Source organism: Thalia democratica, chromosome 1 (genome assembly GCF_965202585.1).
Source record: "Thalia democratica chromosome 1, ktThaDemo2.hap1.1, whole genome shotgun sequence".
Classification (NCBI taxonomy): Eukaryota; Metazoa; Chordata; class Thaliacea; order Salpida; family Salpidae; genus Thalia; species Thalia democratica.
The window spans coordinates 51585114-51729292 of NC_139165.1; the positions used below are offsets into that span (position 1 = coordinate 51585114).

Below are 144179 nucleotides of genomic sequence, written 5' to 3' on the forward strand. Positions count from 1 at the left end.
CATAGTACCAATATCTGCAAACACTTAACTTGTATTACATTATAATACTTTTTTATTTAGATTTTAGAATTAGATTTGAAAATTATAAGTATGAAGTTTGCCTTAGTTTACAGCTTTGTCGTCTAGTGGGTCAATTAAAAAAATATTCTAGTTGATTACATCAAAAGTAATGAAATATTCTGATAATGTTGTGAATATTTTTTTATTTAACTTGTATATATATATATATAACTGAATTAAATAGCTACAGCCATTTAACTTCATTAACATGCGTGCGTGTTTTTTGGGAACATATCTTTTAATTTGAATATTATTTTTTATTTAAGAAAATTGTTTTGAGCAATAAAGTAAACAACTTGAATGTTTTTTGTTCACTTTAAAGTGAATCAAATTTTTTTCTACCTAGCTTTAATAGTAAGAGTGTTCATAAATCGCTAGCCTGACAAAGTAATAAATTGTTGACTGGGCTACCTTCATGTTTAAAAACTCCAAGTCATTTTGAAAGGTTTTAGGATAAACTATAACATAATTTACTATATAGTGTTTCTCAAGGTCAAACTAGGTTACTGCTATTCTTTTATTTACTTTTGTTTAAGAAGAATACTAATAAACTTTTTTTTTTTATTAAAACCAATCTTTTTTTGCATAAGTTAAATTGTTAGGTCACAGCACAATAACAGTGGTTTAGTCTAAATTGAAGCAATTTTATTAGGTTGTTCTTTAGATCAAACATTAAGGCTACTACTTTGATTAAACTTCAGAATATTTACCAATTTCTTTCAAATTTTGTAGTTTGCTCATATAAAAATTTAGTTATAAATTTATTTATTCTACAATATAATATTTAAATAAATAATAGGCTAATATTACTATTTTAAAAAAACTTATTACAACCTAAACTACTTCTTTTAAGGAAACCTGTTTTTTTTTATGTATGCAATTATGTTTGTTTTTTATAGTTAGATCTTTAGGTTTAGAAAATTAACTAAATATAAAATTGTTTATAAAAAAAAAGAAGGATTTTTTTTGATTTCATAATTTTTTTTGAAGTGCATAATATGTAAATATTACAGTACTTACTTTTATATTGATATCTATTTTTTATTCATAAAATTAAGCTGAGTTAATGGCTAAAATCACATTTTTTAAATTTAAAACAATTTTTTTTTTTTAATTTTACCTTTTTTTATTAAGTTGAAACTCATCTTTTATTTATTTACGTGTTTGCTATTACAATGGTTTATTTCGTTATACAAATAATCAAAACTATATTTTACGACTATAATTTTTCTAGAACTATTTTTATCTGTTCAAAGTTTTAGGCTTAAACGCTATATTCGTTTGTATATTATTAGACAAGTTTTTGAGTACATTTTGAATAAAACTCTCTATGTAAATATATCACTTAGTTAATTTTCGTTTATTTTTACCGCTTATTGTATTTGATGGGTCTAAAGCTTTAAATTTCAAAATCAATTTTCTTTGGCTTGTAATAAATTGTAAAAGGATGTGGTGTACGACTCGGTAATCGAAACTTTTCTTTGTCAACTCTACTAGGTCCATAAACCAAAATACTGGTGCGCGTTTCTTTTATTGTTCACAGAGTAATAATTGTAATTTTGTTTATGAAAATTTTAACACATAATGCAATTTCATAAATTATATAATTGTAAATAAATTAAATTAATTTTTAAAGTTCAAAATTTGAATCTAAATCATGATTGGTTATATTAGCTTACTTCCAATACCTTGTACATTTTTTTAGTTTAATTAGTAACTTTTATAACAATTCTTAAATCTAAATGTTGTTTAAACAATTAGAAAACTAAAGAAAATATAGTTTTTGTTTTTTTTAATTTGAAACTAGTTCGTCTGATTACTACTACATTTAACTTTAATAAAAAATGCCGGATTTATTAAAATTTTATTATTTTTATCATTTAAAAACAAGAATCCAACAGCTTTTAAATTTAGAATTACCACAATTAAACGACAGTTTTCTTTTAATTAAACAACTTAAAAGTATAACTAAACAGTGAAAAAAATATAGCTATATTTCAAAATTTGTATTTTGATTAATTCGTGGAGAGTTGTTAACTCTGTTTTCTATAAATCTTAGAGGTATCTGAGGGTTAAGGGTGAGATCCCTAACCCCTGGTACTTTTTTATTTGCTTTTTTGAAAGTAAAAAAATCATAAAAGTAGTGACAAAAACCAAACATTGTATTTTTTATTTCTTTTTTTATGTTTTTGTCAATGTAAATTACAGTAAAAGTCTCAAATATTATTTTCATGTAATTTATAAAAATTGACGAAACTACTGAAATGTCAAAAGGTCTATAAAATTTATTTGTTGGTACAATAAATAAATCTTTATTTTTGTTCAGTTGCATAGAATATGATAAAAACACAGAAATACAGATAGGTATTGTACTTATTAAAAAGTACATCACAAAAAAAGTATTATTTTATAATTTGCAATTCTTTTGTTTTAATTTTTTTATGAAATTTTGTATCTTTTGGTTGTTTGCAACATTTGTTTTGTAGTGTTTAGCAACAATATACAAGTAAAAACAAATAAGAAATAATAAAATAACTAATAGCGGTAAAAATGTACCAAACAAAAAAGTTTTACAATTTACACCGTTTATTATGACAATTGTATTTCGAACCAATTCGAAACGCAAATAATATGCTTTAGTAGTCATAGGTAAACTGGGTAGAAAAATAGAACTTATATGCATTAGAATTATGGTTACTATAGTTATTTTCCTGCCTATTCTTTCATGTAAGGAATAAAACATTAGTGCACAAACTCGATCACATACACTAAACAATAGAGTACAGCAAAAAGCAAAATATTAATAAACCATTGACCAAAATTATAATAAAGTTAAACAAAACACCACCAAAAAAATTTATAAAAGTAGTATTTTCTTTAACTTTATTATAATTTTGGTCAAAGTTTAAAGGAAAGAAATCTTCATTTTCAAAAAACATGACTATTAGTTTATACGTTGCTTGAACAAGCTTACTAGTTTTGTCAATACTTAATAAAAGCAAGACTGATATTGCTAAACTGTATAACATATTTAAGAATACAGCGGAAGATTGAAATTTAAAAACAGTACATCTATATTTACAGTGCAAATTTAAAATTACGGAAAAGAGTAAACATGACAATAACAATGAAGCCGTTCCGAGAACAATAATTGAGTAGTGGAGTATTATTCCAACTTGGCTGTAAAGCAAAAAATAACAAATAAATTCAACACTTGTAAAACAAATGTAAGACCGTTGTTTTTAACGTTTTGAGTTTTGTTTAGCAAACCATAATTTAGTTAGACATTAGTGTGAAATTTCAAAAATTAGAATAACCTTGAATATTTTGGAACCTTAGCTTACTTAGAATAATATCAGATTTAGTTTTTTTTTTGAAGAAATTAATATTGTAACTCAAAAATATTGATCAACAAAAAATACTCTTAAAGTTTAATAAAATAAGTAACAAAACCTGTTTCAAACTACTGTATAAATGCCCTGTAAAACTAAAGCTTAACTAAAAGAGGAACTATAGGCATTAATTCTTAATAAACATTTCAAAGTTTTTACTGTTTTATTAAACTATATACAAAAAGAATACTAAAAATGTTATATGTTTAAATGAAAGTTTGTGTAAAAAGAATATTATCTAAATTTAACTTGGTTAATTTAATAACATACAAAAAAAAATTTTAATTAAAAAAGTTTTAAATTAGAAAAAAATAACTTAAGGTTTTATCTAAAATTTACTTTGTACAAGCATTTTTTTTTAGGTTTCTAGTTTGTTTAAATATTTATGATAAGGTTACCTTTCGACAATCGTTTCTTTTTTAGGATTCACAGAGACTGTCAATGAAGGTTGTAGGAGCTCGAATGATTTGTACTCAGCTAAGCTGAGGTTACTTACTGTCAATAGATTATTCGAGCTCGCTAAAGGAATAAGTAAACATTCTTCGTTGTCTACTATACTTTTATATTTGTTTTTTAAATTTTTAAGTAAAACTTGAGAAAGATCTTCATTTTTTATGCGTAGAATAGTTTTTCTATCTAAATTTGTCCACTTTGTTAATGACTCAAAACAATTTTTTATAAACAATTTTCTATTGCAGTGGTAATTATATAGTTTTTCATTATATTTAGTAAATAAAAAATTTTTTGTTCGTCATTCGTAAATAAGACTTTTATAGCATTTTTTTTCTTTAAGTTTTGAAAAAAAAAATCTGCAATGAAAAATAATTGGTCTCATAAAATGATCCTCCATAAGCTAGTTGTTTTATGTATAAACATTGTGTGTCAACACTTAATATTTGAGTGTAAAAATTAGATTTTAACAATGTTTCCCCATGGAAAAAAGCTAACAAAAAGTTTATTACTATAAAATTAATGTCATTCATTTTAATTTAAACTTAAAGTAGACGAAGAACCTTTAATTTAAAATCTCAAACTTAAACTTTTAAAGCTTCAGAAATATAACTTTTTTTATTTTACTTTTTACACCTTTTTTAACTTCTTGAAAACTCCGTTTAGGTTTATTTTACTATGGCGGATAGAAGAAAATTAGAAAACTTTTTCAGACTATAAGCGCAATGCAAAAACTAAAAGGCTGACAAAAAACAATATACAATTATGTTAACTGTTCCAAAATATAGGTTTAATTGTTTGCTAACAAAAGATCCTAGTGAAGTAACTTCAATGGAATTGTTTCTGTATTGAGTTATTCTCTCCATTAACAACCTAGTTGAAGTGTGTTGATTCGTTAACACAAAAAAACTATGTTGGTACAATAAAGGAAGATTACTGTACAATTTGTTTTTATTTTATACAATTATGTTATTAATTTTATAGCTCATTATTGGGAATTCAAAAGCAAAAGCTATTTAGAAACAAAAAACTAAAAGTAATTTAATTTTTTGATTTAATATAAACAGTTTACAACAATCTTTATGATAAACTTTAATGATCTTATGATAAGAAACTAGGTCTTTGTAAGTATGACATAAACTGTAACTTTAGCAATAGATAATTGTATAAATTGTAATACCTAATATAATTCAATAAACAAATTCTTAAAAGTAAATCATCAAGCATAAATTAATCTATAGTATTAGTAAAACTAATAAGTTTTTTTACCGTATGTACCTATAAAAAATTAGAAATGGTTGTATTTTAGCTGACTACTTTAAGCTTCTTTTAATAATATCAATCATGATTTTTTAGATTAATTTAATAAGCTTGAACTTGGAAGTTTTATATATCTTACTTAGTTTTGTTTTTAGATTAGGTTTTTAAATAATTTTTTAATTTAAATAGTTTAAAGCAGCCAAAAATCTTAAAAAGTGAAGTTCTAAATTTTTTTAAAGTAAAATGTTTTGTTTTTGTAAGAACCACCTTATATAAATAAATGTATGTAATTTACGCTTAAAATTTTTTACTCCGGTTAATTTAAAACAACAAACATGTCTATTTTATATTAAAAACTGAAAACTTTATAGTTTGGTTTTACTTAAAAGTAATTATATTTAAAAAAATAAGATCAATTTAAAAACTTTAACTCAAAAAATCTTAATATGGTTAATTTTTAATCGTAATTATAGTTTTTAAATTATTTGATTATTTAAAATTAAAACTAAACTAACCTAACAAAAAAAAACACACCTATAAACTTTGAATAATGTTTTATTTCTAGACTTTTGTAGTTATAATAACTTCTTTAAACAAAAGTAAATATTGTCTTAGAGCTAAGCAATATTAAATCAAACTTTTTTTTAATTCTAAATCAAGTAGCTATTCTACTTATTAAAAGTAAAAAAAACTTAAGTAATGTATGAAACATTTTAACATTTTTTATAAACACTATAAAAATTGTTATAATCACATAACTATATTCAACTATCATAAGTATTTTTTAACACTTTGTACTACCGATAATTTTAGACTAGTGATCCATTAAATTTAGGATCCGAGTCTTGCCGAATCCTAATTTTATATTTAAATCTAAATCAGAACTAACTGTTAAAAAATAGTAACAGTCTTTTTCTTATATAAACTAAACGTTTACACTTGAAACAAGTTAACTAAAATTATAGCGAAAATTTCCTTCAAAAGACAGAAGGAAGCCATTAAGCATAAACATATTCAGATTCTTAGTATTTATACATATTGTAATTGATTATTACTGTAGGTTTACAAACATTTTTGCAACTTAATAAGTTACAACTGATTTTAATAAAAAATTCAAAAAATTTATATTTGCTTACAATTTTTGTTGACATATGCTTTATTAATTTTAATCAAATCCGCATATTGATTAATTGATTTAGAGTTACTTATTTATATTTTATACTACACACAGTATTTTTTACACTGCTACAAAATTTTTATAACTTTGTTATTCCGTTATTAGTTTTTTTTTGTGAATTCATTAGACTATCTATAACAGGATAAGACAACTTCTCTGACGATAGAACATATGTGGCACCAGAATTTAGTACATAGTTGTACAAATTTGTTCAATATAAACGTTCGCAGATTGTGATAGCTAAATACCAAGTTTATTTCATGTAAAAGTTATATAATTGTCTGCATTTACATTGTATTTTATTGCCAGTAAATGATACTTCTAGTAATTGGTCTACTAGATTCAGTATACTCAAATTTATCCACATCCGGCCGGATCTTAGTTTGTAAAAAATATCCAGATTCGGTAGAAAACTAGCTAAAATTATAAGTTTAAGCAAATTTTTGAATTAATTGTAAACAAAATCTGAAGTCTGACGATTCAAATCGCAAAAATTCAAACTCCGACAACTAATTTTGCAAAAAAAAACATAAAAAAATTTAAATTTTAGTGATAAATTGTTAGTTTTTAGATTTTAGATATTAAAATTAAGATCGAACATTTTTTTTATTATCTAAATTAAAATAAATGTTGCTTGATTAGTAAAAACTATTTATTACAAGTAAAATTATGCTTTAAAAATAATTGATTATTTAGATGATACTAAAAAATTATATTAGTAATTTTGACATAAAAAATGGAGTTTTCATATCTGTTTATACTACTTATATAAAAAAATTTTTAGTATTAAAAGATTAATGATTTCTAATACCAATTTTTCTTTATTTCAGCGTTGATTTGACTTAAAAATGTACAAAATGCATATTATTTTAAGCGTGCAAGCTTTTATGATAGTTTTTGTTGGTTACTTTAAAGTAAATTATTTTTGAATTAAATTTAAAAAAAAAATAAAATCTTTTTACTAATTATAAATACTATATTTAGCACAAACTGTTTAATGAGTAACTTTGTATTTATATATGTATTGTTATTAACTATTTTAACTCATTGTAGAGTGTTGTTCTAAAAATAAATGTATTCAAATTAAAATTCAAAAAGAAAGTTAATTAATGACAACTTTTTAGTAAGTAAGTTTGATAAGTAAATATTTTATTTAAATTTTTTTTTCATTTTATTTTTGTTTTTTTTATCATGTGTTTCTTTTTTTGAGGTATAAAACTTTAAATTTAAAAATTTTTTATCATTAGCTTCAAATAGATTGTAAAAGAATGAACGTTAGTATGCGACTTGATAACCGTAAGGTTTTTTGTACATGAGGTCCTTAGTACCAACTTTTTGAGCGCTTTTCTTTTATCTTTCAATAAACAGTATATATTAGTTAAGATTTATAGTTTGTTTGTTAAACACTTTTTTCAGATTTATTCAACAACTGAGCATCTATTACAATTTACTATAGTAATGAATATTTTTATTGTTTTTAATAATATGCAAAGTAAAATACGAAACGTTACAATTAATATTATTATTAATCAAATTAATATTAAGTGCTTTACATTGATTTTACATTGTAAACTACTTATTTATGCTATAAGGTCTAAACGATGGTAAAAATTTTATATAGTATGTTTAAGTATTTTAATAAAACTTTATAAATCGTACACGCTAAAGTATTCAACTTTAAATCTACGAATGATAGAAATAACAGAATAAGTATACCTTTACTAAATAAGCATGTTGTATTAAAAAAGTTATTTAGTTCAAACACATAACAAATATCGCTAAAAAAACGACAGATATGAAGATGCCTTAAAGTAAAAGTGAAATTTTGTTGAAAGATTTATTAAACATTATTATACTCTTAACGACTTTTGTATTTGTAAAATCTATTGTTTAAGTTAATAAAAATGTAAAACTAGTGCTGTCAAAACTTTATCAGAAACAACCAAAAAGGCGGTGTTTGCTATAAAAAAATAATTTTGAATTTATTTTTCAAATTGTTGGATTTTAACCATCGAATTTTAAATTGTCAAAGTTTGAGTTTTCTAAATTTGAATTGTCCGAATTTGTATTATCAGAATTTAAGTTGTCGGTTTTAAGTTGTATAAATTTGAATTGCCCGAATTTAAGTCGTCGGAATATGGATTATCAGGATTTGGGTGGTGGGAGTTTGAATTTTTGAAGTTTGAATTGACGTAATTTTAATTGTCGAAATTTATACTGACGAAGTTTGAATATTAATGTAACCTAAAAGCTTATATTGACTAAATTGCTTATAACTCTAAACATGGCAGACATGCGTTATTAATTCTAACGGCGTTTCGACTATGGTTTTATCCATAAGTAGTACGATTTTCGAATACTGGACTCTGGTTCAACCTAAAAAAAAAAAGATGTTTATGATATGGTTGTTTAGTATAAAATTTTACATGTTTAATGCTGTCCGTCTACTCTTTTTGAATAACAAAAGTGGTTGAATTGAAAGTTAAGAAACTTAATTAATTTTCAAAATTAAAAAACAAATTGTTAACTATAGAAACATTTATTTTATTTAGTTTTCATTCTTTTGTAGCATAATACCGACAGCAATACATCATTTTACAACGAACATAAAAATAGTTTTCCGTATAATTGACTCTAAAATAGTAGAAGTTTTTGACTATAAAATTATCTTATGGAATACTAACATGTCAATTGGACCGATTTTTAACTTTGCAACGCTAAACAAACATTTAGTGTAAGACATATAACTCAAAAAAATAAAAAAGACCTCTTTTTATATTCTTTTTAGGCTATAGTACATGTAGTAGAAAACCAACACAAGATATTTTCAAAAATTTTTAATTTTAGACACAAGACTATCTTTAAGGTTTTTGTCAGCAATTTTTTTTTTTTATAAACATTTTGTTTTTATTTGTAAAAACAAGCAAATTTACAACATTATAACATAACTGAAAATCTATTAAAGTTTTAATTAAAAAAAAACTATCTTGTTTTTCGACTACAAGTTCTTTTTAAACATATAGATTCAAACTCTCGGTAGAGCTTGTGGTCTAATGATCTAAGTGATATGATCAAAACTTTATGATCACTTAAGCTTGCTTCACGAAAAGTTAAAGTCCAAGCCTTTTATCTAACGACTTTTGCCGATGCTTCCATTAATTTTTATATTAAAATTTAATAAAAATTATTTAACTACTATTTTTAGTTTTAATTTGTATATATATTTTTGTTTAAAGTTAGTTTATTTTCAACTAGTTTTAAACTAAAGATCTAATAAAAAAGTATGCAACAGTTACTGCGAAAGTGAAAATTTATTTTTTAAAATAAAATTCTTTATTAAATGCATAATATATTGAGTTCTTTAATCATTTTTAATTTATACGACTTAAAATTTTAAATCAATTAATCAATTTTCATCAAAATAGTAGTTAAAATTAAATTAATCTTTTTACTTAACTGCATCAAAAAAACTTTAGATCAAGTATCAGGATCCGGTCATATCTCAATTTTTAAAAGTTATCTGAATCCGGCAGTATCTTAGTTTGAAAAAAAATGTTCGGATCTGGCTCTAGCCGGTTTCTAATTTTTTAAAATTATTTAGATCTCATCGAATCTGAACTTGAAAAAAACATCCAGATACGGCTGGATCTGAAATTTATTGATCCGATTTAATTAGTAATTTAATAGGTAACCTAATAATCTAGGTATTTTTTATGAAACTAAACATTTGATTACAAATGGTTTATTAAAGAAATTATGCTACTTAAAAGTAAAGTTTTAAAATATGAAGTTTACTAACAAAAAATATAAGCACTATAAATCTTGGAAGGTTTCTAAATATTTTAAGATAAAACTATAAGAATAAAGTTTTAAATACAATAAACTAAAATTTTTACAGCTGGTTTTAAGATAAAATAACAAAAACACATAGCCAAGTTCTTTAATCTCAGTTGTAATCTTTGCGGTTATTAAAAAACTGTTTTTTTGTCTACAGAAGTTCTAAGAAAAAAATCTTCATCTTTTAGATTTCTGGAAGGTTGTACAGAGTGAACTTTGTTTCAAATTAAACAATATAATTAGTTTTTTAGTTTTGATCCTTGGTTTTCAATTTTAGGTTTTACTTTTAAACTAGAACTGATTTAAAAAAGTATTTTCAATAAAAAAAAAGAAAACTTTTAATAATAATGAGAATTTAAGTAAATCCACTATACAAGTTTATAAGATTTTATTTAGTTACTTAAAAATGTTTTTTTTAAAGTAAGTTTTTCTCTTAAGTTGTTGTTTTATAATGATTTTAGATCGATTTAATACTTTATATAGATAAAAAGTAAAATAAAACGTCATATTTGAAAAAACCATATTAACTTTCAAGTAAATCAAAGCCTTTTAGTATAAAATAATATTTGTTATATAAAATATGATACATATGGTTTGTAGATGTTTAATTATAACTTTGTTTAATATCAATCTAGTAGTAACCCTTTATATTTTTATCAAAAAAAAGATTACAAAATACTTAAGTAAAATCAAATTAAAAATTGTAGCAATAGTTGATATGTTGATGTCTATAAGGTAAAGTTGATATGTATTCTTAATATTGTTGATATTGCTGGAACGTTTAAGTTACTTTTCAGTAAAAATGTTCGTTAAAAACACATTTTTCTTCCACAAAACAAGTTTTAAGTTTAAAAATAATATTGGTACATGAAAAATTCATTAAAAAAAAAATTATATCTCAAAATGTAACTTGCAATTAAAAAAAACGAAAAACAGGTAAATAAGACTATTATTATAAAGAAAATTTTAAGAGGATTTTTAAAATAATTTAAAATAGCTGTAAAACTTTTTAAGATATGTATCAAAAAGTAATAGAAATTTTTAATATATGTTTTTAATGTCTTATAAACAATATTATATTAGCATAAAACTTGAATAAAATATTTCTAAAAGAGATAATCACAACAACTCATATTAAGTAAAAATTGAAACGAAGGAATTTGAACGGTAAGAATTTGAATTGTCGTGCTCCTTGTTTTCAAAATTTATCAGGGTACAGAAGTTTTTTGTAAACTGATGAAATTTTGTTTCGAACTAGAAACTAGTTAGATAAAAGTTTACAAGCCATTGATTTTGATCTTATTATTAAACTTTCTTTTTTTTTTATAATTTTTTTTCAGATAACTTAATGTAAAACTTAAAAAAAAAACTTATGATTTACAAATCTATAGTATACTAAAATTACAAATCTGTAGTTTTACACAATAAAATATAAAAGTACTTATAATAAACGTTAAGTAGTACCAATATCTGCAAACATTTAACTTGTTTCACGATAAAATACTTTTTTATTTAAACTTTAGATTTACACTTGAAATTATACGTAAAATTTTTGCCTTAGTTTACATTTTACAGCTTTCTCCTTTGGTTAGTAAATCTTGAAAAGAATAGTTATATATGATAACATCAAAAGTTATAAAAACTTAGGTTACATGTATGATAATGTCATGGATATTGTTTATTTTAAATCTTTATAGTATATGACTGAGTTAAATAGCTACTACAACTATCTAATTTTTTTGACACTTGCCTATTTTTTGTAAACATTTCTTTTAATTTGAAGTTAAAAAATATGTTTGAATAATCAAAAGAAATTTTTTTCAGCAATAAATTAAATAGTTTATATGTTTTATTTTACTTAAATAAATATCTTTTTTTTTCAAACTAGATTTAACAAAATTGGTGGTCATAAACCGTTAGCCTACCAGGGTAGTAAACTATGAATTAAGCTACCATTATTTAAAATAATTCTAGGCAATTTTCGAAGATTCTTAGATAAACTTTGAAATAAATTATCAAGTAGTGTTTATCGAGGTCAAAAATGATCACTGCTACTTTTACTTTTGTTTAAACATATACCAATACTATTCTTCTATTAATCCTCAAAAATGTTATTTCATAAATTTAAAAAAAAACAAAAAAGCATATATACGTCTTCATCCAAATTAAAAAAATAAATTACGCGAAAGTTTTATCAGTTAGCAGCGTGTTTTGATTAAGATATAAAAAAGAACATAAAACTTAGAAACTGTCTAAAAAGCTTGAATCTTTTCTAATCTGAATTTAGTATGTATATTGTATACCTTTTAATGTTTATTTATTTACTTTTGCAAAAAAAAAATTAAATTGTAGTTTACTTAAATAACTTAACTAATAACTTAAGCTATTTAAAAGTTCAGTTAAAACTTTAAAAATAAAAGAGATTTTCTTTAATTTTTTGAATACATAACTGTTTTGATTTTCTATGTTTAATGTTTAAAGTTTATTCATATTTATGTATCGATTGTAGATCCTTTTTTTTTAACAAAGTTAAAACTAACGATGTATTACAAACAGAATAGTTAACATCTGCTTTGTCTAATTTTAGGATGAATAACTTGAAAATGTCTATTTAATTTTTACATCATTAGGGTATACCCAGAAATAAATGATCAAAGAGACATTTAAGTCTGAGATGAATAGCTCAGCTATTTTGAGGTTAACGTATTTTTCTAGGTTAACTCCGCCTTCTTAACGTAGTAAAAAAACTGTATAAGAATAGCTATGCACATCTCACAAGTCTTAAACACGACCTTAGATAGTGTTTTATAGAATAAAAACAGTCTAATGATTGAAATTGTTTGAAATGCAACACTTCCCATGAGTATAGCAACTTTATATACGTTTTCAATTGAGAAAATAGCTAAACAGGTCGTACAAAACAATGGTATCATGTTAGACGTGAACATCAAACAAAAAAGTTGAAACGGTTCACTTTTAATTTTGGGGAAAAGCTTAAATGAAAACAACCATCTAGCCTAGAACTACTTTTTTTAAATCCAATTTTTGCAGAGAATTACAAGGATAGCATATTTGAAAGTAAGATTATTTTTCATATTAACTACACCACATCGTGTATTTAAAGTTAATGTTGGTAAAAATATAAATTACAGAGTTGAAAACAAATAGTTTATTTAAGTATTTTTTTAATAAGAACTATCAGATTTAACACTAAGCATGCCTTACATAAACAAAACTTATCTAGTAACTTTTTTAATGCTTTTAAAGAAAAAATATTGATAATTAAATTACAATAGAAACGATAATTAAGGCCTTCTACTAAACAATTTGCTAAACTTTCTACAATATTTTGTTTGACTGTCATGCAAAACTATTTTAGATTTTAATAAAGACAAGCACATGTACAGAATACTTTTAAAAAACTACATAGAATTTATTTACTATAAAATGAAACAGGGTTTTTTACCATTTTTGATTAATAGATATTGCTGTCTAACAAGTAAAATATCGTAATTAAAAAAGTTAAGGTTTAAAGTTGCCGTATTATTTATTAAAATTATTAAAATTAAAAAACATTTTATTGAGCATACCTTGTTTTATTTCAGACAAGTTTCAATACTTTCAATAACATTTCATTACGTACTTGAGGTAACATGTAAAAAATCGGAGTTATGTGTACAAGTTTTTTATTATTTCTACTTTCAAATTAAAGTACGTATTTAGCTTATAGTGTATAAAGTGTATTTTATTTTCAAAAATAATAATTAATAAGAAAATTAAGTACGTACAGAAAAGTCTCTAAAAAAAGGAATGTGTATAAATGCTCTCTTTAAACTTTCTTGTTAAGACATGTCTCTTTTTTGAACTTTTACCACGTACTTTTGTTTTTAATTTTTGTAAGCAAAAACGTTAGCTTTTAAGAGTCTTATTAAAGTCTATTTATAAAAACAGTTTAAACTTTTTGCCTTCCTACCTTTTAAATAACTTATCTTAAAAAAGAAACGAAAACACTAAGCAAAGCTTTTAAAAAGGTTTGTATTTATTTTTCAAGTTTAATAAGTTTTGAACTAAATTTATAACTTATTTTAGTCGCTTGTTTAGATTTTGTACTTTTGATTTGTTTCAAAAACACAAAACGCAGTAAACTACCGTTTCTGTAATCTGTACACAACTTTATTTTTATAGTTATATCTAAAAATATTTAGAAACCTTTCAAGATTTATATTGCTTATATTTTTTGTGAGTAAACTGCATTATTTTAAAACTTCACTGTTAAGTAGCATAATTTCTTCAACTAATCATTTGTAATCAACTGTTAAGGTTCATATTACTTAGTTTATTTGGTTACCTATTAAACTACTTAAGTTTGAACATTTTACAATTTTAATAGTAGTTTTTTTTTTGTTAAATACTATCTTTTAGTAAATATTGCGCTAATAAATTATAAAACACAAAAATAAAAAGTTGTCAAAGTATCTAGAACGATTAAATTGAAAAAAAAAACAAAACAAAAATTTATTTTAACTACTTTTTTATGGAGTAAAAAAAACAATATCCTATTAACATCACCATAAATTTGATTTGCGTATAATTTTTTTTCGAAGAAACTACATTCTTAGTTAATTAAAGAATAATATTACTATACGTTTTGAAATGTTTTTAAAAAAATGTAAAACATCTATTTTCATATTTTAGATTAAAAGCACAAAACCTATAAATTCAGTATTGTACAATAATTTTCTTTTAAAGTACAGTGTCTTTACTTTCCATATTAGACTTTTATACACTAAAATACTTCTCAATATTCGTAGTCATTAAATATTTTTGAATAAACTAAAAAAAAACAGAAGTGAGTTATACAAAAAAGTAGTTTAGTATGCATAGTAAGTTAAATAAAAGATGAATGTTTTTCGTTTATTTTAAATTGCTATTTTTAAGTTTGCACAATACCATCACTACTTTGAATCTAAGAATAGTATAAATAAAACAAAGTAAAGAACTATTAACTGCGGTTTTGTGACATTCACTTAATCTTATATATAAGTTACCAATTTCTGGTAAACTTTTGAAAATGTTTAATTGTTTTCTTGTCGTATTTAATGTATGTATTTTAGTGTATGAAATATCTACTCTTAAAGTTTGTAAATACTTTATACAAAAGATACTACTTAAGGATTTGTTAAATTTTAGTGGCTTGTTATTTACCCAAAGTTAAAAGTATTCTTTCTCAAAAAAAAAATTACAATCGATAAAACTTTAATAGTATAGAAATTACTCAAAATGATATTTAGTTTTTAAACTTCTATAAATACCAGCGTATTTTAAGTTTTATTGAATAAATTAGTACAAAATGTGTTCTTTGTTTAGATTTGTAAAGATTATTTAACAATGATAAGTTTTATTCCGGCTGAGGCATTTCGCTGCCGAGATATATTACAAAAATTTTGCAGAATTTGAGAAAACTTTAAAGATATAAAAAAATTTATTCATGGTATTAACCAACAAGTGTAAATAGCTCATGTACTATCTATAAGATTAGTTTAATAAAAAAAAAAGTTCCAATACAAGTAGAACTATTTAATAAAGTTTATTTTAATTTAGTTGGTTATAATAGTTATGGTGGTAACATTTTTAACACAAGATATTTTTTGAATAAAGTTGCAAACAAAATTAAGCATATGACAACTCACAGTAGCTATAGCTGTATTTTAAACAGATTAGAACAAATATAATGACAAGTTATAAGTTTTTTATCCCACTTACTGTAATAGTATCACTGGCTAACACAATTAGCGGTGACAGTTCAAAAGAAATAGAAGCTGAGGTTAAACATCGTTACGGAAGGCACAAGTTTTTTCTTTTCTGAAGGTGTTATGGATTTTGAACAGAACATCTGACTTCGCCTTTTTTTTTTGAAGATATTGATTATGATTACTGGTGTAAATTATGTTACAACTTTCGGAATAAGGAAGGCTACTACAAAAACTTCATACTAAAAGAAAAAGAAAGGATTGTGAAAGAAATAAAAGAAGAATTCGAAAACAAAAAACAAACTAAAACCGAAAGTTAAACGAGCACATTTCAATACTTTTGAGATTTGATTACTATACAACTAAGCTGAGCCATAATTTTTGCTTTTTTAATTCAATTATTTCTTTTTTTTTCATTTCTGAGATAGTTAATTTGATTTAAAGAAAAATTTTAATAACAATTTTGTTAAGCATTTAAAAATAACAGTAAAAAATTAAAAAACTAGATTGTTTTTGCAAATAAAGTATCTGATAGCTATATATCAAACACATCTAAATAGTAGATGCTTAAGTATCATAAAGCATACAATATTATTAGTTTTCATTACCGAGAAAAAAGTAAGACAAATACTTAATTATGATTAGTGATCTACCGGATCAAGGATCCGGATTTTGATTTCAAAACTTGAACCGTATCAAATAATTTAAAGATAGTATCACTACACAAACAAATCATCAAGCACAAACATTCCATAGTATTAATATTTTTCCAAATTGTAATTGAAGCATAGTGTAGGTTTACAAATTTTTATAATTCTTTTTGTAGCTCTATTATATATTTTTCAATTAAAGTTTGGATAGAAATAGCATGTTGCTAATTGATTCATAGTTAGTATTTAGCAACCTTTTTAACATAATTTACAAATATTTAGTTTATTTTATACTGTTAAAAGTCTTCTAAAATTTTTCTTTTCTCTAATTAGTTTGTCTTTGCATACGTTTTTTCTATATTCTATAATAAGGTTGGACAACTTCTCCAGTCGGTGGGCAAGATGTACATTAGAGTGCATCTTTTGTCCCAACCTTAAAGTTTCCGGATGAATTTGTTTTCAGCATGTGGAAACACAAAAAAAAATAAAAAAAAAAGCTTTCTAGCTTTTACAACCATTGCGCTTTTTAGATTTTACCGAAAACAACCCCTAAGTGTTTGTATGGGACCTTAAAAATTCAACCAAGTTTTTAACTGAAAATTTTTGTACAATTAGCAACTATCACTAAATAATCAGATTCTACGCGTTTTAAGACTATTGGAAGAAGCTTTTTTCAATTCGTCTAAAATTGTTTTTGTGATAATTGCTACGTGTAGAAAATGTTTTAGCCAAAAACTTGAAGGTTGATTTTTAAGGTTCCATACAAACACTTAGGGGTTGTTTTCGGTAAAATCTAAAAATCACAATGGTAGTAAAAGCTAGAAAACTTTTTTTTTGTATCAGCTTTTTTTTGTGACTTACAATGATGAAAAAAATTTCATCGCGCTACTCAAAAGTTTTTATTTTTTAGGGGCAACAGATGCACCCTATTATACATAACGTGACGGATTTCTTTAATTAAGACTTTTGCAGATCGCTTTCTTTTATAAAACTAAAAAGAAATATTTATAAAGTTAATTGTGTGAAAGAGAGATATCGTGGATAGGAGCCAATAACTTATAAAATAAACTTGAAATCTTAACATTATTAAAATCCACAATGTTATATACATTACACAATGTTTTTTGAGCTATGTAAAACAATTTAGAAAAGATACTTATTCTACAAAGATTACTAATTAAAACAAAACTGTAATCATGATTACTACAAAATGTAAAATCAATAATTTTTACATCATTCATAATCATTTTAAATTACATAAGTTCTCAGTATTCAAAATAACAAAAACTTACAGGAAAATCAAATACTCTTAATGTACAAATACGAAGTAATATAAAATAAACACATTTTAATATCATTAAAATTTATTTAAGACTTAAACAACAGTTGAAGTAAAAACATGATAGTTAATTAAAAAAATGACTTTAGGTAAACGATATATAATAGTAAGTATAACGTATATAAAGTTGCTATACTCATAGGGAAGTGTTGCATTTTAAACAATTTCAATTATTAGACTGTTAGTATTCTATAAAACAAATGTCGTATTTCTGACTTGTGAGATGTGCATGGCTATTCTTATACAGTTTTTTTACTACGTTAAGAAGGCGGAGTTAACCTAGAAAAATACGTTAACCTCAAAATAGCTGAACTATTTATATCAGACTTAATTTTCTCTTTGATCATTCATTTCTGGGTGTACCCTAATGATGTAAAATTAAATAGAAATTTTAAAGTTATTCATCCTACCATTCGACAACGCGGATATTAACTATTATGTTTGTAATATTCAATAATTTTGACTTTGGTTGAAAAAAATAAATAGGATTACTACAATCAATCCATACACTTAAAAAAATTTAAAACATCAAACATGGAAAATCCGGAGCAGTTGTAGAAATAAAAGTTAAAGAAAAGCTCTCTAATTTTTTTAAGTTTTAATTGAATTTTTAAATAGTTCAAACTATCATGTTAAATTATTTAATTGAACTTCAATTTTGAAAATTTTGTTTGCAAAAGTAAATGAGTAAAAATTAAAAGGTATACATACCAGGGGAGTGTCTAAACTTTTTATTTTTAGCGGGGTTGCACAATTTTTGTTTGGTCAATAATAGATTATTTTGTGTGATAGTCTTTAACAATCTTTTTTAGAAAACTACATAACTGTTTTCTTAGTATCTGTCTAGAATTTCTCTGGTATATAAATATATTTATGTCCAGTTCTTTTAATTTTAGTAAAATATTTTAATATAAAGCTAAGTCCTGTTTTTTTAGAAAACTTAAAATATATGCCTTATATTGTTAAGCTAATATAAATAACAAAATATTTTATACACAAGAAACTAAAAACAAAGTACTAATCAAAATTAGAAATTAACTTTCTTAATTATAGAAACATAACTAATGAAATGTAAATAAATTACTTATTCCAACAGTTGCAGGTAAAATAATTTAGCAAATAATGATGTTTAAATCATAAATATTTGTTTTTGAAACAAATTAGACGCGAACAATTATTTTATAATTTGATGAAAAAAGTAAAATTACAGTTTTTTTATTAATGTAAAAATTCAAACAAATATTTTTTGGTCAAAAGTTTTAAAAACAAAAAATGAAACCATTCGAGTTGTAATATAATTCAAAAGTATTTTTATTTTAAGATTTTTGATAAGCTAATTTTAATTGAAAAGTTTTATTCTTAAAATGTGAAAATTTCACATGTATACAATTTTTTATAGTCATTACAATCTTTTCTACAAAAAATTACGTCATTTTTGACGTAGTTCTCGCACAAACATGAACTCAACATTACTTGATATTAAAAAATTGACATATACATACATAAAAACAAATTGTACAGTAATCCTCCTTTATTGTACCAACATATGTTTCTGTGTGTTAACGAATCAACTTACTTCAACTGGATTATGTAAAAAAAAAAAATTACTGTGATAAAAGAATAGAAGCATAGAATAAAGTGGGTGTATACATGTTTTTTATTAAAATAAAATAGTTACTACAGATAATAGTTAATAGTAGGTAAAGTATTTAATATTAAATCCGACTGTTATAAAACTATATAATATTTGTAATTATTAAGTCTAAAACACTTAAAAAAAATAAAATACACAACAAAACAACAAATCATAATATAAACAAAGTACTCACGTTAATGGAAAAGTAAACTGATTCAAATTTACTGTTGTTAATGAATGAACGAAATACATTTATTACATCTAACAATTACGTCACAATATAAATGAGGTTATTTCAACTGTTTAGTTTGTATTGCAAAGTTTGTAAATTTAGCTTTTATGTTTGTAATCTATTTTGGACAAAAATAAAACATCAACCATTAGTTAGTGATTCAATAAAATTTAATAAAACTTAACAACGGCGAAAACAATAAAAGTCACAGAAACTCAATGTAAAATGTATATTATATATCAAATGTTTGAAAAGATTAAATCAAAGTTATATAGAATTAGGAAGCAGATTTAGTTCAAATGTAAAAATCAAAAAAGGAAAAATCAAAATTTTAGAAATCAAAACTTTTAAAAAACCAAACTTGTTATTGAGCTTACAAAGTACTGAACGATAATTAAGTTGCAGCAACATACATAAAATCACAATGACTTAAATTACATAAATGTTGTGTTTAATAATTATAAAAAAATATAAAAAATAAAAATATATAATTGATTTATAAAGTCACTTTCTATTTTCCGAAATTTCATAGATTTACTTTACCCTTCTACTATAATTCTTCAAACCTTTATGTGTTAAGTTCCAAGTTTTATTGGAAGCCTGTATTCAAATCACAGATAAACCGTGCTTTTTTACCTACTACGCCCAAGAGAGCTAATAGGTTTTTTACTGCAGCTTTATACTTAACATATGACCACCTTGTTATTTTATATTTTAACTTTCATATATAACACAGTTTACTTATTAAATATTTAAAATATCTGTATAGGATATTTAATTTATACACCCGACTGCTACTTTATCAATCAATTATATATTTTTTATTTATTTTTATTTTTTATAATTATTAAACACAACATTTATGTAACTCAAGTCATTGTGATTTTATGTATGTCGCTGCAACTTAATTATAGGTCAGTACTTTGTAAGCTCAATAACAAGTTTGGTTTTTTAATAGTTTTAATTTCTAAAATTTTGATTTTTTCATTTTTGATTTTTACATTTGAACTAAATCTGCTTCCTAATTGTATATAACTTTGATTTAATCTTTACAAGCATTTAATATATAATATACATTTTACATTGAGTTTATGTGACTTCTATTGTTTTCGCCGTTGTTAAGTTTTATTAAATTTTATTGAATCACTAACTAATGGTTGATGTTTTATTTTTGTCCAAAATAGATTACAAACATAAAAGCTAATTTAACAAACTTTGCAATACAAATTAAACAGTTGAAATAACCTCATTTATATTGTGACGTAATTGTTAGATGTGATGAATGTATTTCGTTCATTTATTAACAACAGTAAATTTGAATCAGTTTACTTTTCCATTAACGTGAGTACTTTGTTTATATTATAATTTGTTGTTTTGTTGTGTATTTTAGTTTACTTCAAGTGTTTTAATAATAATAGACTTAATAATTACAAATGTTATATAATTTTATAACAGTCGGATTTAATATTAAATACTTTACCTACTATTAACTATTATCTGTAGTAATTATTTTATTTTAATAAAAAACATGTATACATCCACTTTATTCTATGCTTCTATTCTTTCATTACAGTAATTATTTTTTTACAGAACCCAGTTGAAGTTTGTTGATTCGTTAACACACAGAAACATATGTTGGTACAATAAAGGAAGATTACTGTACAATTTGTTTTTTATTTATATTCCAGTGAAGTTATTTCACTAGGATATTTTGTTAGCAAACGATTAAACCTAAATTTTGAACAGTCGTATACATACATATGAATTTTAAGTAAGTATTTTGAAATAAAACCATAGTCAATCATTTTTAAAGTTATTCTGTTTTATTCAGGGGTCGTCGCACAGGAAACAAGTCAAAACACGTATCTGATACATACAACTTTAGATAAAAAAAGTTCAAGTTTTTACATAGTTTCTAAATCTTGTTTTTTTTTTCTTTTAATCAGAATACGCTGCTAACTGACAAAACTGTGATTTTATATTTTTGATATTCTGTAGACATTCTTATGTTTTACCACAATAAAAAAAAGTAAATTTTAATTTAAACATTTTTTTAATATTTATTTCAGTGAAAGTTGGTCATAAAACATTAGCCTGAATAAAACATTTAATTAAAATATTTGTAAGTTTTCTAAAACTATTTTGGCCGTCTTTTAAGATTTTTTTTTAAATTTAAGTATTCATTTTATATCTTAACAACAATAATATTTTCTTAATAATAAAACTTTTTTGTACACAAGAAAAATAAGCCTTCATATTTTTCCTTAGTACAATAAAACTTTCTTGTCCACTTAGTTATTAAAAATTATCAGTCATTAAAAGGTAGCCGTTGTGTGCGACTCGACTAAAAGGTTTTATCGTGCACCATATCCTAGGAAAAAGTGTTTTGAGCGTTTTATTTTTCGGTCAATATACTACAACTAAAGTTTGCTTAACTTGTTTATTATTTTTAAGACTACTTTTATTAAAAAAAATATATTTATATATACACATAAACAAATAAAAAAAGTATATATATTATATGGAAAAAAAGTACTCTAAATTTAGTTTATTTTGCTATGTTATGTTGTACTAAAAACTGGACTATTGCTTTGAGATTTTAACAAAAAATACTAATTTTGTTCGTTTCAACTTTTGTTTTTGTTTGACTAATATCGAACTGTTTATTCGTATTAGGAAAAACCCCTACAAAGTTTTCTAAAAATAAAACCATGTATGAATGTTATTCTTGAAAATCTTATTACTAAAAAGGTAAGTTTAAGTTAAATGGCAGCAGTTTTTTATAGTTTCCTAGGCAAGTGTTTTATAAAACGTTGCTTGCGGGCTGCACTGTATAGAAAAAAGTCCTCTGGTACCGCAGCTATTTTTTAAATACAATGATATTATATGTTTTGGTTTTAAGAAAACAAATAGAGAGATCTCAACTGCTGGAGGAGAAATAATATATTTATTCTTCCAAAAATTTATTGATATACAGTGATATTATAAATATCATTTTTATTAAACTAGAAATGTAAGTGTTAGGTTAAGATTCTAATTATATTAAAAGTTTTCCCACAAAAAATTTATTACATGGTTTCAAAAAACTAGTTCAATAAATCTACAGTTTAGCTTAGCAGTTAAGTTTTTGTACAGTAATTATTCTGTTTTTTTTTTGTACATGTGTTGACCACTTGGTTTTTATCTTGCAACATTCAATTCTGAGAAATTTGAAAGCCATAATAAGGACCACTACACCATCAGGCCTCACAAAAGCTTTTTGTTCTACTACTTCAAAATTTCAAAAGTGCTAATTTTTGTTACCTTCACTAGATTTAATTACCTGATTTATTTCTTAAAATAAAGTGTATACAATTTTCATAAGCAAAAAAAAGTAACTTTGGTGGAATTGTATTTCAAACAAAATTTTTGATTTCAATCTTAAAATTCTTATTTTCTGTAGTGACGTCACAATAATGAATGAAGTTTATTTTTTTTGTGTTGCTACTTAATGTGTAGGGGGACGTATACAAATTTAATGAATAATAAACAAGTGAATTTGCTGGGATCATGTTCCATTTTTTACTTTTTCCACTGCAAGAAGATTTACATGACTAGCATATTAGCTGCTTTTAACAATGAAAAGTATAATCAATTAAGTTCATTAAAATTCTATAAAACCATTGTGATTAGCAAAACGTAATCAAAAAATTATTAGAATATGTACAGTGCTTATCTACTTATCCGGACACTCACTTACCTGGACAGTTTCAATCAAGATGAAAATTCAAAAAGTTTCAATATCAAATTTAAAATTTTTGTGTGATACAAATATTAAAGCTTTCATGCTATAATAAAATTTAAAGTAATTTTATAGTTTTTCAGTTTACTTCATTATTATGACATAATAATACTTCTATAGTTTACATTCAATATTTTTCAAAACTAGTTTAGTTATCAAAAAGCTTTGTATGTAAAGTAAGTCCATTTAAAAAATTAGTTAATAATGTTATTTGAATTATAGCTTGCAGTTTTTTAATTAAACTTTTAAAGTTGTTTTGATGGTTTATCAAATTCTAAGATTTATTCAGAAAATGAATGTATAACAGTTATTTTATGTTTGGATTTTAATCAAACTATATTATAAAACTTGTTAGTTTAAAAGGTTTTGTTTAACATAAGGTTCATGACAACATTTTCACTTTTTTTTTTATAAGTTTACACACTCAATATACCAAATTTTACAAATGGACAAGACATTAAAAAAAAAACCTATTGCACTAACCTTTAAAAATAAACTAGAAGTTTGTTAAATGGTAAAAAACAATGTACTAAAGTCTTTTGTAAGAAATTTAGCATAGGTATATCTATTTGTACAACGTTTTGAAATGTATGAATGTAATCTTAGGTGAAGAAAAGTTTAAAACAGAAAAAGAGGAGCTGAGCTTTTGTTAGGCATTGCACAAGACACAGCAAATATATTATTCTATAAAAAAAAAACATTTTTGTACCTATTTGGAAAAATGCTTATCTGGATATTGGTAAAGAAAAATCTTGCCCAAAATGTCCACATAAGTGAATAAGAATTGTAGCATAATTCCTAGTCTACCATGTTAAAAGGCAACTAATATATATACCAAATTAAAGAGTGAGAATTCTCTAGTCAGTGGGTAATATGTGGCAGCACTTTATGCGTAAGAAAGTATATTTATTTGATACATAAGAAGTTTTTTTTCTGGTTGCTATACTAGGTAATACACAAAAAAAAAATTTTGTATTTTGTTTTGTACACAATTTCTATTATTATTATTGGAGTTTATTGTGCAAAGATAGACTCCGACATTAAAACCTGAGCCACTTAAACAATACACTTGAAAAAAGAAACAAACAAATTACATTTAATGAAAATTAAAAAACTAAACATAACATAGTAAAAAATTACAAACAAATAGTCCTGTATGATCAATTATAACTTAGTAAGCACAAAAAACTAAACGAAATAAATTCTCATATAAAAACTTATGCATAGACTATAAAAGATTACACATTTACAAAAATTATATATAACAACTTATAATCTGTAGGGGGAAGGTGTAGGGAAGAAAAACTATTCTTAGTGATACTAATGTTTTAAAATGAGTTTTTATTCAATAATCACTGTATTTTACTTGTGTTTATACTATTTAAATCTATTTTTTTTAGTTTTAATCGAAAATGTTCCACCCTCCCACACAAAACCACATCCTGCGGTAACCTATTCCACATATTTATTGTTCTGCAGAAAAAAGAATTTTGCCACTGACTGTTATTAAAATTGTATTTACATTTTATTTTTTTATCACTTCCTCTCAAATTATAATTGGTCTGAGAAAAAAAAACAAAAAACTCAATGAAAAATTCTTTATATATACCATTAACAATTTTAAAAAGTCTTATCAAGTCAAACTGCCATCTTTTATACTCTAGAGACTCCAATCTGAGCTTCACCAATCTATCTTTGTATGAGGTATTTGAAATGTTGCATCTATTACAAACAAAACGGGTAAAATTTCTCTCCACAGACTCAATCCTAACAATGTCTTTTTTTAAACAGGGTGACCATATTTGAGTATTGTATTTGAGTTTAGGCAAACGTAGATTTTAAATAATTTAGTAAGAATACTAGCAGAACTGGTCTTAAAACTTTTAAGTATTTGATATGATGAGTTTTGAGCATTTTATATTAAATAATTTACATGTTTGTTCCATTTTAGATTTTCAGATATATGTATTCCTAAGTCTTTGAAAAGTTTTACTGCTGGTATTTTAGTTTTATTAATAAAAAAGTTAATAGGGAAGGGTTTATTTTTATTGATGGTTAGAACTTAGCATTTTTTTGGATTTACACCAAGTTTTCTTGTTTTTAGCCATTCGTGAATATATTTAATGTTATTTGTAAAGAAGTTTCTGACTTGCTAAATACTTTTGCGTCATCTGCAAATAGACTTATTTGCTTTGAATGTGAGTATTAAAAGTAATATCGTTGATGTAAATTAAAAAAAGAAGAGGACCAAAGAAGGACCTTGTGGTACTTCACTGTGAATTTTCAGAGGATCTGATAATGTGTTGTTAATGAGTACACTTTGTGTCCTACTATTAAAAAATTTGCTTAACCAATTCACAAGTTATCATCAAAACCATATTGAGTCATAATTTTAAATAATCTAATGTGTGACATAGAGTCAAAAGCTTTTTTGATGTCAGTATAGACCACTGTGACTGATTCATTGCTCAAGTAAGTTATTAACAAAGTATGTAAACATGTCAATAGTTAAATTCCTGATGATTGGTGGGGAACAAAGCCAATCTGTTTTGGTGTTAATAAATTAAAGTCAAAGAGGTGATTAAATATTTTTGGGAAATAATGTGTTCAAAAATTCAGGAAAACGTACTGGTTAAGGATATTGGCCTATATTTTAATGGGTCGTGTTTGATACCTTTTTTGTATACTGGAATTACATAAGATGTTTTCCATTGTTAAGGTATTTCTGAAAATGCTAGGGACTTTTTTTATGTTAAATTTCTTCTAATCCAAAAATTTAAAAAAGTTTTATAAGAACTTGCTTTTATAGTTAATATAACTTTTGTTTTTATAAATCTATCAGTTTTAAATGCTATGGTTCTATTGTTATGTGTCTAGTCATAGCAAATTAAGCACTCTGCCTTTGAATAATCTTGGAGCAGACATCAAAATTGATATCTGGTAGGTAACTATGTTTGTAGGTATATAGTAAAGGTGAAGTTTAGAATAGACCTAAGCAAAATAAACTATATCAAGTAGTATTAAATATATTTTCTAAGTAAAATACATTTATACTGATTTTAAGCATAACAAAGAGTTTCATTTAAGGTGATTTGTATCTCTCTTCCACTCTTAGTGTAGTGTTTATCTCTGATTAAGTATGTTTTCTTAAGTTAAATATTTGCATACTAGTACTGAAACAATAGTTTTTTTTCTATACAGCTACCTACAATTGTTGACTTGTTGATTTATACAATAAATATAGATAAACACATAAAGTTGTAAGTTATAAAGATATTACAAGGTTTACCTTATAATACTTTTAATGTTTTTTGTAACATAAGTGCAATACAATAAGACAGTTGTTATAGTTAGATTTCAAAGTCAAATAAGCAACATAGTTGAACAGATAACTGTAGTTCATTGAATTTTTTGGTTTAGCTCTTTCTATTTCTCAAGACAAATCTTTAACATTTTAATAATCAAAAACAAAAGTAAGCTAATCATTTAAATAGTTTTATTTTTATTGATAAAATTTAAATAGTTCTACATATATTGCAGCATTTAATAGATATTTCTCATAAAATAATTCAAAAACTATGTTATCCATTATTTTGTTTTCTGTAACAACCAGATTTTAAGCATTTGCTGTTTATTTGTTTAGGTTATTGTAGAAAGATTTTTTTATTTTTAAACATAAAATTATAATAAAGCTTAGGTATAAAAACTTTTGATATATCATTTATCAAGTTTTTATTAGAATAATATCTAAAATGAACAAACAAGGTCCTAAGGTTGTAGTCATTACTGGCTGTGATTTACCTCGCTCTTATGGTTATGAGTTGTCATTGTTGCTTGACAAGCAAGGCTACCATGTGTATGCAGGATGCACTGACTGCAATGGACTTGGTGCAAGGTCACTTGCTTCTAGGGGATCAGAAAACCTTGCTATACTTCAGATGGATGTAAGGAGTGATGAAAGTGTGAAGGAAGCAGTTACACTGATACAGGATTCTGAGGGAGATGAAGGTAGAGAAATTGTTGATTTCATAACTTATTTAATTTAAGCTTAACTTCTAATAGAATAAATTAAAACAAAAAACCACACTGCATAAATTACTTACTTATACTTGTACTACAGGCATCAAACTTTTCAAAAACTATCATTTTCATAACATGATTTCAGTTAAGTAAATAATCTATGTGGGTAAGTGTAAAATATGCATGAAAATTTACTTTTGAACAAATATACTTTTGCATGGGTTGATTTTTTTTATTATCTTTTAATTTTTTTTTACTATCACTCTTACCCCTTACCCTTGGTCGGTAACTTTGTTTTCTTATTATTATATTTTTTAATTAATTTTATTTTAATTTATTATTTCTGTTACTCCTAACCCATACCCTTGGTCACTATTTTTTTTAATCAATTTATTATCTATTAATTTCCCAGTCCTTTTATTATTTTTTACTCTCTTGAAAAATGACCCTGTGTGCAAAAATGACCTTGTGCACAAATATCTTTGTGCATTATTGACTTGTCCCCAATCTATGTAGTTTGCTATATACTATAGTATGTTTTTTTATTTAGGATTGTGGGCGGTGGTGAACTGTAATGAAACATACATGATAGCAGAAGTTGACTGGTGTAGTATGCAAGACTACCAGCAAGTATTTGACAATAATGTGATGGGAACTATAAGGGTTACTAAAGCTTTGTTGCCTCTTGTCCAGAAATCCAGAGGAAGAGTTATTACTTTAAGTAGCTCTGAGGGTTAGTTAGTTTCAATTTTTTATACATTTTACAAAAAAATGTAGATCAAAATCAGCTACCAATATAGAAGTTATGAAAATTTATATAAGTTGTAGAGGTACTCAAAATGTACGTATGGTTTTAGATTTAATTTAAAAAAGAACTACAATACTGTTTTTAAAAAAATATATTTTCAAACAAGAGTTTTTAGTTAAGATTAATTAAACAATAGCTATTCACACACAGTTATTTAAATTTCCAGATAAGCTTTTGATGACGATTTTTTTTTGCCTTAAGTTAATCAGATACCACGAATTATTTAAAAACTTCAGGTAGTCAGATTACTGGTGCTTACAAAATTTTTTTTTTTGTATTTAAGAGAGTTAGTTGAATAGAAAAGAGATTCCTTGCTCTTTCTTATTTCAATAGTTTATTTACTATCTAATAAGTTTTTTCTGAAGTTAATGTAACAACTGTTTAATTTTAACAAAAAAAAATCATAGTAATTTTTTTGCTACAGTTATTAGTTTAGCTGATGGTGTGAATGTAAACAAAACTACTTATAAACTATTAATGAGAATTAAACATTGTCAAACATTTTACTTATGGTCATTTGATAAAGTATTATTTTTTTAAATTGTTATAATCCTCTGACTGATTAATTATTTAGATTATAGCTTAGAAAATAGCTAAAAAATTGACTGTGTCTTGGACTGATGTTAGAAAATTAAAAGTTATAAATGAAAATTATATCTAGTTTGTTTAGAAATAAGCAATGTTCTTAATTAAGACCATACGAGTACTACCTTGTTTTTTACAAGTATATCTTGTTTTGTAGAGTTTTATCACAGATATCAGACATTCATGCAAGCTACTTTTTAAGTTACATTAGATCAAAGTAAGTGAGATCAATATATTTCTTATAAAAGGCGCAAACTAAAAAAAAGAAAGTTTTACTTAAAATTTATCTACTCCTTCATTTTTTAACTTAACTTCTTAATACTTTTACAATTTTTTCTTATGTCTTTGTATATCAAGTGGTTTTTTTTCAAAACAAGGATATTTTTTATAATTAGAATCCAGACTTTTTTTTAATTACAATATGTCTTTTACACTACTTAAGGAGTGTTTCTAAAAACTTCTGAGTCTCTAGCTGACAAAAAAAATACAACCAAAAAGTTGTGGTCCATAAAACATTTTTATTTCAGAGTTGACATTATCCCAAATTATTTAAAAAAAGTGTTTTGTTCTATATAATGTGAGCTACAGTTCATTGTTTAAACTTTTTTAGAGTTGGTGTTGTTTTTTTTTCTTTCAACTTTTAATCCTTTATGGCCTTGTTTTTAATTATAAAAAGTCCAAGAATATTCTAAAATCAAGAAATTAAGAAAAAATATTACTAGAACAAAATACATAAAAAAATTTGGTTCAAAATATTAAAAACATATTTAAAATTATTTTTTACTTATATAAGATTATTATAAATAGAAAGTTAAGTATTTTTTCTTATAGTAAATGATTATATGGGAACAAAAACTTTAAACTCGCAGCTAGGGATTAATCAGCTCTAAGTATCTTCTTTGACTAGATTAAGGGTTCATCTGATAAGCCTAAGAAATTACTGTTCTGTTATTAGTAAACAGTTAGTTGATAGTCATAAGTGTGCAAGAAATTTAATGGAAGAAAATGTTAAAATTTTAATTCAAGCTGAAAATGCTCTCTTGTTTCATACTATAGAAGCATATTTTTTTACAAGTATTGTAACCTAAATTATAAAAACACAAAAAAAAGTTTATCTACCAGACTAGACTTGTTTTTATCTTAATGTTAAGGAGTTTGTTATTTTTAGACTATGGTAAAGTTTATCAAGTTATTTTAAAAGTTTATTTTGTTTTACTAAAGTTTTGCTTACAGTATCATTAATGTGGTTTAGTATAACTTTAAGTTTATAAATTTTTTAGTACAATTAAATTGATAATTGAAATTTTATTTAGTTTCTTAGTTTAACTCAAGTTTAAATTTCAACTATTGCGTTATTTTAATAGCTTAAAGTAATTATTTTTACTTTAGTTTCATTTAGTTTGCATAGATGTTCTACCAAAAATCCTGGTTATTTAATATCAGTTTTGTTAATTACGCATTATACTTGATGTTTTAAAAAAATATACATAATAAACTGATTGTTATTACAGAAATTGTAATCCTTTTTAAACAATGTTTGGAAGTGATACGTGTAGAGACTTTATTTTGATATTTATTTGTTCTAAACATTTAGTACTTTTTTAATACAAATTTTAAAATATCAGTAACTAAGTTAGTTTTGTTACAATATAGTGGTAACTTGTTTAATCTGTTATCAAATTAGTACAAGCTAGTCACAATATCTTAAACAGGATGGTTGTTGAAAATCTTTAACTTACTTTCACGTCGAAATTAGTGTATTTTACAAAAAACTAATTGTGCTGAGAAATAATAACAACTAAAAATTTTTTAGATAGTCTAAAATAACATAATTTTTAAGAAATTTAAGTTGGTTTCTATAAAAACTATGAAATAAACAGTTGTAACTTATCAGTTTCACTTTTAAATAACAAAGTTTCACCTCTCTTAAGCTAGTCTGAAATGTTTAAATAGAAAAAACTAAATTTTAGATGACTAAATTAAGTTATTTAAAGTTTTAGTTTATAAATCTCTGATTGGTTTTAAAACAATAAACATAAATTAAATTTTGTTGAAAAACTTTTTTTGACTTATTTAATTTTTTTCAATAAATATTGTTATTGTTATAACTTTGAATTACACTTAACTATTGAAGAAAAATTCAAAAATGTTTTATTTCCTTACAAGTATGTATATCAAAATTTTTAAATTAAAAAAAAACATGAGATATATTAAAAAATTAAAGTATGAAAAACTACTAAAAAGGAAACCAATAAATTTGAAAATTTTTACTAATAAAATTTTGTAAATAAGTTGTAATTTTAATAATGTTTATGATGAAATAGGTCCACACTAGTCTCTATTTTTGTACATTTTAAACATTTTTTTTTTCTTTTATGATTTAGAAGGGTTTGAGTGTTATACTCTAACAGGGTTGGTACATATTCAGGATAACTCAGCTTGTTTGAAGTTTTTTTTTGATAATTCATGCTGATTTAGGCTTGTTTAATTTTTTTTCCTAATTCTCAGACTAGTATTTTTAACTTTAAGCTCTTTACTATTTTGATAAATTTATTTTGTTTTTATTCAAGATTTTTAGGTATATAAGCTTGACTAATAGATTTTTTTTTAGATTTTGAATTTTTTTTTCTTTTTTTCATAAAATCAGGCTGACTCAGTCGAGTTTGATGTAACTCAGACTAGTTTTTGGACATACAGGCTGGCTTTTTTTGCAAAGTAGCAACCTAGGTATAAACAGCTAACGATATTAATTATATTTCAAAATGTCTAAGTACTTTGTTTTCTTTGTTCAAAAATTTAAATGGTACATTTTATGCAGTTAATTGCTGTTTCATAATAATTTACAGCTTTTAGCTTTAAACTGAATATAGTTGCAAATAGTTAGATATGTTGTGTTAAAATCTTAGCTGACTATATAACTTGTAGTATTAATTAATTGGTTTCACTTATAGGGCTGATATCAAGAGCAGGTCTGTCAGCTTTTTCAGCCAGCAAGTTTGCAATAGAAGCTTTCAGTGATTCGTTGCGACAAGAAATGGCCAAATGGGGTGTGAGCATTAGTATTGTACAGCCAGTCTTCAATCCTGGTTAGTTGAAACTAATTTTTAAAACTTTTAATTAATTAACTAAAAAAAGAATTTAAATAAAAAAAAACTAATCCATTTTTCATATTTTAATTTTTGATAAAACTTAAATTTTATAAACATTTTGAAAATTATTTCAAATTTAAAAGCTTAATTTTCTTTGAAACAATTCAGTAAAAAAACGGTAGATAACATTTTTTTTTCTTCTATAGGTAGTCAAGACTTATAATAAAATAAATACCTAAATGAATTTAAATAGAACAACTTTGTATTAAATTAAATAAGAAGCAAATTTATTAAATAATTAATTTAAAAACGATTATAAGTTTTAGATTATTCGATTTTTTATAAAACTTTTCTATATAAAGTACATAACTTAAAAAATACTTTTTGCATTTAAAAAAAGTTTATAAACGTTTTGACATAAGGTAATTTATTTTTTTATTGTATTTAGGTTTTCTTTTGAAGTAATTGTTTGCTTTGTATAATTTAGCTGGTGTACATAAAAACAGAATAAAGCTAAAACAATTTTCTTGACTGTTTTCAATAACCTTGGTTTTTCTGCATCTATTTAAAAGTTTTATATGAATCATATGCAGCTGTTTTTGTCGTTTGCTTTATTTTTAAATACGTTTCAAGTAACAATGCTGTTTAAATTTGTTGACTTGATAATCTTATGTGTACAATGTCTACTTGATAGACTTGCATAAACAACTTGTTTTAAGACTGTCAATTTTTAATATATTTTTATAGGCAAAAACTGCTCGTCTAACAAATATTTGAGCTCACAACTTAAAAAGTTACAATTAAAATAAAATCACTAAGTTTGTTGTATGATGAATTTTGATACTACATAAACGTTCTTTTTTTATAAAAGAATAAAGGTTATTATAATTTACTTTTAATGTAGAATTATAACCGTTGCATGTATTTGTATTACTAACTGAAGTTTTAATTGTAAGTAAATTTTTGTTTGAGTAAATGTGTAAAAAGTATTCTGTTTTTTTTATGCAAGCTAGGTTAGAAAAGCGAATCTTTCTCATGTATTTTCTGTTAAACTATTACTTATAAAATAAGTATGAAAAAATATATGTATTTTTAAAAGTTTTAATTTTTGTCAAGTTATTTTTTTTAGATTATTACCAAATGGTATAAACTAGTATGCTTTATAACAATACTTTAAAGCTTGATTATTAAGTTCAAATAATAAAGTTCCGATAATTTCTTTTTAGATGCATCTTCAAACTCAGACTAGTGTAGCTTAATTTTAATATTTTCTCACCAATCTATGCACGAAATGATTTATTCATATGATTTTACTTCCTTATTTGGGCATTTCCGTCTGTTGTTGCTACTTTTTTTGAAAACTTGTCACATAACATTATTAACTAATTTTGATGTATACTTCAGAATATTAATTTTAATATTCGTAGTATATTTGGCGAATAAACTGTTTTCACAATTTACTACAATTTTTTATTTTCTTATTAGATATTTTTGTGTGTACTAAAAGCTTTCAGATGAAATCAGTTTCGTACTACTGTGTAAAGTAATTGAGAATTTATAACAATTCTATATAAAAACATTATACGGTTGATAAATTTTGTACAACTTTTTGTGACGTCACTATAACGTTAAGTTGAAGCAGTTGTGTGTGAAATGTCGTTTTAATTTTCTTGATTTCATTCTTGTATTACGTTGTAAATTGCATAAGTTCGGATTAACAAAAATGCTTTTTAAACTTAAATATTTTTAATACGAGTTTTTGTCTGAAGCTTAGTTTTAAGTATTGTAGCTAAATGTAAAGTTTTTGATACTTTATTATTACTTAAAATATTTTTTTATTTACTTTAACTTTTTTTGTCAACTATTTTTTTTTAATATTTAATTTATTTGTAACTAAAATATAACATCAAATTTATCAATTTTTTGAGTTATTTTTTAAGCATTTATGTAGAATTAGATTTTTGGTGGTTTTTTAATAGTTTAAGTAAGTTTAATAAATGTTCAACTTAAGTTACAAAACATATGAATTTGAATATTACCAAAAAAAAATTCACATCACTATATATATTTTGTTTTAAAATAAGCACGCCAAATAAAAATTTGGATTGTAATGCATTTTTTATTTATAAACCGAACTGAATGATATTTAAAAATTTATCAAAAATATAAACAAACATATGTTAAATAATAAAGAAAAATGCATATTTTCATGAAGTAATATTTGTTTAACATTTAGTAATTTTATTTATTTGATTAATTATAAACATGTTATTTTTGGTGAAATTAGTATTTAGATGAATATAAATGTGTTTTGCAAAATAATTGTTGACATTTTATTTTTGTGGATTATTTTCTGTGGTATTTTTACAATGTTGTTGCTATCAGCATGATTTTGTGTTCGAAGTTGTAGTTTTTCTCAACTTGATCTGTGGCAACCCTGAAAGATGTTTAAAAAATATTTTAACTGTGATGTTTAAGAATACTAAATATTAAAAACGATTTTTTATAAGTTTTCAAAATATATGGCTTTTTCTTTAAAAACTTGTTACTGTTATTTTCTATGAATAATATAGTTTAATATTGTATAATATAAACCTAATAGAATTTTACATACTTTTTCTGGTTTCAAATTACTTTAAACTTTCAAAATTTAATTTTAGTTTAACATTTTTATATAGTTAGTGTTCTTGCTAATAGTAAAGCTGGATAGTACCGGATCTGACCACAAGTTGCAAAAATTTGCCGGATCCGGAACTTTAATCTGAATTCACGTCCAATCGGAACCGGATAGGACCATTTTACCAAGTCTGGATCCAGCCCGGACTGGATACAAATACTTTTATCAAAAAAAAACATTGGTTAGACATAACACTTGGAAAGTTATGGCCAGATCCGGCACTATCCGGCCTTACTATCAGCTAGAATACTAATGTAGATAATTTCTTGTGTAGTCACAAGATCAAAAGTATGTTGAGCTAAAATTGTGCCATATTTAATTTCAAAGTACCGAAATTTTATTTTCTTATTTCTGTTTACCAAGTATTATTTGTGCAGACGCGAAAGAAGTGCTGGAGTCTGACGCAACGACGCAGCAGCTGAACAAAATAGCTGAAGATTGCCGCACAAGGTACGGTGGCAGCTACTTCGGCGAGTACATGCACGCTTCGCTCTTCGACGTTGGAAGCACCGATGCTCAGCACAAACTGCCTCGTAAGCTCGACATCTCAATCGATAAAGGTTTATATAGTTGACTTTTAATTAAACTTTAAATAATTAGTAAACTGTAAAGGAAGTTGTTAGCAACTTTTTTATTCCACAAAATTATATTTTGTTATATACTTTGATAGTTATATTTAGTATGAAAAAAAAACATTTAAACTTTTAACATGACTATTTTTTTTTTGGAAGCGTCAATGTTGTTATTTTAGGATATCACACATGGAAAAAAGAAAATGGAGATAAAAGTCCTGACGACTTGAAAAATGTCAGGAATAGGTCTAAGACTTCGCCGAACGCTAAAGATTCACCGACAAGCACACCTAAAAAGCACGACACCATGACCAGAAGTGGTGGGGACCGGCTTAATAAAATTAACAGAGTCATTTCTTCTCTCATGGAAGCTATTACTTCCTCAACTCCAAAGTACAGGTTTGTCAAGTTATAATTTTATGGTGTGTTTTTTTAGGTGTAAAACTAAAAAAAAAAATTAATGTGAATGTGATCAGTAGTTTAAGTATTATATCGTATTTGTATATACTTGTTGCACAATATTTTTTTATTTAGTTTTTTAAAAACAAAAAAGTCAAATTATCAAAAAGCAGGAACTTCTTTTTGTAGGTACTTCTGTGGAACTTGGAGTGATTACATGTTATTAAAATCATCAAACATAATGCCTACTGCAGTAATTGATTCCTACATGACTTGTGGAAAAATTAGAAAGGTTATACCATTGTGTATAAAAGAAAAGGTTGATTAAATACAGGGGTGTGTCATTGAGAGTCGATTTTAAGTACTAGTTATCAACAATATGAAATCATTTTAAGTTATCATTGCTTTTTAAATTTCAATTTGCCTTTGAAAAAAGTTAACTTTTTTTACTGCTTAAAAAGCCGATATGCAAAAAAAGGTGAAAGTATTATTTCTAATTATACTTTAATTAACACATATACAGAAATTGTATACTAAAAATTGCCATACAATTTTTAAGTTTTCTTATGCCGTTTGGCTTAATCAAAGTGGAAGTTCGTTTAATAGTTCCAGTTTTTTTAAACAAAAATAAAGTTAATTTTTTTTAGCACTGACTTGTACATGCCAAAGTCCATTAAAAAAATTCTTTTAATTTTTAACTTACCTAAAATTTCCTAAGCTTTACTACAGTTTTACTACCCTTTAAAAGTTTTTGTGGTTATAAACTACTTAAAAAGTAATTTTTCTACTTAACTAAATTTCGATAAACTATTTTTTAAAAATTTTATTATGAGTATTTAATTTCTTTATGTTTTCTTACAGTAAACAGAGTGAGTTTTTTTAATTTGATGATATATTTTAATTATATAATATAAATTGAATTACAAGACTAATTACTATAAGTAACTTTCTATTTCCTACTTTATCAATGATATATTTAGTTAATGGTTAAGAAAGTTTTTTACTATATATAATACTAAAATAAATACTTTAAAGTTTTTAGAGTTCTATATTATTTAAGCTAGTTTTTTTTTGAAATAATTTAATTTCATTCGATAGTTTTGCCTTTTAAATTCTATTGCCGCTTAACTTATTTTTCGATAATTTATTTTTGTCCTATACTAGAACTATACTTTTTATAAATTTAGCACATCTTATATTAAATAAAGTACTTGTTTTTGACGGTTTTTAAACTTTGTAAAAATTTTGAACGCGCCTCGTTTTGACAGATCATTAGATAAAAAAATGTGTTGTTTTTATTGAATGATGACTTTGATAAGGTATACATCCAATTATGAGTTTTTTAAGTTAAAATATAAGTTTTTTATTTTACTTTTTGATTTCATATGTTTTATATAAATATTTACAAAGTTAAGAAAAAAAAATATTATTAAAATACAAAAAACAGTTTTATTTGTTATAATATTATAGATCTTTAAAGATATTGACTTTGTACTATATAATTTTGTTACAAAGCTTAATTTATCTTGTTTAAAATAAAATAATTGGATAATAATCTATATTTTTGCATATACGATGTGTAAACATCAAAAACAGGTTAGTAATTAAGGGAAAAGAAGCATTAAGGCTAGTCTTTTAAGTTCACTTATTGAAGAAAGTTCTTCGCGTACTGCAATGCTTCTAATAACTTATACTGATAATTTAAGTATATATACATAGGACCAAGAGTAAAATGAAATGAATACTTAGTAGACAACAGTTTAAATACAAACAAAATAAGCAGTTTTGTAAGCTTTTTTATTACAAAAATGCTCGAATTTACAATTACTTTGTTAATTGAATTTTTAACTTAAGAAACACATTTTTCCCGCGGACAGCAGCTTATAATCATATAACTGCATATTTTAGATAAAAAAACTAGAACATGGTTAGATCCTCAATTTAGATACTTTAAACTAGTTTTTGCACTTGTTGTAATAAAAATATGAACTCAAAAAATAAGTATTGCGTAGAATAAAACAAGTTTAGTTTTTTTTTAATCAGAAATAATAAATTAAGTCCTAATTAAGTACATACTAAATTACAAACTATAAATTTGTATATTTACGAACAAAAAATAATTTGATTAAAAAATTCAGTCATGTTTTTAACATAATAAGTTTTTTTATTCAAGATTTTAATATTAATTAACAATTACTATTAAGAATTCGTTAATCAGGATAAACCTATACCACTATTATATTTTTTACTAACCTGGTTCAATATACCATTTTTTCGTTTAACGTTTTTTTATATTGCTTAAATTCTAATTGTTAACTAAAAGTTATAACAATTGTAATAAAACTGAATAAAAAAAAATTATGTTGTCAGAGACGAGATGTATGCTTTTTTATTTAAACTTTAAAAGATTAATTTTGTGTCAGCTTCAAACTAGTTTTTTTTTTAATAAGCATAATAGATAAACCGTATTACAAAAAAAATCATTTATTATTTCTTACAACCATAAGTTATTTACAACTTCTTTTATTAGCTAACTACTTCTGGTTCATATTTTGTAAATGTTTTATTAGTTTTTTGTACAAGGTATTTATTTTTGTTTTTTCTAAAGTTTTAATTACATAAAACAAAGTGTACTTTGAACAAAAAAACTGTTAAAATAACTTTTCACATTTTAGCCTGAAGCTACTACGTTATCGTGCATTTAACCATTTATTGTATAACAATTTTTTATATTGAAATTTTTCAAACAACAACGGTTAAAATTATTTACTAAAAAATGAAATAATAAATGTGATTTAAAAGATGTAACGTTAAAAGGCGTTAAATCCTAGAGATCCTGATAATCTAAGCTTATCGGAATATATACTACAGATGTTTTTGTGTTAAAACTTTATTTCGACTAACGGCGTTTCATTGCTCTCAAATAAATTTAAGAACAGATCTACGGAGTCTATAAAACATTAACATACATTAGAAAAAAAGTATGTATAATATCTATGTGAGTAGTAATAATAAACGAACTTTATGGTTTAAAAACAAAGTTTGGAATAAAAATATAAAATTGTCTACAAAAGCTACAAATATAATAAAACTACATACTTTTTTTCTAGTGTTTGTTAATATTTTATAGACTCCGTAGATATGTTCTTAAGTTTATTTAAAGAGCAATGAAATGCCGTAAGTCGGAATAAAGTTTTAACACAAAAACATCTGTGGTAAAAATGATTTATATATTTAACAAATAATTGACAGATCTCATAGAAATTGATAGAATTGAGACAGATTTTCGGTAGTTTTTATCGTATATAAGAATGTTGACTACATAAATATTATTTATTTATACTATGTAATGCATAAAAAAATCAACTAAATTAAAAAATTTACATAAGATAAGCAACACTAATGTATACTATGTATAAGGAAAAGGTTAAAAGTTATTTTGTATATGAGTATAGCCATTTTTAAAGGTATTAATTGGGTTCCAATGACAGTGGTTAAGTCTAGAGTTTATAAATATATAAAATATATATTTTTTTTTTGTGTATTTGTAAAGAGATAAATTAAATGGTGAACATTTTATTTTTGTACATGAACTTTCTAAACCCAATATAATTATTAAAACATATTTAAAAGATAAGCTGAAATTACTGATAAATTGTAATATTGATAATAGGTTTACTTGATTTATTTCAATTGTTTTTCTATTTCAAAAAATATTCCTTAATTTATTTTTGTGCCTGTTTAAATTTTTAATTTTGTTTTAGTTAAACACTTAGATTCAAACATTATTTAAAATAATTTTAAGTTAAAGAACATTTTTTTTTCCTTATAATTTATTTTAAGCTTTGACTTTTTAATGTCACAGCTTTATTTCATTTTTTAACGTTACATCTTTATTTATTGTGCATAAATTAAAACAAGTTTATAGTATTTCACGTAACTTTAAAAATGCATTTATAAAAACTAAAGTTTTTTTATCTAATACAAAATTGATATGAAGTTGAATTATGTATTGAACGACAATAAGATGTGCTTGCAATATTTGTTGCACGATAAAACATTTCGGTTATCGAGTAGTTGCTAACATTAAACACAAAAATTTAAACCAAAAACACCTCAGATTAAAACCGTCCATCTTTTCATTATATATTTTATGTCTCTTTAATGTTAGATTCCATTGACTATTTTACTATAAGTTAATTCCTTGGTTTTTTTTTTTTGAACATTCAACTATCATAGAAATTTAACTTTTTGATATTTTTGCTTATAAAGTTGGTTAAAATTTATAGATTTTGGATTTTGACTGTTAATTTTTTTGTTTTTTTTAGCTTGTTATAATTTTGATTAAAGTTAGATGTGCAACTCGATAACCGAGAGGTCTTTTTGTGCACCCAGGTCTTTGGATTAAATTGCTTTTGAGCATCTTTTCGTTTGTTCAATAAACTACATACTACAAAGTAAAGTTTTGCTGACAAAAGAATATTAGTGATAAAAAAGAATTTCTAAAGACAATCATGTCCAATATCTAAAAAAATACATTGAAATTATATATTTTTAATATAATACATGTTTTTAATAGTGTTTTTTGACTAAAATAAGCAAAAAATTCTTAACTAAAGTTTTTTCGGAGTAAAGAGTAATTTTTTATTATCAAAGAAGACTCAAAATCGTTTTTCGCATTCTTCTTTTAAAACTTTTTGAAAAAACGCACTAATTCCCATAAATAGCAATTATCACTGATTCATTTTTTTACATGCATAAATAGCTTTTTATTTGAACTAGTACTCTTTCTTAATAAAACAAAACTATTTCTATAATTTAAACACTTACTACAATGGTTTAGTATTAAGCTTATATTTTAGTTTCATAAATTTTAACTAATTTAAAAACTTTATTCCGGTCTTAAAAGCAGAGAAATATGTCTACTTTTTACTGGTTTCATTGAACTTATCAGCAAAACAAAGTAGGTTAGGCTAGCAACTTTTGTAAAAAACTAGTCGATTTTAAACTAAATAATTATTGAAAGCTTACTTGTTTTTAAACTTTAAAAAAGTTTAGTTATGTATAAAGGTAATAGAATCGTTGAAAATAGTTTTTTAATTTATATCGATTGCAATCAAACTAAATTTTAAAGTTCTAGGTAGCGCATAATAATCTGATTTTTTATATCATTACATCGATATGCAATCATAGTGAAAATAAGAAAAAAGACTTAACATTGAAAAAGAAAGTTTATACAAGGTTTATTATATTTTTAAAATGATTCTTATACTTAATTTAAATTATTGTGCACAACCAAAAGCTGATAATTTAAAATAGTATTTATGCATACCAAAATTAGTAAATACAAAAACAGGAGTACTGTGTTCAAGATTAGCTAAAAATTAATTTGTTCAATAAAATAATAAAAGTTAAGATTCTTAACCAAGAACAGAAATTTTATATAGATTTGTATTTATCTTAAAAACTAAAAAATATATATAGATACACTAGTTGTATTTAATGTATAGAACAAAAACATTTAGAAATATCAGTTAAAATAAATATATAATTCAATATTTTGTTAATAGATTTTGTATAAGTTCTAAGTAAACAATAAAATCATTTTCTAGAAAGGATATTACTTCTGCTTAGAAAGTTATAATGTATTTTTAAGCAAATTAAAAAAAACTAAAAAATTAAGTATATTAAAACTGTTATTAAGATTTTTGTTTTTTTTTTCTTAATCTAATTTTTAATCATGGTGTATGTCCGATAAGCAAATGTTATGGTTTTAAATAAGTTATTTTTTAAACAAGGTTTTTAGTAAGTTTTTAAGACAAATCTATATAAAGTTTCTGTTGTTGGTTAAGAATCTTAACTTTTATTATTTTAATTGAACAGAGTAATTTTTAGCTATCCTTTAACACAGTACTCCTGCTTTTGTATTTACTAATTTTGGTATGCATAAATACTATTTTAAATTATCAGCTTTTGGTTGTGCACAACAATTTAAACTAAGTATTAAAAAAAAAGTTTATTAGTCTTAGTTGTATTTTACGTAAACTACATGGAAACAATCTGTAGGTTCAACTAAAATTAAAGTCAACAAAATTGAGTTTTTGATTATTTATCTTATTAAATACTTTTGCTGCTACTAATGATACTTTTTTAGTACTTATTATTGCACTACTCATTATAATTTGATTATTTATAGCGTACAATTAAGAACTTTTATTAATACATTGTACCATTCTAGTTATGAGGTTTAAAAGCTTGCTAAATATTAATGCCTTTGCTTTAGATTTTTACAAAAAACGCTTTTGTCTAGTTTTTCTAAAACATTTTGTATTTCAGTTGTAAGTTGACTTCGAAATAAAAATATTCTCCGACAACAAAGAAGTAATTTTTTGTCATATTATAAGTTATGCGTGATTTGTTTTTTATGTATGAAAACTTTATCACAACCAGATATTTCGACAAGACGATAGTATTTTATTTTTTTTAATTAATTTAGAATCTGACTTAATGCATCTGTTTTCTAAAGTTGTGGGAAACCCATCAACATTTAGATTTTTTAAATCTTTTAATGATATCATCTTCTTCATTAAGAAGTTTAAACGTGTATTTTTTACAAATCTTATGACATTAGATTCAGGCTTTACTAAAATTAAAAGTAGGTTTGAAGTTAATTTCGGTAAATTTTTTTTTGTTCATATTTCTAATTGTGATGTCAAAAAAAGTAAACGAGTTACACGATTCCATTTCTTTAGTAAAATTTATCTATATTAGTTGACTACTTTAACACCTTTTTTTCAGTCTTTTATGAAACATATTTAAACAATTGTACAGGTATTTTGTTTTTGTTATCTTTAAATCAGAATTTGACAGCTAAAGTCGAGTCTAATCTCAGAGAAAAATTGTAGTGCAAAAGTTAAGTGCGACTAAGAAAAGTTGTGTATATATATTTTATTAATTATTATCAAACATTAGTTATATGCTAAACACACAATTTTTCTTTGAATGCTTTTTCTAAAATTAACTTTAGTTTTTACAGATTCAGTAGAGCTTTTCAAATTTGATTTGTAGCGAAACGTCGTTACTCAAATAAAAATACTTGATTAAAATAAAAGTAACTGTTTCGATATTCCGTAAGGGTCTGCTCGTACGCTTCATAAAGATCTAATTCCTTATTACGTTATCTCTCTCGCATATATACATTTGAGAATAAAAGCTGTTTTTTAATTAACATATTAAAAAAATAGATAAACTGTGTAGAAATTTATTTTATTGTAAAAAGTTTTTATTTACACAAAGGTTATGTTTAACATTATTTTAAATAGTATTAATTCTTTCAACGGTTGGGGAAATTTTTTTAGGATCGTTTTGAAATAACAGTTTTAGTACTTTGAGTAAGGCTAATTAGTCTAAAAATATTCTTAATATGCTTACTGCTTTGCTAAACTGTTTTGCTAAAATAAACAAATTTTATACAATTCGCTGTTAAAATTACGAAGCGTGATGCTATTATTGGACTTCATCGCGCGGGGATGGCCACATCAAAGATAATAAAGCAGTTAAAATAACCAAAATTAACAGTTTATGATTCAGTGAGGACGTGCAAAGAGCTTGGCAAGACCAAACATTGTTCTAAAAATGCTCGTTTTGTACAAAAAGCAACATCAACGCTATTCGAGAGCGGGTAAAGAAAGACTCGAAACGAAACATTAAAAAAATGGTTCAGCATATCAAAATTAATCCAAAGTCAATTAGGACAAATTTTAAAACTGCTATTTGAAACTAAAAAATCTTCAGCGTCTTACTGTCCTTCAACAACGAGATCTGAGATAGCTAGTCTTCCTTAAAGTTTACTTAAACCTTATAAGCAGAAAGGTTTATTAAGACCTTTTTCTTTCACTGTTCAGGTAAAATTAAATTAACAAAACTTCTGCTGGTCCGACACTTTCAGAGGACGTTCCTGAAGACATTTTAACCGTTTATCAACACTAGAAGCCAGCATCTGTCATGGTTTGGGCTTCAGTTTCAAAAAGATCATTTAGTTTTTTTGAAACAGTATACCAAGGTAAACACAAATGTGTACATTGATGACATTTTTTCCTTTGCCCTGTTTTGTATTAAAAAAAAGAGAAGAAATCACTTTTAAACAAAACGGTGTTCTTTTTTATACCTCCAAAAAATCCCAGGCTTAGTGCAGAGACAATTTCACGCAGTTTTGGAAATGAAATTGCCTAGTCTCAACACGATGTTTAATTAAAGCTGAGGCCCGTCGCTCACGATACATAACCGTTGAGTCTTTGAAAAGGTCTTTGGTTAAGTATTGTTTAAAACACCGCAGAAGAAGTTGTATGAGAATTTCAAAGGATGAGTTTAGCGATTAACGGCTGCTGAGGGAGAGCATATGAAAAATTTGATTGTGCTATTTCCTTTAAAGACTTTTTAATCTTTAGGCATGCAACTTTCGTTTATCTTATTACTTAAAAATAGTGGTGTTTTATATTTTCCAAGAAATTTTCCTCTCTTTGTGTATAGTTAATATCGCAACCTAAATGGCCCTCAACAAAAATATTTAAAGATCTTGGAGTTTTTATTGCTAGAATTTGAAATGGAACCTCATTACTAATTGCATATACAAATTTGCATCTACTACATCTTTTCAAGTTTAAAAAAAGTCTTGACTCTACTGATAAAAAATTCATATGGTATATATTCGTCTTAAGATAGAATACAACACACCGATTTGCCTCAGTAATTGAAAAAAAATATTAACCATTTGAAATCAGTTCAACGAAAGTATGTACAATTTACCGCTTACGTCTTACCTACATAGACTATGAAAACTTAAGTCTCTAGCTAGAGTATAGAATACTTGAGTTTAACCTCATTTATTTATATTTTAACTACTCAACGGTGTAACTACAACTAATTTACAGTCCATTTTTGAACCTTTGAAAAAAACTCTTTATCAGACATAGTAATAAAAAACTTACATCCAGACATCATTTTAATAATCATGTTTGGCATAATTCGATTTTATTGTTTAGTTAAATTTTGAAATAAGCTGCATTATAAAAAACTTTTATATTAAAAAGTTTAACAATTTTGATTTAATTCTATAAAATTTAATTTTAATAAACATTTATCAATAAAATTTATGAGCAAACTGTTCAGTTTTTTTCTCTATCAAACATTTGTTTAGTTTTAGTTCATTTGTATTCAACTCTTTTCCTCTAAGAACAATAACTCTTTTCCAAGTTTTCTCATTGTATTTTCTTTTGTTTGTACATTTATAAAGTCCTTTGGCTTCAATTTTTTTTATTTGATCATTGCAAAGACTTAATTTTTTATGTACTTTACTGTTTTACTTACCGCATTTGTGAAGTTGTATTTAGTTTCTTATTATATATGCCCCTACTAGTATAAAGTTTTACTTGACCAATTTTGTTTTTTATGTTTATCTACAAGTTTAAACTTTTTTTTATAAATTTATGTTGAATTAGTTTTTGTTAATTTTTCTTTTCGTATGTCTTTCAGTTCAAGATGCCTGGGTCCATCGTTTGACAATATGCTAACAATAAAAATATTTTTGTTTTATTGCTTTTATAATGAAACACTACTTGTGTTACTATTTTAGTTTAGTCGTAAACAAACTTAACACTAAGAATAAAAATTATATACATGTTACTCAACTGATACACAATAAAAGTTCATTAAATATTAAAACTCAACAAAGGTTATTTTTAATAAAAAAAGAACGTTTTAAAATAGATTTATTACAACATTTTATAATTATTATAGTTTTGTTGTAATTACAAATTCTAAATAACCAATTTCAACAAACGCTATTTCTTTTTGAGTTTTAAAAATGCAATAGTTGAAAAGTTTTGTGTTTAATGATCTATCTATGTTACGATGTTCGAAAACACTAAAGCTTGATCTAAATACTCATAAAACTTAGTGACTTAAAACTATTAAACATAGTTGTATTTAACTCAGAATTGAATCTATTCACAAGATATGCCTAGAATTTATAGAATTATAAGGTTGAAATTTTTTATTGGTATTTTGTGATGGGAAGACTTTACAGATTAAGGTGCTCATAAATACAGCAAAACTTGAGTTTTCGGTAGAATTTTTTTTACACTTCGAAAATACCACAAACACACACTGTGCAAAATCTCAAATGATTTCAAGAAAATTTCACCTTGGAGAAATTCGATTTTTTGAAAACCACCCAAATGCAAACTATAAGTAACCCAAAAATTGCAACCTAAAGAGTTTTTTGCTGTTCTTTTTTACATACGGCAATTATCACAAAAACACATTCTTTACAATTTAAAAAAAGTTTTATGAAGGTCTTTCTCAATTTTTGTAAGTTTTTTTAAATTTCCATTTTTTCATTTCTTCAAAAATCAAGAAGTGCCGCCATAAAACTTTCTTTAAATCTTAAATTGTGCATAATGTGTTTTTCTGATAATTTCCACGTGTAAAAAAATTCCAACAAAAAACTCCAAGGTCGCATTTTTTGGGTTCCATACAGTTTGCATTGGAGTGATTTTCAGAAAATGGAATTCCGCAATAGTGAAAGTTACTTCAAATCATATAAAATTCTGCACAGGGTGTTTTTGTGGCATTTGCCAAGTGTAAAAATATTTTCAGCTGAAAACTCACAGGTTGTCTTATTTATAAGCACTCTAATGCTGAGTAAAAACTACAACTCTACCTGTTACATAAAAGGTTTTTTTAATAAAAATTAGTTATTTACCTATAATAAGCAAGTATTCTAAACATTGTAAAAATTTATATAGAATAATTAGCTAACCATTATATTAGACATAACTGAAGATTATTTTAAATTTTTAAAAAACAAGTACTTATTAAAAAATTACAATGTTTCTCAATTCAAAACAAAAGCATTTACTATATTAGCTTAACCCTTAATCCTTTTGTAAGTAATTTCTTTCAAGTTAATAGAATTTTTAAAGTTAATAATACTAAATAAATTATTATTTACTAAAATAGTTTGTATTGCACAACTTAAGCGTATTCCACTACCTAAAAAAAATACACAATACTAATAAGCATGCAAATATCATTTTAATTATTAACTTCTAGTCATAACAGTATTAACACTTTGTTTGTCTTGTAAATATGTCGCAAATTATTAATCAAAATAAACGTAAAATGAAAATACACATAAAAAGATGCAATCTTTTTTAATGCATCTACGTAAAATTACTGAAACAAAAGTTGTCGTGATTATGGTTTACACTATCAATAATTACAAGGTTGCCTTTAAAGCATATGCAAGTTTTTTATACTCGAACTTTCTTTTAATTTCTTATATACTTCTTAATAATACTACTTTAGAAAACTTATGTAATTGAATTTATGAAAAAATAATTAACCTAACTAATGATAAAACAAAAAATTAATTTGATAAATAATATAATATAAATGTAAGTTGACAAAATAAGTTCTATGATTAAAACTTTAGTGCGATAGAAAACGTTTTGAATATAAGAAAAACTATTAAAAAAACTATGTTTCACAATTATGAATTTGTTTTTACGGAAATTTTATAACTATAAAATTAATTAAAACTTAAATAAAAATACTTTTAGTTTGTAACACTCAAAGACTTTTCATGTTATTGAATAGAATATTTGAATCTAATAAACAAACTCAAAATAATCTAAAACTGCTTTGCAAATTTTGTAAACAGCAAATTTTATGTTATACTTCATTTACTTTAATAAAATTTTTAAACTACAACAATGAAAAAACTCAACTGTTTTTAACAGGTGCTAGAAATATATAACTTTGAATATAGTTTTAAACTTATGACTTATTTTTAAAATAATTAATTTGGTCTAACATATTGCTCAGAAAAGTAGTCGAACATGCTACCTAACCAAATTAAATACATTAACATTGCAGCAAACTACTATATTACGTCATTTAACATCTGATAATCACATAACAATGTGATTTGATTAACACTAATTTAAACGTTTCATTGTCACCTTTTGTAAGTAGTACAAGTAATTAAACAAATTAATTTATTAAAATAAATCAAATGTTCATTTCATGACTCAGTTTATTTTTAAATTGACATCAAAATATCAAAACATTTTTACCTGCTACATTATATATTGCGGAATTGTTTGTTATTAAATAAGAAAACACTTTAAAAAATTTACAATACCATACGTTTAAAAGGACTAAAAAGTGTATATTAGTTTTATGCTAGTAAAATGAACACTAAAAAATAACCTTGTGCTATTAATATTCAGAATTTAAATGCATTGCTATTTAGAAAGATTAATTTTTAACTAACGTAAATCTCCACTGTAAATTGCACTTCAAAAATAACGGTCTAGTAAGTCTGACGTTAAATTTAAGAAGTGATCAAATTAGGAATGGTTAGTACATTATAATTTTGTAGCACAATTTAATTGATGATTATAAGAACCTACGACGACATTACAACACCAAAAGATGAAAACATTTAAAGTTCAGTCAAAAAATTATAACCAATTGTTGAAAAGTAGTTTTATGTGTGAAATTTAAAACTTATGTCGATAACATAATTCTGTAAAACACTTGCACGTAAAACAGCTATTAAAATATACTTAACAATTTAACTTTTTACAGTTTAAAATCATCAGAATAGCTTTAGAATTTTTTAAATAAATCAAACAAAGGAGGAAAATTTAACTTATTCATCACCACTTGGATTTACAACAGCATCTGTAAACTCGAAAGGTTTTCCTGTAAATTTAGTTCATTTTTATACAAGAAGTTAAGATTGTATATATTTATCACAAGTTATACAAGTAGACAAAAACAATAAAATAAATATAATATATACACAAAAATTAAACGTCATTAATTTGGAGATATAAGTAGACACTTTAAAATTAAAATATAAATAAAAAGTAATCTAAATGTATCTTTGTAAATTTTACTTTTTAGTTGTTTAAAAAATAACAATATAATTTTAACCATTACACTTAGAAACACTTTTTAGCTATACTTAGAATAAATTCAATTACAAATAACAACTTGTAGCCAATTATTAGTAAAAGCATAGAACTTTATACCACATTTTGTACTAAAACAGTCCGTATTTTAAAATAAAACAAATATAAAACAATAAAAACTTTATCTTTATTTTATATTCTTTTATAAACTGATTAAAAACTAGAACAGTTATAAAAAAATACTAACCAGTAACACGCTGATAAATATCAAGAATGTCATCGCAAGTAGTTTCGAAATGAGTGGATGCATCGTAAGACTTGCTTATAAAAACTTTGTCCTCATCCAAGTTTGTAGGCTCGTACAAATCATCAACCGTTATTATCTTGTCGACGATCGGCTCCAACAAGTTAAGTCCCAACTGCAACTCTTGCTCAGGATTATCTGTGAATGAGTAAAGAAGAAGCTAAGTTCAGCTAAAGTAAGAATCATGTAAACACTTTTTTTTTGATAATAAGAGTTCATTTGAATTTATTGAACTACAAGCTAATTTTATTAACAAATAATAAATGAAAATCACCAGTTTCAACAGTGGTGCTGACTATGGCGAGATACTTTCCTTTCGCCGCCACATTATGAGCGAAACTGACGCAACTGATGTAGATGTCGTGCTTCCTGTTGCACTGCGATTGCGGCAGTATTATCTGGCACGACAGCGAGTTGTTGGTGTTCTGAATCGAGTGCTCCAACAAGCAGATGGCACGAACCACTTGACCGACCTATAACATTTATTAGAGCTTACTTATAAGATGTACCTGATGGTAGAAAAATTTTCAACGTAATTTCCACTCTGTTTTATTTTTTATATTTAAGACAACTTGATATTTATTAACTAACAGTAAAAGTAAAGTGCTATCTCTATTTTATTTAGATGCTAAAGTGGTATTTATTTTTATATTTGATTAATAAGTAATAATACGATTATATAATGTTAAGACCTTTGTTACTACAACTTAACCGTATAAAAAACTTAAGAAATATAAATTTTAAAATTATTTTTTAAAAGGAAAAGATTAGACATATTTTTAAATAATTTTTTTCATTAAAAAGCTTACGTAAACTTTTAATATTTCTTAAGTAAATTTAAGTTATTTTGATTTAAAATTGTTGTTCTAAATTTTAAAAATTATTAAACAAGATTTAATACATTTTTATTGCCAAATATAAAAACTATATCTTTAGTAAACTATACTTAAGTCTTCAAACTTTGAAAAAGTTATGCTTTATAGATTACTAAAGAAATAAGCCTGTTTTCTTTAGTATTTATATTATATAATATTATCAGGTTCAATTTAAGAAAATAAAAAATTTTAAGTTAGTTATTTTTTATTACTAAGTATGTCCCAAACACGTTAAAAACCATAAAAAGTTCAACAAGTATATTGAGTATTATTTCATAATTAATAGTAATTACTTCGTGTTTTTAGTGTTTTTTTTAATTATTTCTTAAATTAAATTGAATATAATTTTAAAACTCCTTCACTAAAATTATTGTTTACCTTTTTGACCCTGTTTGGGAAATATGACGGATCACCAACAACGATCTTTCCCTTAACAGTTTCTCCTTCTGAAGTTACATGCACCATACCATCTTTAACTTCAATATTTTCTATTGGTTTATTAAGCATGTAAGTTCCACCATAAATAGCACTCAACCTAACAGTGAATAAATTGATAAAAAATTTATTGAAAACATACAATAACTAAATATTCTTAAAAATGATATTTATAAACTAAACTAGCTTAGATTTATATTTAACGTTTATTTTCAACTTCAAAAATGTTTAATACCACAACTTATCAAACTACAAATTTTATTTTATTCTTCAAATTTTTCTAGTTGCTGAAAATTGTTAAGAATTAGTATAAAGACTTTTGTTGGGATCTCAACATTTAGCTTATACAATATACATAAAAATGTTTTTTAAATAGGATTTTATTATCAAATTAATTCATTTAAAACCTGGTTAATTCAAAAATTACTAAAAACTGATAAAAGACAAAAAGAAATACTCATATTTTGTAACTAAAACAAGCTATAGTAAAATTAGAATAATTTTGTTTCAATAAAAAATTAAAGTGTCTAAGCAAACTTTAAAACTTTTTAGAAACATTTTTCTTATGATCACAAAAACAAAACTGTCCTACAATAATTTAATTCTTTTGTTAGTAAATTACTGGTCATAAAGTATGTTTGTATATCAATGTAATTTTAAGCATTTGTTCCTAAATTGATAATATAACTTTTGTATAAACAAACATATTGCTTTAAATTAACTTCCGTATATAAAAAAAAGGTTCAACATATTTAGATTAAAGATAGGCCAGGGTTTCCTAAAGTTGGCGATTTTCGCTATCAAGGGACAATAAGTAGTAAGGGGTAAAAATTTAAATGGGTAATTAACTAGTAAATGGGTTATCTATGATTAATGTGTGATATTTTTTAACTTTTTGCCAGGTAATAATTAAAATGAGTTTGGGAAGTCGTCTTAATAAAGTAAGGGCATAGGGGGGGGTAAACACCCTTTTTTGGTTTTTAATCATATTTTATATAGTTTTTACTAAGCTACAAGATGCTTTTTACAGATTTAAAAAAATCAAAATAGTTTTTGAGATATAGCCGGTCAAAGTCAAAGCCGACAATAGAATCCTTATGGGAGGCGCAAACTAAAACGGCAAAAATAGACTATTTCACTAAAAATCTATCTTCTCCTACGTTTTTTGAGATAACTACCTCAAACTTTCAGGAAATGTTCCTTGATATATTTAGAAAATTCTGTCGGAAGGAATTTTTAAAAAAATAAAAATTTTATATAAAAAATAAACAAAAAAACAGTTTTTTTTTGTTTTTTTGTTATAAAATTTTTATTTTTTAATTTTTTTAAATTCTGTTCCAACAGAATTTTCTAAATACTGCAAGGAACATATCCTGAAAATTTGATGTAGTTATCTTAAAAAACGTAGGAGGAGATAGATTTTTAGTGATTTCTAGTTATTTGACGTTTTAGTTTGTGCATTCCATAAGGATCCTATTGTTGCCTCTGACTTTGAACGGCTATATCTCAAAAATTATTTTGAATTTTTTAAATCTGTAAAAAGCATCTTGTAGCTTAGTAAAAACTTAATAAAATAAGATCAAAAACCAAAAAAGGGTGTTTACCCCCCCTATGCCCGTAATACTTTTATTTAATAAGCTCAAGAGTACAACTAAACTCTATATCTGTTTAAACTTTTTTTTAGGGCTGCCACTCATTTAAGCCAAAAATAAATTAAAAAATTATGTATTAAGAGTAGAAAAATGAATAAAGTATATATTATATTGATAATAAAGATTAAGTGCTAAAAATATTTTTAATGATGTCAATAGGACTCAATTATTAAAAGCAAAAGAAAGATAATAAGAAAAGTAAACATGCTTTAAAGTCAAAAAATATCTGAAAATAAAAACATACTAGCATGAGTCTTTCAAATAACCTTAAAAAGTTCAACTAGGCTGAGTGTGTGAAAACCCTGTCAATTACTATAATATAACAATTACAGAACAGGCACAAACACAAAGACTTATATTAACGATTTTTCTTTTCAATGGAGCAATATCTTTCTATTTGCTCTAAATAAACGCTTAAACCAGTTATAAACCTTGCAAATCCTTGAGGAAGTTCACCAAGTCCATATAATGGGTAAAGGTAAGGAGAAACTCCATACTGGTTAATACTTTTCTGGTAAAGTTGAATTTTTGGAAATGTTTCCGCGCAGCTGGTTTTCAAATAATCATCAGTAGTGTACAAAGCAATAGAATGACCAGTAACCTGTTTAATTTAATTAAATAAATATTGCTCTTACTGCTTAAAATGTGTAGAACTATATCTAGAAACAATTTTCTTTTAAGCTTATATGACTTTATTTAGTATCATTTTTTTATATTATAGATTATACCGGTAGTTAAACCATTAAGACTTGCATACTATTCTACTGTAAAATGTTTTTTAATTACACGTGCTTTTAACTTTTCAGAATATGTATTAACTTAGTAGCTAGAGTTATATTACTAGCACTCTTCAAAAAAACAAACTTGTTTAATGTTTTCACCAAGATTAAATGTATTATACACATCTTCCATAGTCATATTTGGGTTTACTTTTGTGTGGGTGCTTGGGTCTTTTTTATCAAAGACTACAGCAGCTTCAAGCATGTTTTTGAACCTTCTTTTCTCAAAAAATGTCATTAAAGAAGATGAAAGGGCTTCCTTAGCATTTGCTGGGATTTTAAACAGTTTTTGGTTCATATATACATAAGAGCCTTCAACAGATTTGAACTCCAAATACCTGTAAATTATATACTACATAAATTACATACTACATAAATAAAACTTCTACAAAAAAATTACCGAGTCCTTAATAAGTTTTAAAAAAAATTAGTGATAGCAGAAGAGTGAGATAAACTACTGTTACAACATTAATACAAATAATAAAAAATTAATGGTAAAACTAATCATGGAGTAAATGAAAACCAGGCCTCTTTGAAAAAAAATCAAAAAGATGCTCTTAAAACATGAATAATTTTACCATTATCTAATAATTTGAAAAAACTAATTTATTTGAAAAAAAAATATTTGTTCTAAAATAGCTTACCTAGTTACATTAGTGTGAACAAGAAGTTTAACAAGTTTTCCCTGAGCCATCAAAAACTTTGGTACTAAATCAACATTCCAATCTCTCAGTGATCCTACCTTGTCCTTGTGATTCAATTCTTTTTCAAACTTTTTGTATAAATTATCAAGAGGTGTCATAGAAGTAGAAGCTCCTTGGAATTTAATAAATTAAATATAACATGTTTGTTTTATAAATGTACAATAAAATTTAACTACTTTTTTATAATAAATAATTTCAATACAAAACTTAAATAACTTGGGCAACAAATGTTAAGTCTACAAAATAATTTGATAGTTTTTTAACTTTTAACACTTAAAAAGAGTAAAAAATCTTAGATTATTTCCATTCAGAACAAACATTTTAAAAGTTTGTTTATATGAAAATTAGGTTAAACTTTATAGACATTTAGTTTACTCAAAACTCATTTTACAGTAGAGAATTTTCTTTTAAAATTAAATAAAAACTCATTAGTACCTCCATAATAGCTATTTCTATCCATGTGTAAAACTTTCTTTTTTTCAACAGAAAAAAGACCTGACAAAATGCACTCAGTGAGTCCAGTTCCAAGCATGATTACATCGTACTCTTCATCCATGACTGTTTTTCTTGTGTTTTTTAAACTATTAAATTTCTACATGAAATAAAATACTAGTCAGTATAACAGTAAATAAAAGTAATTGTTGATAAAAACCCAATTAACCAAGAATATGTAATTTAATTAATCACTAACATATTATTAGAATAAGTAGGAAGATCTAAAAGTTATAATTTACTTTTATGTATTTTTTTAAAATATTAGAATAATCTGCTGAAAAGATTAAAATGAAACTGTTGTTAGTTATATATGTTAATTGTTTTCTATAGAAATTTAATTTTAAAACACTAAAGTTTATGGGTTAAAAATGAGTAAGGTATGTCACAAGTTCCGTTTAGGTTGATTTATCACTAAACATAGTAATCAAAATTAAGCTTTCTATATAATCTAGTAAAATTGTTATCTAATAACCAAGTGTGATTTTACTTAAAAGTAAATTTATAACATTAAATGAAAAAACATATGAATACAATACAGGCCAAAGAGTAAATAAAAAGGTTGCCAAGTTAATAATGATTTCTACACAAGATTTTTATGTAAAAATTAGCTTTAACTTTTGCTATTTTACTTTTTTTTTAACATTTAGTAATGATCTAGCTAATAAATCTTTTTAGTTTCAGAGATTAAATATTTTTTTTTAAACTCATCACAATTTAAAACTCTTGACAGCATAAACTTAATTTAATTATTATTTATTAAAGTTTTAAAAGTTGAAAACAAACTTTTTATTTTCTAGTTACCAATTTATTTTTTCTAGTTACCAGAAGCCTGGACTTTTGTATGCTGTTAGACAAGCTCACTTAAGTCAGTAAATTTAATTCATACTAAATCATAAGTAAAAACTATAAACTATTTACTTAGAGATGGGTTTCCCAAGCTTATCTCCATAATTGCCCCCATAGGCAAAAACTTTTAAAATTGTTGCACCTTTACTATTTAATTACCTATTTACTTTTCTTTCCTTAATCAGGGTTGCCACTTATTTTTACAAAAAAAAATCCAGGTTTCTACAAGTACAATTTTTGGTCTATTTTTAGTTTAAAGCTAAGTTCAAGGTAAGAAACTGTGTTATGTAGTATAAAAACACTGAAAAGATACTGTAAAGCTACTTTAAATATGTTTTTTTAAAAAATAAATGTTTGATGATGACAAAAATTTTCTGTTTTTATGATAGATTTATTGAGTCAAATCAAAATTTTACTACTGAACATGTGAAAATTGTTAACATTCCAGGTTTTTTTCAAAATTTATTAAATTCCAGGTTTGGCAAAGTGGAAACCCTGCTTACTGGTCATAATCCCCTGATAGCCAAAATCATCCAAGATGAATAATATTGCATACATATTGGCAAAACCCTGACTATTAGACTTTTGAGCTATATGACCCTCAATATACCCAGGAATTGTCCTGAATATCATAAAATAATGGCAGTAACTAGTCAGGGTCACCAAAAACTAGTTTTGCAATAGCCTGGGTTTAATTTAAGGTATTATTTCAAATTAGGCTTAATTTACTAATTTATTGAACAACAAAAAAAAAGCTCAAAATATTTGGTCCTGAGACCAGGTGCATGAAGAACCTTTTGGTTATCGAGTTGCACTCTTCTTGGATACCTTTTAACGTCTTGCCCAGGACAACTAGCCTTAGGATAACACTTATATGTTAATCACTAAGAGCACTACTGTAAGTAAGTATCATTTTATTGTTTAAATTGGTTCTTTAATTTTTTTAATTCTTTCTTTGGGCTTTAATCTTACAACTTAAATCTCTTGGAGTAAATGTGTGTTGTATAGATAAAACTCTTAATATTATACAATTTTTTTATTGTATTTAATAGTTTAGCTATAGCCTGAAGGTATAGGAGTCTAAATGATGACTTCGGAAACTACCTGAATTATTTGGTGCAAGATCAAACCCCATAACCACACATACAAAAAAATCTAAAAGTTCACTAATATATGTACAACTTTTTTTTTAATCTGAGGTTTTTTCTAAATGTGTCAAGTTTTAGATTTTTATAAGTAAACTTGGTCAACCTGAAGTTTTAATTAACATTAAAGTCTTCAAACTGAGTTTTTAGTATTTTTATTTTAAAATCCAGTGACTTTTTATTTACATAGCTTATCAATATTTTAGATAAATGTTAACTAATGTATACAACATATATATATAATAGAGAGTTGAGACTGATGCTCTTATACCATTAAAAAATAAATTAGAACATTAAATCATTTAATTATTATATTTAAAAAAATTTAGTTCTTTATTTAAAGACATAGTAGGTGTGAAAATTAAAGATCAATAGAAAATGATGAAGGTTTTAATTATAAACTTTATTAATGTTATTCAATTATTATTTAATAAGTTTAAAATGATTCTTATTAAACGCCCCTATCTTATTTCTCTATTCACTTAAAATTGTTAATGTTTACGTGGATAAGTTAAAAAAAGCCGTTTTGTTCTTTTAATGAAAAATTTTTGTATAATTTAGTTGATAATCTTTATGATAAATCTGAATAACAATTAAAATGCTTTTGCAAACTCTTGATATTGAACTTTTCTAATAAAGAACTAAAAATTCGCATTTGTAGAGTCTACACTAACAAATGCTTACTGGATACTAAAAAACATTAAATAAAATTGTATTAAATGCTGTACTTTGATACTAAGTTTCATTCATTAAAAAAACTTACATTATAACTTGTACAAATAAGAATATTAAATATAAATTTTGTCTATTTAACTCATTTATGAACTTTAGAATTGTACTTATTAAAACTAGTATTACTAAAGTTTTTGCAACAAAAAAAAGAAGATTAATAGAAAAGTAGTCGAAATTTAAAGAGTAAAAAATAGATGCATAAAGATAAAATCTTTAGTAACTCAAGCTCCAAAGTTAAAAACGACAGAGTCTAGTAAAATATTTAGCGTCGGCTGCGGTTAGAAGGTCGCTCCTTATTGACTTATATTTTACTTTTTTTTGTTCTAAGTTTTAAACAATAAAACTTTTTTTGTTTTATTTTTTAGATATTTTGGTAAAGTGAGCTAGGGTAGGGATAAGCCTCATTTCACCTCATTTGCATAATGTTATAAAGAAAAACATTTCTTAAACTTACAATTGCCAACTCAAATATTTGCGCACTTGGACTAGTTGCTTTGATTCATAGATTTATTTTTGTTTGTCTAAGTTGTTGATAATATTTATCACTAGTAAAACTTTTATTTATCTTTATAATCAAGGCTTAAACGGGATAAGATTTCATGTAATTCATAATTTAGTTTTAGCTAGTGTTTTGCATTTTAAAGTACAAATTAAGTTCTTAAAACGAATTCGCAAATGTTTACTACAAAAGTCACTTTTCTCGTAAAACATAATTACAATATGAAAGTAAGAAATTTCAAATCTTATAAGTACATCAGGGCTGGGCAAACCAAGGTCATTTGCGAGCCAAACACAGCCAACAAAGCAAAAATTTGCGGCCTGTGATGTACTTCTCAGCTAAAATCGTACATTTTTTAAAACAATTAAAAAAAGTTTTTGTTAGAAAAATTTACAATTAGGCTCCTAAAGCTTTTTGATTGATTACTATAATTATTTTAAATAACTGTGGACCGCAAAAAAAATTATTTAGAAAATCAACTCGTTACTTATAAAAAGCTGCCTATCAGATTTACATTAACTTTAACATACTTTAAAGTTTATGAATTTTTTTTACAAAAAAGCAGGCTAAAGATATGGTTTTGTAAAAAGTGTTTTAATATCAAAACAAAAGTTTTTTAATATAAATAATTTTTTTTGATATTTTCTTTGTAAGTGCAAAAAAAAAAGTTTAAACCTATTTTCTTATGCATTATTCCAAAAAAAAGCATTTTAAACAATTTTTTCAATTCGTGTCTTTTAGGTAAATGTTAAAGTTATTTTTATAAGTTAAACAAAGTTAATAAAAGAGCAATTCACTTTATAAAAAAACTTATGGTTTTAGTCATTATTAAAATGGAATATTCTAGATAAAATTTGTAACATGGATATTTGAACATAAGTATACGATTGAAAAAAAAAAGTCAATTAGAAAAAATTTAAAATGTAAAAGTTTTATAAATATATAAAAATATATATAATTGGAACAGGGTAAAAAAAATATTCACAGGTAGTTTTTGTGAAGTTTATGATAGTTTTAGGAGTACGTGTTCCCGTTACTACTCTCGAGGTTCGAATAGAACTTGCTGTCAGGGCTTTAAAGCTCGGTGAAAAAGTAATTAAAAGGAGAAGTGAAATGGAAAAAATTGAAGAATGAAGCATTTGTATGAGAGATGTTTGTGGTACAACTAGTTCTGCTGAAAAAAACGTAAAATTTATTAGAGGGTAGAAGCACAGAACCTTATTTAGGACTAATATGCTTTTTATGTTATTTACTATTATAAGAACTGTAATTTAACTACAAAAAGTAAAGTTAATAGAAAATAGAACTGTGTATTCAACAACGATTACAAAAATTTGAATGAAGTCTGTGAAAAAAACAACAATTAAAACAAATAGTGGAATAAAAAAACCCATGTGTTTTTGTAAAGTAACTAAGGATTTCTATTTTGCTGAAATAAAAGCAGTGCTTTAAATCTAAACTTAAACTTTTAAATCTATGTTTACAAAATCAAAAACTTAAATACAATGCAAAAGTAGTTTGTAAAATAAATTAAATATAGTCATAATTTTACGATATTTAAAGAATTAAGGTAAAATAAACTTCAATGTTATACATACGTGGATAAATCAAAAACAAGTTTTAGATGCAATTTTGTTGTTATCTTAACAGATAAAAATATTAATCATTTGTATTTTCATTTTCTACCTGTGTATACTAGTTTTAGTTTTTTATTGATAAAATCATAGAAATAGTTTACAGGATAAATTTAAAGAAAAAAGAAGCAAAAATGTTGAGTTACTATACAGTTTACTGTTTCTAATGAATTTGTTTTTTGAAAATGAGCTTATATTTTTTATAACAAGTTTTAAGATTTACATTCTGGCTGCAGTATTTAAATTCCTATCTCTAACCCAAAACCTAAGCACTAACTCCTAAAAAAATGCACATAAAAATAGGACTTTCGATTAATTAAACTTAAAATAATAAGAAACTAAGTTTTAGTAAATAACTAAAAAAGTTCTACTGAAGGCCACAGTGAAAATCAACAACCTTTGTTTAACTTTTTTTTGCTGATAAACCTTTTATTTTACCGGTTTTTAGGTAAAATAATAAAATATGTCAAAACCGTTGTAACTTTATTGGGATTATACAGAAAATTTTATATTCAACTAATGATCATATAGACTCAAAAATCATCCCATGAAATTTAAATTGGGAATGTATTGTTTAATGAACGAAAAAAAGCGCTCAAATATTTGGTCCAAGAACCTGGTGTACGAAAAAACCTTTCGGTTATCGAGTCATACACCAGGATACAGTTTAAAGTCATGTCGAGGACAATTACTAATAAAACAATCAGTTAAACAAAATGAAAAATGAAAGAAAATAAAATTAATAAAATAAACAAACTTTAAAATAAATTTATGAAATTTTCTTTGTTATCACGATATAGATCCCTGAAACACATTTATCCAATATATCAGATAGTTTAGAGAGTGTTGTAATCAAAAACAATAATATTTCACAATAAATTAAACGATTATCATTGAATAATCAAAAAAGGTATGTACAACTTTTTTTCCTAAAGTTGTTCTATATAAACAAGTACAAATGTTTTCATTTTATTAAAAGTTCATTTTGATTATAAAATCTGCCTACTCAGTAAATTGGTCGAAAAAGATTACTTTTTATAATCTTTACGTAGATTAAAGTATATTCAACATTTAAATAAAATAAAAACAACGACCCGTGACAGAAAATGTCTACAAACTAACAGCTCCGAAACTTTTCAAAGCCTATACACACTAAATAATTAATAAAAACTATTTTATACCACACAAAAATCAATATGGATTGTTTGTAATTGCTAGTATAAATTATATTTTACCTGAAAAAAAAAGTTTTTGAAAACAAGATAAAATCTATAAAATAAAGTAGATTACTACTGATTGAAATATTCTTTGAAGAGTAAATTAATTATTATGCATTTTTTGAGAAACATTGGTACAGAAAACATTATTTTTTAGAACTAAAAAAAACATAAAATTTAGTAATATTTTAGCATTACAATATTCATGATAAATAGAAAAAAAGACCTTTATTTACTAAAAAATTATAGCATTCAATACTTGTAATTATGTAAAACTAAACTACGAAATTTTTTTTTGATTATTTAAAATCATGAATTTTCATTTAAAAAATACTAAAGATTTATTTTAAAAAACAGAGAGTTTAATACACTGTTTCATATTATTTTTTATGTATTAGTAATTTTTTAAGTAACTTATTGTTAAAATGCCTTCTAGTACTTTGCGTTTTCAAACATATATTCAAGAAAGTTTACTTCATTCGAATAGTTTTTTTTATAGTTACGTCATAATTAACTAAGCGCAAGCTTGTTCAGTCCTAAGCAAAATATTAAGTTTGATGATTTTTATTCTACACTTGTGTTGTTGCTTGAAAACAGTTTGTACATAGCAACTATTTTATTTTAAAACACAACTGATTAAAAAGTTCAAGTAATGCTTTCTAATAACTGTTCTATGATGAGTCATGGAAATCGAAATAGACAAAATGAGCTAGCTTTGGTTGATGAAATGGGAAACACTGTAGGTAAGTAAATAATATCTTATTTTATTCTAAATAAAACATTTTATGAAGTTTAAAAACCAAGCACAATGTATATCTTATTAAATATCCTATCGTTAATATACACAAAAGAAGTTAATGGAACTACTATTTTAGGTAATTCATGGAAAATACTCAAGCTTTGCAATACAAATAAGTTATCCTGATTGTAATTAACTAAATAAATTATTTTTATATAATTATTTAAAATATAAATTTAAGCGTTTGTTAACAAGAGATCCTAGCGAAACAAGTTCACTTGAATATATAATAATAACAAATTATATAGTATCCTTCTTTTATTACACTGACATATGTTTCTATGTATTAAACGAGTCGACACACTTCAACTGAGCTCTGTAAAAAATAAATACTGTTTGGAAAGAATAGAAGCCAAAGTAGATATATACATGTGTCCATTAAAAATAAAAAAACAATTGCTTAATTATTACAAATTTAGTTTTATAACAGTCGGATTTATTGAGTATTTTATCTATTATTAACCTATAAAAATCTATAGCAATTATTTTATATTTTTAATGGACACATGTATATACCTATTTTAGTTTCTATTCTTTTCTTACAGTATTTTTTTTTCAGAGCTTTAACACACAGAAACATATGTAAGTGTAATAAAAGAAGCATACTGTATAATTTGTAAAAACTATTTTTACTAAAGTGTTTTAATAAAGGTCTTCTCGTTGCAAATGATCAGTCGCAATATCCAGTACAAAACAGAAATGATGTACCGGTACACTTAAAATATCCTGTACCGTGTACTAAGCTCGCTAATGTAACTGTTGAATGGCTGAAGGAAAATTTTCATGAAAACAAATACAATAGTCTTCCAAGAATTATAATGTTTGAGGTATTTATAAAATTAAATGTTTTTATTTTTAATGTTTCTGTAAAATTTGATAAGTTGAGAAAAAAATATCTCGGTTGTGTTTTATATATTTTACTTACAAAAAATTGTATAAACTTTAGTAATTTTTATAACAATTTCATTAAATAAGTATAAAAAGTTTATTTTGTAATTGAAACAAGATTTAAGTATAACATATGTGTCAATGATAAACCAATGCATTATAAAAAATGAATTTAGTTTGAAATATCTTTAATGATTTAAATTATTTTCTTTCACTAAGTACTTCTGTTTGCACATGTAATAATCTTAAGCAACTAATAAATGCTGAGGAACAATTTTCTATCTTAAGAATAGTTAAACGTTTTTATAAAAGCTTGCCCTTTTTTAAACTAGTAATATTTAAACTTTTTTCAATTGTATTGTTTTATACAAAAATATCTTAACTTTTCATTAAATTTCCTATATATATACACTTAAGTTTTAAGAGTTTATACATTTTATTGTTAACGTTCTTTCAAACTTAAAAGAAAAACTTGGTAGTTTCAGTGAATACCTGTGCAAAAAAACTGGTATCTAAATTTTACAGGAGTATACCTCCTTTTGTTATGGCTTAGACATGAAACCATTCAACCAAGCTGTGTTTGGAAAAATTGTTCGTGCCTGTTTCCCAAATTTAACTACTAGAAGACTTGGAGTTAGAGGTCAGTCTAGGTACCATTACGCTGGTTTGGACGTAACTCCCACTTCCCGATACGTTCACAGGTTCAAACAAATTCAGGAAAAACGCAACAATGTACGCGCAGTAAACTCGTTAGTTGTATTTTTGATTCTGTTTTACTTAAAGGTGTGAGAAAGTTTATGCTATTTTAATTTCTATCATTAAAAACAGTTGTGAAAATATTAAAGTTTGTAAAAAAATAAAGTTTTGTATTCAACTTGTGAATAAATATAGTTTTTAATCAGTGATAAATTAATAGATAGCAAAATGTAGCAATAACATTTTCGTGAAATCATTGTATTATTCATAAACTTGTTTGAAGTTATAGAAAATAAATTGTTAAAATTACAGTTTATTTTCTATTTATTTATTTAAGCTTACATACAGTATTATATAAAACTTTTCAAATAACAAATAACAGGCGAATGCGAAAAAAGAAGGTAGCAACAGTTAAACAACAAGTCGCTGGGCATTCAAATCGTGCTGAGAAGCTAAAAATGACTAAATCATCTACAAGTAAATATTTAAGTTATAATTTGTGGTTGCTTATATTTTAACCAAATATAGTCTTTAAGTTTGCATTATTAGAACTTCTGTTTTTAATTTAAAATGTCACCATTTAAATAAACATGACTATAAAAGGCACTAGAAGTTATAATTTGTTAGTAAAATAGTTTTCTAATGTTAGGCAAATTCTGTTTCTAAACTAATTATTGTAAATTATTATTAACTTTGACTCTTGAACTTGAATCTGAAGTAAGTTGGTTGGATACTTTGAAATTATTTTATTTGTATGTTTTCCAAAAATTTAATTTGTAAAATATCAAGATAAAAATCAGGCAGCTTCTATCATTTTACCTCATCCAACTAAACTCTGCATTTATAAAGTTTAAACAATCGTGTAGTTTCTAGTATAGCATTTAAAAATCATAATCAACTAGTTTAAACTTACACTACCAAGATTTTTACTTTGACTAAATGAGTTAACAAAATAATACCTATATTTATTGAAAAGTATTAACTTTATGTCGAGAATAAGTACAATTTATTTTTTCCATAAACGTTGCAACTTTTTAGCCCTTATAACTTTAGTATAACAAGCTTAAGTTACTTTGATACTTTTAAATCGTTTGAATTTTCATTGGGCTTGTATTGTTTATAGGCTTTGTATACTAAAAACTTTAATTATACTAAAGCAGAGTATCGCAAACTTGAATGTTTTTACCACAATTTAATAAATATAAATTAATGTTTTAATCGAAATATACCAAAAAAGTCGGCTTTTGAAAAGAAAACCATCATTTCTATGACTTTTTGCTTGCTATTATTTTTATCATGTTGATATTTTAGTTTGTTTAGACGTTATTTAGAAATTATGAACTAAGCAAATAAATGATCTTTCTGTTTTTTAAAAATTTTTCAAAGTATTTGTAATTTTTGTCGTTGTTTACAATTAATATGTTGACCTGTTTATAGCCAGATATTAAAACAAAGTATTATTCACAGTAAGTCTTGATTCTCATTCACTTACAACTTCAACTTATCCATGTGCAAGTGAAGTCGACTTGAAATTCAACTGGTCTTTGGATGTAGTTAAAGAGTTTTTGAAGTTTTACGTAGATTTCAATAACAAACTATTCAATCTTATCACTACTCTTGATTTTGAAAAAACGATGGTTAGATTTTATTCGTGATTTAAAACTTAAACCATATTTATATATATTTGAATAAATAAATTTTAAAGTTAAACTGAATTTTTTTATTTAAAATAGTTAATTAAATTTATACGATTATAGTAACTTAATTCTTTCTAATATTTTAATGATCAACAAATATATCTTAGTTTTTTTTTTTTTTTTTTGAGGGTATAGGGGTACATGCACTATTTAAAATAGTCTTAAAGGATTTCCATATTTTTTAGTATTTAGGTATTTAAAAAAACAAAAACATTTAGAGACTGCTAAAAGCAAGATTTAAAAAAAAATATTTTTGTCCTTGTTTAAAAGAAAAATCAGTTTAATTTTGATACAAATTCTTAAAAGCTGTTTCAAAACAAAAATTCACAACGTGAAATTAATTTATTCCAAACTAATTTTTGATAATGTTTATACTACAAAATATATTTATTATAAATAATATACTAAACACAAAATAAGGACAAAAAGGTAATATTTATTTTAAAAGGTTATAGTAAACCAATGATTTTATAAATAATTAAAATCAACTGTGATAGTATTTGAAGTTCATACACTGTATTCTAAAAACAATATCTTTAAAAAAATATTTAAACCTTAATCAAAAGCAAAATAATTAAAACTGTTTATAATTTTCTTAAACCATTATGATTTATAAAACATCAATTTTAAATAAAGTCTGCAGTGTATTCTTATTCGTTTAAAAGAAGAGGAATTATACACTCAGGTTAATAAAAACTGAAATGAGATAATTTTTATTATTATCATTATTATATTGTTTATTGTGCAATGTTGGACTCAGGCATCAAAACCTGAGCCACCTAAACAGGACACACAAAAAGAGAAAAAGAAAATAAACTTATATTCAAAACTTTAAGATGAATTATATATATATATAAACATAATTTAAATGAAAACACAAAGTTAAACACAATATGATATACAAATGAACTAAATTAAAAATTCTATTAAAAAAATTCAAACTAATATATTACTTAGTACACACAACAAAGAAGTTTGTCTAAAATCATCGCTTATAAAACAAAATTCATAATTTCAAAATAAATAAGTAAACTAATAGTTTGTAGGGGGGAGGCGTATGGAAACGAATATTTTTTATTTTATTTATAGTGGAAAATTAGTGAATTTTACTGGTATTTATTGTATTTAAATCAAATCTTTTTAGCTTTAAACGAAATTGTTCTACCCCCTCACAAGATACTATATCCTGAGGTAGTCTGTTCCACATAGCTTTTGCTCTGTGAAAAAATGCGCCTTGCCACTGACTGTTTTGAAAATCATGTTTACATTTTATTTTCAAATTATTTCCTCTTAGTTGATATTTATTTTGAGACAAATTAAAAAACTGGTTAAAAAAACTTTTATATTTGCCATTGATAATTTTGTAAAGAGTTAAAAGAGAGTTTTATTATAGTTTAGTTTATTTTAAGTTCAATGAAGTTTGTTAAATTATTAAAGTTATCCTGTCTTAATATATATTTAAATATACCTTATTAAATGTAAATGTTTTTTTAAGTTTGCTATATATTTATGCTAAGCTTGTTTAGAAGTACTCAGACGTATTTCATTTAGTTTTATTTAGAAAACAGTTTTATTTAAACAGTAATATGTATTACCTTATTTGAAGTCCCTAGTAGTGTTGACATTTTTGTATCTTCGTTTAAAGTTTAATAAGTTACTAGAATATCAAATGTTTAAATACTATTTAAGTATATAATAAGCCTCATTTACAAAATAAGATAACCTTTTGTAACAATTGTAAAACTTAGGATCACCTGAGAAGTTTCATTACGAGTATACCTGAAAATTGTCAAGATATGGTGGAGTCGACAGAAATTTGTCGTTTAATTTTTCTATGTGATGATGTTTTGTATCAACAGGCAACTGTTACTCTTTTACCAGATTGTTTGGCAACTTTGTCCACCGAGTTCAATGGTTTTTTTAAATAAATCGTTTTTATTGTATAGTTAAAAAAATTAAATTTAACTTTTATTAAAACTAAAACATGTTTTGCTGAATTTACGTACTTATTTAAAGCTAATAAATATTCTGGTTAATAGCTAAAAATAAGAATGAATTTATTAAATATGTTACCATCTTTATAAAAACTCCGTCGAACTTGTCAAAACTTTGGTTTATAAAATTGAAATAATAAGTTTTTCACTAGAGTATAGTGAAATATTTTTTGTTGTTTAAATAAAGTTAACGTAAATTTTAGTTTTAGGTTTTACTTTTCTTGGATTTAAAATAAATAAATTTAATCGGAAAATAGTATTGTAGTCGTTACTTAAAAATAAATCCTTGTAGTATGAGAATGTCGCATACTGACAGATAAAAAACTCAGTAGGTTAATATGTGTAAAAATACTTATTTTTATTTTTTATATTAGTTTTTAACAAAAAATTAAGCAGAATTAAACTTTTTTTTTACCAGTTTCCATTCGCAAATACGCGAAAACGCTGCCAATTTGGATAAACGAAACGTGCGAAGAAGCAAGCAGGTCGCTCAGCTGCATAAACCCGTCCGTATTTCAAACGCGCATCACAGCTGCAAAAATTTGGTGCGACTACGTTAGAAGGGTGACCACCCTGTGTCACGTGACCAAAGAAGCGAGAAAGACACTTGCTGATCCGGGCGTCGTTGTACAGGTTGAAAAATAAATTTCTTACATATTAAGTAAAGATTAATTTGTACGTTTCTTAAGTAATGAGCACGTTTTGCTTTTTTTATTTTATTCAAATTTACTAACATTTATTAACAATGAACAACAACGGTATCCACGACAACCTACGACCGGTTTCGTCCTTGTTAGGACTCATGCCTGCCTTGTTAGGACTCATCAGGCAGGCATGAGTCCTAACAAGGACGAAACCGGTTGTAGGTTGTCGCGGATGTTTTGTTGGTGATCGTGAAGTGAAGTTCATTGTTTATTATAGCAAAAAACATCTCAACTTTGTTGATGATGGCCGAAATAAACACTACCTATATAGATTTATTAATAAGTGTCTCAAAAAGTTATACATAACTTAGTATAGTAAGGTTTTTGACCATTGCCGGCTAAACCGATATGTTTTCTCGACAACACAAATAGCATTTGTTGTTGGTCCTACGGTTTAGACTATTTTTATAATATGTAATAAAGTAAACGTTCTATATGAAGACAACATTTTTAACACAAAACTATCTTTAAAGCTTTTGCGCAATTTACAAACATTGTCAATGAACGATACGGTTGAACAGTGTTCATTTGCTAGTTGCTACAATTACCAGAAGGATAGTGAAACTGCTTTCAAGGAGACTGGCAATGATAGATGGAAGAGCAAAGAACTTGTTATGGCCTTTACTAAACTTTTAGAGGTGAAACAGAAATTTTGTTTTCTTATTATAAGATTTAGTTATCTCAAAGTAGCTTATCGAAAAATATTTAGATTTACTTATTTTTCTATCAACCAAAGCATTTTAAGTAACAATATTTACTGTTGTAAACATAGTTGGTTCCGGTTTGTTTCAATATGTTTGTTTTCTTTATTTCTTTAATTTTTTATTCTAGCTATAAAAATAAAACATATAAATAAAGAGACGACACAGAGCAGGGATTCCCAAAGAGGGTGATTTTAGAAGCTCAGTGTGCAATTTATTTTAAATGATGGGCAAAAAGGGTGATTTTTGTATTTATCTTACAGATATTTCAGCTTATTGTTAAATTTTTGTTTTCTGGGGTAAAGTTAAAAAAGGATTAGTACATTTAAATGAAGTAGAATATACTAAACCATACTAGTATTTCAGTTTATTATTTAAATTTAAAAACTAAATTTCTAAAAAAATGTAAGGTAAGCCTTAATACTTTTTTTTCTAATAATAGATACTTGGGTAAATTGAGTTTAATTTGGTTTGTAAAGGTGTTTTATTATAACATTTATAATTAGTTTATTATATGTTTTATTAATTTGTTCATCACAAAAAATCAAACATGTGCTGAGTTTTTTTCAATGTTCTGATAGTTAAGATTGTATATACGCGATCTTATTCTAAAAAGTATACTATTTTGCTACCAAGATTACCACTCGTTCTGGATAATCTGAGAGCGTAAAGTTTAGAGTTTTGTGCTTAAAATATTATTTTCTTGTGCACAAAAACTATTAAAAATTATCTAGTATGTAGTCTAGTTTTTAAAAACCTTAAATTTTGATTTTTTTTAAAGATTTGAAAAGCTATCAACCAGTTTAAACTGTTTTGTTTTGCACGATGTTAAAAATTTAATACTCTATCATATCATCAATATTAAATTCCACAATAAGATTGTAAAAGATTTAGTTACGTTTAAAAGATTAAGCTAAATGTACTTTAGATCAGGGGAAGTTTCTTGTTTTATTTTGAAAATTCGGCAATTTTGGGTCGATAAGTTTGGGAAGCCCTGATCCAGAGTTTGTAGATCATTAAATCTTACAAAATTTCAAAGAAATTTTTTTTAGAAAATGGTATCAGTCGAACGATTTGCCGTGTTAATCGAAAACATAGTTAATGAAAACGCTGGCATGTTACCTGAACCCAAGCCAAGCTCACCTGAAGAATGTTTTCAAGTTATCACTGAACAAACAAGACTTTTCATGATGAAGTGGTCTATGTACGGGAGCAAAATGCTTGCTGAAGTTAATATTTTGTAAATTAATTTTAATTGATATTTTAAAAAGCGTATTTTTGTTCTTATTTTTAGAATTAAAGCTTTATTAATTTGACTTGCTTTTATTAAGTATAAAAACTGAAGATTTAATTTAAATAAATATTTAATAAGTCGTTTTAAATATATTTATAATTATTTACTTCTTAAAGTGTTCATATTAGTTTTTTTTTAAAATATATGTTTATATAAGTATTCTTCACAGATAACTTTAAAAGCAAGTGAGTCAGTCGGAACGTTTCATCTTGTAATGTTGTTGTTCGGTGATTACGTCAATCATATTATATGTCTGCGCCAAGAAAGAGCTGATCGTCTCAAGCGTAAATGTGAAATAATTAAAAAAGGTTTTCATATTTTATTTATAAAATCTTGTTTCGTTTTTTACTTATTGACTATGATGAACGATATCCAAAGTCATTTAAAAACTGTATTTAAAAGCCTTATAATACTATATTGAATCATAGTTAAAAAAGACAGCTGGTCAGAAATATAAACATGCTTTAAATATAGAAAATCAGTTCTTTTTATATCATTTAAGTTTTTAAACTAGTTAACATTTTACAAGGTTTAGATGTAATTGAAAACTTTTTCACTTAAAAGTTCAGCTTTGATAAAAAACTTTGTTATGGAAAAGTTCTTTTAAGTTTTACGACATTAGTTTGACTTCAGTAAGGTTATTTGCTTTGTTTTAGTGCCGCGTCCACATGTTAGCACCTACAAACAAAACTGGCTTAAATTAAATAAATATACGAACGTAGATTCCGCATACTTGTTGTCCACCCAACGGCGTGCCTTGACGAAAAGGTCATCGGGAAAGCAGCAAGGAAGTTGTTCAGCATTCTCCCAAGTCGTCTCCTTACCCAGCCAGCCACAAATCCTTCCCAACCATCAGGTGAGGAGCAGGTTCAGTCACCCGACTCAGTTCTTCGGCGGTTTCAACCACCCCCCCTCCATGCTACCCCACAACCAGCCGTTTTTGCCGCCCCAGTCGCAAGTCTACCCCCAGGCGTTCTACCAGCCCGTCCCGGCCGCCGTCTTTCATCCGGGCCAGCCGGGCGCGAACAGGTTTGCAAACCACAGCATGCCAAACAGCATGATGGTGGACCAGCAGATTCCCAGTAACCATGACGCCAGCTCGTACTACCTGCTGACCCCGTCCGATCCGACCAATGTCCGCACTAGCACCGACTCGGCTTCTTCCGGGGAAAGCAAGTCGTACAAGAAGCTTTGAAAAATCAAGTTACAGTTTAAAGGTAGCAGGATGAATATCTTACTTACAAACAACCTGACCCGGTAGTATAGCATGTTGGTTTTAGCTGAGTTCCTCGCTTTTCTTTTAAGTTTTTTAAAATAGTTTAGATAATTGGTTCTTTCAGTACGTAAAATAGTTTAGCTTTGAATGCAGAGTTTTTATTAGAGTTGTTATTTGCACCATAGACTATTTATTATTGTAGCAGTCTCAGTTGTTTTGAGTTTAGTTAGTAATGTTTAGGCTTTTTGTGTTATTTGTTAAATGTTTATAAATAAATTAAAATAATTACCACCATTAGAAGTTTTTGTTTATTTGTTAACTACTTTTAATATTATTATCTACTCTACCAGTTTTTTCTCAAAGTAAAGTATTTATAAAGTATAATCTATAACTATATCATCATATTGACTAACTATCACAATAATCTTAGAGTATATTTTTTAACAGATTTTTTGTAGGCTTAAAACTTGAAAAGTATCTTAAACTAGGTATTTTTTATTTAACTTAGTATATATCTTAGTCTTATATAAAGACTTTTACTTTCTTAACTGCTCGATTGCATTTAGAACATATTATAGATGTTTTTACCTTACTAAATTAATCTTTTCCTTATGTTTTTAATAAAGTTAACTTCAATTTCTAACTTTGGTTAGTTGTTTTAAACGTTTAAATCATGTTAAACTAGTAAATAAAACTGTATATTTTTCTGATAAGTCTGAGCATGCAATTATATCTAATAGTTGTTTTAAAAATAATGAAAACCATGATAACTGATTAAAAAACATCTATAAACAAAATTAATTAAACAAAAAAACTACTAGCAAGATATAACTTTGTCGATATTATACTACTATTTTCTTAAAAAGGCAATATATTTATTTTTTTAGTTTATGTACAATAGATTATAGTTGACTATAAAACCTATTAGATAACTTTGTTCAAAGAAATTTACTTCTTTTAATAAAAAAAAAGAAATTGTGTCCTTTTTAAAGTTATATGTTTTTTTAGAAGATTAACACTGTTGCATATCTTTTAAACCTTAAATTAACATGATTGGTTTTATTAAGAATATAATACTTAACATATTTCTTTTTAATAATATATTTACATCTTTTTCATTTGAATTCTTTTTATATTTATAATATCTTAAATATTAACATTAGTGCGAAGTAAATATTTTATTCACTACTAGGTTTCGGTGGTAAAAATTTTTGACTTGTCAAGTTTAATAAAATAGTAAACCGCACTGAACAATGTTGCTTATCTATAATGTTATTCTGAAAATATAAACAAAACTAAAATGTTGCATGTTCAAAAATTTCAAACCTTTAAATATATAACTCGGTAAAGTTTGCCCTAAATTTAAAATTAAACTAATGTCGCGAGTAAAAATTTAAATGTAATTATAAATATCTAAAAATTTATACTTATAATCTCAAAAAAAAACAATTTTCCTAATCGAGTTTACTAGCTGTTAAACAAATAAGCAGTTTTAACATTTCTAACTTTTTGTATCGTATATATAACCAATTTAAGTAGATTTTGATGAGACTCTCAATCCCATATGAAGCTTGCTTTTTAGGACTTTTTATTTCTTGTTTCAATAACTTGTTTTATAGTATTAAAATTTGGATATCTAACTGACAGAGTTAACTAAAATATCTCATCAAATACTATTTCTTTAATGATATTAGCATGAATAATCGACAAGAAGAAGTCATAATTAATTGTATAAGCGTACTTCTATAACAAGTGTAAAAAAATTAATTACGAATGTACACTTGTATGTATACCATATTTATTTGAAATTACTTATTAATAGATCTATTTTTCTGATATATAAAAGTATTTTTACTAAAACAAAATGTTATTTACAAATCTAGTTTAGTAAATCCAGTAATGTTTTGCATTTATAAATAGTAGTGATGTACCGGACTCACCATCCGGATCCGGCCGGATATTGCCATTTTTGTCTGATATCCGGATCTTGATATAAAAAAAAGATCCAGATCCGGTTCTGGCCGGATCTTGATTTAAAAAAAAGGTTCGGGTCCGGCCGGATCCTAACAGAGATCCGGCCGGTTCGGATCTAGTTAGTAAAAAAGAGCATACAGAAAAGTATTTTTTCAAAAACAAACCCTGTGTAAATTAAAAAGAGTCATTTTCGTCAGTTAAAATTAAACACCTACCGTGGTTGGCTCATTTTGTACACGTGACTAATTTACATTTGTTTACATTTAAACTATGAAATAAACATTTCAGAAATTCAACTCTTTACCTATGTTGTAAAATTAAAAACTTTACTACCAAATTGTCAACCTTATGGCTAGCTGTTCTACTGACTATTAGATTAAAGTATTTTTTTTAGTTTCAAAAAACCTCGTTCTGACTCAGGCTAGTTTATACTCACTCTAGCTAGTTTTTTTTTGACTTAAATAGTGGCAACCCTGCTAGTTTGAAAATTTTTGAGAATTTTTGAAAATCTTAGGCTGCCTCAGGCTAGTTTTGTTTTTTATAAAAACTCAGGCTAATTTTAAGATTTTTTGAAAAACTCAAGCTAGTTTTTTTAGATTTTGAATGAGTTTGAGCTGATCCAGTTTTCAATATTTTGTTATTTTCTAGTTAATGTTGTTCAAGAACTTGATTTCAGATTGTTAATTGTAAATATTACCTAAAATTGTCAACCTTGTGGCTAGCTGTTCTACTTATTATTGGATTATTAAAGTTATTATTTCAGTTTTTAGAAACCTCATTCTGACTCAGGTTAGTTTATACTCACTTTACAGGGTTCCCATATCCCTAAATTTTTCTAGATATCCCTAGATTTTTGCAATTATCCAAAAAAAAAAACCCTAAATTTCCCTTTATGAAATTGAAAAAATCATGAATTTCCCTAGATTTTACTTTTTTTTTTAGTGCTGGACCAATTTTTATGATATATATATAATATAACAAAATTGACATATTATGACTCACTATCCGGATCCGGCCGGATATTGCCATTTTTGTCTGATATCCGGATCCGGCCGGATCTTGATATGAAAAAAATATCCTGTTCCGGTTCCGGCCGGATCCTAATTTAAAAAAAATCCGGTTCCGGCCGGATTCTAATTTGAAAAACTATCCGGGTCCGGCCGGATCCTAATTTGAAAAAAAAAATCCGGGTCCGGTACATCACTAATAAATAGTGAGGTAGTAACTTTTTAAATTTCAATCTGTATACTAAATTATTTTTATCTAAGACTAATGTTAAACATTATTATTCTGCAAACATTTTACACAACAAATTATCAAACTGGACTTTTTGTCCTTTATCATTGTCCTTGAAAATGACGTTAAATTGTATCCAAGTAGTGTACCGAAAAGTTTCTTTGTACATTAGGTTCTAACACCAAATACTTTGAGCGCTTTTTTTTGTCGTTCAATACACAATACTTTTAGAACATTATAAAGGTTTAAAAAAAATGTTCAGTTTTAATTTATACATATGGTTTTTTAATAACGAGCGAGAACTTAGCTTGAGAGCGTTTTTTAAGAACTTTATAAAAATGTCCAAACTTAAGACCCAAGTATTTTCCTATCTTAATCGCGAATTCAATTTTTTTTTTAATCTTAAGAACGGTCCTTTGATTTCAATTAAAAAAAAATCCGTTGAATTGGGGTTTGAGATTTTGAGTGGGGCCCATTTAAAAATTTTGTGTTTTTCTCTATTTTTTTATTTATAAAACCTTTTCTCCAAAAATAATAATTTTTTTAAACATACTTATTAAAATGAGTTTAATGATGTTGTAATTTTTTTTTTTCAATTCTTTTTATACCTTAAGCCTGAATAAGCTTTTCAGAAAAATTCCAATTTTGCACGATTTTCGTTTTCAGATATACAACTTTTTATGCAAAAATATGATATTTTTTTAGTAATTTTTATATTTAACAAATTTGTATAGTTATGTTTTATGATGTTGTTTTTTTTTCTTTTCAGATTATTATTGCTTTTAAAATATATGACCAATACAAGTTTTACCTAAACTCCTAGCACTTGAGAAGAAATCCCTCAAATAGCATTGCTAAGAATTTAGGTAAAACTTGTATGGGTCATATATTTTAAAAGCAATAATAAACTGGGAAAAAATGTCACAACATCATAAAACATAACTAAACAAGTGTATTAAAAACAAAAATTACTAAAAAAATATCATATTTTTGCATAAAAAGTTGTGAAAAACAAAAACCGTGCAAAATTGGAAATTTTATGAAAAGTCTATTCAGGCTTATGATATAAAAAAAAATTGAAAAAAAAAAAAAAAAAAAAAAAAAACAATATCTTAAAATCATTTTAATAAGTATGTTTAAAAAAAATCATTTTGAAAAAAGTTATTATTTTTGGAGAAGGTTGTACAAACAAAAAATAGAAAAAAACACAAAATTTTTTAAATGGGCCCCACTCAAACCCCATTTCAATGAATTTTTTTAATTAAAGACAAAGGACCGTTGTTAAGAATTAAAAAAAAAAAGTTTTTAGTAAGCTATTAAGATAAGGAAAATAATTGGGTCTTAAGTTTGGAAATTTTTATAAAATTCCTTAAAAACGCTTTCAAGCTAACGCTCGTTTTCTAATATTGTTTATGCTATCTTAGTACAAAAAAATATATTAAGTTAATCAAGATTGCCTCAATAAAAACTATTAAAATTGAAAAAGCCTTAAAAAACATGATTAAAACTTTGAAGTAAAATTGTTTTTTAAATTTCATTAGTAAGTATGCCGTTATGTTTTAAAATGCATAAATACCCAATTAACTTTCTTTGAAACCAAAGTCTTAAAAAAAACAGGTTTTTTTGAATAGAAAAACAATTCTTTTAAATAAAAAACTAAGTGTAAATTAACCGTAAAAGCTATCTTTTGTGCTACATTGAATAAAAAATTATACAATAGTATTTATCCAGCAGTAATAGTTCCAATTGTTGCGATGAGAACATTACCACAATTGAGTTTTATTTTTAAACAGTGCTGTTATAGATAAGACTATCTTAAATATAACGGTTATATATTTTTTAGTTTTGTGCGCTAATTTATTTTAAAAAAATGTATAACAATATAAGTTTAAGAAACCAAAGCAATAAAAACTGCTAGATACCCTACCAGCTTGTTTTTGATTGAAAATTTAAAGTTTTAATCTAAATAGCAAATAAAATTACATAATTGATATAACATTTGCGTGAAAAATAAAGTTCTTTTCTAGGGTCGGTAGACTCATATAACTACTATAAAAAGTCTTTTGTAGGCCGCCACATTTTAAAAATCAAAAAATTAAACGAAGTAAAATCTTGTGAAATAACGATCAAAAAAGTATTACTGTTTACTTTTAAAAGTAAAAGTAGCAAAGTTGTAAATTTAAAATTTTAAAAGCTTAATTTCAGTTGTATTTTTCAGCTAAAACATACGTCGCTCCTCGGTCGTCATAACTTGCTGATCTATATAATCTCTTTTGACTATTTGCTATTATCAAGTTTTGTTTTCCAACTTATTAGAACTTACATTCTAATTTCTGAAGGAATTTGACCTGAGGTTGTTGTTGTGTTTTTGCTACTGTCACGCGTCGCCACAACATTGAAATTATTAATTTGATTAAAAAAATAAAATACTTAACAAACCTAAACTCGTTTGAATTTAAAATATTAGAACGTGATTGTGATTTTTTTTCATCTCTAGCTTAATATTAAACAATTTGTTAGAAACAAACTCTTATGCTATATAAAACAATAATGTTTTATAAAAACAAAGAGACGAATGTAAACAAGTATCGTAAAAAAAAAGCTTTGAAACGTTTTATTGTTCGATATTTACGAAATGAAAGATTATGTTGCTTCGTTGCTGCTAAATTAAGTTTCTTATGAGCTACTTTTGATGATTTTAATTGAATCAGTGTTTAATCGAAATATTTATGACCACTAGCTAAAAATATTACTTAAAAAAGTTTTAAAAAGTAATACTTAATTCATCAACATTTAGATAAGTTTTAAATAGTTAAAAAAATCAAACAATGTTTACATCGACAATAACAATATTTTGATATTTTCAAATGTTTAATCACAGTGCTTTTTACAATCATACTTAATTAATGAAATTAACTACTTGTTACGAAAAGTAATTAAGTAGTGGTGTGAGAAACTTTAGTGCAGTATTGAAAGTGCAACGAAACTTTGGGTCTGGATTACTTAAACATTTGCACAGCTCTAAGTATTGATTTTGAATTACGGGATAACTTTGGAAAAATCTGCATAAAAAAAAAATTAAAAAATGTACAAATTTTTAATTGAAATTATCGATTTAATCATTATTTAGTTTTTAGATGTATATATCAATCAAATTTTTTTTTGATTATACTAATTTGAAATGTTGAGTGATTTTTCAATTTGTTTAAAAAATAAATTTTAAGTTTATAACAATCAAAAATATTTTAGACTAATTAAATAGTAAGAAAAATTAAATTACAACTCAAATAAATTTAACTTAGAAGTGAATTTATACGTTATATATATGTAACTGCTATTATTATCATCATATTAAACACTGTTAAATTTGCGCTTAAAGTTTAATGTTTAAAAGGCAAACTAACTTTAGAAACTACTAAAAATAGCAAATACCTTATTCTAAATTATTATTTGAAATATATTGTAATTTTTAAATAATTATTAATTTAAAGTTTTTATTTTTTAAATCTTCTCAACTAGAGTTTATCTTAAAAAAGTTAGTAGATGCTTTTTTTATTCAAGATTATGCAAACTAAAACACATTAACAGTGATATGTAAATACCAAAAAAAAATTCCAGAGACAATTTTTATTTCAAGTAATTTAAGTAACAATAAATAGTTTAGTTGCTGAAACTAAAAACCAATTTTACTATATATTTTATCTACTAACACAACTTCATAAAAAATACTTGATAAACTTGTTATTACAACTTATAAATATTGGACATAATTTAAATTTTCTAAAACTGTTAAAAATAACTTAAATGTTATTAAAACAAAAGGTAAAATATACGCGGTCAATTACCTGGTCAATTAAGCGCAATAAAAAAATCCTTAAAACTTTTTTAAAACGTGCTGTGGTACAGAAATAAAAAAGTCATATCGGAGTATAAAATGAACTATTATAAAAGAATAGAGTTCTTATACAATTAACCAATTAAAATACTAGCTGTAGTTGATTGTATTTTGTTGAACTTTTAGAATTTTGCTCTTTTAAATTGTAAAATTTATTAAAAGTTTGAATAAATTTTTCAATAAACGTTCTTATTCTGTCTCAAACAATTAAGACTAATTTAGACGATTATAAAACTAATTGCAGTTAGTTTAAAGCTTATACTGTCTAACAAAAGGCTTTAAAAAGGGTACAATTAGTTTTAACAACCACAACAAAAATCTTAACTTTCTTAATACAACTGTCTTAAAAGAATTAAAATATTGCACAAAAACATTTTTATGCTATATATGTTATTCTTAAACATAAAACATATATGTTTGTTAAAATTTAAAATAGTAAAACTTATTTTGTTAGCCTAATTCGAACTAGAACATCTTTTTCAAACTATAAAAATTCTAATTAATATATCAAGGTAAACTTAAAAAGATCTGAAAAAAAAACAAAACAGTTGGGAAAAAATAGATTTTATAAATGTAGTTTCTTTTAGAACAAACTTTAAAGCGTGAAATTTAAAGCATAAACAAAACCGAATTCTTTCCAACATAAAAATATAAGCACATATGCTTTAAGAAATGCAGCTTACGTTGTTTAGTTTACACAAAACAAAAAAAAAAGTGGATATATTATTCAATCTAAAGAAAATTTTAACGTTAGAGCAAATTTTATAATCGTATCAAAAAAAAACTAACTTAGAAAGTTTTTTAAAATACCAGTTTGTGATACCACAGGCGTGGATAGATGCATCATATCCTCTGCATTTGTAGTTTTCGCAAATGCCGTATATATCGTTGCAGTCTTTGTATATTATATTATTGAGCGAGTATTCATTCCAGTGTTTTCCAAGAGGGCCAATGCAGTCGCTGTTCGTTTTACATGTCCTTCCGGAGTAAACTCTAGCAAAAACATAGTAAGAAAATTTAAAATTATTATGATTTTTTTTTTTGCAAAAAAAAATTAAACTCAAACAAAATAATAAACACTTTATTTTACTTACTTTTATTTTAACAGAGTGATAAGTTAAATTGATAGGTTAGAAATAATTTGTTAAGAATTTTTTTTTCCGAATTTTAAAGCTTTCTAATAAAAGCTGATATTTAGTTTGTTTAAATACTATTACAGTTCATGCGAACTCTAAAAACAGCTACTACTATGCCGCTATGACAGCATTTAAAAGTTTTAAGATTTATTTCTTGTGCCATTATCTATAAATAGATTTACCCTAGTTAATAGTAGTTTTTTAAACACTATCGATAATTGAAAAAATTATAGTGCATGAAAAACCAATTACAAAGTTTTTCTAAAATTGTGCATGTAATTACACTAGTTATAAAACATTAGTTACATGGTTATAAAAGAAAAACTTTTTCTTTATTTTTTCACAATAATTTTTATGTATAATATAGAAAATAATTAGTTTTATTATTTCAAACAGCTAGAAAGTAGCTAGAAAGTAGAACATTAAAATAGCCTGTAAAAATAGTTTACTAAACTAAAAAAGATATTTTTTAAATACCTTTTGTTTCCGTAATATGTGAAAGAATCTACATCAGCTAGGTATACATTGAAGTTTTTATCTATCATAACATTTTTACCACTCAAATCTTCAAATATAAAGTGAGAATGTTCTGTAAATTAATTACTGTTCAAGTTAAAGCTGAAAAAAACTAAAAAAAGCTAAACAAGTTTAAACTCAGAATAGAAAAAACTACTAGTTCAAATAAATCTTGTTATACAAAAACTAATACTTCGGAAAAAAGCATACATTTAGGTCATTAATTTAGCTTGATTAAAAAAAGCAATACAACGATCTATATAAGCTCCAAAGTTTAAAAAATAAAAATAAAAATTTTAAATTAAAGCTTAAAACGTTTGTAAATCGTGTTTTAAATAATTAAAACTTTTTTACCAAATAGTTTAAAAACATTTGCAGTGTTATAAGCAAGTTTTAAGGCACTCAGAAACGGGTTTTCGTCACTTGAAATAAGATTTAGCAAGTGTAAAGCATTTGCGCAATAATTTGATGTTCCTGTATCGTTACAAATATTTTCTCCTTCTATCTTTTCCACTAGGTAACTAAAAAAGTTTGTTATTCGTTTTGTAAATACTATTTAACACTTATTCGTTTTTATCTCAAATAACACTAATAGAAAAATAACTTTGACTAGATAAAATTATTTAAATAATTTATTAAATTGAAAAAAAAAACGTATAAGCAAAATTCTAAATAAAATAAAAAAAAGTGAAAAGTTGTTTTATAACTTTTTTATTTTGATTATTGAGAACAACTAAATATTTGATATTTATAATATTTATATTTCTCCTTTTAGTAGAGTTCTTTCCTATGAAATAATAACTTTTTTACAAGTTATTATTCAGAACCAACTAAAGCATGTTTAAGAATTTTTTTTTAACTAGTTCAGCTTTATTACATATAAAACAAAAAAAAAAAATGTATTGTTCTTTATTTCATGAAGGTTAACAGTTTAAAAAAATTCATTAACTTAATATAACAAATTTATAAACTACTTACCTTATTTGGTTCACTTGGGTACAAACTCCATAAAATTTTGGAATTCCCGGGTTACCTTGAAATTTTTTGAGTATTTCAACTTCATCTTTTGCATTATTGTACTTGTATATGTTGAACATGTTAAACGGTTTTTCATCGTTAACCTCTCTATAACAAAGTTTAAAATTTAAAATTAACAAATACACTTTTGCTAATATTTGTTTTATTCGTTATCAGTAGTTATTAAAAGATATAATGAAAAAGCACAATGAAAGTTTAAAGATTCTTTTTAAATTTTAATCTGATTTGTATTATACTGAGATATGACTTTTGGTAAACTGTTTTATCTAAAACCTTTGCAAGTCTTACCTAAATGCTTCTTTTAAGACAGCATTCCTATTCTTTTTGTTATAAAATATGTTCACAAGAGACACACCCCTGTTACCTACCTTGTTTTCTGCAACTAACTGCTTTGCAGTTGATTTTATGTCAATAATTCGATTACAAGTTAATTCTTCAGCATATGAAGAGTTTTTAATCATAGTAGTAAATTCTAGTATACTTTTTTTTGAAACAAAATTTCTAGTATTTACCTCTTTACATTGTAAAACATCTATCTTTCCTACATTTAGAATATGTATATTTAAGTTCATGACAACAAAAACAATAAAAATTGTTAAAAAGATGTTACTCTTTATTCTTGTTAAAATCATTACAAACTGTACTTTATAAATAAGATTCAAAATCATGAATAAAAAAAAAACGTATAGAAAAAAGGCGCATGGCCTAAAGCATATTTAGTTTGTAAAAATACTATGTCTACTTATAAAAAACCGACATTTTTCATGCATTTTTTTCTATTGCTTAGTCTTTTGCACATTTTCTGATTGAACATAGAAACTATTAATGACCAGAAATTTGAAACAAAAATATTCTAATCAAAACATTTACATATAAGATTCGACATATGATAAAGTATTTTATATGTACAAATTTTTAAGTAACCGAGTAGAAATTAAACAAACGAGTTAGTTTAAATTATTATCTTGATCTTATCTTGACATAATCAAAATAAAAATTAGGATATCAGCTTTGAACAGGTTTCTTAGAAGTCCATAAATTAAATTAATTTTGTAAATTGCTTTCTAAGTAGTCTGAGTCGGTTTATATGGTGATACTTAGATCGATTTTTTACAAATTTTACGATTAAGTACTTTTGTTAAGCTATAACTGTAAAGGCAGTTAGTAAAAGTGTTAATAAACTTAACGTTTGTTTGTATAATTATAAATAAAATAAACAAAATAAAATTTTAAAAATAAAAGACTATAGTTTTTATGAAGAAAAATGTAATAAGTTATTTCTAGAATTTGATAATAGACATTGTGCTTAAACAGTTCAATTCGTTATACTTAATCCATAAAACGCTTTAAAAATACCAAAGTGTTGCGATATTATCTTGTTCTACAAAACACCGCAAATAAAATATTTTGTTCATCAAAAGTTTTGTTTGACAGAATGATTAACAGCTGTAACCAAGTGGAAAGAAATACTTTAATTACAAACACCTTTACTTACAATGATGCGGCTGAAGTATGACTTAAACAAAATAGAAACAAATTAAAAACATTTTAGAAGTAGTTTTCAATTAAAAACGCTTTTAAATGTCTTGTTATGGATAGAACTATAGAAATCTTGGTTAGTGTAAGAAGCTTACCCTGTATAAATTACCAAATACACCTATTTTTTGATTATTTCTTTCCAAGTTATTTTACATTATTTTTTTATTTACCTTAATAATAATTTTTAATTTGCTATAACAATTTTTTTTTTAACATTTAATTGTACAGTAAAACTGTTTTTTTGTAGTTTAACCGACTTTAGTTTTTTTCAAATTTTTTCTTACTTTTTTGATTTACTATGTAGAGTTGGTTTACATTAAATATAACATTATATTATTGCTAAAAAGTAAAACAAAAGGTTCAAAAAATTAAAAGTGTTTTTGTAACACATTGAAATCAAGAACACTTGTGTATAAAGAACATTAGTATTTTAATTTTGTTTTCAGATATAGCTTCCTAAAAAGTTCGTCAGTATCACATAAATGTTTTAAATTTATAATTAGTTATTACTCAATAAGATAAATTTTAAAACTAAACAATTCAATCGAGTTACTATTATAGTTAATACTTGTAAAAACACTAGTTTTAGTGTTGAAAATTATCAGCATGTAAAATCAAACTTTTTCACTAAAAACAGTTTTACGAAGTTAAATAATTTAAAAAGTCTTACTGACATGAAAAACAGATTTTATACTGAAGTTAAATTTTTATCATAAAAATTAAGTGTAAAGTTTTTGAAACCTAAACTTAGAATATTAAATTAGTATGGGTTAAAAAATATAGATAATAGGTACTGTAGTTAACTAGCTTACAAAACTTATAAATTCTTCTTATGGTTTAGTCATTACATATAAAGTCAAAAATTGAAAGAAGTTAAAAAATTAGAAAACTGTGGATTTTCATTAGTTTTTTTAAAATTAAATCGCGATAAACTTTTTAATACTAAAAAGAATGTTTGATCATGTGCGTAATATTTATAGTATATGAAAATGAGACTATTTAAATTGCACGGTTTTATTTGATAATTTACAGCTTTTACTTTAAGTTTGAAAACTAAACAGAAAACAATTAAAATTTAATTCAATAACATTGCATTTTTGTGAGTAATACATATATTTGTAAAGTATAAATGTTATAGTTTGTAGAAGCGATGGGAATTGTACGGGCGAATAGAGAATTATCTGACCTGCAATACATACTTAAAACTAATAACAAAATGTGCAAAACAATTAAAATGATCTTTTATACAAATGTTTTGAAAGGTTGTATTAATTTAAATTCTTAACGCACAGTAATGCTTATTAAATGGTTATCTCGACACAATTTTGCTCTTGAAGAGTTTTTCTAGTTAATCTGGTCTGCGGACAAAAACTTTGCAAACCTCTTGGGCAGGGCTAAGCAGACTTTTATAAGTCGCGTGTTAGTTTTAATCAAAAAAAGTTGTTTGCGGCCGAAATGTATAGAAAAAAGTCTATAATAGACTACAGTTATTCAAATTAAATCAAGTTACCAATAAAAATAATACTACTTTAAATTTAAATGTGATAAATTCAGCAATAACAAAGTAATAATTAATCGAATTATTAAGTAAAGAGTCTAATAAAGTGGTCGGTAAGTATTTAGTGGTCGCAGAGCAAATTTCGATAATAAAAATACTCGTGGTTTAGTTGTAGTTTTTGTTCTTCCAATATGAGTGTAAGTTTAGAATTTACCTTAAATTTTCCTAAGACCTATATTTGCTCTTCATTTCAAACCTCAATGTACAATGCTTCTAGTGTAAATTTCAAAATTTTTTCGCGGGCCGCATTTTACCCTTAATTGGCTGCAGGTGGCCCAAAAGCCGCAGTTTTGGCTAATGATAAACTTTAAAAGTACTAAATCATATATTATTATAAAGAAGTATTTTTTAGTTCAAAACTATATAATGGAATGCAGTTTTTCAACCCTTGCTTTTTTAGACCTTGTGAAAAATATTTATATTGATAGTTCATTTAGTTACCAAAAACTACTCGTATATGGCACTTTTAGTTAAAACAAACACAAAGAAAATAAAGTACTTTCAAACAAAATATTGAATTAATTTTTTTTATAAAGTGTGAAATTGTATGGTAAAAGAAAACTAATTTGAAAAACTATGGCAGTTGTAGTAGCATTGCTTAATCTTTTAACTAAAATTAGATTTTATTTATTTTGTACATAAGTAATTAAGTTTTATTTAGGTAGTCAAAAGTACTATTTCTAATTGATAGTAAAAACGTAAAGTCAATCGTTTGCTAAACGAGATCCTAGCGAAGCAAGAAAAGTTTGAAAATTATTAAACGTGTTTAATTTTTTTGTTTATTTAAAAATTTAGAAAAAGTTAAACTATTTTTTCTTCTAAGTTTTTGGATATGTGTTTTATACGTGTATTTCAAAGACAATTGTTTTTTGTTTACACGTTCAATGTATTGCATTGTTTTTAAGTGTTAATAGAATACGTTTTTTGTCTTATTAGAATAAACACTAGAACTTTTAATATTAACCAATTTGACATGTAATCGATAAACTTGTAAGTTTTAAAAAGCAAGTTACAAAAAAAATTATATTAGTAAATTTGTTTCTTTTTTATTACTAAGGGTTTAACTACATCAGGATTTCCAAAGTTGGCAATACCACCCCTTTTAGAGCGATTTTGGATGTTATCGATTTAAAAGTAAGTAATAGTTTTCCTTATTAATAGATAATGCTCATTTAGTTGTAATATTTTATTAGTTAGTTCAGTTTCTTCCAAATTAGTGGTTAACAAAATGAATTGGGGAACTCAAAAAAAAGTAAGAATTCCACTCTTTGACCATGTTTTAAACAAAATTTCGTCATTACAAAATTACTTAGCAGAACTTTTATGAGTTATGATTCACACTAATAAGTGCAAGTTAATATTTTATACTTTATTGTAAACTTACTAATTTTTTTTGTTCTATTAACTGCTGCTTTAGACAAAAATATACTTTTTTAGATAATTTTTAGCTTTATTAATAGACTAAAAATTAAATTTAAGGACATTTTATCTTTTTTTTTCAAATAAATAATTGTTAAATCAACATTATGACCGTTTAACGATAGTTTTAAATAATTATTTAGTTTGAGTTAAAGAACATAAATAAATAATAAAAAAATTAATTAAAAAAATGCAAAACCTAGTCGTTGTGAATGAAAACAAAGGTTTCTATGAATCGAGAAACTATTGCAACGCAAAATATCCACTAGTAGATAAAAGTGTTCAGTATTAAAACAATTTGATAGAATTATTTAATCATAAAAAATTCACAGGTGGCGATTTATGGCAAACTGAACCCATGGAACTTTGAATGGAACAAAGTTCAAGTAGGTGATGTAATGTATAAAAAAACTATTTATTTAAGACAAATTTAACATGTATTGTTTTAATAGTTCAATTAAGCAAATTTTTCTCTTACCTATTTGTAAATACTGTATAAGAAATCATTTAAGCACAAATACTTTTACAAATTATTAAAGTAATTTCAGTAAGGTTTTATCACTAATAATAAACTTACCAACAACTCAAAATAAATTATATATTCTAAGTAATATATAGTTGTATTCATTTATTATTTATATATCTATTTCACACAAGTCACTTTCTGTTCTCCGACATTTCATATATTCACTTTACCCTCCTAATATAATTCTTCACACCTTTATGTGTTAAGTTACAAGTTTAATTGGAAGCCTGTATTCAAATCACAGATACGCTCAAGAGAGCTAGTAGGTTTTTTACTGCAGGTTTATACTTAGCATATGACCACCTTGTTATTTTACGTTTTAACTTTCATATATAACACAGTTTACTTATTAAATATTTAAAATATCTATATGAGATATTTAATTCAAACACCCGACTGCTACTTTATCAACCAATTATTACTTTTTTATTTTTTATAATTATTAAACACAATATATATGTATTTTAATTCATTGTGATTTCATGTATGTCGCTGCAACTTAATTATCGTTCAGTACTTTGTAAACTCAATAATAAGTTTGTTTTTTTTGTGTTTTGATTTCTTAAATTTTATTTTTTTTTCATTTTTGACTTTCACGGTTTGAACTAAATCTACTTCCTAACTTTATATAACTTTGATTTAATGTTTACAAGCAATTAATATATAATATACAAGTTACACCGAGTTTCTGTGACTTTTATTGTCTTCGCCGTTGTTAAATTTTATTAAACTTTATTGATTCACTAACTAATGGTTGATGTTTTATTTTTGTTCAAAATAGATTGTAAACATAAAGCTAAGTTAACAAACTTTGCAATACAAATTAAACAGTTGAAATAACCTCATTTATATTGCGACGTAATTATTAGATGTAATGAATGTATTTCGTTCATTCATTAACAACAGTAAATTTGAATCAGTTATTCTTTCCATTAACGTGAGTGCTTTGTTTATATTATGATTTGTTGTTTTGTTGTGTACTTTAGTTTGCTTAACTTGTTTTAAACTTAATAATTACAAATATTATATATTTTTATAACAGTCGGATTCAATATTAAGTATTTTATCTATTATTAACTATTATCTGTAGAAATTATTTTATTTTAATAAAAAACAGGTATACACTCACTTTATTCTATGCTTCTATTCTTTCATTACAGTAATATTTTTTTACAGAATCCAGTTGAAGTGTGTTGATTCGTTAATACACAGAAACATATGATAGCTTTAGTGCGCTTAAAAATTTTAAATTTGATTTTTTTAGAATTAATGAAATTAATTTATTCAAGTAATTTTAAAAAACAAGTACTACAATTAACTTAGTTTAAGTATCTTATTTCAAGTTTTGTACTTCAATAACGTTATTGCTTTATTTGTACTTCCAATTGCAATATTGATTGAATTATTTTCTTTTTTATTTTTACTTTTGACAAATTTCTACACTTTTTAATCAGTGAAAACACAAAATTTTAATTTGCTGATTATTTACTTACCTAACAGTATTTTAATACAATATATCTTTTTTCGATTTTATTGATATATACAAGTTTAGTAAGTTTTGTATACTTTGTAGCTTATTTTAAAATTCTACCTAAACAAAGTTGTTCATACAGATTACAAAATATTGAATACACTTAACAGACACAAAGTTTTTTAAATTATATTTTAATGTTTATGTAATAAAGCTTGATAGTCTGTTTAGATGTTGTAATACTTTATAAGCATATATTTGTACTGAAATGTATTTATCTTCGGTGACAATTTGAATAGAATTAATAATATAAAGTAGACAATTTTGCTGCACTAATTTTTTTATTATAAAACTTATCTTATAGTTATTAGTTTATTGTTCGACAAAAGTAAAAGCGCTCAAAATATTTAGTCTTAGGACCTGGTGCACGAAGATCCTCTCAGTTATTGAGTCGCACACCACGGATACACTTTAACGTTTTGTCCAGGACTTATACATGAAGTATTCACCACTTGCTTTCACTAACTAACTTATTATAATATCTCTAAATATTTAAGATTATTTTCAATAGCTGTTAATTAATTTTTTAATATCTAGAATCATTTTTTTCTTAATAAAAATTTAAAACATTTTCTAATTATAAAAAAATGAACTTTAAGCGGTTACTAATGATTAAATATTGTAATAAAGAAAGCTGGAGCGAAATATTAGATTTAAATTGTAATGTTTGCAGTAATGTTTCTATCAAGACGTGTGTTTATCCACAAATTTCAATTGCTCAATTATTTAAATCTTTATATATATAAAACTATTATGGGAAGTTTATTTATTGTGAATAAACTAGTTAAAGCTTTGAAAAATACTCATATACGTCCTGAACAAGACGTTAAAATGTATTCAAGGTGTGCGACTCGATAACTGAACGGTTTTTTAGGACCAGGTCCTAGAACCAAATATTTTGAGCAATTTTTTTGTCTTTCAAATAAACTAATGAATAGCTACATAATTGACAACATTAAAAAAAGTGCTAATGTTATTCTTTTAGTCAGGGTTTTTCTTGGACGCTGTTACGATTAATACTTTTCGATGAAATTCCGTTTATGCTACATGTAAAAACAAGATGTTGTAGAATTAGAAAATTTTAAGACTAGTTTCTTATAAAAAATTTAGCATATTCTTTTTTCAATAATGTTTAACTATCAACTATTTAGGTAGTTAGGTATTAATATTCATGCATATTTATTGACAATGTTGCACTCGTAAAGTTTTCTTTAGTCTATAACAAAACCTGTTATTTAATATACTCGAATTTAATATTTTATACAAAATTAATTTTCAAATGTAGTTTTTTATAATCTATAAATACGTGTATACCTTGTTATTATGAAACAAATCATACTCATTATATTTTTTTAAAACAAGTCGAATTTTTTCGAAAAAGACTAGTTCATAACTCTTTTAAAAAAGTTTTACAGGTAACTTGAACAAGTTATTCTACAAGAAGTATTCATAAAAAAACTTTTACGTGTTTTTTGTTTTGGATCACATTACAAACTTATATAATTTGATTTTATTAATGTTCACAAAACCTACTAAAAGTATTTCAAGTTTTTAACCGGCTTAAAATTTGACTATAGTTTCAAAACAGCTACTACTCAGCATAAGGACTGATAAAAACTTGAAAGTTAAAGTTACTATAAAAAAAAATATGTATTTAAATAATTTAAACAGAAATTTACTGAAAGTACTTCGTTAAAATATTTAATTTTTTTATCCATAGAAAAGCTACCACTGTTTTTAAATATTGATTAATTGAATAATTGATTTAAAAAAAGAATAATAGAAAAAACTAAGATTAATTGGTTTAAAAATTAAGACAGTTTTTTTACAGACTTATTAAAAAGACAAAACACGATATTTAATTCAAACAACAAGTTGAAAAATAATAGAGTAATTTACTAACGAGCACATTCAAAAAACAAGATGACAAGTCAAAAGCGGAAATAAGTTTTAAAAATTAAAAAATGATCCGGAATTTTAAAAAATCTTTAGACTGAATAAAATTAATGTTGTTGTTTCTAAAAGCTTACAAATAGATATTTTGATTTTAAGTTTAAATTTTGTTTTTCTGTAGACTAAGCAGTGCCTAATTTACCAGTATGCTTTTTAACATACAAAATATGATTACTAATGAAGCATACTACAAATATATAAGCTCAATTTTACAAGGTCTGATCATACCAATTCGATCATCAGACCACAAGCTCTTAGTAGACTGAAACCGGTTTTGTCCTGATTAGTCCTATATAAGTTGCGGTACTGGTTTAAAAAAAAACCTTAGAAGTATATAATTTAAAATTGCAAACGATAATAAACACCGGGAAAGAACATTTACCAAAGGTTTCGCAACGTCGAGCAAAAATGTTGGCCTTGCAACGCGTTTTAAAGTTAAAGACAATTTATGCGAAGCATGAGTTTTTTTAGATAAAGTTTTCAAAATGTGCTATTGTTAGAATTTTAGCATGGTTATATTATCCTTATTCTTGATCTTGTTATTCTTAATAGACAATTTTAAGCTGCATTAACATTTATTTTCTCAAACAATTTCTTTTGCAAGAGGTTTTATGGTTTAGAAATTAAATTTAGTGTTTCTAAAGCAAAGTAATTAGATTCATTTTTAGCTAATAAGTAAAGCAATTAAAAGTTGTTAAAAATACTAATTTCTATTATCATATGAGTTGTTTTAGAGTTAGAAGTGAATAATGTTTGCTTATTAGTAATAAAAAGTTTTAAACGAGTTAGTTTTGTAAACATGTAATTACGTTAACTAAAAAGTTTACAAATAGCAATTTAAATTAACTTATACATATTTCGCTCTGCACTTCATTTTTTAAAATTGATAAAACAACATTCAAATCAGTGATCACTTTTTTAAGAAGTGTCATAATTTTATACTACACGGTTAAGTTTTGTTTTATAAGTATTATTTTCTCAACTTTTGCATTTTAATTTTTATGTGCATTTAATTTTTTTATACTAACAGAACAAAACTTTTAGAGATAAAAAAAAAAGTTTAGGCAAAACATAAAAATTGTAAGTTAACTGCTTAAAAAAAAGTAAGGTATTTTTTTACTGATCTGTTTGAAACAGTTTTATTTAAGTGTGCGCATTTTTCAAAAAATAAAAAAAGCTCAAACAAAATCTTTAATAAATAAAAATAATTTTTAAAATATCTTAAAGATGTAAGCTCGGAAGTATTTATTAATTTTTTTTTATGTTAAAAATTTAAATAAAACGACATTGTTGTTTAGAAAATTTTTAGTCATTTCTTTTTCAAACTTCACTTAAAACATGTTTTAATTCACGAAAACAAACGTTTAGTACAGACAAAAAACCCTTGTGAGTTTATATCTAAATAAAATATTAATAAAAATGTTTTTATTTTAAGATGAAGCTTGGTAAATTTTTGATAACTTTGATACAAACTTATTTTGTTTTAATTTAAGCTCAGTATTACTTTTATAAGCATTAGACTTTTTGTGAGGTGAGGTTACCCTCAATTTTAATGTCTATTTTATTTTGTGATTAAATAAATTTAACCACTAGCGTTTTTAAAGACGCTTTTTTTCAAATCTATCTTAAGAACTCAAATGCAGTTTTTTAATTAAATTAATTGAAAATATATTTTTTTAACCTGTTTATTTTATACACTTTGAAGAAACCTTATCGATGTCCCAATTGTACTTAATGAATTAGAAAAATATAAGAGCATGTATCTCTATTGTACTCGATGCCTAGTTTTCTAACAAACAATGATGTACAACTTTTCAACTTTTAAGAAAAACTAATAGAAATATACTTACTAGTACTTAAAAACTTAAAAACTTTTTAGTACCACAAAATGTACTTCTAGTTCAGTTTATAAAAATTATCAGTTATTGTAAGTTGAATATTTAACAAAATATATTTTTACAATACTTATTATAAAGTTTAAAAAAGTCCAAGACCCTTTAGTTCACCCTGTATACATAAAACATCACAGGTCTTTTCAAAAGACATAATATTACTCATTGATATTTTTGTGAACACCTAAAAATAATGGCATTAAAAACTGTTGTATTTTTTGAAACAAGTTTTAATAGTTTTTTATATACTTAATTTGTATATATAAAGATAACAAGTTATTAAGTTTTTAAAATTTTAAGTTTTTGATTTGTAAGCATTTTTTACTTATTAAAGATTTTAAACTTTATTACTATACATTTTCTTAGAATTATTTACCTAAGAAAATATGCCCCTTTTGACAAGTCGTTTTTTAAAAGCTACATCTTCTGCTGTTAATACTTTCAACCATGTTATTATTGGAGCAGGTTAGTCTTTACAAAAGTTTTGTTTTAGTTTCAAATCTTAAAATGCTTTCATTATTTTAGCTTTGTTAAGTTTGATGCATTTAAAAACAAAGGATTATTTTTGCAATAAGATTTTTTGGTTTATACTTATTGAACACTGTTTAGTAGCATTATATTTTTGAAAGCCATCCATAGTATACCTAGAGTTGTGATTTTTATAGGTTCAGCTGGGTGTGTGCTTGCTAACAGATTAACTGAAGATACTAACAAAGAAGTTTTGCTTCTAGAAGCTGGTCCAAAGGATACTATTCTGAATAGTACTTTAGCATCATGGAAAATTCATATGCCTGCTGCCTTGACTTACAATCTCTGTAATGATAACTACAATTGGTAAGATGTGTTGTTTATAGTACGCTTTCTGACAACTGTTTTTGTACTTCATTTTATTTGTTTGCAACTAATTTTTTGATAAAATGTCATCTTCAAAAAACCTTGTTTACTACTGAGTTCTTTTTAACCAGGTATTATGAAACTACACCTCAGCCGCATGTAAACAACCGTAAAATGTACTGGCCACGTGGGAGGGTTTGGGGTGGATCTTCCTCACTTAACGCAATGGTTTACATTCGTGGCCATGCAAAAGATTATGATAGATGGCAGGAAGAAGGTGCTGCTGGTTGGGACTATGATCATTGCCTGCCTTATTTCAAAAAGGCGCAAAACCATGAACTTGGTGAAGATACTTACAGAGGTGGTAGTGGTCCTTTGAATGTTACAGTTGGTAAGTTTTTGTAGATGAAAATAAAGCTTTGTTTGATACTAAATTTACTTTACAGATATAAAATTTAAAGTAATAAGTTAAGTCTTTTAGCAAAAAAAACAAGTTATGTAAGCAATTTTGCTAAGGCTGGTAAAAACTTTAGAGGTTCTTTTTTTTTTAATAATAACAATTTATGTTTATTTGGCCATTTAATGCTTAAAACTTTTGTTTCATATGTACTTCTTTGAAATTGCAATTGCTGTATACTAGATAAAAATTGTATATAATTTTGAAAAAATGTTAGTTTTGATGTAAGATATATTGTTATAAAATACTTTTATAGTTTATATCTCTGCATAAGTAGATTATTTATTTATTTTTTTATTTATATATTATTTACTATAATTAAAAGAACTTATTTTTTATGATTTTATATTATAAGTAATACCTATTAAAAACCTAAATTCAAAAAGTACTTAAATGTCAAAATTATTATCTAAAAACAGTAAAAGTATTTTTTTACATAGTATAACTAAAGCTCTTGTTTCAGGGTTGCCACACACTCAGGGAACTCAGGGAAATCAGGGAATCTCAGGGAATTTTCAAACTGTAGAAAATATCAGGGAAACTCAGGGAATCTCAGGGAAAATCAGGGAATTTTGGCATTTTTCTTTTAACTCAGGGAAACTCAGGGAAGTTTTGATTTTTTCTCTAAATTTCAGGTAAGTTTTTGAAAATCTCAGGGAAATTTTTTTCCAGATCTAGAATGAGGTTTAGTTAATTTAGTTTCAATATTTTGTTCAAAAGTAATAATTTTTATTATTTAAGTGGTTATTTAGAATTTTTTAGCCTTGCGGCTAGTTCTTCAATATTCTTAGTATTAACATTGTAGTTTTTTTAAGTTTTAAATTTATATTTACTTAAGTAAAATCAAACAGTTTAGAGAAATGAAAGTTGTTGTTAACTTTTTTACAATAATGTTAAGCTTTTAAGTTTTATTTACTGCATTCAGAACAGTTGCTAGGAAAGACATACAAGTCATAATGAAGTTATTATGTATGCATTTAAGTGAGTTCTTCATGTGAAATTATTATTATAGTATAGTTAAATTTTGTCAATTAAAATGTCAAACAAATTAAACTTTATTCTTTTATGTAGAAAGTTAAGGGCATAGGGGGGTAAACACCCTTTTTTGGTTTTTGATCTTATTTTATATAGTTTTTGCTAAGCTAAAAAATGCTTTTTACAGATTTAAAAATTTCAAAATAGTTTTTGAGATATAGCCGGTCAAAGTTGGAGCCAACAATAGGTTCCTTATGGGAGGCGCAAACTAAAACGGCAAAATTAGACTATTTCACTAAAAATCTATCTTCTCCTACGTTTTTTGAGATAACTACCTCAAATTTTAAGGAAATGTTCCTTAATATATTTAGAAAATTCTGTCGGAACAGAATTTAAAAAAAATGAAAAATAAAAATTTTATATAAAAAATGAACAAAAAAAACATTTTTTTTTTTGTTTTTTTGTTATAAAATTTTTATTTTTTAATTTTTTTAAATTCCATTCCGACAGAAATTTTTAAATATATTAAGGAACATTTCCTAAAAATTTGAGGTAGATATCTCAAAAAACCTAGGAGAAGATAGATTTTTAGTAATTTCTAGTTATTTGCCGTTTTAGTTTGCGCCTCCCATAAGGAAGCTATTGTTGCTTCCGACTTTGACCGGCTATATCTCAAAAATTATTTTGAAAATTTTAAATCTGTAAAAACCATCTTGTAGCTTAGTAAAAACTATATAAAATAAGATCAAAAACCAAAAAAGGGTGTTTACCCCCCCTATGCCCTTAACTAAGAAGTTTACACAAAGTTATGCAAAAATTTAATTTTTTATTTTTAATTGGTTTAAACCTTTTAAGATTGAGTTTTTGAAAACAGTTATTTTCATAAATTTAAATGCAGAAGCATACACATACAACCTTCATTTTATTATGAAAGAAGAAAAATGAGAATGAGGTATTAATAATTTGTGTTAGAAGAGAATTTTTTTTTTTTAAGATTTGAAAAATACTCAGCGAAACTCAGGGAAATTTAAGGTTACTCAGGGAAATTTTTGGTCACTCAGGGAAGATTTTTTGGCTCAAAGAGTGGCAACCCTGTTGTTTCTTTATTTCATGTTGAAATTTATTAAAAAAAATCAAAATAGAAAAATCTGAGTATTTTTAAAAAACAGTATATAATTATGATTTAATAAATTATTTTAGTATATAAGTGGCATAAATCTGAAAAATGTGCATAATATAGTATAATGTTTTAATATAGTATAAATGTTTTAAGTTCAGTTATAAGTTGAGTGAATTGTCCTGCAAACAAAAACTTTATGTACTTACTGTTTAGTTGATTACCTTTAGTAACTAATCTTGTCGTTGTGATAAAAAAGTACGTTTTATGCTTAAAAAGTTTTACTTGCTATTTAGAAAACCAAAAACAATAAAGCTTATTTGAAAAAATAAATAAAATGCATACTTATAGACTATTTAAAAGTTGTGAATAAGTTTGTTTTGTTTTAATCGGTACACAAAATACACTAATACAAGTTTAAAACTAAATAAATTGTTGTCAGTGGATACATAGCAACAATTAAAGACAAATTTCAACTTATATAGTGTTTGTAATGATCATTACAAACTAATCTCAATTACATATAAAGTTTTGTATTACATAAAAAGTATATTATGATTACAATTGTTACTATAAAGTAAAATTTTGTCTTTTGTTTATTGCTATGTATCCACTAACAACAATAGCATGAAATGTATTTGGTTTATTGTATTAGGTGTCTTTTCTATACTGTTTAAAAAACTAATTGGACTCTAATATTTGCATTGATAAAATAAGTTTATTGTTAACTCAAGTTTATTAAACTAAGTTTTGATAAACTGAACTATATTCTTTATTTTAAATGACTTAACAATTTGTTCAGTTGGAAAATACCGGTTGTAAATATATAATTTAAATAAATTTGATACCCTTTAGGGCCACAGGACAACCCACTGTTCAACGCCTTTTACGAAGCTGCACAGCAAGTAGGGTACCCATATACAAGCGATATGAATGGATATCAACAAGAAGGTGTTGGTCCAATGGACATGACTGTTTACAAAGGTAAAAGGTGGAGCACAGCTTCTGCTTACCTAAGGCCAGCATTGACTAGGAAAAATCTCCACACAGAGGTAGTTTAATTAGCTGTTTTATGTTCAATACTATCAAATATAACTTGTATAGCTGTAATCTTAAGTTAGCTGTTCTTTCTGTAATCTGTTGCACATTTCAACATAAAAAAAACTAAAGTTAAAATATAAAAAATAATTTAAAAATTGTTTACGAAAAAATAAAATTCACATATGTATTTAGAAATAATACAGTAAAACAAATTCTACCATTCAATTACTTTATTATTGTTTTCTACAGTTTTTATTTACAATATTTATTATGTATAAAGTAATTAGCTCATAAGTTATAGCTTAATGTAAGTATTATTTTAATTTTATTTAGTCTAAACAAGTCTTTGAAAACACATAGTTAGTTCATTGCAACTAAAGCAAGTTCACACAAAAGACAGGGTGTATGGTGACAAGACTTTTGTTTGACAACAACAAAGTCACTGGAGTTGAGTACATGCAGGGAGGTAAATTAAAGCAAGTTTACTCTTCAGAAGATGTTATATTAAGTGGAGGAGCTATTAATTCCCCACAACTTTTAATGCTGAGTGGCATTGGTAAGTTAAAGCGTTCTGTACTAAATTTTGTAGTTATCACATGGTTCTAGTGCATTACTAAAGCTCTTGCTGCAAATTTATAAAGTTCAATAAAAAGTTATCAGGAAACTGTATGGTTTAAATCTTAAAAAAATAGCTTTTGTTTATTTATTTAGTTTTGAAATTAAAAGTAATGTTAGTTTAAAGTACAGAAATATTTTTGTTAGCAAATATATCAAGCTTTGTTTTTAGTCTGATACTTAAATGTAGTACGTATAGAGCGTATTATTAAACATAAAGTCTTCTGGTAGGAAATGCTGATGACCTAAACAAGTTAGGGATTGAAGTAAAAGCAAATCTTCCCGGAGTTGGAGAAAACTTACAAGATCATCTCGAATTCTATGTACAGCATCAATGTACCAAGGTTTTAAATTTACATTTTTATTTACTCAGAACCTAATTAATTTCAAGTTACTTAAGTAAACAATGAGCTAAAATTTGTAGTAAAGTTAGTTTGATCTTTTTAGTACTTTCAGTCAATGAAGTAACTTCGTTTTGGAGCTCCTAATTTTATGATACAGTTCTATGGGTTTTTAAATTGATGGGCAACTAAAATATTTGTATAACATTTTTTAAATTGAGAAACATTTATGTAATAAAATTATCAAAAAAACAGCCAATCACACTGTTTAGTGCACAAAAGTTTCCCCACATGATATTTGTCGGGTTGGAATGGTTTGCAAGGCAAACAGGGCTTGCAGCCTCATCGCATTTGTGTGGTGGCGGCTTCATCAGGAGTCGAGCTGGTATCGAGTATCCTGATATTCAGTTCCACTTCCTTCCCAGTCAGGTTTTTCAACATTTTCAATCTAGAGTTATAATAAAGAAATTGTTTGAAATTTTGTTTGTCAAGTAATGTTTTAAAAATTTAAAAGTGTATAAATTATGAGAAAGTTTTGGTTGTACTATATTTAGTAGATTGTAATATCTACTTAAATTACCCATTATATACTTTTAATAGCATAAACTGTTCTTGCTTTTGTTGTCTACCACTTTAAATACTTTATTTAAACTAATTCAAATAGGTAATTGATCATGGCAGAAAATCTCCGACAGTTGAAGGTTTTCAAGTGCATGTAGGCTCACTACGTGCTACTAGCAAAGGATCTCTTAAATTAAAAAGTACAAATCCACTTGACCATCCAATCATTGATCCTAACTATCTAGCAACTGGTTATTTTTAAATTTTCTATGAGCATCGTGTTTTAAAAGATTTAATCTAAAAAATAGCTATAGTAGAAACATATTTTTAATCGTATTATAATGTTTATATGATTAGCTTATTCAAAAGTATATAAAAAAGGGAAAACAACACATTTTTCTGACACATTTGGAATAAAATTTCATTGACTTCAATGAACGTTTTGTGTTTTTTGAACTTAGTGCTGGTTTTTTGATTGCAGTAAAGTTTTTCAAGTTTTACTTAATTAATAAATTTGAAGCACAAATTGGGTTTTCTTTAACTCTTTATTTTGGTTAACAGAAGTTGATAGGTGGGAGCTACGCGAATGTGTCAAACTAACTCGTGAAATTTTTAAACAAAAAGCTTTCGACGAGTTCAGAGGTCCTGAATTAAGACCCGGAAATGATGTAAGTTTTAAGTTAACTCATATGTGTTTAGTTTACACTTAATACACGTTGCTGCTATGTCACCGAAATAAATGAAAGATTAGTATTTAAATAAAAAAAGTAATATGTGATAATATATGTGTTTAAAAAATAACAGTATTTTCGTTACATTCTTTATGTTGCTTTAGTGCCAAACGGACGACGAAATAGACGCATTCGTGCGTGAAAAATGCGATTCAGCATACCATCCTTCGTGCACTGCTAAGATGGGCGACCCCAATGCTGATAATATGGCTGTTGTTGATGCTCAAACAAAAGTTTGTTATTTTACTTAAAATCATTTTTTAAATTTTCACTATTTTCAAGTAACTGACGTCAAATTTTTATTAAAAAACAAATTAAATTAGTTCTTTTAAACATTTCTGTGTGCAAATTTAGTTTTTTTTGTAAGAATATTTACTTTAATAACTTAAATTTTTCTAAATTGGTCTTTGTAAAAATTGTAAGTTTGTTAGTTAGTATCTGAATTAAGTTGAAGTGAAACGTGTAAATTAATTACTTAAATATTTACTTACGAACATCTTGCGTTGTTTCAAACTTTTAATCTTCGCTTGATTAACCTTAAGTGCTCATGAAGTTCTTTCAAACTTGTTTGAGGTTGCAACTTGTTGAACTTTATATATCTTCCTAAAAAGTTATGTAAAACAAACTCAAACTTATAGACTTGTTTTTTTACAATATAATTAAACAAAAGTTTAAATCATGTATCGATACTAATTTTTAAATATAAATGTTTTAGGTAAACTCGTATTTTAGTTTATTTTATATAAACTTGTATGTACTATTCAAAAACAACATAAATTTTATAAAAATTTTACTTTGCGTACTTTAATTTATTATTTGTTTTATATTACTCCATGCATAAAAATTTGAAGGAGTTTTTGAACGTTTATAAGTTGTAGTTTTGGTTAGTCAAAGTATCTCAATTTTTTGTATGTTAATTTATTGTTAAAAAGTCTAAAATACGTGAAAGTTAAGTAAAACTCATGGGTTAAATCATATAATATTAAGTTTGCAACTTCAAATTAAGAGTTATTTTTACAATATTTCAAAAGTAATATGTCGTAAAAACACATTTAGGATAAAAGTGAGTTATGATTAATGGTTAATTAATTGTCTATAAATTCTTATATAAAAATGTAATTTTTATTATATTTTTTAGATTTATTTAAATAAACTTATTTAAGGATTTTTTTATTTTAAAAAGTACTTTGACTTATTTAACAATTTTTTTTTTGCATAATAAAACTTTTTTCAAATAGTTAAACCAGCTTATAAGTAAACCAATCTTTTATAAACCATGACGGGAGTAAATTTTAAAAGTCAGATTATTAAGTTTTGTTAATCTTATCGTTGAAAATATAGTTTTGAAATAGGTAAAGAGAGAACGAAAAGTATTTGAATATTATTGTTTAAAAATTTTTAGCTGAACAAATACTGAAATAAATTTTATTCTTAATTGAACTTAAATATACTATATTCCTAAAATAAAATAATATTACAATTATCACCTGTGTATAATTAAAAAAACTAATCCAATTTTTGCCAGCATAATATTATTTTGGCCTTACTGTTAGTATTAAAAACTCAAGTCTTAAGCCTAGGAGCATAATTTCTCATTTTACTGGTCTCACCACTATGTAGTCTGAGCCGGCGCAGACTTCGCTGGCAGAGTCATGTTCTGAGGAAACGTATTTAAATATTTTTCGGACTGGATGATCTGTCCGGAATATAAGTATAATAAGTATTTCTTATTTCATAAATATATAAATAAGCATATATAAAAATATCAAGTATCTATGTATATTTATCGATATAAAGCAGCAAAATTTAATTATCAATCAACAAACATTTTATTTTTATGTTAGTTGGAAATTCAGACTAATTATAGTTGTTGTTTTAATTAAAACTTGTTCAATAATTGATTTTTTTTTAAAATTAGTTTACGAGAATAACAAGTAAAATAAATTGCAAAAAATTGTAGGTGATTGGAGTAGAAAACTTGCGAGTTGTTGACGCCAGTATCATGCCTTCGGTCGTCAGTGGAAACCTCAACGCTCCAGTGATCATGATGGCTGAGAAAGCAGCAGATATTATTAAGGGAAATCCCCCTCTTCACATGCCGCAAACCCCCGTTTACCAAGTTGATTCTTCAAAACAAAGATAATTTTATTGAAACGACAAGCTTATTGATCGGTTTAAGATCAAACAAAAAAATCTTGATCAAGAAAAGTAATCTTAATAACTTTTAACTTACTTCCACTCATTTGTTTTTTATAAACATCATTTGACTATCTCATATATTTAATTATTTTTAAGCCTTAATCTTTGTTGTGCTAAATTATTCAATCAAACTTACCTATTTCATATTAGGTTCTTCATATTAATTTTTTTTTATACTGTCTTTAGTATTAGGAAAAACAACAAAACACTGTTTATTATTTATAACTTTCTCAACTAGTCAATCTTTTAGAATTATAACACTAACTACACAGTTTAAAAGCATTTTTTCTTAAAGTTTTGATTTTTAAAGTTTAGTTTTAAATAGTTTTTGTAACTAATACAATATTGATGGAAGTATTTACCACTTGTAAAAATATGCAAAGTGATATTTACTAATCACTTAATCAATGCAGTAAAATCATTCTACCATCAACATTCTTATCTTAATTCAATTATATTTTTACAAGTGTTTAAACTTACTAGAACTTTAAAAAACTTCAAGTGTGTATTTGTTTTGTTTTGGTGAAATTTATACATTTACAATGAAATAAACTTATTTATCACTTTATATACCATAATAAATTTAAGATTTACCCTCAATATACCATAATACTTTTCAATTCAAAAAGTTAATTAGTTTAGATAACGTTAGTACTTGTTCGTTCATGTATTTTTCAGACCAATTTGTATATATAACTATTCAAATTATAGATTAAATTGTTTGTTAACAAAAGATTCTAGTGAAACAAGTTCACTGGAATATAAATGAAACAAATTATACAGTAATCATCCTTTATTGTACCAATATATGTTTCTGTATGTTAACGCAATTAACATATTTCAACTGGGTTTTAATGGAAATAAATAATAATTAATAATGAAAAGAATCTAATTAGAATAAGTTAATTAGTTATTCTTTCCATTAAAAACCTAGTTGAAGTGTGTTAATTCGTTAACATACAGAAACATATGTTGGTACAATAAAGGAAGATTACTGTATAATTTGTTTTATTTATTTGTATATAAATATAATATTACGAGTTGACATCAATGTTTTTTAAGCAGTTTAAGTTCAAAAGTACATTTATACACTTACATTTAAAACTTATTATAATATTTAAAATAAGATTTATGTTGTTTTATATAACTTTAAACAAAATATCAGCAAATAAAGTTTTCAATGAATAACTATATTATTTGAATATTTTAAAGTAATTCCTTGGGTAGAATATTTTGAAAATAAATTTCTGCTACTTACAATGTTGTTATTTTATAACCTGTTTATTAAAAAACTTTTTATTTAAACAAATTTTAAGCTAAAACAATAATTTTGTTATGCATGTTTAGAATCAGAATATAATAAGTCGAAAAAATACTAATTTCTATAAAGGCATCACAATACTTAAGCTTAGTGAGGTCATCAATATGATAAATTAAATTTTCACAAAAAATTTTTCAAGGTTAAAAACAGTCCTGTTAAGTTTTGTAACTTGTAACGTTTTGTTTTAACAGTTCAAAGTTAATGAAAACTGTAATTGTAAAGCTTCATAGTTGTCAATTTACTTTGTTTAATAAAAAAACATTCTTTAACTTACACACAACCTAATTTTGATTTTAGCGTAGAAATTTGAAGTAAAACAATCAAACATTACACATTTTTAAGAAGACAAGATTACTTTTTTTTTAACGTAAATCTTTAGTTCCGTAGTTTAATGATATCATTTAAATGAATACATAAAGAATGAACAGCTATGGAGTGATAAATAATTTGCCTAATATGCATTACTGTAAGACTATGAGATTCAGAACTTTTAAATCAGTTTTATGTGGCAAACATACACCTACCTTGAATTAATTGTAATAAAATATTGTTTTGACTGTTATCTAATGCATTTTAAGTAAGCATGGTCATTATTTTTTTTCGAATTTATTTAATACTTTAGTCATATTAATTTATTTAAGTAATTCAAATATACTTTTAAATAAGGTAAAAAAAAAGCTTGTTTTAAATAAAGATAAAAGTGTTTATTAGGCTCTATTTAATTTTGTTTAAACAAAATCTCATAAAACTTCTTGACTTTAGTTCATGACACAATCTTTATTTAGTAATTTAAACTAATAATCTACAAGATCAAATAATCAAAAAGTAAACATTGCTAAGTTACACTCCAAACATAATTTTTTATTACCTGCTCACAGTTGGCCCAAATATTCTTTTTCTATTCAAATGTAACAACAACAAAACAAACAGATAAAGTTTAATGTTATTCGAAGGTGTTTCAAAACTTTATCGGTCACTATATGCTCAGATTTACTAATGCACGTTTATTTATAATAGATCTTTTATATCTTTAAAATGATCAATGAAGTGTCGAAACGCCGTTGAATAAACATAAGTACTATTTGTTTGTAATAATATTGTATTTAAAAAAGTGAAATATCTAATTATTACTCTATTATAAATTCTAGTTTGTTAAAAACTCTTTAGTTTTTTTTAAATTTTATTTCTTAGCTTAGAACTAATACTTCAGCTTATTATTAATAATTTTTTACACATTAATATTTTTGTTTAATGCTTTATAAACAGTTGAATTATAAGAACTAATTTCCACTCATGCTTTTTATTTATTCTCATTAAGTAAATAACAGTTAGCAACTTCCTCACTAATTTTACTTTAACAAAGGTTTGAAGTGCAACTGTCTTCAAAAAGTTCTTTATACTGCAATATGTATAAATTTAAATGCTATTTAGAATGAAAATAGATAAAATGTAGTAATGTATTATTTTTGTCAGGTAAAAAATGTGATATTCAAATTGTTTGTTTATATACTATTAGACATGTTTAACTTTTTTTTTCAAATGCGCATTCTACATTATAAGGTGTTGCTAGAAAAATTAGCATGAATTTTAATAAAATTTTTAATATTTTCAACTTAAACCAAAATAATCAGTCTTAAAGATTTTTTGCTATCAATAATTTTAGAAAGTAATGGTTATTTTTCGAAAAAATTCAAAAAAAAATGTAAATAATAAAATATTTCTAATAAAACTTAATCAACTAAAAAGTTTTTATCAAATCTATTTCTAATTAACGCTCATTAAAAAGAAAACCTACTTTAAGGAAAGTTCTAATTTTTTGTCGTACTTACTTGTTTAACTAAATAAAGTACAATTAGATACAATTAGGAGATATTGGTTAAAAAGTTTAAGTTTTAAAATGTACAATACGAAAGTAAAGATCTAATAAAAACTTTTGCCTCCTCAAGCAACATTTCTCATAAAACTAATGTTAAATACGCCTTAGATCATTTTCTGCTCTTCATTATCAACTCCGTAATATTTAGTGCAATTTTCAATTTACGACCTCATGCCCCTTTTTTTTTTAGCTTGTGGCCCCATACATTTCTAAAAATTTCGTTAATATTTAGTGTCAGTTTCAAAACTTCCCTTGATTACGCCTACAAATTAAGCTTTTTTCAATTTAGCTGTACTAAATCTTATACTTTTATTCATTTAGTTTGTCAATACTAGACACACAATAATTTAAATGTAGGAAGCCAAATAATTTACAATAAAACAAGAAAAACACAAACTTCAGCAACTCTGCTTGAAACTGAAACAATTCTTTAAATTTAGATAAAATAAAAACATCAACAAGTTAGATTTAAAAAATACTTTTGTGCTGCATTAATGAATATAACACTTGTTTCGGAAAAATGCAAAATAATAATTCAAACATCATTAGAAATCGGTATAAATAATACACGATATATTTACAACAAATTAGATAATTTTAACGTAAAAGTGTTAGTGACTTTTATATTCAAAATTAGCCTAGTTATTACCAATTATAATTTTTGTATTAAAACGTATATCTTAGTTTAGGTTTTTGTTCAAAAATTTTAGTCTTTTGATCAAAACTAAACCAAAGAAAAAGGTTTTATTAAAGAAGTAAGAAAACTATGTAACTACTTACTTATTTTTGACGAGAAAAATATATGTACTAATTTTATTAATAGACTTTTTATCTAAATATTTTTTACTAAGTGTTATACATTCGTGTTTATCTTATTTACCTATGTAAGTACAATCAAACAAGTTTAGTACAAAAATAAATATTAAAACTTTTAAATTGCTTTCGAAGAAAAGAAAAAAGATTAGTCTTAGGGTATATCAACTAAAAGCTACTGTAAAATTAATTAATAAAATAATGATTTTTTAAAAACTATTTGCTAAACTATAAAACTAAAATAAAAAAATTGTAAGCAACATAAGTTTATTTTAAAATATGGTTATGTAGGCAAATATAGTAATTTGGAGATACTAAAATATCCAAAACTATGTATTTACATGTAAAGTTGTTGCAAGGTATCAGGCTAGCATAAAGTTAAATAATAGAGGTTATCTTTACTAGTTAAAAAGTAAAAAAGGGATTCGCAAACTGCGGTCCATGAAGAATATGGGTCCGGATAAGGTCCAATTGGTGTTGTAACTTTATCTATATTGTTAAATTCTTTTGCATAGCCTAAAGCTTAGAAACTTGTAGAAACACCAGAAAAAATAATTTTTTGAACTTCTCAGAAATAAGAAATACAATTAAATAATTGAACAATGATAATTTTTTTGTTATTTCTAAACCTGATAAAATAAATGTATTAATGAACAAGTCTTACTATTTAAAAAAATGGATGTTGTTTTGGTGTTTTTGATTTTTTTAGTTTACAATAACTTAATGATACAATTTTAAACACAAAACTACAGGGGATACTACTGTGTTGAAGAGAATCAATTGAAATTTTAGATCGCGCCTTTCTAATTTTCTAAACCAGTGCAACTTTAAGTGTCATTTTACAGGCTAATGTAAACATAATTATTGTTAATATTACTCATAATATTCACCCCGTGAAATGTTCTATCAATTTCAATTGAAAAGTATTAAAAAAAAAAACAATAACAAATTTTATATTAAGGAATAAAAAAGTAAACATCTACATTTTTATTAAAGCAAAATCATATACACTTATGATAGGTAGAAATATAATAAATTTGTCACATACATAGAGTAACCTCTCTTGAATCTACACAAATTGTGTCCACAGCAAAATTGCGTAACTAAACGAGAGGTAGAAAATATACCTACTACATTGGCTATTTTCTTATAATGAATTTAATTAAATACATTACAGTGACTTTCCCAGTTTTTTTTTTAAATAGGTTTCATTAAAGCTGTACATAAATGTGAAAAACTTTTAAATAAAAATTGTTTATGTCTATAGAATTTTTTTTTCTACTCTGTCCCTTGCCCATCTAAGATTAAATTTGTCTTGCATGGTATTAGAGAAAGCTCTTTAATTTGAAACTATTTACTTGTAGGGCGAATTTATTAAATCAAACGAAGTGCGTAGATTCGCGAGAGGGACTGTATTTAATTTAAGTAATTTAAATTTTAGAGCTGAAACACAACCAGACTAAAAAGTACATTTTTATTAGTTTAGTTATTTAAAATACTCAGAGTATTTGTTATAATTTTCTCGTAAAAGTCCGATTTTTGCTTCTAAATATTGAGTAATTCTTTTTATGTATTCAAGATTGATACAGTTATTTTGCTAAGTTATTTGCAATTAATACTTTTCTTTCATTTTTTCTCTAATTCCGGCTGACCCAGGATAGTATAATAGAACCAACGCTATTTTTTAATCATTCAGACTAGATGTTTACTTATAACTAATATGTATATTAATTTATAAAATATAGTTTAGAAATTCAACACTTTGGTTTTCTTTTACTTACTGATCTAGTTTATTTATAACATAGCTACTTTCAGTGCTTTTCACTACAAAACTAATTTATAATCAAAAGCGTTTCTAATTTCAAATTGAAGAAAAAATTACGTTTTACTGTAAAGTTTTTTTTTTTGATATAGTATTCAAAATTTTTACAATAGTGTGGTTTTAAAAATTTATTTTCAAGTACTCCAACAAACCAAAACAAATTTTCATGATTATAAAAGAAAAACTATAGTGTTGCAAAAACAGTAAACCTACAATATTGAGAAAACGATAAAAAAATTTAACACAAAGTTAAAAAACTTAATTACAGAAGAAAATAACTTTGATTTCAGCACCCTGGTTTAAAACTGATTGATGTGGTATTACTTAGTCTACGGCTACTATGATCAAACACTTTCAGTATTCCGCTTTGATTTTTTTCTTTCTGTGAAGGTTTTTCTAATTCAAAACACAATAATTATTAACAAGTTCAATCAAAAATTTAATTATTGTACAAAAAATAACAGTTTTAACAGCATGTTTTTATACCTGATTACACCCCTTAATTAAGTTTTAACATAAATCTAAATACCCAAAACATCATATAAGTTAACTTGTTTTTCGCTAAGAAGTCTGAGTTTTTGTTCATGACTGCTTCGCATTTGTGCTTCGAAATCCAACATTTCTTTTGGAAAAAACGACTTTTCATCAAACGCCGCTTTCAAAGCTAAGTATTGTAAACACGTTTAAAAGATTGAATAATTTTTAAATGAGTAAAACAGTAAATTAAAATAAACAAAAATGATTTACATACCAAGCTAATTATTAACCAACTTCTCTAAGTACTTTTGAGAAGTGGGAATAAATGAGTAACATTAAAGGAGCACTACACACAAGTTTTAAAATAACTAATTCAAAACTACATCAGGTTTATATTTAAAATAATTGTCTGTAAATAAAATTCTTAATAGCAAAAAAAAGGATATGTATACATTTACGATTTGCTACACAGTAAAATATACTTATTCTGCAAAGCAAGTATGTGTTGCAGTAGAAACATAAAAAAGTACAAGGTAAACGTTTCACTTAAAAATTAAAATAACAAAAAAATAAATATTACTAATCAATAAACATTTAATGACTAATTTATTAGCCTGTAAAAACATTTATTTTTTATTTCTTAAACTTAGAATCTTGTATAAAATCTAAACTTTTGTACTAAAAACACTTAAATATACTAATAAATTTTTCAAACCTTGCCTTGTATCACGAATAGACGTTTCATGAAAGCTTTTAGATAAACTTTTATCCAAACTAGATGAGTAAGGTTTTTCACTGAAATATCTTTGTGGATTTTCAATAAAATCAGGCTTTTTAAAATCTGACTCAACATCTAGAACTGAGCACTTAAGATTTCCATACGGTGTGGATGTAGACTCTAAATAGCGACCAAACCCAGATATTTTTTCTGCAAGTATAGTATTAAAATAATATATTTAATTTAAAAACAAACATATAATAAAAGTTTAAATCTCATCAATAAAAGAAACACATCTTAGCTGCTCGCTTAATCTATTTGTAAAAGGTGCAAAATTAAAAAAAGAACAAATATTTTGTTAAAAACGTTTTATAACCAGGTTGTCTCCTGGCTCGTTTGTTTGTGCGCTTTTCCTTGTAAACTTCGCCGAGAGATGTGGTCTTCCATATTTCGTAACCACCATCGCCCACATCCTTCAAATTTTCATCAGATTGTTTGTCTTCAGCTGCAGGATCAGCAACTTCGCTTCTTTCCTGCTCTTCTTTGTCTTCTTCTGGCTAACAAAATTTTTAGTTGTACATAGATTTTTTTCGGATGTTAACTACGAACTTCTACTTACTGGCTCAAGATGTTCTTGCTCGTTTTGCTGCTGCTTGGTGAACTGGGCCATGACATCGACCAGCTTCCACGGTTTCTCTTGTCCGAAATCACCAACTTTGCGCCCGTGCAAGTCCCACAACGACACGCAACAGTCGGACGACGCGGATATGACCAGTTTGAAGTCGCAATGGTCGATAACTTGCAAGCTATTACAACAAAAAGTTAAAAAGAAATGAAACTTTTATGTTTTATTTTTTTTTTACTTTAAAGGGTTAATAGTATAATGGTTGTTCTAAATTATTTTCGTTGTTGTATACAAGTTTAAACATAAATAAACTTCTAATCAAAAATAAATTGTTTTCATTTCTACCGTTTATAAAAATAAGTTTGGAAAATTCTGCCCTAACCTTTGTTGGCAAACGCCTTACTGGTCTTATAACCAGATAAAACGACATAATCTACTAAATAAGTTTTTGTAGCATAGCTTAAAAATAATATAACTTTATAGTACATTTTTTATTTTTCAATTTAGTACAACCATTTTCAAATATTAAAAAAGATATGGTGCCTGAATATTATCCAGTTTTCGGAACATGAATTGCTGTGCAACTGCTACTGACATATATAACATTTTATTTGAGAGTGATAGTTCATTCAAACAATTTTATCAATATCAACACTGATAAACTCACTTTATGATACTTTCCTCTCACTTATAAACATACTCTCCTCTTTGTAAATTATCATTTTGCTTTTAAAAACTAAAAGTATATGTGATATAATTTTACACCTTGTAATCTTCCTAAGTTTTTTAAAGAAGTTCATAAACATACAAACATTCGTACTGACATTTTGCCTTCAAAATCCAAATGCTTGTTTAGAAAGAAAAACACAATTTATTAATTTATTTTAAAAAAATCAAAAAAATTGAAGCATTGGAACTGACAAAAACTTACATTTTGCCACTTTTTCAAAAAAAAAAAAGACTTAGCCTGATTTAGTCTGACGCGCACGAACCCTGCTGATACTTTTACATTAACGGTGAAAAACAAACCAAGTTTATTTATTTATATTTTTGGATTATGTGTTAAGTCTATGTTATAAAAAAAAATTGAATAGTTACAATAGTGCTCTTTATTCTGAATAAATCTATCTTCAATCAATTTATTACAAAATTATGACAAACAAGCTGTAATTTAACATGAACTACTTTTTTAAGTAGTAATATAAAAAAAAACATGTTACTAATGGTTGTACGATTAAGTTTATGTAATGTTTTTTTATAGCTGGTGAAGAAACAGTTTAACTGATTTAACTGGTGTCTTTTAACATAAAGTTATTCTTATACACAAATAGTTTTTATAAAACGCTATAAAGATTATTTTTTAAATTCATACAGTTTGTATGAATTTTACAGGGATACATATAGTAGTGGTAGTTAAGTTATCATACCTGTTAATGGAATCTAAATGAGCTTTCCATGATTGAATTAAAGGCATATTTTCTTTTGCGCTTTCGTCTGTGAGCATATAGTTTTCTAATGACCACGACTTTATCATACCATTACTATCACCTGTTTAAAAAGGATATAAGTTCAACTCAAAAAACCGTAAACTAATTTTCGAAACCATATTTTAGAAAACAATTCAATACTAATTAAAGTGCCTAAAACCTTTTTATATATATATTATTTGTTTGTTGTTCATCATCAACTCCAAAATATCTAGTGTAATTTTCTTACTTGGGCTCGTGGCTCTCCTTTTTACAGCTTATGGCCCCCTAATTTTCCTCAATTTTTTTCATAATATCTAGCATAAGATTCAAAATTACTATCAAAAACGCCTAAGACTTTTTTTTCTCTTCATCATCAACTCCAGAATATCTAGTGTAAGTTTCAAATTATGACCTCATGGCTACCTTTACTACTTATGGCCCTCTCAATTTCTGTAATCTTTGTATTATGGCCCACGTTGGGAAACCATGGTTTAGATAATTCTAATTCAAATAAGAAACACAGTTATTTCTTATACAAAAGTTTTAGTAACACTTCAAATAACTGTGTTACTTTAGTGGTTTCTGAGTAACTAAAGCAATTTTATGACTCAGTTGAACTAATAAAAAAACGTTTTACGCAAAGCACCCCAGCTAAGCAAATCATGGGATGTAATTGGTCAGTAAAAACAAAGTCAGAGTTTAACGATAGTTACACTTTTTTTTTCAGATTTTAAAAGATGTATAGAATTTTACTGTTAACTAAATATAATTATAATAAATTGTTAAAGACCATTTAAAAACTATTCAAACTAAGTTACTTTGAAAAAAGCCAAAGCTTTAAAGATAGAAAATAAACAAAAAAATAATAACCGGTAACAATAACTGTATTGAGTTGATCAACATCACATGTCACGTGACTGGCGTGAGGGTGACACGCCACCTGGTGTATAAATTTTGCTCGGTTCACGTTCCACAACCTCAACACGCCTCCTCCTCCACACGATACCAGGTTCACTCCTCCGGCAGAACTTTTCAGTCGGTGCTTGAGCAGCTTCAGGTGTGACGTAACAATGCTCAACTCTTCGTCGCTATCTTTGGTTTTGTTGTTAATATAAATTAAATAAAAATTATGTTGAAGCATATAACTGCTATAATTAACAAGTAAAAACATACAAAAACAATAACTGAATTTTAAATACCTCACTAACCAATCAGTTACTTTGAAAACAATAGCAACCCACAAAGCATAAAATACTTTAAAAATATATAAATAAATAATAAGTGTAAAAAAAAAGTTTGCTATTATGAGTTAATTATTTTGTTAAGGTAGAACCCAAATTAATTTTTAAAAGTACGAAGTTTTATGCAAGACAAAGTCAAGAAAAGTTACGCGGCAAGACTGTTAAAATAAACTATATGTTACTTTTGCGAGCACTAGTGCTTGGTCGACTGCCACTTGATACTGATTCAACTCTTTCTTTAGACGAATCTTCACAACGCATTTTCGCCACAGCTATTTCCGAATTGTAATTCCAAACAGCTATTTCGCCATCGTAGCTTCCTAGTAAAAATTGTCTGAGATAAGTATTATGTTTTTATTACAAAATTAAAAGATTTGTCAAATGATAATTAGTAATAAGTAATTGAGGACTGGAATTTTTGAGTTTGAACATATAAAACTAAATGAAAAAAGGGCTAATATTATTGTTTATATTTACTTGTCAAATATGTTCTTAACTACTAAAAAATTATTGACCATATTTAGCAACTATTTGTCAAATGTTATCAGCAAATTACAAAAACTTTAGTTACTTTAAAGTTTAGAAAACGTTAGAAAATTAAATCAATTTTCTGGTGCGAAATTAAAACTCCTTTTATTTCTAAGCCCAAAAACTCAACAATACTGAACCACCTCACTAATACAATAACTACATAGAACCAAGGTTTTTAAATTCAGGAAAATGAACAATATTTAACAGCTCAAATACCAGTTACAAGAAGAGACGGAGGGTTGAAATCTGCACACAAGATGTCGTCTTTGTGCTGAGATCCTCCCAACCAATCAGATGGATCCACGTGGTAATTTTTCAACGACGACTTTTTGAACGTCGTGATTATTTTGCTCCATCCAACGACAATCACTGAACGTTTCAGTGATAAAATCTAAAACAAAATAAAACATTGCTTGATTTTCTTAAAATAACTATGCTTCGGAAATACGGTTAGTAGTATTAGTTAGTTAGCAGAACAACAAAGTTTAAAAAATGTAAACAGTAGTTCAATATGTGTGAGCATTAAAAAAATTGTTTATGTTTAAAGCATTACTTTAGATCGTAAAATATAGCCTTAAACCTGGAAGTTTTTTTTTCGATTATATATATCATTGTTATTGTGAAAAAGCACAAAAATTTTGAACTATAATATAAAATAATTTCAAAACAGTTGTTTCATACATCTTTAAAAATAGCTTATTATATACTTCAAATTATTCTCAAGAAACAAGTAGGTACTAATTTTATTAATCATAAAGTAGATTTAAATTACTTGTGTTATGTTTGAAGTATTTCCGCAGTTTAGGCAGTTATGACAATGCCCATTTAAATCCCAAACTTTTACGACTCCTTCAGACCCACCTTAAAAAATGTTATTCAACGTTCAAAAAAAAAAAAATTTTTTTTAATGGATAAATTATGAATACTTAAAACTTCAGTTTTATTTTTTTATCTTTTTTGTAAATTAGATATAAATATAGTTGATAACTGTATCTGAGTTTTTATTAGAATGAGTTACATAAGCGCTAACATAATTGTAAAAGAGATAGAAAATTAAAAACTTCAATTACTTTGTAGTTAAAATAATCACTGAATCTAAAATAAAAGTTATTATTCTTATTTATGCTCAGTAAAATTTATTAGATTAGTTAACTTAAAAACATTTAGTGTTTTCCGTTAGCTATTTAGCTCGATATTTTTTATGTCTAACTAAAAACTTTAACTTAGGCTCTATAAATTACCAATAAAATGATATTTTGTGCTTTCATATTTCACATGTCTTTCAGTAAACAGACATTTAAAATAAATAAGTAAAGCAGTTTAAAAAAAACTTTAAACCAGTTAGAAGTCTCGACCCGTCTTCTTGCAGAAGCATCGTAGTCAACTCATTGTTACCATGACAATCAACAAACTGTTTTATTTTATGACCATTGTCAACTGACCAAACAGTAACAACACCATCTTCACAGCTACTTATCACCTTGAATTTTGATATTTTTATTTAAAAAACGTACAAATTATTAGACGGAATTTACAACAAAATACTTGAGAGTACAATTATACAACTTGACTTTTAATTGATGTAAACGATAAAAGACGAATTTCAGCACATAAATTTTTTTGGAAAATTTTGTTAAAAGTTTTCTTTACCTGGTTATATTTTTTGTTATAAATAATTGATGTGATAGGACGCTCATGGCTCAGAACTTGATCGTAAACTTCTAACTTTAAGTCCAACAATGTTATTTGGTTATTGAAAGTGATAAAAAGTCTGTAACATATATTTTTTTTGAAACGAATGCAGATTTTCTAATAAAGCTAACAATTGCTCAAAAAAAGAGAATTTTAAAATATAACTCAAGTGTTAGCGATAGCAAAACTTATTAAATAATCTGTTTTTTAATTATTCATACATAGATAAATTAATCTTTTAAATGATAATATTAACAATATTATAAATGGTCCTAAATAAATTTATTAGGCTAAGAATACCAAACTATAACAACAAACTTGTACCTGTTTATGTAATCGTCAAACATCATCTTGCTTTCAACTTCAGGACCTTTTGGGAAAATTCCAGTGATTCTTTGCACACAAGACTGCTGTTGTAAATCCCAAATTCTCATAGCCTAGTAAAATGATTAACGGTTCATAAAGTTGTTGTGTTACTCTGATAAAAAACATTAAGAAGAATTAGTTTGTGTTTTTATATACTGTAAACGAGTTGAAATAGTAATAAAATCAAGGGCATAGGCTTTTTTTAAGGAGAAAATGATTCTTTTTACATACTTATTGCACTTTAAATATATTTAAGTTTGCTAACAGTTGTTTTCTACCTTTTTAAAAATCAAATTAGTTCTTGAGATTTAAAGGTACTAAGTTTGAGAGTTCATTTGTTTGCTTGTAAAAGTTATAGAAGGGCTAAGTTTAAAAGGCAAAGAAAATATTATTTTTGTAAAAATGTATTTTTTCCAACAGTTTTTAATCAATAATTCCCAAAGTAATCTCATTTTGAAAATAAACAATCGTACATTGAGAACTGTTAAGTTTTCATTAAAAACTTGTATTTATTAAAAAAAAAAACTTTTTTTGGTATTAAATACTTATGTTTTATTTGTTTTTAGCGTTATTATAGAGCTTAGTTATAAACGAAAGAAAAATTTTCAAAAATAAATTCAATAAAGTCAGTTAGTAAAAAAAAAGAAGGTGAAGATAGACTTTTAGTTTCAGAGAAAACTGACAATGAAATATTACGGTTCATACGGTCATGTGAGATACTTAAAAAATGACTATAACCCATTAGTTAATCAATATTTTTGTATTCGATTAAACCTGATTTGTAGTTTTTGTTTTAAGCTGTTTTATGAAAGACAATGTAAATTTATATAAAAAATGCTTTTACACCCCTATGACGTTTATTTTTATAAAAATATCAGTACTAAGCTGAGCCACACAATTATCAAAAACAATCTCTCCGGCACTCTGCGACACGTTAGGGCTCGTTAGACAGACACAGTCTAAACGTGCGTGATAGAGTTTAAAAAAAAATTTTGAATCATATTTTCTATAAAAATTTTGAAAAAAAGAATTTTTAAATTGAAATATCTATCAAGGAAAATGTAGATCAACATTTAATGACTAAATAAGACTTTAAGCTGAGTAAATATACGTTTGTTAAATTCTTGTTTGCTAAAACTAGTAGATGATTACTTTTTAAAATTTTTAAAGACCTTAGAAAACTTTATTGAAATTATTGTTAAATAAAAACAAATATAAGAGCAATTAAACACTAAATTCTATTTGTTATTAGTTTTTACAAAAATCTCCAAAAAAAAAAGTTCTGTATTTTCTAAAACTTTCAACGAACTAGATTTTATTAAAACTTAAGAAGTTAGCTATGTTTTAATATTTATTGTTATTTAAATTTACTTTAATGACCCAAAACTTGAAAACAAATTATTAAAAAATAGCGAAATTAATATTTTCACGCCTGAACTAAGTAGACTGTTCAATTATGTCAAGCTTAAGCAGTTAAACGTAAATAATTACAAACCTTATCTTTAGAAAACGAAATAGCCTGGTTTTTGTCCTCCTTATTAATAGCAATTTGCACGATTGGGGCTAAATGTCCAACTAGAAGTCCCACTGGTTTTGTAACAACGTAAGGGTTCCACAGACACACTTGGTGATTAATACTTCCTGATACTGTAATCGTTCAAGCATTTTAATCGTACAAGCAAACAAAAAATTACAACTTTATATTAAAATATCTACAAATTTAACAAAGTTGAAGCTGGTTTTCAAAACCTTTCTACTAAAATCTGTATTTTGATAAAAATAAAGTTTGTTAATATCTATCTAAGTGCCTTATATAAAAAAAAATCATAACTTTATAAATTTATACTTTATACAATGATCTCACTGGGAAGAACTTTTGTATAAACATAATTTTCATCTTAAACTTTATTATTTCATACTATAATTTAAATGTATTATAAATTTATATATTCACGTATATGAATGTATTATAAATTGTACATTCATGAAATATACTATGTGTTTTGATTTTTAGAAAACCAAAAAAAGATGTTTTTAAATGAATAGTATATACTTCTGGTAAATACAAGTATACACTAAATAGTTACACAAGTACTAAAAAGAGTATTTAGTAAGCTACCAACTTATAAGGTTCATTCGTTTGTGATATGTAAAGCAATTGACACCAGAATCATAATTGAGTCTGACTGTCCGCATTTCAGCCCTTTCTTTATCCGGATATCCCATTACCAGTGGGCTGTGTTTTTCAGTCGAACAACTAACAAAGCATTCCAAGTTATCAAGATAACTGACTGTAAATTATAGCTAAGTCAGTTAAAAAAAGTTAATCAATATAACTAATTAAGATGGGAATAAATCTTTAAAAAATTGTAACACTGCAATAGTTATTTTGATTTTCCGACAGGCATTTCTTGTTTGGGTTTTTAGGTTTTAAGTTGCATTACATTAGATCTCATACTTTATTTTTAATTATAAAAAAGCAAAAAGGGTACAATTTATTGTAGAATCAAGTTTATGGATAAAACAGATTTATATAAACGTAGTTTTACTAATTAAAATACTTTTAAATTACTATTAGTATACTCAGTAAAATTTTGAGAAAAACAGAGAAGTTCCTTTTAAACTTATAAAGTTACAATACAACGGAGTAAATTTTAAGATGTATATGCTTATAAACCAGGGTTTTCCAAACTGGGCCATAACAGAAATTTAGGGGCCATGAGTAAGTAGTAAAAGAGCCACACGGGGGCCATAAAGTCATAATTTGAAACTTACACTAGATATTCTGGAGTTGATGATGAAAAACAAAAAATAACATCTTAAGCGGTTTTAGTGGTAGTTTTTTGAGAAATCTTGTTGGAGGGGGCCGTAGCTTTTTTAATTTCTTTAAAGGGGGTCTTTGAAAAAAAAAGGAAACCCTATTCTAAACAACATTTTAACTCTATAAAATTAGCACTATTAATATTGAAAATAGTAAGCAAGTAAACACACTGTTTCTGCATAATTTTATACTTATTTATAGCATAACAATCATACTAACACAACATTTAGGTCTAGGGCATAGGGGGAGGTCCAACACTATTTTTTTACAACAAAAAACATTGGCTTTTATAAAAAAACTTTAAGTACAAGCTACGAGCCAGTTTTTATAGAATTTTAAAATATTTTTTTTTTGACTTTTGAGGTGTTGTAATTTTTGTAAAAATTTTCCGATACAAACGTATGAACCACAAATTTTTCATGGTCATTTTTTCGGAAATTTTAAAAATCACTAAAAATCTTTCTTCTCCTTGATTTTCTGAGCTAGAAACCTCAAACTTTAAGGAAACAATCTTTTTATAGTTAAAAAGACTTTTATTGTTCCAATTTTAAAGGCATTATAAAAAAAATCAAAAAAAAAGTAGCTTTTTTAAACAAAATTTTTATATTTCTAAATTAAAACTATTTATAACTGTTTAAACTTTACTAATAGACTTTTGTGAAAAATTAAATAAGATTGGTTAAAAAATGAAGAAGAAGATAAATTTTTACTGAAATATTCTTTTTTTGCGCTTTTGGTTTGCGCCTTCCATTCGGAACCTATTGAGCACACAAACTTTGATCACTTATATCTCAAAAATTATTTTGATTTTTTTTAAGCGACCAAAAATGTCTGATAGCTTAGATAAAACTCTACAAAATAAGACCAACTTGTAAAAAACAAGGTGGACCCCAATACGCTCTTAAACTAGCAAACTACAGTCCGTGGGCCAGATCTAGTTTGTAAAGCAAAAAACCTTGTATGCGACTTATTTTTAAGTTAAATCAACCTATGCTTATTAAAGAACTTTTTTTAGATCAAAATCTACAAATACATAAGTTGAAAAATTATATTTAAAATTTTATTGATAAACAATATTTATTGTATAGTATTATTTATTTCATTTCAGTGATAATTTTGTTAGTTATTATTATTACTAGGGTGTTAGGATTTTCTCAAATATAACCTATAAAAAATACGACAGCCTGGCAAAAACTTTATCTATCAAATTCGGTCTATTACATATAAACGACTGCCAAACTATAATTGATATAAGGTAAACTAACAAGAGTTTTTCGAGAAGTTTCTAGTATATACATTTTTTTAAATTTGAATACAAAATGTAAACAAGTTTTATATCGTTGTAGAAAACTTAGTCATTAATAAAAAATACATAATTTGTAGCGAAATAATATTCTGATAGTTTATAAAATATTTAACCAGCTTTGAAATTAGATAAAAAATTCGAATAAGTTAACCTTGCCGAACCCAACCGTTGTGGTGCTTGTGGTATACAATTCTGTGTTTAGTTCTTTTTGTCATTTCACATGGTATATCTTTAACTTTTGTGTAAGTAGTTACTTCATCAGAATGTTTAGCTGCTTCTTTTCCGCCGGGCATTGGTCTGAAAAGTATGATAAATGTATATATATATTTACATAGAAACTTACAATATCGAGTGACTTTTTATGCTTATATTTATTTTTCTAAAACTGCAACTTAGGTTCATCTATAAACAAGAGCATAAATATGTTTAAGAGTGTGCCCGCAACTAAAAATATGGGAAAAAAATCTGTTTTGGATTTTATTTTACACACTGTAATAGTAAGTCAAAAAGTCAAAATCCTAATAAACGTAAAGCTTTATGCTAAACTTTAAAGCTCAGTCTAAAACTGAAGTTAGGCCTGTTGACTTGAAGCCGTTAAAAGTATTTTCGCTTTTGTCAAATTTAGATATCTTTAAAATTATGAAATTAGCTAATTAGGGAAAAAATAAAAATATATAGCAACGTTTGATTATTTTCATAGTTTCAAAACTTTGCTCATGAATTTTAGTCAGTAATTTAATTATAAGTTCTCATTTAAGCTTTCAAAAACAAATTGAAAATTTTAAAGCCTCTAAACTGGTAAACCTTCAATTATTTTTAAACCGCTTACGTGTACCATATAAACGTATATGTCAACAAAAAAAAGTTTTGTAGATTCTAATACTAATTACGGAAACAATCACCTTAGGCACTTTTTTTATTTAATAAAATATATTCTGCTTCATGTTCAATAATAGTCGAAAAAACACTATAAGTTTTTTTTAAATTTAATTTCTATAGTTTAAATAAAACGTATTCATTTTAAACATAAAGTGTTTTTATTTCAAATCTACTAAACATTTTCAAGCTGTTCCAACAAAAAAACATTTAAGGTATTAGTTTGACTTGCCTTTTTTTATTTTAATAAAAAACGCATAAGCAAAACTTTTCTAGAAAGCAATCTACAAATATTATTCAAATATTAATTGATACTATTGACAAACTTGTTTTAATTTGTATAGTGTATTTTTTTTTTCAAATACTGTTCATAAAACTTTCATTTTCTCTTCTACCTTATAGAATATTTAATTTCATATACCCTTTTCAGCGCAATTTGGACCTCCTATTATTTTACAATAAATTTCAAATTACACTACGAATAAATTTTAAGTCGGATAGCAGTTTTCAAATCTATTAAAAATATGAAATAATAAACACATGTCAAGAATTCAAATATTTAAATGATCATGTATAATTAGACATTACTAATAAATATTTAGGTTACCTAATGATTATATACACAGCATTATTCAAAAATAAAAACATTTGGCTAATAATATGGTGAAAAAAACAAAGAAAGTAATTTATAAATAAAGTACTAAATATAAGCATACCTCGGGAAAAGTCCAGAGAGTGCAGAATAGAACATAATACATCTAATTGTGCCTTTAATGTCACCAACTGACAAAATTGCATGATTTGGATTGTACTTGTTATACCAGTAGCTCATGCTAATTGGTGTGTTCGGTAAACCCTAAATAAATAAATGCTGCTCAATTTTTACAACTTTTTTTATTAACTTCATTTTATTTAATAGAAAAATTGACAAAATTGCTCGGCTAATTATTTTCAAAAGTATTCCATAAAAACATAAAATCTATAATTGGTACTTCAAATAATAATAAAAGTGCAAATTAAATGTTCTATTTAAACTTATTTTTAGTATTTATTAAAACTAATTCAAATAAAATGCATTTTAAAAGTAACTTTATTAGTTTACAAAATAATGTTTGAACATTTTCTTTTTAAAATTTTAAACATATGTCTGCTAATTTTAATTTTTATACATAAAACAAGTCTTTTTCAACAACACAAATATATTTCACCAATTTTCTTCAGTGTGATTACAATTGTAACAAGGTAAAACAAATTTTAAACTTATATAGCCTTTTTAATTATATGAGAAATTATCAATCAATTAGTAAAAAAAAAAACCCTAAACTATAACAAAAAATTAAAAACAACAAGGAAAACATAATTAACTGTAACATTTAAAACAAAACAAAATTAGTCTAATTTAAACAAGGATAATGAGTAATCAAACTCTCTTTGTTTGCATAATTCTGGCTTGTCTAAGTGAATATAAATAGCTTCTATTTTAATTAAATCAAAAATGTTCGTGCAACTTCTTAAAACTTTGAACTTTGTCTCACTGTAATTATTACCACATTTAGGATTTTTTACTAAGTGCTCTGAAATTGATGATCTTTTTGTTGCGTTTAAGGTTGCAATACTCATTTTCTTCGGTTGATTTTTGATATGGTCTTTCACGCACTTAGGTACGTGCTCTTTTATTCTTGTTTCTAAATGCCTAGATGTTTGTCCTATATAGCTGTTTGCGCAACAGCATTTATACGTGTATACCACGCAACTTTTGTGTTTGTAGGATATTAGATCTTTACCTCTAGGATTTAGGATAGCAGCAGATGTAAAAATTACTCTTGGTTTAGAAGCATGGTAAACTTTTTCTGTCATATTCTTGATATCTCTTTCAACTTGTTTTGATTTTTCACCCACATAGGGCAAAATTAATAGAACAGGACATTTCTCTGGTCCATAAGGTTTTGTGTACTTTAGTCTTTTCAATTCAGTTTTGAATACCTTATCAATCAACGGATTAGGGTATCCGTTCTTTATTAGTAATTCTTTTATAACCTTAAGTTCATTCTGAAATACTTCTGGCGAACATATTTTATTTGCTCTATGAAATAGGGTTTTAATCAAACCAATTTTTCTTCTTTTACTGCAATATGATTGAAAATTAAGGTATTGACCAGTAAATGGTTTTCTGAAAATAGACGTTATGAAATTATTATCCTTTCTTTTGATTAAAACATCTAAAAATGATATTTGATCATTTTCTTCATTTTCTTTTGTAAATTTAATAGCACTATGCAAAGAGTTTAACCTCTCAAACAATAAATTACTAACTTTTACACTATCACTGATAACAAAACAATCATCCACGTATCTCATGTACTTACAATTTGAATCGAATTCTGGTAGAACTTTGTATTCAAGATAGCCCATAAATATGTTTGCCAATGTAGGTCCTAATGGGGAACCCATGGCAATACCATCAATTTGTCGGTATAAATGTGGTAATAATTACAGTGAGACAAAGTTCAAAGTTTTAAGAAGTTGCACGAACATTTTTGATTTAATTAAAATAGAAGCTATCTATATTCACTTAGACAAGCCAGAATTATGCAAACAAAGAGAGTTTGATTAATCATTATCCTTGTTTAAATTAGACTAATTTTGTTTTGTTTTAAATGTTACAGTTAATTATGTTTTCCTTGTTGTTTTTAATTTTTTGTTATAGTTTAGGGTTTTTTTTTTTACTAATTGATTGATAATTTCTCATATAATTAAAAAGGCTATATAAGTTTAAAATTTACATTTTCTTTTTATTAGAAAACATAAAGTTAAATTTAAAAAAAAATAAGCTTCAAAAAAAGATAAGTTGTTAGACAATTAGGAATATTTTCTAACAACAGACAACCTATAACAGACCAAATAATTTGTGCAATAAAAGTTACAAACGTTTTGATAAATGTTATATTTGAAGTGCCTAACAATAAACACTGTTAATGACTAATTTGCTGAATAAAATTTTTAATAGAGGGTTAGCTTAATAATCTAACATTTGATCTTTGAAACTTGGTAAAATACTTATATTTAATGGAGAAAAGTCTTTAGTTTGATGAAACTACAAAAAACGGTTGTTTATAACTTAGTTTCATAAAGTTTGTAAAAAGTTACTACGCTACAAAATAGCTGTCGAAATAAAAAGCAATCAAAAACAAGCATAAAACACATATATATGCAGTAAAAAATAAAACAAAAGCATACAAATAACCTAAAGTATTATATTATATCATCAGGCAGGTTTAGTCACGATGAACCGATATAATTGCATAGTTTTTTACTCATATACGGACGCTACAGTGTTGATACACTTAACCACGTTTGGTTAAGTCTGGTTCGACGTGTTAAACGAGATTACGCCTGATTAGTATCAAAGGGGACCAAACTAGGTCGAAAAATGTCAGGAGTGTTTTTGTTTTTGGTCATGTGATGCAGTTTTCTGCTTAATATCTACTTAACTTGTTTAATAATTTGCTAACATGTATAAAACATAGTTGATTTTAAAATAGCCAAATTATTTAGATAGGAGTTATAAGATTTGTTTCAGTCTTTGTTAAGTTTTCAAAAAAAATATTTATCTTTAATCTTGAAAATTACTTTATCTTTACAAATAGTAATAAACTTCGGTTGGACATAAAACAACCTCAATGTGTGCCTCAATAAAAGTTTATTAAACACTTTTTTTTTGCTTGGCTAAAGATCAGTATGTAAATTAAAATCAAAGTTGTAGAATTAAAGTTTTCGCACGTTTTTTAGACAAAATTTAAATAAAATATTAGTAAAAGTACTACTACATACATTAATAGAATTAAATATTTGCATTAATTAAGGGTAGCTTTAAATAATTATTTGTTACTCTGTATTTTTTTAGTATATTATAAAAAAAAATTTTTTTTAATTCGAACAAAAAATATAACTTTTATAAATAATAGATCAAAATAGAAACAGCTGATCAAAAAATCTTAAAATAATAAGTTTAGTAATTTTTCAAAGTTTATATAAAGTCTAAGAATTTTTATGCTTTAAACATAGCCAAATATATCAAGTTTTATCTAATTATAGTTTATTGATTTACATCTTACTATGTAGTACATGCTTATAAAAACTTTATTTTAAAGTTTTCAAATAGTAAAAAAGATAATATGATATTAGAAACTTTTTTTTCAAAATGTTTTTAGCAAAAATGTATATAGTTTGCTAGATGATTAAAAATATTCGAAAAAAAAGTTATAAATACTTGAAATCAAACACCTGAACTCGATATTGGCAATTAAATTCTGGTTTTGAAGAAAGATCATATATTACAATTTCTTTATTTGTGAAGGTAACAGCTAGCTTATTGAGGTTAGTAAGTAAAGTGCAAGACGTAACCCATAAATCTCTGCAAATAAAAGCATAACAATTATCTTGTAAAAGTTTTAAACTTTTAATTTGGTAGAAAAATCATCATAAGGACTGTGAACTAAAAAATACTAGGTATATTTTTACAGATGGTCGAACAAACATATAAAAATAAATGGTACTGGTTGAAACTACATAAAAAAGTTTTTAAATAATTTTACTAATTTTTTATCAAAAACATATAAAACTGAATGTTTTTAAAATAATGTTTTTTTTAAAAACTTTGACAGTTGCATAAAAACACTTCACAAAATTCCAGAAACTGTAAAAATTTCAAATATTTTATTTTTAATAATCAAATAAATGTAATAAAAACTAAATATAAGTTGCTTTAGTTTGAAAAATAAACAGCGCTGCTAACTAACAAACTAAATGGTAAAACCTAGTTTTATTAAAGATAACTTTCTATAAACAGAATACAAGTTACTTTTGATTTATATAATTAAGTAGTGTTTTCAAAGTAGAGTAAATTGATATTAAAAGTATTTTATAAATTTATATATTTAAAAGTATATAAGTTAAATTATAAAGTTTGTAGAAATGTTAAGGAAAATAGTGTTCTGATAAAAACTTTATATTATAGCTTTTATTATTGAAATTTTATAAATAAATAAACCTTAAAAATATGATAGTAATAATAAACTAGTATACTAACTTTTGTTTTATAGATGCGAAACTAAGTTTAGAAGTTTTTATCATTTTCATTTGAAGATCCCAAAAAGCAATAACAGCTTCTTTACTTACTGTTATATAACGACTTGCTGATTTTTGAAGTTGAACCGTCAAAATGGCTTCCTTGTGAGGACTATAAACTTGTCTGAGAGCTTTCCATTTAGGAACCTACAATTTGAATAATTTATACATATAATTTTACTGATAAGAGCTCAAAATTTATCACATATTTTCTTACAATTTGAAGGTAAAGAAGTGAGCATAAGCTATTTTGTTTAATGCTATCACAAAAAGTTTTTACTGTTTATAAAAGAGCTATATATGAACTAATGTTTTAAAAAGAAATCAAGTAAAATAACGAAGAAAAAGCGTATATTAACATTAAAAGTTATCAAAAATTGCACGGAAATGTTGTTAAACTTTTGCTTTTTTATAGTTCGTATTTTATTCTAGTTTTGCTAAACTCTACTTTTCTAACTATTTCGAACTTTCTAATTTTCAGCAAACCTTATATAAATAGAATAAAATTAAATGAAAATACCTGAGTATCTTTTACTTTTTCATCTTCTTCATAGAACTCTAATAGCATATGGTCAACAAACTTGTTCCAATCAATTATCCCTTCTCTTGCAACATCAATTTTTTCAAAAAGCTCTTTAAAACTGTTTAAATAAAACTAAAATGATCAACATTCAACTAAGTTAAATTAAAAACCTCTAAAAACGTTTAAAACACTACTTATATTATGAATGAATATATTTAAAATTAAAAACAAACTCTCTTAAAATTACTTTCATTTATAGTTTTATAAACAGATGTTTTGCATATTTTTATAAATGTATAACTTTTGAATTTTAATTATTTAATTTTAGGTTGACTAATAAAAACTTATATAATATTTTATTGGAATTTTTGAAAATACAAATAAATTTAATCACAATAAAATTTATCTGTAAACTTCTTATGAAAAGATGGTAAACATTTCCCACTTTATTAATTAATATCTAAACAGTTTGTTGAAGAATGATACATTAATAATTACCTTGTAACTGTAGCTAAAAACATTTTATTTACATATTTAAAACAGTAGGTTTTAAGAACATTTACTTAGAAAAACTCAAAGTAAAACAATTTTTTTTAAATATAAAAACAACAATACTGAAAAGTACGTTATTTATTAAAACTAACAAAACTTATCAGTGTTATGAAAAGCACAGTTTGAAAGAGTTTTGGAATAGTGTAAAGACTTTAAGGAATACAGGATAAAAGGATGTGTAAAAATAAATTTATGTGTAAAAACATACTATATGTACAGATAACTAAAATGTAAACTAACTAACATTTACAACATATAATAATAAATAGCTTATCTATGAAAATAGTTCATTTACAAAGATAAAATATAAATAGAAAATAATATATTACTACAGTAGAATTTTGTTAGTTTCTATTGATGCTCAACTTTTGTAAATCAATGTTTTTAAATTAAAATTTCATATGAATAAGCTATATAATGTATGTATATTTTTGCAAATGTTAATTATTATTAATTATTTAACTAATAAATAAGCACTTACAGTTTTTTAGCACTTTGTTGAAGTGTGCTAATCATAGTTAAGAAAACATAGTTTATTGAAAACATTAACTAATTTTATTAAGTTTTTAAAACTTTAATAAAAGCTGTTTTTTACCAATCATAGTTATACATTAAATTCTACGTACATTACTGTTTATGGTTTGCTTAAGTAACTATTTAATTTTCATAAAAAAATCTTACTCTCTTTTTGCACCTTTTTTCAAAATTAAAGAAAGTTTTTCCACAAATTCTTCGCTTGTCAACTGATTTTGATTTGAATCTGACTGTTAAATCATTTTTTTTAATTGAAATTTTACTTCACATAAAACTCATTTTGAGTTTTTTGATCTGCACAAATATATTTTCAACTGGGTATTTTAGTTAGTCTTAAGACAAATATGGTGTTAAAATGTTTATGTATCAAAAAGTCAGTAAGAAACAGAGATATATTGTTATTTTTTAGGATACTCAAAAATATAACTTGTATTTGAACAAAAACTTAATCATAATTCAGTATCTCAGCTCATTGATTAACTACGTGGAACATTGTATTATGGAAGAATTGTTGAATTAATCCATTTTTTAAGATTAAAATAATTAAATTAAAACTTCTTTAGATGTTTAGTACTTTTGAAGAAACTAACATTGAAGACAGTCATTATTTTATTAAAATCAGCAGCATTTAGCATTTCTTCAACTTTTTGTACTGGAGTAAGGCTCAAAGTATCATTTACAGACACAACACTAGACTGGTCATCATTTTTTATCCTGCATAAAATAATTTCAGTTCAGTTATTTAACAAACTTTTATACTAACTAATTAAGCTAGTTGAAAACTATTCACTTAATAATGTAACTTTTACATAAGTTAAAAACACAATTAGTCTCTCAAGACTTTTTGGAAAATTCATAAAATACAGTTTTGTATTCATATTAACAATATTAGAATTTTATATTTTTTTTTAAAAACTCCGCATCAGTACTGATATATACTTTAGCTGTATTTTTAAATTGACTAGAAATACTAATTCATTTTATAGTTGATGCTAATTTAAAAATATTTTTTATAGTTTTTCAAATCCTATTACTGAATGATCTTATTAAAGAACTATAATTAAACTAACATTTTGAAATAACAGGGTCAAGATGATTCCTTTATTCATTTGAAATATAAAGAGATTAAATTAATTTTAAAGTAGAGCTTGATTTTCAAATCATATTCAAGTATAAAAACTTATTTAATCATTCTAAACACTAAAAATTTAAAAAAAAGATTAAGAAAATTATTAATTCATGATTGATGTAAAAAAAATTAGATGATTTAAACCAAATCTTTTTTTATAACTGTATTAAAATCAACACTAATAATATATGCTAGCATGTCTAGTGATGTTAAATCGTTATTTTTTATATTAACTACTTTTGTATGCTTTTTAATTTTATAAATTTTTCTTTTGATTTTTTATTGAAAGTTTCTTCAACACCTATAGATGATTTTATCATCAAAACTTTCACTATTATTGTTTTTAATTTTTTTACCAAAATATCTTTATAATAACTATGTGTTAACTAAAAAACAATAAGAAAGTGGACATTTGCCTTTTTGATTTTAATTTAAAGATTTGAGTATTTGGTTAAGGATCTAAAGTGCAATATGTCTAAACTTTTCTACTAAAAACACAAATATATTCAAAGTAAAAGGTTTAAAAAACAAGTCCATATGGTAAACTAAATAGAGATGTAATACTTTGTTGAAACTTGAAAACATATTTTATTGTAACACAAAAGAAAAATTTGTTTTACTTAAATATATTATTTAAGGCATAAAAGTTAAACAAGACAAGACAAGACGTTAAACTATAACAAAAATTTGTAGGACTGAATAACTGAAACGTATTTTTGTATACCAGGTCCTTGGACCAATTGTCTGAATGTTTTTTTCTTTGTTAAATAAACCTACTAGTTTAAAACAAACTTATGTGTTATGTTACTCTTAAAAAACACTATGTATGCAAAGCATGTAAACAAATTGTATTTTTTGAGCTTTTTATTGCATTTTGTAGTTTTATCTTATATTAATCAAGTTACATTGTTGTACATATAAAATTTGTTAAAAATTCAAGGTTTTTGCTGTTTTTTTTTTTGCTTGCATTTTAAAGTTCCAGGTTTTTAGGTAAAATTTCCATGCTATAGAATATTTGTATTACCTTACTTAGAGAGTTAGAAAAAACTAACATCAATAAATAATCATAATTACTCAAATCATAATTGACATGGTAAATTTAACATAAATTTAATCTTTATTTTTAGTATTTAGTTTAAAATACAGGCTCAGTAGTTTAAAAATAAACTAAATTAATAAGTGAGTAATTTCTGGTTTTCTACCTAAAAAAAATGTAATAGTTATACAAAAGGTCAGGAAAATATTAAAAGTTTAGTATATATTGTTTATTGAATGACAAAAATATTGCTCACAACAAATAAATTTGGTCAAAGGAGCTTGTGTACGAAAAAACATTTTGCTTAATTGAGTCGTACACCAGAACAGTTTAATGTCTTCTCTAATAGCTTTAGTAAGTTTTGACTTTTATTCAATTTTATAAGTTATAAGGTTTAGTTTCATACTTAAGCATAACTGCTGCTATAGCATCAAAGGATCAGTTTTAATTTAGGGTATCTTTTTGAAAGTTTTTTATAAACCTTAATAAGTTGAAAATTACATGAACAACACAAACTACATATATAAGTGTTTATTACATATTACAGCACGAGCATAAAGTTAATTTCATAGGCAAATTTATTATTTTTTCAAAAAACATAAAACTTTAATGTGAATTATTTTCCTTATCTTAAAAGCTATCTAAAAATTTTTATTTTATTTTAGAGAACGCACCTTTGTCTTTAATTTAAAAAAATATATTTGGTTTGGAGTTGGAATTATTTCATGGGGTCCCTCCAAAAATAAAGGTTTTTTTTTGTTTTTTTTCATCATATGGTATTAAAACCAAAAATAATATTTTTTTTTTTTCTTTTCTTTTTCCCTTAGTTTGCATGTTATTTAAACTCTTAAATATTTATTTTATAAATAATGTTAATATCTTTTACGATTTGGCCCCAAATCAAAATGTAGTATATTACACTATCATTTGCCTTGGCCATTTCCTAGATAAAAAATTGATAAAAGGAAAAAAAAGTTAATAAGAATGTGAATTACATCAAATTTAATTAAAATAAAATAATTTAACAAATAAATTACATTTTGATTTGGGGCCAAATCGTAAAAGATATTAACATTATTTATAAAATAAACATTTAAGAGTTTAAATAACATGCAAACTAAGGGAAAAAGAAAATAAAATATTAAAAAAATGTATTCATTTTTAGTTTTAATACCATGTGATGAAAAAAAACAAAAAAAAACCTTTATTTTTGGAGGGACCCCATAAAATAATTCCAACCCCAAACCAAATATTTTTTTTTTTTAATTAAAGACAAAGGTGCGTTCTCTAAAATGAAATAAAAAATTTTAGATAGCTTTTAAGATAAGGAAAATAATTGACATTAAAGTTTAATGTTTTTTGAAAATTAATAAATTTGCCTATAAAATTAACTTTATGCTCGTTATTACAGCAGTACAGTAACAACATTTAAAAACTTCAAAAAGAACCTAAACACTCACCTCCAAAATAAGCAAATAAAATAGATAGCTCTTTTTATAAAAAATTAAAATGTAAATAAACTTAAAAAAACAAAAATCAAAATTTAGGCAATAAAATTCTACTGCAGCCAGTAAATAAATGACACATTAGTAATGTGAGTTAAGTAACATTAATAAATAGTAATGTAAGTAACATCTCATACATTTAAAGAAATCTGAAAACTTAAACAACAAAATGTCAAATTTTATAAATACCATTTATAGTTTTAAAAAATGTTTGGTGCTTAAAGCATCAAGTCCAAGCACCCAAATCCAAAGTAACTGTTTTATATGATGTATGCAAAATTTTAAGTAATAACTTAGCTTTCTTTAAAAAAATGTAATTGTTTTTTATCTTTTATAGATTTTTTTTAATTTTATTAAATTTTTCAAAAAAGATAATATAAAAAAAAGGTTTTATTTTCAAGATTTCTTTTAACTTTAAAGAATTTAATTATTTATTTGTCTCCAAAACATTCATTATTTCGAAACTTATTTAAAAAATTTTTAAAAATACTTAGAAATATATTTTTTACACATTTAATATAAAATACACTCATAACACACAAAGTTTTATACTAATTCTTCATGTTACAACATTAACCTGAAGAATCGTAAGTGTTTTTGATATAATGTAGCATTTAAAAACTCTAAACTTTAATCTACATTAGAAAACAGTTTTACTAAAACATAACTACTATTATTTATTATAAGAACTTACCATAAAATATAGGATTTATTGATTTCAGATAAGTTGATTTAAAAGACTTCACTTTTTTTTAGTAGTTCATATTATAGACACTTGTTGCCCTTAAAAATTTACTATCTTTACAATTACACAAGTCATGATCAGGTATATATAAAAACTTTTCGTTAATCTTAAGATTATCAAAGCTTTTTAAAAGTTAGAACTTTCTCATGTTTTGGTTTTTATTTTATATATAACACTTTTCTGAGTCTAGTTACCTGTCCAAACTTATTTATTTATAGTTTTTTTAAAACATATATCAATCTATACTTTTTACATAAATTTTATTAATTTAATTTTTTATAAGTATAAAACTATGATATATTACAAAATTTCTACCAAAATACAAAATAAACAATTTTTTTTAGTTATATTCTAAGTAATAAACTGTGGCAAATATGCATGTTTTTTTTTGAATAAATTTTTGTTTGATAAAATTTGTTCGAATTTTTTTATTTTTGAGCGCAATAATTTAAAAAATTTGTTCCGATACCATTGGATCCAAACAAAGCATAACAGAGCAACTCATTTAAAAATGTTCTTATAATTCTTATATAAACGATTATTTAATTGGTTTTGAATTAAACAAAGCACAGCAAAATTAACTTTATATACAAAGAAAAAACTTTTTGCAAGAAAATTATATATCAAAAAGAAAATGATCAAGTATAAGACTCTTAAATATAACTAGTTTATTTAAAGTAAAGGACTTTATTATTGTGGTTTTGAATAAAGTTTAAGATGGGACTATTAGTTAAATATTCTAATATCAACTGTGTGAAGAGAATATTATTCAATTGTAAGTTTAAAATATTTTACAGTTGTTTTACTATAATGTAATAAAGTAGTACTTGATGTTGTATTGTACTAACCGAAAAGTTTTTTCGTGCACCAGATTCTAAGACCAAGTGTTATTTGCGCTTTTTTATCGTTCAACAGACTTTTGTATTGTATCATAGAAATTATAATCTGTTATAATTCGTTTCAAAAAGTTTTTTTTTAAATATGTTTAAATAAAGTACAATGTGACTCTTATAAATTTATTACAACAAATGAGATTGTTTTTTAACAATTTATCTTAAAATGCGTTGAATTTTTTTTAAGTTTCTCAACTCAATGTGTTAGTTGCATAATACGATTTAAAAGTTAAAAGATTACTTTATTATTAAGCTCACTTTATGGTATATATAAACACTTTTACTTCTAACATAGATAATTAAAAAACAATATGACTTAAAGTGCTCAATCTATATGAAATAACAAAGGTCTTAATTATCATAAGTTTATTTAGCAGATTGATACTAAACCAAGCAACAATGTTTCATCTATAAGGATCCTCCGAGCTTAAGAATAATAAAAAATGATATATTTAACAAAATATTTTCCACAAAAATATGATTATTAGTTGTTTTAATATTATTAATTTTTTTAACCTTTAACTTTTTTTTAACCTTTTGAGTAATTCGATTTTTAAAAAGTTTGTTATAACTGAACTCGTGTTCGTCTTAATCATAAACTATGCTAATATAATGTTTGCATTAAATGTTGTCAAAAACTTGCAAAAATTTACAATTACTAACTATTTTATCTAGTAATTAAAAAACTTAAAAACAAAATGTTAATGTAGTATTTTACCTAGACTTAGCTATTTTTTTCTAGACTTAACTATTTTTATCTAGACTTAAAATTTTTCCTAGGTTTTTTCAATGAATTAGTATAGTTTTATAGAAGCTTTGTTTTTTATTTAAAGCTGTGTTGTATTTTCTGATTTAAAAAAAAGTTCTAAACCTAATAATGTTTTGAAATTAAAATAAAGCATAAAAACATATTGTAATTTAGAAAAATAGATTTCTTGTTTAAATTTTTTAATACTTAAAATTAATAGTTAAAAAGATAAATTAAAGTTCAAAAAAGATTTTTAAGCAGTAGAAATAAAAAAAAACATTTTTTTTAAGTTTAAATTTCACTAAAAATGTTTAATCTATTCAAGCTTGGTTAAAAAATATTTTTACTTTTCTATGGTAAAAATAAAGTTTTTCCGGACTTCACTTGCTTTAAACTGCTTTGTTATCGTTGAATTAAGTTTAAAATTTGGGAACGGGTCAAAATTGCACGAGGAGACTAAATTGCACGAAGATACTTTTGCACGACGACTAATTTGCACAAGGAGACAAAATTGCACGAAGACAATTTTGCACCAACGGTCAATTTTGCACGAGTTAAAATTTTTCACGAGAGTAAAAAAAAAGAAAGAAAAATCTATGAAAAAAAAGATAAAAAAAAGTTAAAGACAGTTTAAAAAAAAACAAAAAGAAAAAGAAAAATTACTGACCAAGGGTATGATTAGGGGTAACACTGATAGAAAAAATAAATAAATAACTTTTAAAAATTGTTATTAAAAAAAACAAGATAAATGAATTAATAAAAACAGATTAATTAAAAAAAAAAGCTACCGATTGAGGGTAGGGGTTAGGGGTAACAGGGAAAGTAAAAAAAAAATATATATATAAAAAAAATAAGATAAAATAATAATAATAATAAAAAAAAAAAGTTACCAACCGAGGGTAAGGGTTAGGGGTAACAGAAATAGTAAAATAAAAAAATTAAAAAAATTAAACGAATAAAGAAAAAGAAAATATTGAGTAAAAATTAACAAAAAAATTAAAAAAAAAAAGTTCAACCCGTGCAAAATTGTCTGCTCGTGCAAAAATATTCCCTCGTGCAAAAGTATCTTCGTGCAAATTTCACACCTACCCATACAATTTAGCTATAAAGATAACGACAAATCAATTTATATTAGTTGTAAATTATGTTTTATATAGAATGCATTAGATATGCCCATTTTAGTTTAAAAAAAATTTGATTGTTATTTTTTCGTTATTTAAAATTGTTGTTTAAAAACTCTTATTTTGTTTTTAAAAACTAACTATAGGTTAAAATTTTAAATAAAAAAACTTATTTTATTAACTTTAATTTGAAATATAAATAATGAACATCTTTTGTTGGATTAAATTTTTAGCAATAAAATACACTGAATTTATACTTTATTGACACATTAATCTAAGTTTTTATTAAGTGACTACTTATGAAATCTATTTTGAAATTTTGTCGAGACTGATACTATTTATTGTTTGAGTACACAATAAGAAATACTAAAATATAGTTACAACCTCAGGTTACATAACTTAAATTATTTTATATTTAGAAAAAAAACTAATTTATTTCAAAACCAAATATATTTACATGCGTCTTTCTTTTTTACATTTGTCAAACACAAAACAAAACCTAAATAGATAAATAAGCAGTTTTTTAAGAAACCATTTTCAAGGGTATAGCTTTAAAAAAAAAGGTTACTTGGTTATACTATCCTAGTTGGTAGACTTTAGCTTATTTTAATTTACTATTTTTATATTTTGTTTTTCGAAGAACAACTTGCATAACTTTTTTAATTATAAACTGTTTTAAGCTACTATACTACAGTTCAAAAAAGTGTTGTATTTTTTATCCTTTGAAAGCCTTAAAAGTTTTAAGCAACTTTGAAATAAAAAGTTTAAAAGAAATATAGTTGATACTAAATTTGGTGTTTAGTACATGGTTTAAAACTTTATGTATAGTTATGTAGTACATAGTGAGCCTAAACTACGCATAAGTATAAATATAGACTTGTTAATTTGAATTTTATGTAAGTGCTTATGAATCTTTCAAAGAATTAAACTTTAATACAATCTAAAACTAATTCACTTTTTTCACACTAAGTAAAAGAAGTAATTTTTGAACATAATTTATCAGACTTAAAACAGTTGCTTTACAAAATGTTTTTGCTTACGCTATATCTACTAAAATAATATTTATACCAAGTTTAACAATGAGGCCACTTAAACTTATGTTTCAATAGTTCTATGTTTAAACGTTTGTAGATAAGAATAAAAAGTTTTGATAATGAAAAAGATCAATTTAACTTATATTATAAGATAAGTATTAGAAACAAGTTCTACCAGAGTTTTTCGAAGAATACTGTGTTTGAAATACAAAAATATTGTTTAATATAGGTACAGCACATTTTTAAAGTTTTTTATTATTATTCTTATAATTTATAAAATTAAACTTTTTATAAAACTCACATATTTAAGTTTACATAAGCCGTTATCTTGAATTTGACCATGTTTAGGGCCAAACAAAGTGCAAGACATACATATGTTTTTGTGAAACAACTCAAATATTTTCTAATATATAACTAAAAAATATTAATAAAGAATCTATTTGAATATGCAAATATAGGAGTGAAACATTGTTTTGTTAGAAATAAACTGTTAAAATAAATAATAGATAAAAATCTCCTTAAAGACATTTAAGTCGAGAACTTTAAATTGTTTGATTTAAAACAAGTTACAATATTATAAGTAGTTATCGGCAAAAAAAAATAGATCAATTAAATTAACTAATATAGTTTTTTAATTAAAATAATATAAAAAAGATTATATATTCTAGTTATACATCATTTACTCTTTCGAAAAACAAAATAAACTTTATATTTAGCTGTAATACGTATAATAAAACGTAAATTTAATTTTTATAGTTCCTTATAGGACATGAGATAGCTAATTTTTGAAATTTATTAGAAGTAATATTAGAGTATGTTTTATAAAACCGCTGTATCTAATGTAAAAAGTCTTAAAGATGAATTAATAATCAAAATAATTTTTAGTACAAGCATTTATAACTAAAAATTTAAAGTATGTTTTCGACTCAAAACTTTATTTATTTATTTCAAGTTGTTAGCACGTAGCAAGAATAAATAAACTTTGATAAAAACAAAGTATTTATGAAAAAATACTTTATAGACATAGTATAAGTTGCTAGAACTACAATTTTCGATTTTTATAATCAATAATTTAGAGTTTATTTTTTAGCAACTACCAGTATGTAAGTCTTAGTATTTAAATTTGTCGTTATAAAAAAAAATTAAGCTTAGATTTTGATCAAGAGTTTTAAATCTTTTTTTTTTGTTAGACATTTGTTTATTTTCTATACCATTTTAAGTTCTTTTGAATTTTTGTCACTATAGTTGCTTTATGTTTTAACACAGAAACATGATAATTTAAGCATTTATCTGTTAACTACGCTATTGATTATAATTTGTAATGTAAGTTTATATGTTGTTTAGAATACTCAAATACCCCTTTTCACTACTTTTCTTATGAAAGGGATTTTTGTAATATAAAGCATTTTGAATAATTTTCTTGAAAAATATAGTTAACTAAAGATCTTTGAATTCATTGTTAATCGTGACCGGGATATTTTTGAACTAATGCTAGATTATTTAATTCCTTGATTAACCATTTTCTTGCTTGGTTTTCGGTCGAAATGGTCACATCAAACCTAGTATTATAAAAGTCTTTGTTGGATTTTTTTAAATACTGCGTTTGTTTTTGGTATACACACTAAAGTGTCAAGCTATCTTTTCGGTACATGCAAAACTAAAAATTTAACGTTTTTTTACTTAACTATTTAAAATGCATTCCAAAACTTCAGCAACAAATGTTTATATATGTTAACTAATACATTTGTTTGGTGCATCAAAATTTTATTGTGTAGCTATTTTATTATAAATTTTCGATTTATGTAATGAAATGTTTTTGTGGAATCCATAAAACAACAACAACTGTTTAAACTTAAAGATGTTTACTTTCTAAACTTTACTGTTACTTAAAAATATTTTTATTATTGGTTCAATTCTCCAAAAACATTTAAGTTTAATAAATATTCCTAAAAACAAACAATTGTATTTTTATTAAATATCAATTTGTATGATTTGATTTTATACTAACAAAAGTGTTTAGCCAATGTTTGACAAATAGTTTATAAACAAAATATTTAAACAAAACTAACTAGTTTTAAATAGATGAGTATTAATAAATATATTCAGTAACTAGATTTTTTTTTTTCAAAAAACAAATGAGATAATTGTTTTATTAAGTTTCTTAAAGCTGCTAATAGATAAAAACGTAATTGGTAAATAACTACTAACCGGTTTAATTATCTACAAAATAGTTGAAATTAACTAAAACGCATTTGAGTAGCTTATAAGACGTGTTTTAAAAAATATTAATAAATCAGAAAAATATATTTTAAATGAGATAAAAACCTATAGAAAACCAAAGCATTTTTATTTGGTCTAAAAAATTAAACATCTTATTATTTTATAAATTTTATATAAGTTGTTTTTAGACGGAACTCTTTTTTTTTAACCTAGCTTGTATTTTTTTTATTGAAAAAGGTAACGTTGTTATAGTTTAATATTTTAAAAAACTATCCATACAGTTTTTGCTTTTATTTTTGACAACAAAAAATAGTGTTCATAGTTTTAAAATAAAGTCTAAGATAGCAACAACGCTTGTTTCAATATAAAAGCACTAATGTGTGATGGCGTGACAAGAAAATTGTGTAACTTAATACCGATGCCATGGGCCCGTTGTAAGTAGGCAATATTATGCTAATTAAGTGTAGATTGAGATGTTTTACACGTGTTTTGCAAAGGTGTTGGGGTGCTAATGTTGCTTGAAACAGGATACTTGATAGCAAAAGTGACACGCAAACATCACATTTAACTTTTGCGGGAATTAAAAGGTGAAAATTTACACTGGTGAAAAAAAGTTTGTGCCTTAAAATAAGAGTTTTAAACTAAAAAAATAGATAGATTTTCATAGATTGTGTGTTACGTTTTATTTCTAACACAACGATTGTCAACTTATAAAGTATGTGCTTATTTTCTTATCATTAAAGTTTCAACATTTTATTTTCTTTAACAAATGTAGTACAATATTTTATAAGTTTTGTTGAAAAATGCAAACTTCTAATTTTAAGAAATTGTTAATTTTCACAATAGTTTTATGAAGTACTTGTTTTTACCATTTTTTGTAAAAAAGTCAGAGTGTATATTCAGTTTGAGTACTTTTTATTTATAAAGGACAATAACTTTTAGTTATGGTTTTTTAACTAACGAACAAGATTTTTTTGATGTAAAGTACGACGAAGAAATAAAAGTTTGCGTTGTAGTTGAATGAAAACAGAATGAAATAGGTTTGCTATACATATTAGGGTTGTTAACTTTTTAAATAGGTAAAATAACTAAACATTTTTGTTATAAACTGTTTATGAACTAGTCTAAATGTCTAGTTTATAAACTGTTTATTAACTAGTCTAAATGTCTAGTCTAAGATAACTGTGGTGCTTATTTAACATAAAACTATTATTTTTAATCAAAGTACACACGTTTTTTATATTAAAGTACCTTTTTATAACTGTTATGGTTTTTTTAAACGTTTTATCTATTAACATTAATGAACTTTAGCTCCTTCATGGATATTTTAAAAGTTTTTAAAAGGAGAATTTGATTTTAGTTTTTATCACCCAACAAATAACTTTGTTTTGTATATAAGTATAAAAAAACTTTAACTTTGGGTAGTTATAACTTTTGTTATCATTGATTGTTTTTCAACTACTCAATTTTTACTGTTTTGTTTTCATATCAAAACATAACGTGTAACAATGATTTAGTTAAAGATTTAAACATATTCCTACAAAGCTTTTCACTCGCCAGTTATTTCAACTTTAATCAAAAACCAAGTTTATCATTAGTTTTCAATTAACACTCCCTTTTCTAATTTTTAGTCGATTATCTTAAACTGTTGACATCTCTTGTCAAGTGACGTAACTGTTAATCATAATCACGGTGAGACTGCATTTTAAAAATAAAATCATACAAACATCATTTGAATATTTAAAGTATTTACTAAAGCTCTATAAGCCTTCAAAGGAAAAAATAAAAATAAAACTAATAACTCTGTAATTTGCAATAGACAGACAATTTAGTATGCGATCTTTTTAGTTTTAATTGATTTGGTATTGGCATAAAATTTTGTTTAATAGTTATTTAAATACTTTTAGTCTTTGTTTTAGCAATTAACACTAAGTTAGCGTCATTAAAAAAAAATCCAAAAAAAAAAATTATACTGAATAGAGTTTAAAGAGTCATTTTATTATCAATATATTTAATTTTTATCAATAAAGTGCAAAACACTTAAAAAAAAACAACCTATTAGAGAAAATTTTTACATCTAATACTTAATTGTTTTGATCCGTAAAAGTAGGTTTTAAAAAAAATTGCGACAAAAGTTATAAAATAAATTTCTTAAAACTTAAAAAAACCACTATGTATTCGTTAAAATGGAAGTTAATAAATAGATACTAAAAAATAAAAAAATTTTAGAACAATAATATTGTTTAAAACTGTTTCAAATAAGTCACAGAGGGAAAAATTCTTGTGAAAACAATGTGGTTTTTTATGACAATAATCAAAAATTAGTTCAAATACGGGAAAATCAACTTTAGATAGTTAAGACATTCGATTAATATTCAAAAAAAAATTTTATCTAGTTATTAAGGCAGCGAAAATTTCGAAAACTTCCAAAGATATCGTTAAGGTATCACTAGTGCAGCAAATTTTTAGGTATATTTGAATAAAAAAAAAAGATATTATTGCTTTTTAATTAATATATTTTCTGTTAATTAATTTATTTTTCTCCAAGTTCCACATTGTGTGACCTTTTAACACTAGGGCGCGCCCGACATTCTTAAAAAAGATAGTATCATTTAAATTGGAATAATCAGCTACTTTTTAGATTTTAAAATATTACATATATAATAGTACAAGCTAAAGTTTACTTTGTAACTGAACTTAAGTTTATTAATTAAACTTGAATTTTTTTTCATATTGGTTTTAGGTTTGTTTTGTTTTTAAATGCATTTTTTAAGGATAGCTTGGTTTTTTAAGCAGTTTTTGTTTATTCAACTGTATAGAATGCTTGCATAATGTTTTTTAAACCTTAATTTATTTTAAATTGTTCAAACTGTATTCAAAATTGTATTTTGTGTTAAGCAGTCAGTAGTTGTGTTAAAACTTAGCGAACTACCATAAAAAAAGGTTTTATCTAATTACAGTTTCGTTATTTATTACTATAGTAAAGTTGATGTTACTTTAGCTATTAAATATAAAATTTAAACTTTTGTTTATAACTAAATATGTACATCAAATACCATAACCTTAATAAAGGTAAATATTGTTTTTATGAGCTTTCAAACTTTTTTTAATCTGTTGTGTTGATTGTTCTTATATATTTATTTTGCTATTTACATTTTAATGTTAATGGTAGAGCTAGTTATAAAAACAACCTAACTTTGTTTTCATTTACAACATATTTGGTTTTAATTTTTGAAACAGTAGTGAGTTTTTTTTTGTTTCTAAACAAAATAAATTCTATCTGAAAATCAAAATTTACTTTAAAACATATAATTTTTCTTAAGTAAAACAAAAATTTAAGGTACAGATAAAAATAAGACCTTAATTAATAACTTTTCAACAATTGTTCATAAAATAACTAATAACGTTTAAAAATTTTATAAAGCTCAACGATTTATAAAAAAATAGATTGTAACGTTTTTCCTAAGCTAATAAAAAATTTGAACAAGTTTAATTTCTTATCGTCGTTTCTCAATATTTTTGCTATAAATAACATCGATAAATTTATTTTGAAATTTCCTATTACCACAAAATACATAACATTTCATTTTTTACCAAAGGGTAAAAGTAATCATTTAAAGCATATATTTTAAGCCGATTTTATTTATATCATTTTGAATAAATTAAAACACAACATATTTTGATTAAAAAAATAAGCTAAAATTCACCTTTTACAAAGTTATGTAAACAATTTGTTTGTAAACTAAGTTAGTAATTAATTTTGTATATAGTAATTTAATTATAATCAGAGACAAGTTTCGTTAATCTAAAAGTGTATGAAAAATGTTTAGACAAAGTAAACAAAGACTATGTTTTTTTTTTTAAACAGTTCTAACTTTTTGTCAAAAAACTTGTCGAAAATAAATACTTTATATACTCTTAGTTTTACTGTAAGCTTTATTTAACATTAATTTTTTAAACAAGTCTATAAAGTTTGAATATTTATATAATCAATATTTGCAAAACATAAAAAAAAATAATTTGAATAACTTTAATGCAAATTAATTAAGCAATTTTACATATATTTTGAGTGTTCCATATTTTGTAGATTTTATTTCGCAGATATCCTTTAGATAAAGATAATCTTGGATGTAACAGTTAGCGACTAACACTTAAAATGTAAAAAAAAATATTGTAGGGTTGTTTCAATTTAACGTTAAGTTCAAAAGCATAAACAGTTTGAACTGGTGGTGCGCAACGCTTTCTTTGAAACATTTAACACTTATAAAGCTGTTTTATATCCATTTTTTACTCAACTTCGAATTTGGTATGTTTTGAAAACAACAGCTCGGTGATTTTATCACACTCACGCGTTGCTATTTACTCAAAACAAAGTGCAATCTTACGTTAATGACGTTATTCTTTCTTTTGAACCAAATGACAAGTATCTAATTTATGTTCAAACTTGAACGTTTGTCAAAGTTTAACCGTAAAGATTATACATCTAAATGTGGCTAATACAAACAAAAAACGTTTTACGTATCTTAATACAAAATTAATTACATTTATAGGAATTATAAATATTTAGATACGGATTAGTACGTTGGTAAAAGTTTTTATAGTCTTTCACACATACTTTTTCAGACTTAGTTCAGTCATAAAGGGTATATATGTATTTAAGCTCACTAAAACCAACTACTTACTCAAATTAATTCAGTTTTTGTTATATTAATAATTAACTTGATAAAAATTTAAGAAAGAATTGATTCAACAAATACTTTCAATTTTACTCAAATAAACTAGATTACTTGTAAATAAAACAAAGTAGTGTACGGTTTTACTTAACTTAAAGTTTTAGCAGCTTAAAATTTGTGTTACAAAAGTATTTGACAAGTTGTTTTAGAAGTTCAAAAATCTTCATTACTAATGTAATAAGTTAAGTTTTTACAAAAAGTATCAACAATGAACTAACTTTGCATTTAAAGTTTATCGTTTTAAAAATGGCATTAGCAATATTGTCTATACAAATTTTGATTTTAAAACATCTTAGCACTTTTTTTTACAATAAACAGTAGCGTTTAATTTTTAGTTTTTGGTTAATTAAGTATAATTTCAACTATAAATTACTGATCCGAGATATCCAGATCTAATTATAAAATCAAGTATAATAAATTTAAAAATTATGGTAAAAGTTTATAATAAAAGCACATTAAATTAAATTTTTTGTATTGAAAGCATATAAAGAAATTAAAGCTGTTCAACTTATTTTGTTCGTAATATCTGATTTTGGTAAATAATTGGTATAAGTTACTTACAAAGAAAGACTTAACTTACAGTAAAATGTTTGACTAAAATACTTTAATTAGTTCTTTTATCTTTAAATCAAAATCTAAACAAAAATCTCTAGTTTTTTCTCTGTATGAAATGGTAAGTATATAGGAAAAAAAAAAAACATTCTTTCATACGTATAAAACAATAAAAAACGCACATTTTTTTCGAAGAAATTTTAGTTTTTCTCTTTATTCCTAGATAAATTAATGTAAAGTGAACTTTAAAATTTGCTATATGTTTTTTAAAATCGTGCTCTTTCTGAAAGTAATTAAGAACGTTTCTAAAATTATAACATTTAAAGTCTAATTAAATATAATACTTTTCAAAAAATTCAAAACTTACTTGTTTATATACTTTAAATTAAAATTAGATTTAACAAAATGTTATGTTTTACAAATATTTAAAAGTTTTTATAGCTTTCTTAACTAAATAGTTATAAATTAGTTTACACTCCCTAACTCTATACAAATAAAAAAATGCTTTAGTTAAAGTAATAGAATATTATTTTTTTTACTAGAAAATTTTCTTTTGAAAAATTATAAGTTCTATTAGACAGATTAAAAATATCGCATGATTAGACTTCTTTTTTTAACTTAACAGTTTTTATCGCGTGCAGAATATTTAGTCAAACTGTTTTAAAAATAGAAAAAAAAGAAGTTAGTTTTAACGGCTATGGTAAAAAGCAATTTAACATAGCCAAGTCTTTTAAACTTTTTGATATCGTTTTTTTAGAAATCAAATGATTTTTAAACAATTAATAAGCTCTGAAAATTTACTCCCACACTTTGTCAAGCTAATTTTGTAACTCAAAAACGAAAGAAGCACCTCGTTTTTATTACGACGAACGATGATTTTTCGTGAAGTGAAAACAATTCCTTACCGGCAAATACTGATCATTAAGCCATTTTCTTTGTCTAACAAAGTTTTGATATGGTTTCAGTTTATTGCACTTATAACTTTGACATGTTCAGCAACTAACGATTTCTGGAATGAGCGTCCTGAAAACCAAAGAATGCCTGTAACATCTGCAAAAGTAAATAAAGCTGTGTGAATATACTTTAAGTAAATAAAATATCAAAGTAGTTTTTATAACATAAGTTATAAAAAAATACTGAATACTAGTTAAAAAAAGAACAAAACTTTATTGGCATTTATGTTTTGTTAAAAATGCGTTTTTACTAGTGTACTAAAGTACTAAAACTTTTATTAAGATTAAATAGTTAGATTTAAGACTAGAAAATTATTTTTTATACTTTTTTATTATTATTATTATTCTTTTGAAAGACATTTGACTGATAGATAACTTTTAAAAGGAGTACTTATCTAAATTCGGTTGGGTAAGACCTTCAGTTTGGTCCGAGCTATCTCCGTCGTTGCGTCAACTTCTGCTCTACAAAACTCCGACTGAACATTCGTCTGTGACTTATAAACCTGAATACAGAGAATATAAAATAAATTCGTACGACCTCACACAACTACTGCAGTCCTATAAGACTCAAAAAGTCACTGAAGCAAGATATGTTGAAGCTTTAAAAAACTTTCAGAATGAAAATGGTCTTCAAGTAAATGGAATATTAGATGAGGCTACCTCCTTTGTTATGCAACAACCAAGGTAGGCCCTGTATATGTAAATTTAAAAGTTTGTTAATCGATTATCTTTTGTTATAAATTTCAAAAAACTTAACTCAAACTAAGTAATAGTTATACTGTATGATTAAAAACTTTTAAATTTATAAAATAATGTTAGTTCTTCTGTTATTTTTTAAATAAAACAAACTTCTAAATATATAAAATACAGATGTGGTGTCCCTGATAAAACTACAACTACAAAAGATGAAAATATAAAAAGTAAAGTTGTTTTGGAAAACTTAATAACATTAAACATAACAAAAACGGTTAACAATGTTAATGAAAGCTTAACTAAAAAGCTTGATGATGAAACTAAAGTTAGGTCTAAAAGAACCATTCCTGAGTTTGGTGCAACAATAGTAACAGAAAACGATGTCGATGACTCAAACAGGTAAACTTAAATAGTCAAAATGAAAACTCTATTTTCATGAACAATAAATTTGGTAGCATAACTCAAATATTTTATAATTTAAAAATTTTAATTATTTTACCGATTTTATGTCTTACTACTTTAAATAAATATTTAAGTATTTCTTTTTATTTCTAACAAAACTTGTTTAAGTATATAATGTTATGAACAGACAAACAAAACTTAGAGCTTTATACGTTTTTATTAAAAAATATAACGTATTTTCCAAAATTCGATTTATTTTTGTACATTGTATAAGTTAGAAACGGTTTTTTTTTAATCATAAAAGTGTATAGGTTATGGTTAAGGTAATTTTTAAAAACAGGAGTTATAGTTTTGCGTTAAAAAAAGATTTTAAATTATTTTATTACAAAGAAACGTTTTAAATAAACTCAACAAAGAAGCGAATAAAGCCATACCTAAAATTGCATGTATATTCTAGGTAAAGCCTACAAATTTTAGATACTTTGTTAAAATACTCAACTTTTTTTAGTTAAATTTAATAAGAACCAAACATTTAAAAATATTACTTAAGTTTTCTAACCGTTTGTATAAATATGAGTATGATGTTTAGTTTTTTTTATTTTTAATAAATTATAAACGAATGCTACTTTGTTGAGCTTCAATTTATTGTACAGAGTAAAGCAGTTAAACATAGAACTAGAAGAACTAAGAAAAATATGGGCTAAAGATCGAAAAAACAAATATAATAAAAAAGATTCAATGATAAATCGCTTAACAAAAGTCAAAAATCTCAGTCAACAAGTAAAAAAACGGAAAAAAAGATCAGATCTTTTCAAGTTAGTAGAAGGACATGTGACCAGAAAGAATACTATAACATGGAGACTTGTAAGGATATATTTTTATCTATTCTAAGTAAACAGTACTACTTTTAACTTGTTTTTTAAGTACATACAAAGCTCGTTTCAATACAAGTTATCACTGCATTAATTTAGCCAAAGTTAACAAGATTTATAAACAAAAATAGAAGTAATCTATATGAATTCACACATTCTTTTTTTTTAAGTCAAAGAACTGGCCTTCCACCAATCCGTACATGACAATGAATGAAGTTTGGTTCACACTGAAACTCGCTTTTCGCATGTGGTCAGAAGTTTTACCAACATTTTTTCATGAGTCACCTTCCTCCGATGGATCAGATGAATATGTTGACATCTTGCTTGGTTTCGCATTTGGTTTGTGATTATTTTAATATAATTTTTTTTGTTAGTAAAATACAAATATTCAAAGCATCAATTAGGCGTAGTTTAAAAAACAAATTAAGCTGAACTAACTAAAACAAGTAACTACATAACAAAATATAATTTCAAATTGTTTTTAACTTTAGCTTTGTAACAATAAATGTTTAGATTACGTACATTTTTTATAAATTAAAAATGATTACCGTACGAAAAAAAGCAAAACCTCATATTTTTTTTTGATTATATGTTTAGTTTATATTACTGGCTTAACAATAATGTTCGTAAACTTTGTTTTCAAGCTTGCTAAGAAAAAAACATTTCAATCTTTATCATCAAAGAATGTTGTTTTTTGTAACAAAAATCATCTTTAAATCTAGGTCAACACAATGAATGCCCGGCGACATTCAACACTGCTCCCTTTGTTCGTGAGTATGCCCATGCGTGGCCGTTACCGTGGGCCCAAGTTCACTTCAACGACAACGAAATGTTTGTTCCTTTCAGCTGGTCGTCAAGCCACAAGAACGTTGTACTGCAAACAAACAAGCTTCCTATCAGTTTGCTTAAGGTAATTTAAGTACATATGAAAGTTAATAAGGGTTAATCAAGTAAAAAGTTTGTTTTATTTTAGAGTTTTTTGTAAATGCTCAAGTTCTAGTAATGAAAATCAGGATGTTTTATTTTCTCTAAATTTAAGGTGAAAAGTATGAAGCTTTAAGTTTTGCTATTATGTTTTCAACTTTTTGTTTTAATAGTAAACTATATGTAAAACTGAACTTACTAGGTAGCACTACACGAAATAGGTCATGCTCTTGGGTTGAAACACAGTAACAATAGGTCTTCGATAATGTATCCATTTTACAAGCCGTTTCAAAACAAAGAGATTGTTGAACTTTCCGATGCCGATCGAAATATGGTTCGTCAAATATATGGTGAGACCAATGTCTATAAAATTCTTTATTTTCTTTATAATCAACTTTAGTTGGTTTTAAAATTAAAATTTTGTTTAGAAAATTTTAAGTTTAAAAAAAAAACGTTAACTAATCACAAAAATGTTTGAATGCTATTACTTGTGTACACTTATAATACCAGTTAAGTATTAAAGTTTATAAAAATATCAACTATTCAGTAAAAAAATAAATTTACAGGTTACAGTATACTAAAAAAAATGTTTTATAGAAAACTAAAACTAATCAAAATATTAATTATATTTTTAATTAACTCAAAATGAGCGAGCTAGCTTTCTTGGACTAAATTTTAAATTTTCTTATGTTAGTTTACCAGTTAATTTTATTACAGGATATTGTAAAACTACCATCGATGCAATGTTTGATGTAGTTTTTGTACAAAAAAATGAGAGAAACGAATATTTTCTTAAATACAACACATTTATTTTTCGCAAAGGTTACTTTTGGATGTACAAA

The 144179-nt window shown here is 24.8% G+C and overlaps 7 protein-coding genes across 7 annotated transcripts in view; 4 read left to right on the top strand and 3 right to left on the bottom strand.

Annotated features, from left to right (window-relative positions):
* The first annotated feature begins 27262 nt into the window (after positions 1 to 27262).
* On the top strand, positions 27263 to 36470 carry LOC145832728 (retinol dehydrogenase 7-like). Its single transcript, XM_082940054.1, has 6 exons — positions 27263 to 27572; positions 28135 to 28317; positions 31929 to 32063; positions 35121 to 35303; positions 35495 to 35714; positions 35904 to 36470. Exons 1-6 carry the CDS (start codon positions 27317 to 27319, stop codon positions 36040 to 36042), a joined length of 1116 nt encoding a protein of 371 aa, XP_082796180.1. The 5' UTR covers positions 27263 to 27316; the 3' UTR covers positions 36043 to 36470.
* Positions 36471 to 47797: 11327 nt separating this feature from the next.
* Positions 47798 to 54034, bottom strand: LOC145845043 (rab GDP dissociation inhibitor beta-like). The gene is made up of 8 exons (XM_082952466.1): positions 53882 to 54034; positions 53387 to 53558; positions 52828 to 53080; positions 52395 to 52564; positions 50255 to 50411; positions 49276 to 49474; positions 48945 to 49139; positions 47798 to 48485 (listed from the first exon to the last, which is right to left on the bottom strand). The coding sequence occupies exons 1-8, from the start codon at positions 54000 to 54002 to the stop codon at positions 48433 to 48435; spliced, it is 1320 nt and encodes a 439-aa protein (XP_082808592.1). The 5' UTR covers positions 54003 to 54034; the 3' UTR covers positions 47798 to 48432.
* A 6656-nt stretch (positions 54035 to 60690) lies between these two features.
* LOC145837339 (transcription factor RFX4-like) lies at positions 60691 to 69982 on the top strand. The gene is made up of 11 exons (XM_082945110.1): positions 60691 to 60757; positions 61465 to 61640; positions 62227 to 62450; positions 62780 to 62874; positions 63865 to 64034; positions 65843 to 66008; positions 66507 to 66721; positions 67266 to 67430; positions 68546 to 68722; positions 68957 to 69095; positions 69510 to 69982. The coding sequence occupies exons 1-11, from the start codon at positions 60691 to 60693 to the stop codon at positions 69980 to 69982; spliced, it is 2067 nt and encodes a 688-aa protein (XP_082801236.1).
* Positions 69983 to 75944: 5962 nt separating this feature from the next.
* Positions 75945 to 80390, bottom strand: LOC145847162 (uncharacterized). The gene is made up of 6 exons (XM_082953533.1): positions 80087 to 80390; positions 79739 to 79885; positions 79115 to 79281; positions 78722 to 78833; positions 77898 to 78101; positions 75945 to 76275 (listed from the first exon to the last, which is right to left on the bottom strand). Exons 1-6 carry the CDS (start codon positions 80368 to 80370, stop codon positions 76137 to 76139), a joined length of 1053 nt encoding a protein of 350 aa, XP_082809659.1. The 5' UTR covers positions 80371 to 80390; the 3' UTR covers positions 75945 to 76136.
* Positions 80391 to 90580: 10190 nt separating this feature from the next.
* Positions 90581 to 99346, top strand: LOC145849234 (choline dehydrogenase, mitochondrial-like). The gene is made up of 11 exons (XM_082954371.1): positions 90581 to 90681; positions 90882 to 91050; positions 91182 to 91441; positions 94455 to 94651; positions 95037 to 95196; positions 95487 to 95599; positions 95852 to 96025; positions 96261 to 96408; positions 96719 to 96825; positions 96993 to 97121; positions 98849 to 99346. Exons 1-11 carry the CDS (start codon positions 90603 to 90605, stop codon positions 99029 to 99031), a joined length of 1719 nt encoding a protein of 572 aa, XP_082810497.1. The 5' UTR covers positions 90581 to 90602; the 3' UTR covers positions 99032 to 99346.
* Positions 99347 to 105205: 5859 nt separating this feature from the next.
* LOC145837355 (cilia- and flagella-associated protein 337-like) lies at positions 105206 to 124976 on the bottom strand. Its single transcript, XM_082945111.1, has 23 exons — positions 124848 to 124976; positions 124368 to 124491; positions 123925 to 124007; positions 122689 to 122809; positions 122131 to 122315; positions 121326 to 121455; positions 117758 to 117897; positions 116317 to 116462; positions 114162 to 114329; positions 113534 to 113685; positions 111997 to 112109; positions 111631 to 111751; positions 111319 to 111460; positions 110753 to 110841; positions 110197 to 110371; positions 109632 to 109769; positions 109079 to 109300; positions 108167 to 108287; positions 106734 to 106920; positions 106491 to 106671; positions 106112 to 106324; positions 105471 to 105583; positions 105206 to 105301 (listed from the first exon to the last, which is right to left on the bottom strand). Coding segments are annotated over exons 1-23 (3162 nt in total). The 5' UTR covers positions 124850 to 124976.
* A 15280-nt stretch (positions 124977 to 140256) lies between these two features.
* LOC145830587 (matrix metalloproteinase-21-like) overlaps positions 140257 to 144179 on the top strand; it is a 9187-nt gene continuing 5264 nt past the window's right edge. Inside the window, exons 1-8 of the mRNA XM_082938277.1 lie at positions 140257 to 140551; positions 140832 to 141130; positions 141317 to 141538; positions 142195 to 142405; positions 142584 to 142752; positions 143136 to 143323; positions 143540 to 143687; positions 144055 to 144179. The exon at positions 144055 to 144179 is cut by the window's right edge and continues 5 nt beyond it. Coding sequence (XP_082794403.1) covers positions 140366 to 140551; positions 140832 to 141130; positions 141317 to 141538; positions 142195 to 142405; positions 142584 to 142752; positions 143136 to 143323; positions 143540 to 143687; positions 144055 to 144179 — 1548 coding nt within the window. The 5' untranslated portion in view covers positions 140257 to 140365. The remainder of the gene's footprint in view (positions 140552 to 140831; positions 141131 to 141316; positions 141539 to 142194; positions 142406 to 142583; positions 142753 to 143135; positions 143324 to 143539; positions 143688 to 144054) is intronic.

Coding starts and splice junctions, on each gene's coding strand:
- LOC145832728 (XM_082940054.1), top strand. CDS start 27,317: ATGAACAAACAAGGTCCTAAGGTTGTAGTCATTACTGGCTGTGATTTA. Junction 27,573..28,134: donor GGATTCTGAGGGAGATGAAG/GTAGAGAAATTG, acceptor TTTTTTATTTAG/GATTGTGGGCGGTGGTGAAC. Junction 28,318..31,928: donor TACTTTAAGTAGCTCTGAGG/GTTAGTTAGTTT, acceptor TTTCACTTATAG/GGCTGATATCAAGAGCAGGT.
- LOC145845043 (XM_082952466.1), bottom strand. CDS start 54,002: ATGGATGAAGAGTACGATGTAATCATGCTTGGAACTGGACTCACTGAG. Junction 53,559..53,881: donor TAGAAATAGCTATTATGGAG/GTACTAATGAGT, acceptor TTAAATTCCAAG/GAGCTTCTACTTCTATGACA. Junction 49,140..49,275: donor CAGCACCACTGTTGAAACTG/GTGATTTTCATT, acceptor ACTCATTCACAG/ATAATCCTGAGCAAGAGTTG.
- LOC145837339 (XM_082945110.1), top strand. CDS start 60,691: ATGAGTCATGGAAATCGAAATAGACAAAATGAGCTAGCTTTGGTTGAT. Junction 60,758..61,464: donor TGAAATGGGAAACACTGTAG/GTAAGTAAATAA, acceptor GTTTTAATAAAG/GTCTTCTCGTTGCAAATGAT. Junction 61,641..62,226: donor CAAGAATTATAATGTTTGAG/GTATTTATAAAA, acceptor TAAATTTTACAG/GAGTATACCTCCTTTTGTTA.
- LOC145847162 (XM_082953533.1), bottom strand. CDS start 80,370: ATGAACTTAAATATACATATTCTAAATGTAGGAAAGATAGATGTTTTA. Junction 79,886..80,086: donor GTCTTAAAAGAAGCATTTAG/GTAAGACTTGCA, acceptor ACTTTGTTATAG/AGAGGTTAACGATGAAAAAC. Junction 78,834..79,114: donor AAATGTTTTTAAACTATTTG/GTAAAAAAGTTT, acceptor ATTAATTTACAG/AACATTCTCACTTTATATTT.
- LOC145849234 (XM_082954371.1), top strand. CDS start 90,603: ATGCCCCTTTTGACAAGTCGTTTTTTAAAAGCTACATCTTCTGCTGTT. Junction 91,051..91,181: donor TGTAATGATAACTACAATTG/GTAAGATGTGTT, acceptor CTTTTTAACCAG/GTATTATGAAACTACACCTC. Junction 95,197..95,486: donor TTTAATGCTGAGTGGCATTG/GTAAGTTAAAGC, acceptor GTCTTCTGGTAG/GAAATGCTGATGACCTAAAC.
- LOC145837355 (XM_082945111.1), bottom strand. Junction 113,686..114,161: donor CAAACGAATGAACCTTATAA/GTTGGTAGCTTA, acceptor GAACGATTACAG/TATCAGGAAGTATTAATCAC. Junction 108,288..109,078: donor CAATACAGTTATTGTTACCG/GTTATTATTTTT, acceptor CTTTTTAAACAG/GTGATAGTAATGGTATGATA.